General features: G+C 54.4%; 17 non-coding genes across 17 annotated transcripts; 8 read left to right on the top strand and 9 right to left on the bottom strand.

The window, feature by feature from the left end:
* The first annotated feature begins 10,646 nt into the window (after positions 1–10,646).
* Positions 10,647–10,720, top strand: TRNAI-AAU. The gene has a single exon. It is a non-coding gene; the product is annotated as a tRNA-Ile (tRNA).
* Positions 10,721–14,032: 3,312 nt separating this feature from the next.
* TRNAR-CCU lies at positions 14,033–14,105 on the bottom strand. The gene has a single exon. It is a non-coding gene; the product is annotated as a tRNA-Arg (tRNA).
* Positions 14,106–24,477: 10,372 nt separating this feature from the next.
* On the top strand, positions 24,478–24,571 carry TRNAI-UAU. Its single transcript has 2 exons — positions 24,478–24,515; positions 24,536–24,571. It is a non-coding gene; the product is annotated as a tRNA-Ile (tRNA).
* Positions 24,572–33,847: 9,276 nt separating this feature from the next.
* TRNAF-GAA lies at positions 33,848–33,920 on the top strand. The gene has a single exon. It is a non-coding gene; the product is annotated as a tRNA-Phe (tRNA).
* A 4,425-nt stretch (positions 33,921–38,345) lies between these two features.
* Positions 38,346–38,427, bottom strand: TRNAS-AGA. The gene has a single exon. It is a non-coding gene; the product is annotated as a tRNA-Ser (tRNA).
* Positions 38,428–45,193: 6,766 nt separating this feature from the next.
* TRNAA-UGC lies at positions 45,194–45,265 on the top strand. The gene has a single exon. It is a non-coding gene; the product is annotated as a tRNA-Ala (tRNA).
* Positions 45,266–46,458: 1,193 nt separating this feature from the next.
* On the top strand, positions 46,459–46,531 carry TRNAK-UUU. The gene has a single exon. It is a non-coding gene; the product is annotated as a tRNA-Lys (tRNA).
* A 3,151-nt stretch (positions 46,532–49,682) lies between these two features.
* Positions 49,683–49,754, bottom strand: TRNAG-UCC. The gene has a single exon. It is a non-coding gene; the product is annotated as a tRNA-Gly (tRNA).
* A 14,358-nt stretch (positions 49,755–64,112) lies between these two features.
* On the bottom strand, positions 64,113–64,186 carry TRNAT-UGU. The gene has a single exon. It is a non-coding gene; the product is annotated as a tRNA-Thr (tRNA).
* Positions 64,187–66,019: 1,833 nt separating this feature from the next.
* Positions 66,020–66,101, bottom strand: TRNAS-GCU. The gene has a single exon. It is a non-coding gene; the product is annotated as a tRNA-Ser (tRNA).
* Positions 66,102–81,827: 15,726 nt separating this feature from the next.
* TRNAA-CGC lies at positions 81,828–81,900 on the bottom strand. Its single transcript has one exon. It is a non-coding gene; the product is annotated as a tRNA-Ala (tRNA).
* A 112-nt stretch (positions 81,901–82,012) lies between these two features.
* TRNAN-AUU lies at positions 82,013–82,086 on the top strand. Its single transcript has one exon. It is a non-coding gene; the product is annotated as a tRNA-Asn (tRNA).
* Positions 82,087–107,528: 25,442 nt separating this feature from the next.
* On the bottom strand, positions 107,529–107,610 carry TRNAS-AGA. The gene has a single exon. It is a non-coding gene; the product is annotated as a tRNA-Ser (tRNA).
* A 7,965-nt stretch (positions 107,611–115,575) lies between these two features.
* TRNAI-UAU lies at positions 115,576–115,649 on the bottom strand. Its single transcript has one exon. It is a non-coding gene; the product is annotated as a tRNA-Ile (tRNA).
* Positions 115,650–120,673: 5,024 nt separating this feature from the next.
* Positions 120,674–120,745, top strand: TRNAE-UUC. The gene has a single exon. It is a non-coding gene; the product is annotated as a tRNA-Glu (tRNA).
* A 4,097-nt stretch (positions 120,746–124,842) lies between these two features.
* Positions 124,843–124,915, top strand: TRNAV-AAC. The gene has a single exon. It is a non-coding gene; the product is annotated as a tRNA-Val (tRNA).
* A 1,917-nt stretch (positions 124,916–126,832) lies between these two features.
* TRNAE-UUC lies at positions 126,833–126,904 on the bottom strand. The gene has a single exon. It is a non-coding gene; the product is annotated as a tRNA-Glu (tRNA).
* Positions 126,905–140,654: the final 13,750 nt, after the last annotated feature.

Below are 140,654 nucleotides of genomic sequence, written 5' to 3' on the forward strand. Positions count from 1 at the left end.
AGACCCAGCGGCACTGGGACAATTTGTATAGTAGGAGGTGCTGAGAGCCAGTGAACAAAACTGTAAACCCTGCACAGGATGGAAACCACTTCAAGCCAGGGGGTGCACAAGACTGGCCCCCACTCCCTTCCCAGAGCCAGCGGTGGGACCCAGATACCCTGGCTCCCAACCCCCACTCTAACCACTAGCCTGCACTGCCCTGCCACAGCTGGGGAGAAGAACCAGGAGTCCTGGCTCCCAGCCTGGTCGTGGGTGGAGCAGGAGACCTACTGGCCATGGGCTCAGCTGGGCATCACTTACCATTAGGCTGGATAGTATCCCAGCGCTGACCTCCAGACCCACAGCTCTGCTGGTGCCCCTCACTCCCGACCCGCAGCCCCTTGGTTCCCCCCAGCACTGACCGTGCCCCTCACTCCCGACCCGCAGCCCCGGCTAGCCCAGTCCTGAGCTCCAGACCCACAGTTCTGCTGGTGCCCCTCACCCCTGCTATCCCAGTCCTGACCTCCAGACGCACAGCTCTGCTGGTGCCCCTCACTCCAGACCTGCAGCGACTGGGCTTCCCGCGAGCTCCCCAGTCTCTGTGCTCCCGGTGCCCCTCCCTCCCGACCCGCAGCCCCCCCTATCCCCCACCTGATCTCCCCCCCCCCAGCTCTGCTGGTGCCCCTCACTCCCGACATGCAGCCCCTGCTTTCCCAGTCCTGAACTCCAGACCCACAGTTCTGCTGGTGCCCCTCACTCCTGACCCGCAGCCCCTCCTATCCCAATCCTGATCTCCAGACCCACAGTACTGCTGGTGCCCCTCACTCCCGACCTGCAGCGACTGGGCTTCCAGAGCTCCCCAGTCACTGTGCTGCCGGTGCCCTCACTCCCGACCCGCAGCCCCTCGTATCCCAATCCTGATCTCCACACCCACAGCTCTGCTGGTGCCTCACTCCCGACCCGCAGCCCCTGGATTCCCTCACTCCCGACCCGCAGCCCTTAGGCGTACACCAGCTCTGACGGTGCCCCTCACTCCCAACCCGCATCCCCCTGGATTCCCCGCTGAGCTACCCAGTTACTGCGCTGCCGGTGCCCCTCACTCCCGACCCGCAGCCCCTACTATCCAAGACCTGACCTCCAGACTCACAGCTCTGCTGGTGCCCCTCACTCCCGACCCACAGCCCCTACTATCCCAGACCTGACCTCCAGACTCACAGCTCTGCTGGTGCCCCTCACTCCCGACCCGCAGCCCCTCCTATCCCAATCCTGATCTCTACACCCACAGCTCTGCTGGTGCCCCTCACTCCCGACCCGCATGCCCCTGGATTCCCCGCTGAGCTACCCAGTTACTGCGCTGCCAGTGCCCCTCACTCCCGACCCACAGCCCCTACTATCCCAGTCCTGACCTCCAGCCTCACAGCTCTGCTGGTGCCCCTCACTCCCGACCCGCAGCCCCCTATTCTCCCTCCAGCTCTGCCGGTGCCCCTCATTCCCGACCCGCAGCCCCTGCTATCCCAGTCCTGACTCCAGACTCACAGTTCTGCTGCTGCCCCTACTCCCGACCCGGAGAGGCGTCCACCAGCTCTGACGGTGGCCCTCACTCCCGACCCGCAGCCCCTGGTCTCCCTCCTGCTCTGCTGCTGCCCCTCACCCCGACCCGCAGCCCTCCTATCCCAATCCTGATCTCCAGACCCACAGTTCTGCTGGTGCCCCTCACTCCCGACCTGCAGCGACTGGGCTTCCCGCTGAGCTCCCAGTCACTGTGCTGCCGGTGCCCTCACTCCCGACCCGCAGCCCCTCCTATCCCAATCCTGATCTCCACACCCACAGCTCTGCTGGTGCCCCTCACTCCCGACCCGCAGCCCCTGGATTCTCGCTGAGCTCCCCAGTTACTGTGCTGCCGGTGCCCCTCACTCCCGACCCGCAGCCCCTTAGGCGTACACCAGCTCTGACGGTGCCCCTCACTCCCAACCCGCATCCCCCTGGATTCCCCGCTGAGCTACCCAGTTACTGCGCTGCCGGTGCCCCTCACTCCCGACCTGCAGCCCCTACTATCCCAGACCTGACCTCCAGACTCACAGCTCTGCTGGTGCCCCTCACTCCCGACCCGCAGCCCCTATCCCAATCCTGATCTCTACACCCACAGCTCTGCTGGTGCCCCTCCCTCCCGACCCGCATGCCGCTGGATTCCCAGCTGAGATACCCAGTTACTGCGCTGCCTGTGCCCCTCACTCCCGACCCGCAGCCCCTACTATCCCAGTCCTGACCTCCAGCCTCACAGCTCTGCTGGTGCCCCTCACTCCCGACCCGCAGCCCCTAGTCTCCCTCCAGCTCTGGTGCCCCTCATTCCCGATCCGCAGCCCCTGCTATCCCAGCCCTGACCTCGAGACTCACAGGTCTGCTGGTGCCCCTCACTACCGACCCGGAGCCCCTTAGGCGTCCACCAGCTCTGACGGTGCCCCTCACTCCCGACCCGCAGCCCCCTGGTCTCCCTCCTGCTCTGCTGCTGCCCCTCACTCCCAACCCGCAGCCCCTCCTATCCCAATCCTGATCTCCAGATCCACAGCTCTGCTGGTGCCCCTCACTCCCGACTTGCAGCGACTGGGCTTCCCGCAGAGCTCCCCAGTCACTGTGCTGCCGGTGCCCCTCACTCCTGACCCACAGACCCCTGGGCTTCCTTCAGCTCTACCGGTGCCCCTCACTCCCGACCCGCAGCCCCCAGGGTTCCCCCCAGCTCTAGTGGTGCCCCTCACTCCTGACCCGCAGCCCCTGCTATCCCAGTCCTGACCTCCAGACTCACAGTTCTGCTGCTGCCCCTCACTCCCGACCCGCAGCCCCTCCTATCCCAATCCTGATCTCCACACCAAGAGCTCTGCTCGTGCCCCTCACTCCCGACCCGCAGCCCCCTGGATTTCCCGCTGAGCTCCCCAGTTACTGCGCTGCCAGTGCCCCTCACTCCCGACCCGCAGCCCCTACTATCCCAGTCCTGACCTCCAGACTCCTGACCCGCATGGGTCACCCCTGGAGCAGGTTTAAGCTGCAGGTTGACAGTGGGGTTGCTGCCCCTGTGAACAGCTGCTGTAGCACCGCCTGGGCAGGACAGGAGACCCAGTTATACCCTCCCCGCCCCAGCCTGTATCGGGGATGGGAGCGCTCACACCCTGGGGCCCCTGAGTTGGGACGGAGGAGGCCCCGTGCACCAGGGATGCTGTAAGGGCGAACAGGGGCACCCACCCACGCACCCGAGATCTTCTAGGGGGGGAGAGTGGCACCCACACACTCAGGATCTTGTAGGGGGGGACAAGGGCATCCACACTCCGGTATCCTCTGCAGAGGGACGGACACCCACACATCCAAGATTCTGTATGGGGGGCAGAGGTACCCGGACACCTGGGCTCCTGGACAGGGGATGGGGGGCACCGAAACATCCGGGATCTTACATCAGAGGACAGCGGCGCCTGCAGCTTGACATGAGACGTGGGCGGGGGGAGCAGGAGCATTCCCAGTTCCAGGCTGTCCCCATCTGGCCAAGGCACAGAGCTCACAAGCAGAGTTTAAAGCTCGAGCTGCCAGACACCAAAACAAGCCGGGCTCCGTGGCTGGTGCCTGTGATCCCAGCTCCTGGGGAGGCTGAGGCTGGCGGATCGCTTGAGCTCAGGAGTTCTGGGCTGCAGCGGGCTGTGCCGATCGGGTGTCCGCACTAAGTTCAGCATCAATATGGTGATCCTGGGGAAGCTTAGGGTCCCCAGGTTGCCTAAGGAGGGGTGAACCGGCCCAGGTCGGAAATGGAGCAGGTCAAAACTCCCCTGCTTATCAGTAGTGGGATCGCACCTGTGAATAGCCCCTGCAGCATAGCCTGGGCAAGACAGTGAGACACGGTCTCTTTGTATACAGACACCCCCCGCAGAGCCTGGAGGGGGGGATGGGAGCACCCACACGATGGGGATTCTGTATTGGGGTGAGGGACGCACCCAAGCAACACATATCTTGAAAAGGGGAACAGAGACACCCACAGATCCTGGATGGGGGCAGGCAGGGAAACCACACACGGGAGCTAGTTCATGGGGTGGGGGACAGAGACACCCACCAGAGATCCTGGATGGGAGCACCCACATGATGGGGATCTTGAACTGGGAGGAGGGAAGCACCATGTACCAGAGATTCTGAAGGGGGAACAGGGACACTCACACACCAGGTGTCTTGCAGCAAGAGCTGCGGTCTTGATTTACACAGGGCAGTGATGGGGATTTAACCAATTCCTGCACAGAACTTGTTCCACTAGATAATTAGCCTCACGGTTAAAAAATGGTAATTTCCAGTTGGCGTTTTGTGACATTGACTGCAAACCAAGGGGGTCGTGTTCAACCTTTGTCTGGTGAATTAAAGAACCCTTTCAAATCAGATATTCCCCCCTCTGGGAATTTTTAAAACTGTGTATTTAAAATCAGTGACTAAATCCCCTCTTAACCTCCAGTCAATGAAATCAATTGAGTTTCTTCAATCTCTCGCTGTAGACAGAAGAGACCAATGCACATTTTCCTTGTTTTTAAAGGCAAAAATCCTGATCTTTCCAAGGGGAGCTTCTGCTTCAACGGTCAGTTTGGGGAAGGATTTGGCTTCCTGGGCTATAATCTGCCCGCTGGGTTATAATCTGCGGTCTGAAGGGTCAAATTTAGATGAGGCCATTAGTGCTGCCCCGTGTGGCCGGAGGGAGCTCACAAGCAGAGTTGAAAGCTGGAGCTGGAACGGACCTGGCTGGACACGTGGGGCACAAAGGCTCTCGCGTGGGATCCTCGCTGTGCAGCAGGAGGCGGAGGAAGCTGGTTGTCAGGGTCAGGCCATGGGCGCCAACTTATATGGGCTCGTGGAGCTAAAGCCCCAAGAATATTCAAAATCAGGGGCTCTCCTCCACCAATATTTGGAGCTAGGTTTTGCCCCTTTAAATCCCAGCTGTGGCTGGGAATCAGAGGGCTCTGGGCTGCCTGCAACCGCGGGGAGCCCAGAGCCTTTTAAATCCCAGCCGCAGCCGTGAATCGGAGGGCTCTGGGCTGCCTGCAACCGCGGGGAGCCCAGAGCCCTTTAAATCCCAGCCGCGGCTGGGAATCAGAGGGCTCTGGGCTGCCTGCAACCGCGGGGAGCCCAGAGCCCTTTAAATCCCAGCCGCGGCGGGGAATCAGAGGGCTCTGGGCTGCCTAAATCTCAGCCGCGGCGGGGAATCAGAGGGCTCTGGGCTGCCTGCGGAGCCCAGAGGGAATCAGAGGGCTCTGGGCTGCCTGCGGGAGCCCAGAGAATCCCAGCCACGGCTGGGAATCAGAGGCTCTGGGCTGCCTCGGGAGCCCAGAGCCCTTTAAATCTCAGCCGCGGCTGGGAATCAGAGGCTCTGGGCTGGGAGCCCAGAGCCTTTTAAATCCCAGCCGCAGCTGGGAATCGGAGGGCTCTGGGCTGCCTGCAACCGTGGGGAGCCCAGAGCCCTTTAAATCTCAGCCGCAGCTGGGAATCGGAGGGCTCTGGGCTGCCTGCAGGGGCAGAGAGCCCAGAGCTCTTTGAATCCCAGCCGCGGCGGCTGGGATTTAAAGGGCTCAGGGCTCCCAGCGGCTGCCAGCAGCTCAGAGCCCTTTGAATCCCAGCCCCTGGCCGCTGATTGCCCCCTCCCCAGACCCCTGCCCCAACTGCCCCCAGGACCCCACCCCTATCTAAGGACCACTGGTCCTTGTCCCCCGGTACCCACTCCCGAGACCCCTGCCCCTAACTGCCCCTTGGGACCCCAGCCCCTATCTAAGCCTCCCTTCTCCTTGACCCCAACTGCCCTCCTGAGACCCCACCCAACTTTCCCCAGGACCCCACCCCTACCTGTCCCCTGATAAACCCCTGGACTCCCATGCCTATCCAATTGCTGCCTGTCCCCTGACTGCCCTCCAAACCTCTGCCCCATCCAACCCCCTGCTCCTTGTCCCTTGACTGGCCCCTGGAACCCCTACCCTTCTCCAACCTTGTAATCTTGTGGTACTGACGTGTTGTAGCTTCATTTTATATCGGCTTACAGGGCGGGAGTGGGGGGCACCACCATTTTGGGCCCCACCAAAATTATACAAACCTGCCGCCTATGGTCAGGGCTGCAACCTGCCATGCTGAGCCGGTGTCTGTGCTAAGCTCGGCATCAATCAGGTGACTCTGGGAAGTTCGGGGTCCCCAGGCTCCCACAGGAGGGTGAAGCAGGTCACCCCTGGAGCAAGTTAAAGCTGCAGGGTGACAGTGGGGTTGCTGCCCCTGTGAACAGCTGCTGTAGCACCGCCTGGGCAGGACAGGGAGAGCCAGTTATACCCCCCCCTCCCCCAGCCTGTATCGGGGAATGGGAGCGCTCACACCCTGGGGACCCACCCACCAGAGATCTACGGGGGGGAGAGTGGCACCCACACACCCAGGATCTTCTAGAGAGGGACAAGGGCATCCACACTCCGGGATCCTCTGCAGAGGGACGGACACCCACACATCCAGGATTCTGTATGGGGGGCAGAGGTACCCGGACACCTGGGCTCCTGGATGGGGGATGGGGGGCACCGAAACATCCGGGATCTTACCTGGGAGGACAGCGGCGCCTGCACCCCGACATGAGACGGGGGCGGGGGAACCAGGAGCATTTCCCAGTTCCAGGCTGTCCCCATCTGACCAAGGCACAGAGCTCACAAGCAGAGTTTAAAGCTCCAGCTGCCAGGCAGCAAAATAAGCCGGGCTCCCTGGCTGGTGCCTGTGATCCCAGCTCCTGGGGAGGCTGAGGCTGGCGGATCGCTTGCGCTCAGGAGTTCTGGGCTGCAGGGGGCTGTGCCGATCGGGTGTCTGCATTACGTTCAGCATCAATATGGTGATCCCGGGGAAGCTCAGGGTCTCCAGGTTGCCTAAGGAGGGGTGAACCGGCCCAGGTCGGAAACAGAGCAGGTCAAAACTCCTGTGCCGATCAGTAGTGGGGTTGTGCCTGTGAATAGCCCCTACAGCGTAGCCTGGGCAAGACAGTGAGACACGGTCTCTTTTAAGACACCCCTACCCCGCAGAGCCTGGAGGGGGGATGGGAGCACCCACATGCTGGGTATTCTGACTTGGGGGGAGGGACGCCCCCTGCAACACGGGTCTTGAAAAGCGGAACAGTGACACCCACAGAGCCTGGATGGGGGCAGGGGAACCACACATGGGAGCTAGTTCATGGGGTGGGGGACACACCCATATGCTCCGTTGCACCATTCTTAATGAGAAGAACGGGGGCATCCGCACAACACGGATCCTTATTGGGCGGGGGGACACCCACACACTCCACTATTAACCAGGAGCGACAGGGGCACCAGACGCCCCCAGTAGCGTGGAGAACACCCACATCCACCGGATCCCTCATGGGGGGTAAGACAGAGGGGATTGTAATGGGGCCCAGCGCACCCACGCACCAGGGATTGTTAAGGGTTGAAGGGACAGGGACACCCACACACACTGAGATCACATCATTGGAGGAACGCAAACCCTCCACAGAAGGACCTGGTCTGTTCCATGATGGCAGCCCAGCCTGGGTGAGTCAAAGTCTCTTTTTATACAGGCACGCCCCAGAGCGCCTGACTAGGGGGAGAGAGACACCCACCCACCAGAGATCCTTAATGGTCTAGGGTGCACCCACACACCAGGGATTCTTATGGGTGGGAGGAATGGAGACAGCCAGACACACTGAGATTACTTCCTCCAAGGAGCCTGGGCCAGACAGGGAGACACAGTCCCCCTTTACAGATCTGCCAGAGAACCTTCCTCCCACCCCCTCCACACAATGTTCTTATTTGGAGGTGAAGCCAGGGAAACCACATGGAGGATTCTTATCTGGGGAACTGGGGGGACCCACTTACCACCAGAGATTCTTAAGGGCAGGAGGAACAGGGACTCCCACATCTGTAGCATGGGGGTGGGTCGCCTGCTGGGATCATCTGGGCACATTTCACCTCGTCAGTTCCCTGCCATTGCCTTGGGGGCCCCTTGTTCGCTGCCTCTGGCACCCAGTTTAGCCTCCTTCCTGAGGGCTGAAACGCTTTGATCTATCTAAGGTCTGTGGGATCAGTGTGTGTCATGGTGTAATTCTGTGTTATTCGGGGGTCAGACTAGCTGAGCTAATGGCCCCTTCTGCCCTTAAATGCCATGAGAACATTTCCCTGGTTTCTCCTTGTGCCTGACAGACACCACGGTGAGGGGCCCAATAGAAGGTCCTGGACACAGCGCTCTGGCTCTTACTTTACTTGGGGACGTCAGCACTTTCCTAGCAAAGCTGCTGCTAAAGCGCTGGATTTGGGGAACGGTTCGGCTCCGATTCAGAGATCTGCCTGCGGGGTGTGAACCTGCCACGAGGAGCGGGAAACGCAACCAGCACCGGGAGGCGTTGGCTGAGCTCCAGGCTGCCCCCGTGTGGCCAAAGCTTAGAACTGAGCAGCGGAGTTTAAAGCTGGCGCTGGGAGGGACCTGAACACGCGGGGCACGAAGGCTCCTGTGTGTAACGCTTGTTGGGTGGGCAGCTGAGCGTAGCTGATTGCCGGAGTTCAGGGCTGCACCCCGGGGTGCTGAGCAGGTGTCTGTGCTGAGGTTGGCCTCGCTATGATGGTTTCTGGGACGTTTGGGGCCGCCAGTCTCCCTAAAGGGAGGGGAGCCAGGCCAGAAAAGGAGGCATTCAAAACGCTGATACGAATTGCCAGTGGGACTGACCCTGTGAAGAGCCACTGCAGCCCCGCCAGGGAGAGCCGGTCTCTCTTTGTGCAGCCCCCTCCATTCCTCAGGACAAGGGTTGTGCTCAAAGATCTGTGCCCCGTGTTTTTACCTCCGTGTGAAGCGCGCAGAGCAAATAACCCTCAGCGCCTCAGCTCAGTTCCAGGCTCCACTTCCACTCGCTCAGGCAAGATGGTGCAGAGCAGGGCCGGCTTTAGGCCTATTCCACCAATTCCTCCGAATCGGGCCCCACGCCTAAGACGGCCCCCACGTCCAGTGAGAATCGCTTCCCTGGCTAGAGGCGCCTTTTTAATTTTTACTCACTTGGCGGTGCTCTGGGTCTTCGGCGGCACTTCGGCGGCGGATCCTTCAGTGCCACCAAAGACCTGGAGTGAGCGAAGGACCTGCCGCCGAAGACTCGGAGCACCACCCGGTGAGTACAAGCCCCGCGCTTCATAAAGCCGGCCCTGGTGCAGAGGAGCCCCTGGGTGGCTGTGGGCCTGGGGAGGATGGATTTTGATTTTTCGGCCTGACCGCTATGGGCAGCAAGACCAAAAGTCAGATGGCCGGCTCTCCCGTCCACCACGCTCATCAGGAGCCCTTAGTCGACAGGCTCGGAGAATGCGGGCATCGCCCCCCACTACCTCTCGCATGCAAAGCGAGCGCTCTGCCGCTTGAGCTAATTCCCCGCAGCTGGCCTGACTCTCAGGCACCGGGCAAAGAAAGGCAAGGGCTCTGTGGCCTTAAGCAGAACACAGCCTGAAATGGGGAGGGGGGCACTACCCAGAGCTGGGGAAGGGGGTCCGAGTCCCAGCCACGCTCCTCGGCACAAACACCAATGTTCCCTCCCTGGAGTGTGTCTGGGCTGAGAGTTAGCCCCTGAAACAAGCACCAAACTTCAGAAGACAACGCAGGGATAGATCACTTGACGATTGCCTGCTCTGGCCATTGCCTCTGAAGCGCCTGGCATCGGTTACTGTCAGAAGACGTGATAGTGGCCTAGATGGACCATGGGTCTCACCCAGGAGGGCCGTTCTTATCTTCACCACTTTCCTCTAACCCAAGCAAAGCCAGAAGCAGGCCCAGCTCAGCAACTTTAGCAGGCTCCCTGGCCCTGGCCCAGCATACAGCAAAATGACCCTGCCTCTGCCAGGATAGACAGCCACCGACTCCCTCTTCCAGACCAACGCAGCCCTTCCCCGCTTTGGCTGTCTCCAAGCTGTCTGCGTGCTCTGCTCTGCTCCACGGCTGCCATGCTGCCTGAGATCAGGAGGCTGCGAGGTCTCACGGTCTCAGCTGAGCTGGTATCGCATGCCACCCCGCCCATCTCCTCATTCCCTTCATGGACCCCTGGGATGTGAGTAATTCTGTATTTGAGTGGCTCTCCCTCCCGGCCAATGAGCTTGGCGTAGACTAGCAGGGAGGGAGGAGGAAAGGGATTGTGCTCCAGTGAGAGCTCAGAAAGAAAGGTGCAGGTCCCCCACTAGAGCCCAGCCCAGCAGAGCACAGCAGAGCAGAGCAGAGCAGGCTGGAGAATGTGTGTATGGGTCTGACTACTTCTCCCATTTGAGCTAACTTCCCCCAGCTGTCTCCAGCCTCCCAGTCAGCGCAATGGGGAGAAGGACTGGGGAGGAAGAGCTTTGTGCTCCGCAAGGGCTGGCTTTTGGGGAGGCCAAGCGGGGAGAGGGATGGAGGCCACTGGAGGAGCTGAGCCAGCTGACTGTCCATGGCTTCTAAAAGAATGTCCGGCAGCTGCCTTGCTGCTGGAGAATGCGGGCATTCATCCCGCTGCCTTTCGCATGCGAAGCAAGCGCTCTACCACTTGAGCTAATTCCCCTACCTTGGCTGACAGTGTCTTGATCCATCCATTCGATAACGGAGGCCACATTGTTCCCCGCGCCAGCCAGTGACTCCTTCCAAAAGGGTCAGGCAAGAGAAGCCTTTTTGCAGGCCGGCTAGCTCAGCTGGTTAGAGCATGGTGCTAATAACGCCAAGGTCATGGGTTCAAGCCCTATGCTGGCCACTGTAGTGGTGGGTGGGTGAGAGGGTGGTTTCTCCTCTTTCGGCTGACTGCTAGGGGTGGCAGAGGCCAAAACCAGGTGGGCCAGGAGTGGGCAAGAGCCCTGCTGGGCGCAGGCGCCGGGCAGGACGAGGCTCGGAAGCCTCCTGGGCTCCTTGCTCCAGCTGCTGCCTGAGAGGAACTTGGAGACGGGTAAGCCCGGCCGTCTCCCTTCCAGGCTCATAGGAGGCCAAGCTTGAGCTGCCTGCCCGCGAAGCCAAAATCGCAGGCCTGCCGGCTCGCCCCCATTGTCCACAGAGGGTTGACCTGATGGCCCGAATTCTTGCCGGCCGCCAGCTCCACCCAAATGGACCTGACGCCGGATCACGCTCCCCAGCCCAAGCCACAGAGGAAGGCTTAATACTCGGCACCCCAACCTAGGGGAGAGGCTTCACACTCGGCCAGCGCAGGGTGACCTTTGGGACTTCCCTGGACACCATCCTCCCACAGCCCACAACCAGACCCCCAAGCCCACACTCGAGCCCACCCCTCCGACAGGAAGGAGCAGGAGGACCACTCCACCCAGGGGCACCACCACTGAAGTCAGCTTCACTTGCTTTCTCTTCTACCCCTTTCCTCCCAAGTTATGCGCGCCTCACGGGAGCCGGCACTGGGAAGACGCAGGCACGGCACTCTGACTGGCGGAAGCCAAATGCCCACACCGAGAGTTTAGAACGGGCTCTTGAGGCACTGGAGGAACCCCATGCAGACGCACTGATGGAGCTAAGCTTTACGGCCAAGGGCCCTACCTGTGCACAAAACCAACTTGCTTGTGAAAAGACTCCTCTTTCGGCTCCCCTTCCAAACTTCCAAATGCCTCCAAATGGGAAAACACACACAGGCTGGGGCCAGGTGAAAAAGGGGAGAGGCCAAATCTCCAAGTTAGCCGCACTGACAGGCCAGGCAGTGTAATGAGGGAGTCACCAGGCCAGGGGGTCCCATCCTCCGTGGGAACTGGAACTGCCTGGGCCAGAGTGGGGCAGAGCTAAGGAGAGAGCAGGAGCCTGAGAAGAGCCGGGGAGCAGAGCTGCACAGGTGTAGTGCCAGAAACTGCTCCCTGTAGGACTTTGCTACCTGTAGCAGTTACTGAGACCTGAGGTTGTTCTTATTTGCTGACTTGTCCTAATTGGCTAAAACTTGACAGTGGTGGGAGATGGAAGCATAAAGGCTTCATCCTCCAAACGACCCTGCCTGGTGCACATCTGTATCTATTACCTCTTAATACCGAATTGTAAAAAATAGAGTGAGGTCATTTAAACATCATTTATTTTGCAGCTTCATTTAGGCTGTGGCTACACTTAGCACCTCAAAGCACTGCGGCAGCGCTTTGAAGCGCTAAGTGTAGTCAAAGCACCAGTGCTGGGAGAGAGCTCTCCCAGCGCTGTCCGTACTCCACCTCCCTGTGCGGAATAACGGACAGCGCTGGGAGCGCGGCTCCCAGCGCTGGGGCTTTGACCACACTGGCGCTTTGCAGCGCCACAATATGCAGCGCTGGAGAGGGTGTGTTTTCACACCCTGCTGCAGCGCTGCAAATTTGCAAGTGTAGCCATGGCCTTACTGTGCTAACAATGTAGCATCCTGACACCGATACTTCTGCCCACATGCCCTGTGGGTTGGATTCATTTTAGTGGGACACGGGACATGTGGAGGATAATTTAAACTCTTAATTTCCTTAGGGTTTCCCTTTAATATACTTCTATGCTGGTGCAATTTCTGACCATTGCACGTCTATTGTATTTATTACAATAGCACAAGTAGTCACACAAGTGACATAGTCTAAGGGCTTGGCTACACTTGCAAGTTAGAGCCCATTAAAGCAGCCCCGGGTGCCCTAACTCCTGAGGTGTCCACACTCGCAAGGCACATGGAGCACCTGGGCTCTGTAGGTGGAGCGCTCCTGGTAATCCACCTCCATGAGAAGTATAAAGCTTGCTGAGCCTTGCTGAAATACCCGGGCATCAGTGTGGATGATGTGTTGCATCACTGCACTGTGTTTGGCCTCAGGAAATGTCCCATAATCCCCTGAAGTCAAGTGCCCACTCTGGTCATTGTTTTGAAATCGGCTGCAGGCATGCGGATATCCCCTTTCAAAGCTCCGTTTCTGACAGCTGGCTGCTTATCTGCTCTGGGACAAAGCAACCATTAGTGTGGAATGCTGCTGTTGTGAGTGTGTATGAGGGGAGGTGGGGGTCTGCTGCTGTCCAAACACACAAGACAGCATGCTGACACACTCTCAGCCCCCCAACCACACTGTCGCTCCCCCCACGTACACACAACACACTCCCTGTCACACTCCACCCCCGCCCCCCATTTGAAAAGCACGTTGCAGCCACTTGCACACTGGGATAGCTAACACACTGCACTGCTCTCTGTGGCATTGCAAGAGCTGCTAGTGTGGCCACTCCAGTGCGCTTGCAGCTGTCAGTGTGAACACACGGCAGCGGTTTCCCTGCTGTGGTTTAACTCCCAGCGCTCTACGTCTGCAAGTGTAGCCAAGCCCTACATTTCCCAAACCAACCGAACTCAGAAACTGCCCTCCACCACCACATGCAGGGAGTAGGGGCACCGTGGAGCACATGCCGCACTTACTGGCTCAGCCTTGTGCATGCTGGGGTGGCCACCTCCCCATTGATGAGACCTGGTCCCACCATCTCCGCGGAGCTCCAGTCTGCCCTGCTGCCATCCCTGTCTGTGTTGTCTTCTCTAGCAGTTGACTGGAAGGTGAGCATTGGCCGCATGCCATGTAGCCGTGTTGTCTCGAAGGGCGAAAGCAGGAGGAATGGTGCCTTCATAGCCCACCTAATATTCCATAACATAGTTAAGGAAAATATTTCTCAATGAACTCTCAGTAAAAGATCAGTAGCAGCCAGTGTCTGCATCAGTCTACGAGCATTGGTATTTTCTTGAAATTTGTCAGACCAACCTATCTAACACCAAACACACATTTGAAGTTCTTCTTTTCACACTGTTGCTCATTCTCAGGTTCTGCTTTGTCTCCAGACAGATCCATTCTCTTTCAGGACAGCCTTGCTCCTTCTTTCTGTTTCACTGACTGAGGTGTTTGGAGTAAACACTCCCCTTCCTTCTATTCTCAGGCAAACACTAGTATTAAGTGTTTGCTACTGATGGGTCTAGAAAGCATTGGTCAAGTGGAAGATGCTGTTTCTGGGGGATTGCTCCCAAGATCCAGTACTTTGGGTTCAAACGTCTCCCAGCGTCCTCGGGGAACATAACACCAAGGCTTTGTTGCAATATACAAGAAGGAAGGAGTTTTTCCACCCCAGATGGGACTTGAACCCACAATCTCTGGCTTAGGAAGCCAATGCCTTATCCATTAGGCCAATGGGGCCCTGAAAAGCAGTAAAAAGAAGGATGGAAATTCCCTCTCAGGATTGCACATTCCTCACATTCATTCAGAAGCCAAATACCCATTTAATGGCCTTACAGAAACGTCTGCATCCCCTGGCAGCGAGGCACCTGGGCAGGTGGCTGACAGAGCTGAGCACCACCTTTCTGCCAGCCATCGTTAGAGAAGAACCCCACCCTAGAGTCACCCCTCCCTCCTTCAGCACCTCCACGGCTGTGGCTCTGAGCGGCAGTAGGATGATTAGGGGGTGAATCCGGGGCTGGAAGGGGGGTAAGGTCGGCCTGTAAGGAGTAACCAGGTGGGGCAGACCCAGGGGGAGGCTGTGGGCTTCTGGTCAGTTGTTGGGATCCGAGCTCTAGATCAAAGCTGCACAGTGACCTGACACCCAGGGTTATAAGGCCGACACAGTGACCCCCTTACTGGCCTCGGTGACCCCCAAACCCTTGTTACTAAGGGCATTGAGGAGTCTCTGTCCCTTAATAACTTCTGGGAGCTCCCCAGCAGGCTGCGGGCGTCAGCCGCTTCCTGCCACACAGGTTAGACTCTTGGCGCTGTGCCAGCCGCCCCCTCGCTTGCAGGCCCAGTGTAAGAAGCAGGAGGCCTGGTGCTGGCAGAAGAGGGTTTTGATTAATCGACCTCTGTGTGATGGGCACAGGACGCTTCCACTCAGTAGCACAGCTGGGGGGGAGCAGGGGAAGCAGCTAAGGGCGCCGGGTTCCTCCAGTGGGGGTGTGGAGCAGCCGTTCGTTTTCCTGTTCGCACTCCTCTGTGGTGTGAAAATCGGGGAGGGGAGGCAGAAGCCCCACTTCCCTCCCGAAATGACGCCCAGTGGGGGAAGCCAGGACAACAGGGTGGGGCAGCAAGTGGTGGCCAGACTCTCACCACCAGGGTCTAGTCTAGCTCAGGGTCCAGCTCAACTTCCTCCCCGCACCACTGGCCCCCAGTCCCCTTCCACCACCAGGTCAACCCGGGCACTAGGGCAGGAACGGGGTGAGGCAGCAAGTCAAGCTGAGCAAGGCAGGCAAAAGCGAGTCTTGTCTTCATGGGCCGCTCACAATGACGTCCTTTTTGTGTGCAACTGCTGCAAAAACCTCCCAGGCAGAGAAGCAACAGGCCAAAATGCTGCCACACAGCTGCCAAAGTAGCTCAGTTGGGAGAGCATGAGACTGAAGATCTAAAGGTCCCTGGTTCAATCTCAGGCTTTGGCAGGTCCTTTGAGCCTTCTTTGTGCAGGGGCAGCTTGTCCTCTGGGGCAGCAGCACCTTTACCTGAGGCAGGTACCTGATTTTGAGCTGGGCTTCTCCCCCTAGTTGGCCCCCTTGATCTATAAGGATGGGAGATGGGAGCTGTCTTTCCCATGTGACTTATTTGTTGACCCAAAATGGCAGGAACAGAGTGAGGCAGGACGGCCCTCATCCTCTTTTCCATATACAACCTGGGGTGGGGGGGGTAAACTCTGGGCAGTTGCATAGTCAACCTGTGGAACTCCTTGCCAGAGGCTGTTGTGAAGGCCAAGAGTATAACAGGGTTCAAAAAAAGAACTAGATAAATGAACAGAGGACAGGTCCATCAAGGGCTATTAGCCAGGGTGGGCAGGGATGGTGCCTGTAGCCTCTGTTTGCCAGAAGGTGGGAATGGGTGGCAGGGGATGGATCACTTGATGATTCCCTGCTCTGTTCATTCCCTCTGGGGCACCTGGCACTGGCCGCTGTCAGAAGACAGGAGGATACTGGGCTAGATGGACTTTGCGTCTGAACCAACCTGGCCGTTCTTATGTCTCCCTTGGCGCAGCAGTGACACCCAGTGGCATAATGCACAGCGTGTATCTGCCTTCTAGGAGCAGTGACACGCACGGACCAGTCACGGTAATGCACAGAGTGTGTTTCCCACCAATCTGGGTAATGCACAGAGCATGTTTCCCATGGAGCAGCAGTGACACCCAGTGACCAGCAGGTGGCATCAGACTCTTCTCGTTTGGTGGGGGACTGAGGTGGGCTAGACAAAAATTGGAGGGGCTGTGCCCCCCCATCACCTGGCCCCACCCTTCACGGGGGCCATGCCTCCCATGCCTCTGCTCCTTCCCAGTTAAAGGCCAGGCTCATCTCCTCTCCCCCTGGCCAGGGTTTAGAGCAATACAACCTTTATTAAAATAAAATAGTAAACAGGGTTTACTTTAAATAATCTAAATCTGTCCAAATTTTAGTATTAAATACAAAGTTTTTAAAGAGCCCATCAATAACCAAAGCCAAAATAAATAATTGAAACCAAAAAGAATGCTTAATTTAAAACCCAAACACTAAGAAAAACTTTGTTTTTAAAAATAAAAACTAACAAATACCATAAATTAATAATTTCAACATTTTATCAAAAAGGTGTGCTACAGCAGGATGAGAAAATAACATAAAATAAATAAGCCTGACCACTAAAACCTCCTATAAAGGAATCGAATCCTTGAATACTGGCCAAATCTGTATAAAATATGCAGAACTATGTCAAAACTGGTGTTGCAGGTCAGCCATTCGAATCCAGCAAATGTCAATTAAAAGCTCCATTCCAACTTAAAAAAACAAAACAACCCAATAAACCCAAAGAGTCACAGCCTGAAACAAACCTACACAGAAGCAAAATTAAACCTGTGCCAACATTGGAACAAATGATGTAAATTTCTAATTCTAACTTCTTGTTTCTCCCAGGAGGAAAGTGTTTTGCACCCCAGTAACCAGGCTGTCACTGCAGCTTTCCTTTCACTAAATAAGATTTTTACCAAATATAATTTGCCCTCAGTTTTCTCTATGAGAAATTGAAATTGTATCTTTGTACTAATATCCCAAGTGTGCAAGTCCATCGCCTCAGAGCAGCCCCACCCCCTGAGCCCAGGGGAGAATCCCAACTGGTTTGTGCATTTGTAACCCTGGGGCCTGAAGCTGATGCGAGAAAGGGAAGTGAGCCATCTTGGAGCTTTCCGATACCATCTGCTGGGAGCAGAGGGAATTGACTGAGCGACGTCCTGGCTAATTTTCACCTTGTTCTCTGCCAGCAGGCTCAAGGGCGACTTGACCATGGCAGCACCCTATGTACATTTTGGGGCCATTGGGGTGAAATGTGAGTACTTTTGGGGTTGGGACCCACATGAGAAGGGACGTGGACAAACTGGAGAGAGTCCAGCACAGGGCAATCAAAATGATTAGGGGGTTGGGGCACATGACTTATGAGGACCTACAGGCCCTATCCTGTATGTTAAGCTAAGGCAAAGTGAGCATCTCTATAGTGTGACCTTTTACTCAGAAAGGAAAATTGACCTTTATCTTGTTACTTAAATAGAGAAGTACCCACGCCTGTCTAAGACCTTTACCTAGACCAATCGACAATGGAGAATGGCATAAGGGGTTTTTCAGTGTTGTACCCACAGAATTAACAGGTACACCACAAGGGAACTTATGTGCATATGTACATGTCATCAACACGCACAAACATACTAGCCTATGAAGTAAGCGTACCCTAATGTTTTGTGGGTAAGGAATGAAATTTGGGCATAGGAGGAAGGATTTCCGGCGCTTGTGCCCTATAAAAGAGGTAACCCACCTCGCTAGAGCACATCGCTCTGTCATTCTGACTTACTTCCTCCACTCTCTATCTACTATCAGTAGGCTGTACTTGTTCTTAAACTTTAAGTTTCAAAGTAACTCGGCTAAGCTCGGTTTCCCTAAGTTTTTATTCTTTGTTTATTAGGATTTGATTTTAAGTTTAACCTAGTCAAGTAAACCCTAAGTAACATTAGCTTTTTCAAAGCACTGCATCTTTCACTCAAGAATTGAAAACCTGAACTGCAAGGCTGGTCCTGTGTCTCTTACCACCAGGTTATCAAGGAAGGGTGTGAGTATATTAACCAAAACTTTGTTGCATATAATGCCATATGTATCTTTTGAATAGCAGTAATGCAACTGTAACTTTATAACTCAATTAAATGTAAGCTAATAAATTACATTTTCATCATATTTTCCAAATTAATAAATCAGGCTACATGGGACAGAGAGTTGGAGTGCAGGGGGATGAGAGCACTGGCTAGGGGGTGCAGGCTTTGGGGTGGGGTTGGAATGAGAGGTTCAGGGGGCAGTAGAGTGCTCAATGTTAGGGTAGAGAATTGGGCTGTGAGGGCTCTGGAACAAGGCCAGGAAAAAGAGAATTGAGGCACGCAGGGCCGTCCTTAGGATTTATGGTGCCCTAGGTGAGATTATGAAACTGGTGCCCCTGTGCCTGATCTGCTCTTAGCAACACAAATATAAGCATACAGTATTGGAAAACTTGCCACATTCACGTTATTAAAACCAGTTTAACTTAATGAAGCAAACTGTAATGCTGATGCACTAGCACTAAAGAAGTAGCACTATAGAAAAAATTCTGATTTGACAGAATGATGCAAATAATATAATTTTTTTAATTTGTCAAAATTGTATTGGAATTTTATATGAAGAGGTATTGAAACAAAGATTTGTTTTTAATTAAAAGCAATCTTTCTGGCTTTTTTGGCTGCAAAATCAGTTTAATAAGCTGGGTTTCCAAACAGTGGGAAAATATAACCCTAGTTTTATTGCTAGGTAAAGCACAAAGTGACCAAAATGAAGTCAGCACAGAATCATCTCATCTAGATTAAGGTAGCACAGAAATGTTACAGAAGTCCTATTGTGCCTTATTTTGTTTGGAAAGACATTAGCAATAGCAGCACATTCATATGATAAAATACATGATAAATCACTGCCTCTAAAGTTCCATCAAAAACTGACATTTTCACAGCTCTAGCATGATCTGCTGTACAGATTCTTCACAAGGAAGTGTCCCTGGGCTTTTTAACTCATATTAACTATGTATTTACTTTATGAAAGTTGGAGAAAACATTGTGAAAACGTAAAACATTGGCTGCCCAACTTCTGGGCTGGCAAAAGCTATACTGACTCACAGGAAAAAAAAAAGCAGGAGAATCTTAGTACAACATATGGTCAGTCTATACCAGGGGTCGGCAGAAAGGAGGGGGTGCTCCATGGGGCAGGGTGGGAGAAGAATGGATGTTATGGGGGACAACAGAGGATACTGGTTCCAGAGCCGCAGGGCCTTCCTCACCTCACCTCAGCCGGAGGAAAGAGTCACACTCACAGGTGAGCTCCCTCCCCAACCCCTCCCCTTCCCAGAGACCCCAGCAGCCAATCCCCTCCCTCAGACTGTGCTGCATTCGGCTCTCTCTAGGACCCAGCAGCCCTGCTCTTACATGCTCCACTGCTTCCCGTCTGTCCAGGCTCCCAGCAGAGCAGTGCCCCCACACCTAGTGGTGCCCTAGGCAGCTGGCTACGGGTAAGGATGGCCCTGGACACATAAGAGAAAGATCAGGCTAGAGCAGAAAATGGTTAGGGGTGGGGGTGGAGAATTTGAAATGTAAGGAGAAGAAAAATCTTTCTTCTGCTCCCTCTCATCAAAGCATCTAAAAACCAGGTGAAAAATACCTCTCCCCCACTGCAACATCAACTCTGGTGGGCTTGGGCTGAGGAAGGAACTTCTCTCCCCAGCAGCTCCAGCTCACCTGGGCTGGGATATGGACATCTGCCCCCACAGATCTGGTACGCCTGGCCTGGGACAGGGGAGGGGCTCCTCTCCTCTCCATTGGGGACATGGCGGGATGAGAGATGTGACAGGGCTTTACGGGAAATCATTATTTGCCTGATTCATGTGCCAGTCCTAGTCCTTGCTGACCAAACAAACAGTATCGTGCATGCTGATGCCAGTTTGGAGGGTCTGGGAGCACTCTCCTACCAGGAAGTGGAAGGTAAATGTAAATCTGTGGCCTTTGCCAGCTGAGGACTGTCTGATAGCGAAACTCACTATCCCATCCACCAGCTGCAGTTCTTGGCCTTGAAATGGGCCATCATTGAGAAATTTCGAGACTACTTGTCTGGTGCTCAGTTTCAGGTATGCACAGAGAACAATCCACTGACTTATGTGTTAAGAAGGGCTAAGCTGGATGCTACAGGGCAGAGATGGGTGGCTACTTTTGCTAGCCATAACTTTCAGCATTCAATACCAATGAGCTGGTATAATAGGGAGTGTGATTTATCAGGACCACCAACTCTTGGCTGTGGGGAGGATGTAAGCAGGGTCAGAATGAAATCTACCCTGCCATCTGTTGGTGATGTGTTTTAAAGGCTTTTGGTTGCTGATGTGCATGGTTACACCCACCCCGCATTGCATGATGGGGGTGCTTATCCAAATGGTGATTTTGGCTGCTGTGGGATCCCCAAACACTTTCTTAATAGGGCAGGAGTAATAAAGTGTAGTAATCCCGGTCATATGAATCAAAAACAGTAGAACGGTACTTAGCAGTTCATGATTTCGGGACTCACCCGAACCTACATAAAAATCGTTAGACAAGGGACATGGGTTCCAAAGAATAGCAATTTAAGAGAGATTGAAAATATATGTGTTTAATATTCTGAGATTCTGCTGAACTCTCTAAATACACATTTTATGGTTTTCTTCTCTCTTTAGTTGAAAAATAGAATTAATTATTATTCCACTACAAATAGTGTGTTAAAGCATACACTTAAAATCTTAGACAGATAAGTGAAAAATTGAGATATACTGAAGGAAGTGGACTGTGATGCTATTTAAAAGCTTAAGTTCATAGGAATACAGTTCGGAATGAGAACCTGGCAGAGCCAGGCCGCGGACGTGACTCAGGCTTGGGCCGCATGGCCGTGCTTTCCTGACGAGGCATGAGGCAGGCCAAGAGCTTTGCACAGCGTACAGGGAAGTGGGAGGGAGGCGTCTTTGAGCCGGCCTGTCTCCTCCGCTTCTCCCTTGCCGCTTGGGCGGAGGCGGGAAGGGAGCGAAATGTTCCCGGCTGAAAGTTTTTGTGCTCGGCCTTGAGGATTAAGCCTGAGCCTCCGGCACGGCTGCTGGCAGATGGGTTTCTGAATGGCATCCAGCCTGCTCTTTGGATCAGCAGCTGGAAGCACTGAGGCCAAGAGGCAGCAAAATGGGACCTTTAAGGCTCTCCCCACAGACCTCAGGGAAGCAGCACAGGATTAGCATCGTCCCTGGTTGGGCTCAAACCACCATCCTTTTGATTAACAGCCAAACACGCTGACCCATTGCGCCACAGAGAGGCAAGGCTCTATTGAGCCCAAAAGCTGGGAATCAGCTCAGGGTATGGTATAGCTGCTATAAAATCCAGGTTTTATCCTTGGATTGAACCTGAGTCCCTGACATGGCTGCTCAGAGATGGGCTTTTGTGGCACGGCCCCCACACTCTTCCAGCCAGCAGGTGACCCCACTGTGTCCAGGAGGGAGCCTTCGAGGCGGCAAAAGGGGGACATCACGGCTCCCAGCAGACCTTGAGGAGCCCATGAGGAGCCTTCAGTGGCATCCCTGGGGGAGCATAACCCCCCCTCCTTTCCATTAACAGCTGCACTCACTGACCCATGATACCACAGAGACACCTACCAGCAGCTGGTTTGCCAGGGCCGCTGCCCAGCACCCTGCAGCGCTTCCTGCCAGTGCCAGAGCTCACCAGGCACTAGCCTGGAGCCAGGGCCGCTAGGCACTGCTGAAGAAAAGCCAGCAGAGGGACACAGTGGAAGCGTCCTGTGCCCATCACACAGAGGTCGATTAATCAAAACCCTCTTCTGCCAGCACCAGGCCTCCTTCTTCTTACACTGGGCCTTCAGCGAGGGGGGACTGGCACAGCACCAAGAGTCTAACCTGTGAGGCAGGAGGCGGCTGACGCCCGCAGCCTGCTGGGAGCTCCCAGAAGTTATTAATGGACAGAGACTCCTCAGTGCCCTTAGTAACAAGGGTTTGGGGGTCACCGAGGCCAGTAAGGGGGTCACTATGTCGGCCTTATAACCCTGGGTGTCAGGTCACTGTGCAGCTTTGATCTAGAGCTCGGATCCCGACAACCGACCAGCAGCCCACAGCCTCCCCCTGGGTCTGCCCCACCTGGTTCCTCCTTACAGGCCGACCTTACCCCCCTTCCAGCCCCGGATTCGCCCCCTAATCATCCTACTGCCACTCAGAGCCACAGCCGTGGAGGTACTGAAGGAGGGAGGGGTGACTCTAGGGTGGGGTTCTTCTCTAAAGATGGCTGGCAGAAAGGTGGTGCTCAGCTCTGTCAGTTGCTTCGCTGCCAGGGAATGCAGACAGTTCTGTAAGGCGATTAAATGGGGTATTTGGCTTCTGAGTGAATGTGAGGAATTTGCAATCCTGAGAGGGAATTTCCATCCCTCTTTCCACAATTCTTTAGGGCCCCAGTGGTCTAATGGATATGGCATTAGCTTCTTAAATCAGGGAGTGTGGGTTCAAGTCCCATCTGGGGTAAAAAGCTCCTTGCTTTTTGTATATTGCAAAGAAATCTTGGTCTTATTTTCGCCAAGGAAGCTGGGAGATGTTTGAACAAAAAGTACTGCAGCTTGGGAACAATCCCCCAGAAATGGCATCTTCCACTCCACAAATGCTTTCTAAACCCATCAGCAGCAAACAGTTCATACTAGTGTTTGTCTGAGAATAGAGGGAAGGGGAGTGTTTACTCCAACGCCTCAATGAGCGAAACAGACAGAAAGAGCAAGGCCGTTCTGAAAGAGAATTGATCTGTCTGGAGACAAAGCAGACCCTGAGAATGAGCAATGGTGTGAAAAGAAGAGGTTCAAATGTGTTAGATGTTAGCTAGTGTTAGGGGGCTTATCCCTTCACCCTCCCATTCCCTGGTCCTTCTCATGTAAACAGAGAGCGACAATACCCAAAGTCCTAAGGTGCAAACAATTAGATGTTTATTGGGTTGAACTTCCAGCAAGCAACGATTCCAGTTTCCTTCCTCAGTGTCCCCGTCCCAGCTCTGACAACGCAGAGCCTTGCCTGTGTCCCTGTTCCCATTTCCCCCCCTTTGCAAAACATGATGCCAATTCCCCCCCTTACATCCTGACTGACTGCAGACTATAGAGTAAAACTTGAGTTCTGCTTAGCTAGACCTAACCACTCATTTTACTGAAATGTAACTAACCAATCCTAACATGATTATCTAACCAGTTATGTCCCACCACCTTCATTGGTTTACACCCAACAAAATTAATTCTACAGCCGACAGAAACAATCACAGACCCAGACAGCGATTATACAGACAAACACTAGGGACGTGGGGACTACAGTGCTAGAACAACACAGAAATGAGGGTGTCACACCCTTGCTATTGATAGGTGAGTTCTTGCCAGACAGGACGCTACCAAGCTCAATTTTCTTTAACCATCTTTACCTTGTGGTGCTGGGCATTATCAGGACAGGACTGTATTCCCAACAGCCCAATAGCACCTTATTTCAGTGTGACTGGTGAGGATGTGACCGTTCGCTTCCCAGCCTATGGCTGCCCCTGCGGCGTAGCCAAAGAGCAGGGCCTCAGACTGTCCCAGTAAGAGAAGCCCTGACACCGGCAAACAGTGATTGTGATTCTATTTTTCCCTACCTCTGTGACTAGCTACATGAGACTCATCTACCTCCATTGTTAACGTCTAGGCCTTTCCAGACAGGCGTGAAAATCCACATCCTAACAGCTGCCCCTGGGCTCCCCTTTGCCAGCTGCCTGCCATCTCCCCACTGTTCACGCTGGCAAAGCCCCGAGCCAGCCCTGTGTGCCCTGCCTTCCCCTGCCAGCGCTCGCCCTCCACGCCATGGGGAGCTGGGGCCATTGCTGGGTTTGCTGCTTTGTGCTCATGGAAGCAGCCTGTCACATCCCTGGACATGGAGCCATTTGGTGTCCCAGCGGCTCATTGTCCCACGGGGAGCCCTGGGTGCAAGGACTGTGGGCAGCACGAGGCTTCTTCTGTCTATCTCTGGAGTAGCCCCTAGCCACCCTCCTGCCTGCCTGCACCCAGTCCCTAGGTACTCCCTGCCTGCGCCCTGATCTACAATCCTGCCTACAAACAGCCCCTAGCGACCCTCCTCCCTGCACCCTGAGCTCCACCCTGCCTGCACACAGCCCCTAGCTACCCTCCTCCCGGCACCCTGAGCTCCACCCTGCCTGCACACAGGCCCTAGCTATCCCCTCCCTGCACCCTGAGCTGACTGAAAGGCTGAAAATGAGACGAGATCAGGTTAAGTCTTTCTAACATATGTCCCCAGATGGAAAAAAAGTGACAGGAGAAGCAGGCAGTCGTAATCATCTCTGTTATTACACAGGGAAGAACAAAAGAGTCAAATGGAGCCTGGAACCCTTAAAAAGAATCCACCCCACCGAGTACAACACTTGTCGCTATCCGCCCCACTGAGAATGTTTTGGGGTCACTCCTTGCCTTTATCAACCCAGGCACCATCCTCAACAGGTGCTCCAGTGGCACAGTTGGTTAGTGCACAGTACTTATAGGACAGTGCTGAGAGGAGCTATGCTGAGGTTGTGAGTTCAAGCCTCACCTGAAGTGCTGGTTTTCATTAACCAAGAGGCATCACCCCCTCATGTGGCCTGTGGAATGTAGAATTCCAGCTCTGGGACCCTGAAGAGAGGAGGAGTCAAAAATGCCCCTTCAATTATTACCTCCTCTCCAGAGCACAGGTGAGAATCTACCATCCCTTCTACCCCACCAGCCCCTGTGCCAGGATCCCTCAAGCAGAGCCTGGAGTCCTGCCCCTGGCATCTGTACTATTGACAAAGACTAAGTGACAGGGACAAAACACTCAAATCCTGCCTGGAGCAGGGAGCCAGGTTTGCTCTTCAAATTCTGTTGTTCGTACATTTCCAGGTCTGGGAATGTCCCACAACAGCATTGAATGGGAAGCTGCCTGCAGAACAATTACACTGCACAGAGCTCCTGTGGAGGAGGGGTGGGAATTAGTAACATTTTGAGGATCATTTGGGAAATGAGCCTTTGCTGACAAGGTTTGTCTCTGTTCATATTTCACCTTCAGGTGTTATGTTGAGGGATCTTTAGTATATTTTTGGGAGGTTAATAACTATCTCCTCAACTTTATTTACTCAACTTAAAAATTGGTGTCACTTGATTTTTGCATCTCCCTGTGAAAATGCAACTGACACGTGTGGCTTTCTGTAGGGGGTCATGATGTTAAAGTTGGGGAATTCAGTCTCTGTACTTATGGGGGGGGTTGCTTTTTTACAGCTGCCTCACGGCCAGGCACACCGGGCTGTTAGCTGCACCCACTGTCCTTGCCAGGGGCCCCTGCTGAACCCTGGGCAGCTGCACTGCCGTGCTGGGGTGACTCTGCAGGGGGAGAAGCTGCTGTGGAGCAATGTAGAGCAGGTGCAGGAAGGAGACGGGGTCACTATTCACGTTCGGAACTGCACGGTTTTCACCCCCAGCTCTACCGGTGCCCCTCACTCCCGACCCGCAGACACCTGGGCTTCCCGCTGAGCTCCTCTGTCACTGCACGGCCAGTGCTCCTCACTCCTGACCCGCAGCCCCTGCTATCCCAGCCCTGACCTCCAGACTCACAGCTCTGCTGGTGTCCCTCACTCCCGACCCGCAGCCCCTGCTATCCCAGTCCTGACCTCCAGACTCCCAGCTCTGCTGGTGCCCCTCACTCCCGACCTGCAGCCCCCTGGGTTCCTCCCAGCTCTAGCGGTGCCCCTCACTCCCAACCCACAGCCCCTTGGCTCCCCGCTTTGCTCCCCAGTCACTGCGCTGCCGGTGCCCCTCACTCCCGACCCGCAGCCCCTGCTATCCCAGTCCTGACCTCCAGACTCACAGCTCTGCTGGTGCCCCTCACTCCTGACCCGCAGCCCCATGGGTTCCCCCCAACCCTACTGGTTCCCCTCAGTCCTGACCTGCAGCCCCCCTGGTTTCCCCCCAGCTCTACCAGTGCCCCTCACTCCCGACCCGCAGCCCCCTGGGATCCCTGCTGAGCTCCCCAGTCACTGCACTGCCGGTGCCCCTCACTCCCGACCCGCAGCCCCAGCTATCCCAGTCCTGACCTCCAGACTCACTGCTCTGCTGGTGCCCCTCACTCCCGACCCGCAGCCCTTGCTATCCCAGTCCTGACCTCCAGACTCACAGCTGATTGCTTTGACAGACTGGTAGTGAGTTGGGTGTGGTGGCTGGAGAACAGACAAAGTGGTTACTGGTTTATGATTTTCTGTTTGCTTCTTTCGGGTAAGGGAAATAGGGAAAGAAAAATAAGCAAACTAATCAAGAGTGAAGAGCAGAAGAAGCTGGAACTGCACAGGTTGCAAGTTGCTGCCCAGAAAGGCTGAACACTGGGCGCTGGGAAAGTCTCTGTTAACTAAGAAGCCCCCTGAGCTGAGTGCATCCCAGTTTCAGTGAACTGCAGAGGCGGGTGTCTCAGAACAAGAAAGCAGGAAAATGACCACCAGTGGGGCAGCTACTTAACTAGAGCTGGCCAGACTGGAAGCAGAAGAGAAGGCAAAGGACCGGGAGTTTCAATTGAAGCTCAAAGAAGCAGAGGCACCTGTGCACAGAAGGGCTATGGAAGCAGAGGCAGCCAGGGAGGGAGCTGCTCACACAAGAGCCCTGGAGTTAAGAGACAGAGAAATAGAGGCCCAAATTGAGGCCCAGAAGCATGGACTGGCTGTTATGGAGTGGAAGAGACAAAACCCACAAGCAGCTGGCTCCACTTCCCCCAAAAAAATACACAAATGGGAGTGACTTTGTCCACAGTATGATGAATCCAGTGATATTGCTGAATATTTCATCACCTTTGAGAGACTCTGCACCTGTGTGAAATCCCTGGTGATCAAAAAATGGTCACATTGGAAGCCAAATTGACTGGAAGAGCTATGGACATATTGAATGAGATGCCTATTGATGATGCTACAAACTATGGTAAATGTAAGGAACTAGTTTAAAAACAGTTTCAGATGACACCTGAACCCTACAGGGTTAAATTCAGGAGTCTTAAGAGGGGATCTGGAATCAGTAATGTGGCTTATGTAAATGAAATGAGAGATTTGTTAGGCCTTGTCTACACTACAGGACTATTTCGAATCTACTTAAGTCGAATTTGTGGATTCGACCTTAATAAGTCGAATTTGTGTATCCATACTAAATACACAAATTCGAACTTCTGAGTCCACATTCACGGGGCCAGCTTCGACTTTGGAAGCGGTGCACTGTGGGAAGCTATCCCACAGTTCCCGCACTCCCCGCTGCCCATTGGAATTGTGGGATTTCCCCCCAATGCATGCTGGGGGGAAAAATGTGTCGAGGGTGGTTTTGGGTAACTGTCGTCATTGAACCGTCAATCACGCCCTCCCTCTCTTCCTTGAAAGCGCCGGCGGGAAATCTGTTCGCGCCCTTCTCTGGTCGGTTACAGCGCGGACGCCACAGCACTGCGAGCATGGAGCCCGCTGTGATCATCGCTGCACTTATGGCCGTTGTCAACTCCTCGCACCTTATCGTCCACCTCTTCCACAGTCAGCTGCTGAGAAACCGGGCGAGGAGGCTCCGGCAGCGCGGTGAGGAGAGTGGCACAGACCTCTCAGAAACCAGGGTACACCGGGCAGTGGAGATCATGGTGGCAATGGGTCACGTTCATGGTGTGGAACAGCGATTCTGGGCCCGGGAAACAAGCACAGACTGGTGGGACCGCATAGTGCTGCAGGTCTGGGATGACACAGAGTGGCTGCAAAACTTCAGGATGCGTAAGGGCACTTTCCTTGAACTCTGTGACTTGCTGTCCCCTGCCCTGAAGTGCCAGGACACAAGGATGCGAGCAGCCCTGAGTGTGCAGAAGCGAGTGGCCATAGCCCTCTGGAAACTTGCCACGCCAGACAGCTACCGGTCAGTAGCGAACCACTTTGGCGTGGGCAAATCTACCGTGGGGATTGCTGTCATTCAAGTAGCCCACGCAATCGTTGAGCAACTGCTCTCAAAGGTAGTGACTCTCGGAAATGTCCAGGTCATCATAGATGGCTTCGCCGCGATGGGATTCCCAAACTGCGGTGGGGCTATAGATGGGACTCACATCCCTATCCTGGCACCAGCCCACCAGGCCAGCGAGTACATTAACCGAAAGGGCTACTTTTCAATGGTGCTGCAAGCTGTGGTGGACCATAGGGGACGTTTTACCAACATCAACGCCGGGTGGGCGGGCAAGGTTCATGGCCGCGCGTGTGTTCAGGAACTCTGGTCTGTTTAGACGCCTCCAGGCAGGTACTTTCTTCCGGACCACAAAATAACGGTTGGGGATGTGCAGATGCCTACAGTGATCCTCGGGGACCCGGCCTACCCGCTAATGCCCTGGCTCATGAAGCCCTATACAGGCGCCTTGGACAGTGAAAAGGAACTCTTCAACTACCGGCTGAGCAAGTGCAGAATGGTGGTGGAGTGTGCTTTCGGACGTCTCAAGGGGAGATGGCGGACCTTACTGACTCGCTCGGACATCAGCGAAAAGACTATCCCCGTAGTTATTGCTGCTTGCTGTGTGCTCCACAATCTCTGTGAGAGCAAGGGCGAGACCTTTTTGGCCGCTTGGGAGGTTGAGGCAAATCGCCTGGCTGCTGTTTACGATCAGCCAGACACCCGTGCTGAGAGAATATCCCAGCGGGAAGCGATATGCATCAGGGAGGCTTTGAAAGCGAGTTTCCTCGCAGAGCAGGGTAACCTGTGACTGTCCACTTGATTTTAAGAGAGCCTGATCATAAACCAAGTTTCCCCCACTTCCGAAGGACGTTTTAAAACTAAGGACATGTTTTAGTAATTAATAATAAATCTTTCGTTGACTTTGCATTTCTGTTTCTTGGTTGAAACATGGAAGCATTCTGTGCTGGGTAAGGTGTGCACTGATGGGTGGGTTTGCAGGAAGGGGCTAGGGGTGCCGTCTTTGGATAGGGGATAACATGACGGCTGTGGGTTTGGGCGTTGGAAGGGGTGAGGGGTGTGGGGGAAGGGTGAGTATCTGCCCCTGGATGAGGTCTCTTTTTGGGGCTCAGGGCACCGGGGAGGATCGTGACTACGGTCCAAGTGCATGTGAAGGGAAGCCTGCCTTTACATTCGGGGATGGCAGGCACCAGGACCCTGCACAAGCATACACATCAAGGAAAGACCCGGGGCAGCATACACCACACAGACTGTCCCTGGTGCCTAGTGACTGCAGTCTGTGTGTGCCCTGCAGTTGACCCTACAGCCAAGTCTGTAGCATGGCACTGTGGGCTATGCACTGAAATTACAATTCCCCCCCCACACACACACAACAACAGAAAGTCTTCTGAGACCAGAAACGTGACGGAAACAGTCAGTAACACCAAACCGCTTTTAATAATGTAGTACACAGTGGGGGGTTTGAACTTGGAGTTGGGACTGGTTGATGCTGTAAGGAAAGAGCTTGTACAAATTTACAGCGCGAGAGTTGTCTCGAACATTATCGGTGTGCTGCAGTGCAGGGACAGTTCTCACGGCCCCTACCGCCCCTCCGTCTTGTAACTTTGGGTGAGGGGGGGACAGGACTTCCTGGCGTTGGAGGGCGGTTGCAGATGCACTGCAGGGGGGCTCTCTCCTCCTGCCTGCGGTCTTGCAGAACATCTACAAGGCGACGGAGCGTGTCCGTTTGCTCCCTCATTAGACCAAGCAGCATTTGAGTCGCCTGCTGGTCTTCCTGCCGCCACCTATCCTCCCGTTCCAGGTGTGTGCGATGCTGCTGACACAGGCTCTCCCTCGACTGTCTCTGCTCTGCCGCCTCCGCTCTGTCGCTGGCCATCAGTTCCTGGAACATGTCGTCCCTAGTCTTTTTCTTTCGGCGTCTAATCTGAGCCAGCCTCTGCAGGGATGCCGGGCAGTCCGGGAAGGAGCCGAAGCTGTGTGATGCGAAAAAGTAGGTGATTTCCTTGAACAAATACATGTTTGCCAACAGTAAACACAGTCTAGTCAGTTTCAGTTAAGAAGACCAAAGAGGGAACCAAGTCTCAGGAGATCTCAGAACTAGTGCGAGATTTCGGAATACGCTCTCATTGGCGGCGCCATTGCACTGGATAGCGCACAAGCGAGGAGAGACAGCTGCATCCCTCTTGCACAAAGTCCTGGTAAGCCTTACAGTACAGAGTGCTTATCAGTTAGTGCTTAGCTGTGCTCTCCTGCTGGAGGCAATGTGCAAAGCAGAAAAGATGACCGTTTTGCGGCCCCTCCCGCCAGTGCACGGGAAAGATCACTGTATGCTTTTCCTCTGTGGCCTCCAACACGTGGCTGTTAAGCGAGGGTCATTCTTATGCAAAGTAAAAGTCTGTTAAGCGAGGGTCATTCTTATGCAAAGTAAAACTCTGTTAAGCGAGGGTCGTTCTTATGCAAAGTAAAAGTCTACCATTCACAATAGTAACAGTACACTAATTCCACTAATTAGATGCAGCACTTCCACAACGACATCACCCTGAGGCGTGTCAGGCGGACTCAGAGAGAGCGGATGCTAACAGAAGCCCTGCACAGACCAGGACCATACGCTGCCATGCTCGTCGAGGCGATGGTCCCCCTTTACCTGAGGATGGCCTGGCGCGGAAGAGTGTGCTTCAACGGAGCACCCAACAAGGCACCTCTACCAAGGAACCTCCTGCTGAGGCTTTTCCAGCTGCTCTCTGAGAGCTTTTTTGAACTGTCCCCAGAGGACTATTGCTCCATTGCTATATGTGTAGACCTGCTGTTTGTATAGTTTCATATTTAAAAATTTTATATAGTATTTCTATTTTTTATATATATCCCTGTTTCTTAAAAAAATAAATGTTTCCCTGTTTGTAGCACTTACCGCCTGATCCTTCCCCTGATTCCGAGTCCGGGTTAACGGGCGGGGACGGTTGGTAGGGGATCTCTGTGAGGGTGATGAAGAGATCCTGGCTGTCAGGGAAAGCGGGAGTGGGTTCGATGTCGCCTGCGCCGTCCTCAAAAGACCCTTCCTCATCTTCCCCATCGGCGAACATGGAGGAGGAACTGTCCTGGTACACTATTCCATCCTCGGAGTCCACCGTCACTGGTGGGGCACTGGTGGCAGACCCACCGAGAATGGCATGCAGTGCCTCGTAGAAGCGGCATGTCTGGGGCTGGGCTCCGGAGCGTCCGTTTGCCGCTCTGACTTTTTGATACCCTTGTCTTAGGTCCTTCACTTTCACGCGGCACTGCATCGCATCCCGGCTGTATCCTTTCTCTTTCATGGCTTTAGAGACCTTCTCGAAGGTCTTCGCGTTCCGCTTGTTGGAGCGCAGCTCCGAGAGCACAGACTCCTCGCCCCACACAGCGATCAGATCCTGGACTTCCCGGTCAGTCCATGCTGGGGACCTCTTTCTATTCTGGGATTGCCCGGACTCCTCTGTTGGAGAGCTCTGCATCGTTGCAGGTGCTGCGGAGCTCGCCCCGATGTGCAACCAGAACGTCAGATTCAAACCGCCCAGACAGGAAAATGAATTCAAATTTTCGCGGGTCATTTCCTGTGTGGCTGGCCAGAGAATCCAAGCTCGGACTGCTGTCCAGAGCGTCAACAGAGTGGTGCACTGTGGGATAGCTCCCGGAGCTGCTAAGTTCGATTAGCATCCACACCAAGCCTAATTCGAGCTAGCCATGTCGAATTTAGCGTTACTCCACCTGCCGGGGTGGAGTACCAAATTCGAACTAAAGAGCCCTCTAGTTCGAATTAAATGGCTTCCTGGTGTGGACGGTTGAGCGGTTAGTTCGAATTAACGGTGATAAATTCGAATTAAAGTCCTAGTGTAGACCAGGCCTTAGATACGTGGGTGAAGGGAAAAGGCATTACAAGCTTTGAAGGAATGTGTGATTTGTGCCAAGGGCAGGCATGGTTGCAGTGCACCCTTCCTTGCCAACACCTCAAACACATGCCTGAATTAAAAACCTTCTCCAAAGAGGCAGAACAATCTGCATCAGAGCATTTATAAGGGTACACAAAGGAATTGGGAAATGTAATAGACACTAAACAAGCTAAATTGTGTGAACAAAACCTGACCGCTGTAGCTTTGCTGTTAAACTGGGGGTCTTTGGCAACGTCATCAAGACCAAGGAGCTAATACTAGTGGTAAACCCTTTAAAGATGTGGGACATACCTGATTTGTGGGGAAAAACTTTTGTACATGCTAGGGATGGTGACAAGACAGTCCCACAAGCATTGTTTCTTTTCAACTCATACCTGTAAACAGGCTGGAAGCTTGGCACAGCAGCAAAAGCATAACAGGCCTACGCTGCTGTGTGGGAGGGGAAACCGAGGCACATTGGTGGCTAAATGCCAAGACACCTACACGTTAACAGATATTGCTGTCTGCACTCTGTTAGCAATGCTACACCCTGACCTGTTTTCAGGCAGCCGGGGACCAGGAACCCCGTACCTTGCTAGACCACCCATGTAGGACATCATACAGTTTAAAGGTACTGAAAGGGGGTGTGACCAGAGACAAGCAGGGAATTTAGGCATCCTGCCTCCGCCATGGACAGTGTCCAAGCCTCTGGCAGTAAGTTCAGGAGGAGGGTGTGATGTTGCACCCCCCTCCCCCTCAGGCCCACCCTTCGGCATTCCTGGGGAAAGACCAACGTGGCCAACATGACTTTGGGCCAGTAGGTCAACCAAGAGGGCTGTCTCCTAGGCCTGGGGCCCTGAAGAGCAGTAAAAAGAAGGATGGAAATTCCCTCTCAGGATTGCACATTCCTCACATTCACTCAGAAGCCAAATACCCCATTTAATGGCCTTACAGAAACGTCTGCATCCCCTGGCAGCGAGGCACCTGGGCAGGTTGCTGACAGAGCAGAGCACCACCTTTCTGCCAGCCATCGTTAGAGAAGAACCCCACCCTAGAGTCACCCCTCCCTCCTTCAGCACCTCCACGGCTGTGGCTCTGAGTGGCAGTAGGATGATTAGGGGGTGAATCCGGGGCTGGAAGGGGGGTAAGGTCGGCCTGTAAGGAGTAACCAGGTGGGGCAGACCCAGGGGGAGGCTGTGGGCTGCTGGTCGGTTGTTGGGATCCGAGCTCTAGATCAAAGCTGCACAGTGACCTGACACCCAGGGTTATAAGGCCGACATAGTGACCCCCTTACTGGCCTCGGTGACCCCCAAACCCTTGTTACTAAGGGCATTGAGGAGTCTCTGTCCATTAATAACTTCTGGGAGCTCCCAGCAGGCTGCGGGCGTCAGCCGCCTCCTGCCACACAGGTTAGACTCTTGGCGCTGTGCCAGCCGCCCCCTCGCTTGCAGGCCCAGTGTAAGAAGCAGGAGGCCTGGTGCTGGCAGAAGAGGGTTTTGATTAATCGACCTCTGTGTGATGGGCACAGGACACTTCCACTCAGTAGCACAGCTGGGGGGGAGCAAGGGGAGCAGCTAAGGGCGTCGGGTTCCTCCAGTGGGGGTGTGGAGCAGCCGTTCGTTTTCCTGTTCGCACTCCTCTGCGGTGTGAAAATCGGGGAGGGGAGGCAGAAGCCCCACTTCCCTCCCGAAATGACGCCCAGTGGGGGAAGCCAGGACAACAGGGTGGGGCGGCAGGTGGTGGCCAGACTCTCACCGCCAGGGTCTAGTCTAGCTCAGGGTCCAGCTCAACTTCCTCCCCGCGCCACTGGCCCCCAGTCCTCTTCCACCACCAGGTCAACCCGGGCACTAGGGCAGGAACGGGGTGAGGCAGCAAGTCAAGCTGAGCAAGGCAGGCCAAAGCGAGTCTTGTCTTCATGGGCCGCTCACAATGACGTCCTTTTTGTGTGCAACTGCTGCAAAAATATCTCGGGCAGAGAAGCAACAGGCCAAAACACTGCTATAGAGTTGCCAAAGTAGCTCAGTTGGGAGAGCGTTAGACTGAAGATTTAAAGGTCCCTGGTTCAATCCCAGGCTTTGGCAGGTTCTTTCATCCCTCTTTGCACAGTGGCAGCTTGTTTTCTGGGAGCACAGTGGTCCCTGCACCCAAGGTGAGTCCCTGAGCTTGGGCTCTGCAGTAAGAAAAGATAATGTGGGCTTCCACCCCTAATTGGCTGGCCTGACATTTAACAATGAGGGACAGGAGCTGTCTCTCCTAAGTGAGTTATTGGTGGACCCAATATGGCAGGAAGAGAGTGCTAGAGGGGGTGCTGGGCAGTGACAGGCAGGTATAGAGGATGAAAACTCTTCTGTGCAGCTGAGGGAGGGCAGTACCAGGGAAGGGGCATGTGTGAAATTGGCCATGTGGAAGGGATTTGCGGGCCCAGGAGGAGGCACTTGATGTTCAGTGTCTTGGAGTAGCTGGGCTTGGACATGGTGGGTGTTCAGGAAATGCACATTAACAACTCTAGGGTAGCTTGACGGGCAGAGGGTGATTGGAGGAAGGGCCCATCTCTGGTCCTCCAGGCCACTGAAGAATGATGGGGTTGGAGTCTTGTTCTTCACATTCGCAGTGTGAGTACAGAAGGTGGTGGAGCTCCGACCAGGGAGGACATTACTGGTGGGCTTTGTGCTCCATGGCACCGGTTACGGCTATATTAGTGTGTATGGTCCCCAATTAAGACATGAAAGGAAAGTTCTATGAAGGAACTGGCTCCCTTCTTCTAGACCGCATGGTGTTTGGTGTCGGGGGGGGGGGGGGATTTCAATTGTTGCACCGGCCTGAGGACTGCTGGTCCTGTTTTCCCAACCATCAGAGAAAACTCTTCTATGATGAGCACTACCTGGCTCAGGTCTGTAGCGAGGTCGGCTTAGAGAACGTGTTTCTGCACAGTGAACCAGTAGAGGGCAGGCAGTAGCCTCCTATTCCTCTGACCCGAGCTCACACCAGCCGCAGAGGGGATACACCTTTCTGCGGGGACAGGCCAGGAGTCTCATTGACCGGATTTCCGTGAAGGAGAGCACGTCGACAGCCCAGTGCAGGGTGGTGCCAATGGACTGTTCGGATCACGCAGCTCTCACCGTGTGCTCAATGTGGGCAATTCCCTGACCCAGGGCAGAGGACATTGGAAGCTGAACATCCAGAGCTTGCAAGATAAAGGAGCAGGGGGGCGAGGCCTGGAGGTGTTGGCAGAACGGGAAAGCATCAGAGGGTTCTGTGATTAACAGGGGGATTGGTGGGAGTCGGTGAGGGAGGAGTTGGCTGCTTTGTTCCGGCGGCTGGGGAAACCCCACAACATTAAAGAAACCAACAGTGCAAAGTCCTGCAGTGTCACCTGTGGGATTTCCACAAGACCATCCAGGCAGGGGAGCCAGTCAGCGTGTGACTGTACGATCAAGTGACAGCTGCCTGAGTTCCAGGAGATGAGGCTGCAGTTGGCTGATATGAGCGGGAGCATCGAGTGAAGGGAGGAGCAGACTCCCCTGACATTTTTGCAGCCTGCAGGGAATGGAGACAAAGCAGGGGGATGCAGGGACTCAGGGCAGGACCGACGGATCTGGTAGTGCAGGACCACAGTCACTGGAGGAGGAGAGAGAGTCCTGCGAGAGGAAGCTGCTGGTGGGAAGCAATAATTGCAGAGTGCAAACCAGCCAAGAGTCACAGAGGTCTAGAAAATGACATAGCAGCAGGTCCCATAGTGTAATAAGCAGCACTCAGGACTTTGAATCCTGGAATCTGAGTTTAAATCTCAGTGGGACCTTCTGGAGATATGTTAGTTTGCTGCAAAGCCTTGGAGCTCAATTTGCTTGGCTACCCTCTGTCAAGGTGAACTAGAGTGAGTTTTTTCCCCTCCTGCTGGGTGACTGATGGCCACTGGAGATAGGTCTTTGGTCTGGCTGGTTCAATGGGCTGGCGGCTATAGGTTGGGGTCCTGGAACTTAACAGTCTGGCTAGAGATTCCTGTGGATTGATCATATGGTTGTTTCTCGCTGCTTCACCTGATGCCCACAACTTTGGTCCCTGCAGCTGTCACACTCTTCCTCTTGTTCTGGCATTTAAAGGAAGGAGGGCCAGGGCCAGGCTTCACAGTCAGGGCTAGGCAGGAGGGAGGCAGAGTCCCAGGCGGGAGCCCAACACACCTCTCCTCTTCTGGGCACCTGGGGTGTTGTTTCCCCCTGTTCAGGCACCCCTGGGGCCCTGCACTTCACACAGCTCTCCCTGATTTCAGCTGTTAGAGAGGGAGCCTCACTGCTAGCGCAGACTGGGCAGTTTCTTGCATGAGAGACACTGTCCCAAAGCAGGACTAATGCTTAGAGCTGGTTATCAGTGATTTCAGATCTGTTGGTCTGCAGCAAGACTCTCCATTGAGTCTTAACCAGCTCTGTTATTACACAGGGAAGAACAAAAGGGTCAAATGGTGCCTGGAAGCTTTAAGAAGAATCCACCCCACCGAGTACCAACACTTGTCGCTACCTGCTCTCAGCCCCACTGAGAATGTTTTGGGGTCACCCGTCGCCTGTATCAACCTAGGGCTCTCAGAGAATCCTAATTAACAGGTGCTCCAGGGGCGCAATTGGTTTGCGCACAGTACTTATAGGGCAGTGCTGAGAGGAGCTATGCTGAGGTTGTGAGTTCAAGCCTCACCTGGAGCCCTGGTTTTCATTAACCAAGTGGCTTCACCCCCTCATTTGGCCTGTGGAATGTAGAATTCCAGCCCTGGGGACCCTCAGGAGAGGGCTAATAAAAAATGCCCGCTTCACTTATTACCTCCTCTCCAGGTCAGAATCTACCATCCTTTCTCCCCCCCAGCCCCTGTGCCAGGATCCCTCAAGCAGAGCCTGGAGTCCTGTCCCTGGCATCTGTACTATTGACAAAGACTAAGTGACAGGGACAAAACACTCAAATCCCGCCTGGTGCGGGGAGCCAGGTTTGCTCTTCAAATTCTGTCGTTGGTACATTTCCAGGCCTGGGAATGTCCCACAACAGCATTCAATGGGAAGCTGCCTGCAGAACAGTTACACTGCACAGAGCTCCTGTGGAGGAGGGGTGGGAATTAGTAACATTTTGAGGATCGTTTGGGAAATGAGCCTTTGCTGACAAGGTTTGTCTCTGTTCATATTTCACCTTCAGGTGTTATGTTGAGGGATCTTTAGTATATTTTTGTGAGGTTAATAACTATCTCCTCAACTTTATTTACTCAACTTAAAAATTGGTCACTTGATTTTTGCATCTCCCTGTGAAAATACAACTGACGTGTGGCTTTCTACAGGGGGTCATGATGTTATAGTTGGGGAAATCAGTCTCTGTACTTCTGGGGGGGGTGTGTTGCTTTTTTACAGCTGCCTCAGGGCCAGGCACACTGGGCTGTTAGCTGCACCCACTGTCCTTGCCAGGGGCCCCTGCTGAACCCTGGGCGGCTGCACTGCAGTGCTGGGGTGACTCTGCAGGTGGAGAAGCTGCTGTGGAGCAATGTAGAGCAGGTGCAGGAAGGAGACGGGGTCACTATTCACATTCTGAACTGCACAGTTTTCCAAATTTGGGACTAGATTCATAGACTTAAGGTCAGAAGGGACCATTATGATCATCTAGTCTGACCTCCTGCACAATGCAGGCCACAGAATCTCACTCACCCACTCCTGTAACAAACCCCTAACCTATGTCTGAGTTATTGAAGTCCTCAAACTGTGGCTTAAAGACCTCAAGGTGCAGGGAATCCTCCAGCAAGTGACCCGAGCCCCATGCCGCAGAGGAAGTCGAATGTCCGAGAACAATTCTAGGGGAAGGTGAACGCAGAGCAATGACACTGGAGATGCCCAGACCTCCAATAGGGGCAATGTGGAAATTAATAATGGGAAGATCATTTGTGAAATTAGTCGTCACTGACAAGATTTGTCTCTGTTCCTATTTCACGCTATGGTGTTAGTTAGAGGAATCAGTACAGATTTTTTTACTATATTGATTAAACACTTAATTTTATTTAATCAAGCCAAAAACTTAATGTCACTTATTTTTTCTCTGTCCTAGCAAGAATGAATTGAATTTTGTGACTTTCTGGAAAGTGCAGTGAGATTAAATGTGGGAAATTCAGTCTCTGTGTTTGTGAGCTGATGGTTTCCTCTCACAGGTCAGTGCCTGCATTGAAATACCCAGAGGGATCTAAGGGCTGGTGTACGCTGGGCACTGAACTGGCAAAGCGATGTCTCCCAAGGTGTGAACCCCCCCACAAACCCATATAGTTAAGGTGACCTAACCCTGGGTTAGATAGTGCTAAAGAAAAGGAAGAACTGTTCTGCCCATGCAGCTATTACAGGGATGGGAAAATCCCTCCAGTCACTGTCTACTCCAAAGTGCTATAGCAGTGCCACAGCAGAGTTTTAAGTGTAGACAGAGTGAAACTAGATTTATCTCCAGTTCGCACTGTGGATGCTCAGGCACTAAGACTACAATAATAACAACAACAGCACTTGCGTAGTTGGCAGGATTCAAACCTGCGCAGGGAGACCCCAATGGATTTCTAGTCCATCGCCTTAACCACTCAGCCACAACTACTTGACATGGATCCATTACACTGCATGATGATTTTGTTCTCACTGAATTGTCACTTCAAATTGTTTGCTCAGACCAGCTTCCCCAGCACACTCACGGCTGCGCATCAGTGTAAGTGTGTTCTGGGCTCAACAGCGAGAATTCCTGCCCATTTCCCTTCCGGCTGGAGCAGCATGAGAGTGTGTTTGTGTGAACGACGTTGCTGTAGATTGTTGTTCATTCCCCACTCTGACAATTCAGACAGTCCCTTTCCTAGTCAAATCTCCAGCACATCGTTCCAATAGCAGGGGGCAGGATTTCTCTGGGGCACTGAAATTTTTCAGAGGGCTGGCGCGTGAACTCAGCCTTGCATTCCACCTTGATGTTTCATGGACTAACAACAGCAGCAGAAAGAAAGAGCCGAGCCAATATCTCCCTGGCAGGGATGCAGGTGCCATGACCCCTCTGTCTGACTGTCGCCATTGCAGGAGAAAAAGGTTCACTGGCATCGAATGCCCTGTCTCAGACCAGAGACACAGGGAGGTTTTGATGTTTATGGATCTGTGCAAAGGAAATTTTGTCTCTGTGTGAAACTGAGGTCAGAAATGAAACGTCCACATGCTGGCCCAATGCTCTAGGGTATGTGGGTGAAGGACTCGGGCTGAGAAATGATTTAACAGGGGTTTGTTTCAATTTATTGCCCCGATTAAAATCTATGGCTAAAAGGCAGCCACTGTTTTTAGTACTTGTACCTGTGTAGGGACACCCCAGTGGGTGTCAAGTCCATTGCCTTCACCAGGGGCAGTCGATTATTTTAGCAAAGTACATATTTCTTGGTCAAGGCCTAGGCTCCAGAGAAAACAATGCACGGCTGATAAGAAGAAGTACATCAAAAGATTTTGCAGGCACCGTGGGCATAACTATGATGTGTCGTGTTTCAATATATGGCACCACCTCCTTTCCCTTAGCCTTGTAGTTGACCAAGGGCAAAGCTGAACATCTCCTCAGATACCAGGGAGCGTTTATGTCCATTCCTGCGAGCTACACAGGGGTTTGATGTTGCTGCTTTCAACCCTCTGGCTCTGCCGGGATAAGGAACAATTCAGGCTGTCACTGAACTGAAGGAGGAAGATCAGTTTTTGACAGGCAGAGGGACACCTCCTCTTAAAGGTGTTTGTCTGGCTGGCAGCCCTGGTTCCCAGGTCTCGCCCGTGGGGCTCCAGCAGTTTTGGGACCGGGTCACTCCCTTGGCCCCACCTGCTGCCCCCCAGGTGCTCCCCCCCAGGGGCCCCAGCAGTGCAGCGGAGCTGAGCAGCATCTGCCTGCTCACTCCAGAGGCTGCCGGCCCCTCCCAGAGTCTGCACACCTTCCTTCCCCACCCTCCAGCCCCCAAACTCCCTCCCAGAGCCTGCACCCCCACCCCTCCTCCTGTTCCCCCCGCCCCTGCCCCAGCCCAGAGCCTGCACCCGGCACCCAAACTCCCAGAGCCATAACAAGGAATTTTTGTGCCCGAGGCAAGGGCCGGCTCCAGGCTCTTTGGCCGCAGGTCCCTGAGTCCCTGTCGGAGGGAAGGACCTGCCGCTGAATTGCCGTTGAAGAAGCAGCAGCGGTAGAGCTGCCGCCGAAGCGCCGCTGATCGGGGTAGAGCTGCGCCCCTCCACTTTCCGCGCCCGAGGCAAGTGCCTCACTCGCCTCGCCCTTGTTACAGCGCTGTAAACTCCATCCCAGAGCCTGCACCCCAGAACCCCTCCCCCCCCCCAACGCCCACCCAGAGACCAGCCTCTCACCCCTTCTGCACCCAAACTCCCCCCAGAGCCTGCACCCCTCCTGCACCCCAATCCCCAGCCCAGGGCCTGCACCCCAGACCTCCTCCCCCCACCCAAACTCCCTTCCAGAGACCAGCCTCTCACCCCTTCTGCACCCAAACTCCCCCCAGAGCCTGCACCCCTCCTGCAACCCAGTCCCCAACCCAGGGCCTGCACCCTAGACCTCCTCCCCCCTCCCAAACTCCCTCCCAGAGCCTTAGGCAGCTGAGAGGCAGAGTTTTGGGGGGCGGGTTCTGGGCAGTATGAGTGACATTATTGGCCACTGGGAGGACTGGAGGATTGGCACCGGCCCTAAGGTAAATGGAGGTTGAGACCCTGCTTTAAGGGATTGGAGCAATGCTGGAGAGACTGACGGGCAGGGAGCTGGGGAGCCGTGTGTGCCCCAAGGAGAGTTGTTGTTGTGCTCTGGTGACACAGAGTGGGGTGGGGATTTTGTAAGCTGTGGTGTTTGTATAGAGAGAAAGTTTACTAACCCCCAGGGTAAAAACTGGTCCTGCTCTGGGCTATGCATGAAACTCCTTGTTGTGAGTATAGATCAGCGGCTGAATGTTTCCCTGCATGATAATGGGTTCCTAATGCCCTCCCTGGTCCGAGCTCCAGCACCTTCTGTACTCGTACCGTGAATGTGAAGAACAAGACTCCAACCCCATCGTTCTTCAATGGCCGAGGACCAGAGAGATGGGCCCTTCCACCAATCACCCTCTGCCCATCATCCTATCCCAGTCCTGACCTCCAGATTCACAGCTCTGCTGGTGCCCCTCACTCCCGACCCGCAGCCCTCTGGGCTTCCCCCAGCTCTGCTGGTGCCCCTGACTCCCGACCTTCAGCCCCCTGGGCTTCCCAGCTCTGCTGGTGCCCGTCCTCCCGACCCACAGGCCCTGCCATCCCAGTCCCGACCTCCCGACTCAAAGCTCTGCTGGTGCCCCTCACTCCTGACCTGCAGCCCCCTGGGGTCCCCCCAGATCTAGCGGTGCCCCTCACAGCCAACACGAACCCCCATGCGCTCCATGCTGACCTCGACAGTCACTGTTCTGATGGTGCCCCTCACTCCTGACCGGCAGCCCCTGATATCCCAATCCTGACCTCCAGACTCACAGCTCTGCTGGTGCCCCTCACTCCCGACCCGCAGCCCCCTGGGCTTCCCCTAGATCTATCGGTGCCCCTCACTGCCAAACTGCAGCCCCCTGGGCTCCCGCTGAGCTCTGCAGTCACTGAGCTGCTGGTGCCCCTCACTCCTGACCTGCAGCCCCTGTTATCCCAGTCTGGCTAATTATCTAGTGGAACAAGCTCCGCAAGGGACGTGGTTAATTCCCCATCACTGCCGTGTGTAAATCAAGACCGCAGCTCTTGCTGCAAGACACCTGGTGTGGGGGTGTCCCTGTTCCCCCTTCAGAACCTCTGGCACATGGTGCTTCCCTCCTCCCAGTTCAAGATCCCCATCATGTGGGTGCTCCCATCCAGGATCTCTGGGGTGTGTCTCTGTCCCCCACGCCATGAACTAGCTCCAGTGTGTGGTTTCCCCTGCCTGCCCCCATCCGGGATCTGTGGGTGTCTCTGTTCCCCTTTTCAAGATCTGTGTTGCTTGGGTGCGTCCCTTCCCCCAAGTCAGAATCCCCAGCGTGTGGGTGCTCCCATTGGGCTGACCTGGCTCCCCTCTCTCTAGGAGGACTGGGGACCCCAAACTTCCCAAAAACCATCATAGCGAGGCCAACCTGAGCACAGACACCTGCTCAGCACCCCGGGGTGCAGCCCTGAACTCCGGCAATCAGCTACGCTCAGCTGCCCACCCAACAAGCGTTACATGCAGGAGCCTTCGTGCCCCGCGTGTTCAGCTCCCTCCCAGCGCCAGCTTTAAACTCCGCTGCTCAGTTCTAAGCGTTGGCCACACGGGGGCAGCCTGGAGCTCAGCCAACGCCTCCCGTTGCTGGTTGAGTTTCCCGCTCCTCGTGGCAGGTTCACACCCCGCAGGCAGATCTCTGAACTGGAGCCGAACCGTTCCCCAAATCCAGCGCTTTAGCAGCAGCTTTGCTAGGAAAGCGCTGACGTCCCCAAGTAAAGTAAGAGCCAGAGCGCTGTGTCCAGGATATTCTATCGGGCCCCTCACCGTGGTGTCTGTCAGGCGCAAGGAGAAACCAGGGAAATGTTTTCATGGCGTTTAAGGGCAGAAGGGGCCATTAGCTCAGCTAGTCTGACCCCCGAATAACACAGAATTACACCATGACACGTATTGATCCCACAGACCTTAGATAGATCAAAGCGTTTCAGCCTCAGGAAGGAGGCTAAACTGGGTACCAGAGGCAGCGAACAAGGGGCCCCCAAGGCAATGGCAGGGAACTGACGAGGTGAAATATGCCCAGATGATCCCAGCAGGCGACCCACCCCCATGCCACAGATGTGGGAGTCCCTGTTCCTCCTGCCCTTAAGAATCTCTGGTGGTAAGTGGGTCCCCCCCATTCCCCAGATAAGAATCCTCCATGTGGTTTCCCTGGCTTCACCTCCAGATAAGAATATTGTGTGGAGGGAGTGGGAGGAAGGTTGTCTGGCAGATATGTAAAGGGGGACTGTGTCTCCCTTTCTGGCCCAGGCTCCTGGGAGGAAGTGATCTCCGTGTGTCTGGCTGTCTCCATTCCTCCCACCCATAAGAATCCCTGGTGTGTGGGTGCACCCTAGACCATTACGGATCTCTGGGGGTGGGTGTCTCTCTCCCCCTAGTCAGGATCTCTGGGACGTGCCTGTATAAAAGGAGACTTTGACTCAACCAGGCTGGGCTGCCAGCGTGGAACAGACCAGGTCCTTCTGTGGAGGGTTTGCGTTCCTCCAAGGACGTGATCTCAGTGTGTGTGGGTGTCCCTGTCCCTTCAACCCTTAACAATCCCTGGTGCGTGGGTGCGCTGGGCCCCATTACAATCCCCTCTGTCTTACCCCCCATGAGGGATCCATTTGATGTGGGTGTTCTCCACACTACCGGGGGTGTCTGGTTCCCCTGTCCCTCCTGGTTAATAGTGGAGTGTGTGGGTGTCCCCCCAGCCCGTTACGGATCCGTGTTGTGCGGATGCCCCCGTTCTTCTCATTAAGAATGGTGCAATGGAGCATAAGGGTGTGTCCCCCACCCCATGAACTAGCTCCCGTGTGTGGTTCCCCTACCCCCATCCAGGCTCTGTGGTGTGTGGGTGTCGCTGTTCCTCTTTTCAAGATCCTTGTTGCAGGGGGGCATCCCTCCCCCCAAGTCAGAATCCCCAGCATGTGGGTGCTCCCATCCCCCCAGCCAGGCTCTGCGTGGGGGGGTGTCTAAAAGGAGACCATGTCTCACCGAGGCTACGCTGCAGGGGTTACTCACAGGGACAACCCCACTACTGATCAGCATGGGAGTTTTGACCTGCTTCATTTCTGACCTGGGTCAGTTCACCCCTCCTTGGGCAACCTGGGGACCCCAAGCTTCCCTGGGATCACCATAGTGATGCTGAACTTAGTGTGGACACCTGATCGGCACAACCCCCTGCAGCCCAGAACTCCTGAGTTCAAGCGATCCGCCGGTCTCAGCCTCCCCAGGAGCTGGGATCACAGGTACCAGCCACAGGGCCCGGCTTGTTTCTCAGCCTGGCAGCTGGAGCTTTAAACTCTGCTTGTGAGCTCTGTGCCTTGGCCAGACGGGGACAGCCTGGAACTGGGAAATGCTCCTGCTTCCCCCGCCCCCCTCTCATGTCGAGCTGCAGGCGCCGCTGTCCTCCCAGGTAAGATCCCGGATGTTTCGGTGCCCCCATCCCCCGTCCAGGTGTCCGGGTACCTCTGCCCCCCATACAGAATCCTGGGTGTGTGGGTGTCCGTCCCTCTGCAGAGGATCCCGGAGTGTGGATGCCCTTGTCCCCCGCTACAAGATCCTGGGTGTGTGGGTGCCACTCTCCCTCCCAGTAGATCTCTGGTGGGTGGGTCCCCAGGGTGTGAGTGCTCCCATCCCCCGATACAGGCTGGGGGGGGTAAAACTGGCTCTCCCTGTCCTGCCCAGGCGGTGCTACAGCAGCTGTTCACAGGGGCAGCAACCCCACTGTCACCCTGCAACTGTAACCTGCTCCAGGGGTGACCTGCTTCCCCCTCCTTTGGGAGCCAGGGACCCCAAACTTCCCAGAGTCACCTGATCGATGCTGAGCTGAGCTGTCCCTTGTGCAAAGCAGGGGGCCAAATTCCATGGAAACAATGGATAAGCAGGGGGCCATGGGCACATCCAGCCCTGGCCATGAGATGTTCCCTCCCCTTTTCTTTATGCCCCTGTTGTTATTTCATGGATTGTCTGGGATGGGGGAAAACTGAGTTCACTCCAGGTGGAGGGGGGAAGAACCCTGAAAATCTTAGGCCCCAACTCCTGCTACGAGGATCACTGAGGTGCTGGGAATCTGCATGGGAAAGGGACGGTGTGAATTGTCAAGGTGGGGAATGAATATCAATCTACAACAAGAGCCACCTCATTAATCACTGACACAGGCTAATCCTGCTGCTGATAGAAGGGAAACTGGGAGTGATTCTTTGCTGTTCAGCCATGGAAACTGTGACCCAATTGCACCGCAGTGAATGTGCTGGGGAAAGCTGGACTTTACAGGCAGGTGGAAAGAGCAGACCCTAGAAACACCTGGAGCTCCCCACAGCACTTCTGCCACCGGGGTCAGGTGTTGAGCGACTCACAGCGCCCCTCCCCTCCCATTACATTCCAGGAGGGGGTGGCAGCACCCCCCACCCAATGCAGGGGAGAGGGCTGAGTGTATCTCTGCACCCTGAGTCCAGGGCACCCATTCTCTCTGCCCCACACATCGAATCTGGCCCTGCAGCAGAGTGACCCCTAAGAACCAGCAACTTCCAGGACAGCAGATTTGGCCTCAGAGCAGGGAATGTGTCCCTCATGCTGCTTTTAGGCCACTAGGTGCTCTGGAAACAGGAGGGCTCTAAGTGTAACCTATAGCACAAATGGCCCATCTGGGGATGTAGCTTAGTTGTAGAGCACATGCTTTGCATGTATGAGGTCCTGGGTTCAATCCCCAGCATCTCCAGGTTCTTTTCACCCTGCTGCTTTGCTCCTGCCCTGCAGGAGTTTCAATCCTGCTCAGTGAGGGGCTAGTGCCAATTGCATGGAAGGTCTGGGGGGGGGTTCTGCTCCTAAGTCTCCTCTGCACATTTAAGATTCCTACCTGCTGTGCTGCTTGGGACAAGGGTAGATGAGAAGGGAGAATCCTCCAGCACTGGAGGGAAAGGTCCCATCTGCACAGACTGAGAGGCAAAGGCTAGACTTATTTCTAGTCTGGGCCCAATCTTTTCACCTGGTATAGCCCTTGTTCCAGCTCAGGTGGTAGCTAGGGGATGTCTCATGACTGCAGCATGTTTGTTCAGTTCCACCCTCTTATAGAGCTTTGGTACAAGGCAGGAATCTTTTGTCTCTCTCCTGGGGAAAAGCCCCAGGTTTAAGATGGATTCCTGTACCAGGTGACATGGTCACATGTCCTGTGAGACCCCCAAGCCTTCATTCTTCCTGGCCTGACTCACAGATGGTGCAGGACAGAGCCATCTCCAGTCAATTGTCCTGGTTAATGGGAGCCATCAAGAGTCCAAACCACTGTTAATGGCCCACACTTTGCATCATTACAACAAGACCTCAGAGTTATAGTTCATATTTCTAATTTCAGATCCAAGAATGATTGGTTCATACAATAGGATGAACACACACAGTAGATTATAAGCTTTGTAATGATACCTCACAAGAGACCTTTTGCATGAAGCATAGTCCAGTCACTTTATATTCACACTCATTAGCATATTTTCATAAAATCCTATGGAGTGCAACATCACAGCAGGGAAAGGGTTTTACTGCGGCACCTGGGAGCAGTTGAGTTGCATGTTCAGGCTGTGGTATGAGTTCCTTCACGTTTCTCGTAAGCACACAGGGACCTTCGCGGGTGCTCTCGATACAGGAATGGCCCAGATATGATAAAGTGATGGGAATTGCATTTTCCTTTTTTATTTCTGTATTTCCAATGACATTTCTGTTTGTGATTTCGTTTTGCTTTGTATAACTGTGTTTTCTCCTGGATTTGATATTTAACTAAAAAAAGAATAAGGCCTCAAGGCACCACATGAAGGAGCAGGCTGGGGCTAGGACAGCTAAGAGAGCAAGAGTAGCAGGTTTCCTGGCCTCATTTTTCTTGACTAGTTTCTCTTCTACACAAAATTTGCCTTTTTTAAAATGTGAGCCTGGCTAGCTCAGTTGGTAGAGCATTAGACTTTTAATCTGAGGGTCCAGGGTTCAAGTCCCTGATTAGACAAAGAAACACTTTCCTCCTGTGACTTCCCCAAAGAATTTCAGAAGGACTCTTCTTGACTTTAGTTTTTCCTTTTCAGGACATGGCCTTTCCCAGGAAGGGCCCTTTACTGCCTGGGACTGAAGGTGCTACTGCCTCACCTATCCACTGGCCTCACAGTCTGGAGGAAGAAAGGCCTCTGGGCCTGCAGTAAAGTGCTGTGTGCTGACTTTTTGAGCAAATGCAGGGCTGGCCAGACAGGCATGTTCCCACTGAGTCCTCCCTGCCAGAAAAAATTGTCCCCACAGACAGGGGCGGCTCCAAGCCCCAGCACACCAAGCACATGCTTCGGACAGCAAGCCGCAGGGGGTGCTCTGCCGGTCGCTGCGAGGGTGGCAGGCAGGCTGCCTTCGGCAGCGTGCCTGCGAAGGGTCGGCTGGTCCTGCGACTTCGGCAGACCTCCCGCAGGCAAGCCGCCAAAGGCAACCTGCCTGCCGTGCTTGGGGCGGCAAAATGCCTAGAGCCGCCCCTGCCCACAGAGTCCTCCCTGCTGGAAGTCTACAGTAATCAACAGGTGCTCTGCTGGTCCCATGGTGTAAGGGCAGCACTCAGGACTTTGAATCCTGCAATCTGAGGTGAAGTCTCAGTAAATCTGAGAACAATTCCTGTGCCACAAACCCTGCTGGGTCTTCCAAGGCTCTGTCTTGCTTTCTCAAAGGCCATGAAAGCCACTACAAAAGGGTTTTTTTCTCCTGCTGATAATAGCTCACCTTAACTGATCACTCTCGTTATAGTGTGTATGGCAACACCCAATTTTTCATGTTCTGTGTGTAATATATATATATATATATATATATATATATATATATATATATATATATCTTTCTGCTGTATTTTCCACTGCATGCATCCAATGAATTTGGTTTTAGCCCAGGAAAGCTTATGCTCAAATAAATTTGTTAGTTTCTAAGGTGCCACAAGTACTCCTTGTTCTTTTTGCAGATAAATTAATGGAGGTTAAGTCCATGAATGGCTATTAGCCAGGATGGGTAAGGAATGGTGTCCCTAGCCTTTGTTTGTCACAGGCTGAAGATGGATGGCAGGAGAGAGATGACTTGATCATTACCTGTTAGGTTCACTCTGTATGGGGCACCTGGCATTGGCCGCTGTTAGCAGATAGGATGCGGGGTTGGATGGACCTTTGGTCTGACCCAGTATGGCCGTTCTTATGTCCTTATGAAGGAAGGGGAAGAGCCCTGCAACAATGTTTCTGTAGTGTAGTGGTTATCACGTTTGCCTAATGCACAAAAGGTCTTTGGTTTAAAACCAGGCAGAAACATGCTGGCTTACTTTTTCCAGCTCCTCCTGGCCTGTCCCTGCTGTTGTAGGAGCAGCAGTGATTTCTATGCTCAGAAGGTCTGTTATACTTCCCCTGCTCCCACTTTTGTCTCCTCTCCCTCTCTGAATGCCTGTGAAGTGGCTTTTCCCCTCCCGCTCCCCCCTGGGATGCTGGTGGGATGAATGGGCTGGTTGAAGAGCAGAAGAGCTCTAAGGTAGACAAGGTGTCTGGGATGCTAATTAGGCAGCGATCACACACCCAGAGCATGGACACTGCCCAAGGTGGAGTGTGACCAACCAGATGCAGCCAAGTCATCTCTAGTCGCAGGCCATGAGGTGCAGGCCCTTAAAAGGGGAAGAGGCCCTGTGCTCAGGAGAGCACTCACAAGCTAGTACCTCCAGTGAATGCCTATTGCCCGGACCGCCTGGCCAGTGGTTCTCTGCGTTGTATTTCATTGTGCCTCAGGGAGACTTACCTTCGTCGCACCGTCCATAGCTGCGCTGTGGGACACTTACCTTGCAGAATCCTGACATCTCCAGTGCTGTGCCTGTCCTGGGAGCGTGAGTATGCGTGTGTGACACCCCCCCCCCCCCCCGCTTATTTTGAGATAAGCTGTCAGTATAATAAATGTGCTGCTTTCTGCCAATCTCGGGTGGGTCATTAGTCCTCCCTACGCTTACTAACTGGCCCAATTTTGGGTAACACCTGCGATAACCCCAACCCCTGCATGGCAGAAGGTGGTGAAATGAGCAGAGGAAAAGCCTTGGCATCAGCAGGGAAAGCTAGAGGATCTGGGCCAGGCACCTTTGAAGCCTTGTGGCTTGGTCTCCTCTGCCCTTGGAGGTTGGCCTATGGCGGCTGGCTCTTCCTGCTGGCCTCCTTTGTGTGAGTTGCCAAAGGAGGAAGTGAGGCAGGAATGGGCCAAAAGAGGAAAGTCGAGCTGAGGAAGGCAGGGCAGAAGCTAAGCGCCTCAGTGCGGCTAAGTGGGGTTAGTAGAGCGTCACCATTCATTCTGCAAAGCCTGGGGAGATGCAGTTGGCTGCTGGGAGGCAGAATCTTGTGCCTGCCTCTTGGCTTCCCAGAGATGGCTACTTGCAGCCCAGGAGAAGGATGGTTCTGGGTGAAAGGAAGACAAGCAAAGCTCTGGGAGGAAATTTGGGAGCAAGGTGCTGGCTCTGCGCTGGGGGAGGGGGTTGGGGTGCAGGAGGGGTGGCGCTTACCCCGGGCAGTGCAGCTCCCAAAGTGACTGGTACACACAACCCTGCGGCAGCAGCTCCTAGGTGGGCCATGCCAGGGGGTCTCTGTGTGCCGCTGCCTACAGGTGCCGCCCCCAGAGCTCCCATTGGCTGCAGTTCCTGGCCAATGGGGGCTGCGGAGTTGGTACTTGGGGCAGAGGCAGCACATGGAGACACTCCCCCCGCCCCAGGGGATGCTGGGACATGCCAGCCACTTCTGGGAGCGGCACGGAGGGACAGAGGCAGAGTGGGCAGGGAGCCACCACAGTGCTGCTGGCACATCTCTGCACACCCATGGGGGGAGGGGAGCAGAGGGCCTCCATGTGCTGCCTGGGGTAGGGGCAGTGCACAGAGCTGCCTCCCCTCCCGGGTCTATTACAGGAGTGGGTGGGTGGGGTCTTTTGGCCTGCAAGGTGCAGCAGGTCGGACTAGATGATCACACTGGTCCCTTCTGACCTTAAAGGCTCTGAGTCTAAAAGGGAGAGGGAAGTAAAGGAAATTTTTTAAAAAAATAAACCAAACATTGTAATGCCAGGATAACTCCAACAGCTCATTTTATAGTCCTGCCCCTTTCTTCCTCCATGAGAAAACATCACATCTTTGCATTGGCTGGGAATTGAATCCAGGTCAACTGCTTGGAAGGCAGCTATGCTCACCACTATACCACCAATGCATCTGGTGAAAGTATGGCTTATACTTGCCCAATGAGGCTAGAGCAGCATTGAGGAGATTTTCTGCCTGTTAAAATGTACTGGATTCTCATCACTAAAAAAAACACCTCCGTCTTCACTTGGGTTTGAACATTCAACCTTTCAATTAGCCACCAAAGTTGTTAATCACAGGGTAGGTCTACACTACGGGATTATTCCAATTTTACAGAAACCAGTTTTGGAAACAGATTGTATAAATTTGAGTGCATGCAGCCACACTAAGCACATTAATTCGGCAGTGTGCGTCCATGTACTGAGGAAAGTGTCAATTTCCGGAGCGTTGCACTGTGGGTAGCTATCCCATATCTATCCCGTAGTTCCCGCAGTCTCCCCCACCCATTGGAATTCTGGGTTGAGATCCCAATGCCTGATGGGGCAAAAACAGTGTCGCGGGTGATTCTGGGTAAATGTCGTCACTCAATCCTCCCTCCGTGAAAGCAACTGCAGACAATCATTTCGCGCCCTTTTCCCTGGATTGCCCGGGCAGACGCCATAGCATGGCAACCATGGAGCCCGTTCAGCCTTTTTTCACTGTCACCATATGTCTACTGGATGGTGCTGACAGACACAGTATTGCAGTGCTAAACAGCAGCATCCCCTTGCCTTTTGCAAGTTAGCAAAGATGGTTACTAGCCATACTGTACTGTCTGCTGCTTTGCAAGTTGACAATGACAGTTGCCAGCATAGGCGGCAGGTTTGTATAATTTTTGGTGGGGCCCAAAATGGTGCTTCCCCCCCCCCCCGCTCCCACCCTGTAAGCTGATATAAAATGAAGCTACAACGCGTCAGTGCCACAAGATTACAAGGGTCAATTAAAAGTGGAAAGTCAGAAGCAGCACTTGCCTACTTCAATATACAGTATTATATTTTGTTGCACCTGTTGTGATGAAGTGGGAATGTTCTTAATATTTTCTCTGAATACTATGTGGGTGCCTCAGTTTCCCCTGCAAGATGCCAACTGAAGGTGTTGGGGACAAAGAGATCAGGTGGCCTCCTTGTCCGGAAGAGAGACAGAGGCCAGAGGAGGGAGTGTCAGTTTGGAGCTGGCTGGGGAAATGGGGAGAGACTCAGAACTTGGTTCTGGGCTCCCCACCCCGCAAGATGGACCTGACAGAGGGGTTCTGTTTTCTGTACCAACAAGCTCTGTTTAAACTGTGTTCCCGTCATCTAATAAACCTTCTGTTTTACTGTCTGGCTGAGAGTCACATCTGACTGTGGAATTGGGGTGCAGGGACCTCTGGTTGCCCCAGGCCCCGCCTGGGCGGACTCACTGCGGAAAGTGCATGGTGTGGAAGGGCATGCTGAATGCTCTGAGGTCAGACCCAGGAAGGTGTAAGCTTCTTGCCCTGGAGACAGTCTGCTCAGAGAGGAGGCTCCCCCAGAGTCCTGACTGGCTTTGAAGGAGTGGTTCCAGAGCATCCCAGCATCCCCTTCCACCCCATGCACTTCCCAGAAGTCCGCAAAGGCACTAACACTCCCTCCTCTGGCCTTTGTCAAGAAGGCTAACAGCATTTTGGGCTGTATAAGTAGGGGCATTGCCAGCAGATCGAGGGACATGATCATTCTCCTCTATTCAACATTGTTGAGGCCTCATCTAGAGTACTACGTGCAGGTTTGGGCCCCACATTGCAAGAAGGATGTGGAAAAATTGGAAAATCCAGTGGAGGGCAACAAAAATGATTAGGGGGTTGGAGCACATGACTTCTGAGGAGAGGCTGAGGGAACTGGGATGGTTTAGTCTGCAGAAGAGAAGAATGAGGGAGGATTTGATAGCTGCTTTCAACTACCTGATAGGGGGTTACAAAGAGGATGGATCTAGACTGTTCTCAGTGGTAGCAGAGGTCAGAACAAGGAGTAATGGTCTGAAGTTGCAGTGGGGGAGGTTTAGGTTGGATATTAAGAAAAACTTTTTCACTAGGAGGGTGGTGAAACACTGGAATGGGTTACCTAGGGAGATGGTGGAATCTCCTTCCTTAGAGGTTTTTAAGGCCCGGCTTGACAAAGCCCTGGCTGGGATGATTTAGTTGAGTTTGATTCTGCTTTGAGCATGAGGTTGGACTAGATGACCTCCTGAGGCCCCTTCCAACCCTGATATTCTATTATACTCTAAACTGACCACCAAATTTAAGTTGCGTGTTTTTCCCGTCAGGTGAGGACTCTGGGGCAGGGCTGGAGATAAGGAACTTGGGGTGCAGACAGGCTGCCCCAGGGCTAGGGCCAAAGAGGACTCCCCTCCACCCTCCCTGGCAGCAGCAAGCTCCAGGGGAGGGACCCCTCCTCTCCCCCGCAGTTCACTGCACATGCTCCTAGGTCCCTCTCAGGTCCAGAAAGCCCACTCGCCTCCCCTATGGTGGGTACCGAGGGGGGAGGTTGCCATCACGTGTGGCCTCCCCTGCTGCCACTGGGGATGGGGCTGCCCCTTGCCCAGCATGGTGCAGGAGAGGGGACTGCAGGGTGGTAGCTGGGGAGGGGCACAGTATCACAAAATTCACCTAAGCCCCAGCTGCACAGGTCTAGGAAGCTCCCCTCCCCAGTGGTGTAGCCAGGTTCTAACGTCAGGGGGAGCAAACACGTAAAAAAAGATGCCAGCCAACATATCCAATTACTAATCAGGTAGTTCTATAACAGGCTGCCCTGGACCCCATCACCCCCTGACGCACCAGGTAGGGTAGGCACCACCATGTTGTGCAACAAACACTTGACAAAATTACTGGACTTAGTGACGGACAATGCGGGCAGGTGGGTATTATGTCATTCAATCATTCAACCCATAAAATTGCACACATTTTGCCTTAGTGAAATTAAATATCCAGAGAATTACTGGGCCTGTGAGATTACCAGGGCTTGCTCACCTGTGGCTCCCGCTCCCCGTGCTGTGGAGGCACAGCCAGGCAGGTCTGCAGCTGCAGGTAGGCACCCTGCCTCAGGTGCAGCTCCCGTGGGCCCTGATAGCCACTAGACTGGGAGCCTCCCGGACAATGGAATGGGCTGGACTGGGGGGCGGAAGGCAAAGGGGGAGATTGTAGGGAGCTTTGGAGGAGGGGAGGCAGTGGAGGAGGGGAGTGGTCTGGCACAAAGGGGAGGGCTCTCTGGAGAGGAGTGACAGGGGCACAGGGGTCATTGGGAGTCTCTCGAGGGGGCAGAGGGTTGTGTGGGTCTCTGTGGGGCAGGGGGCTGTGATGGGCAGAGCCAGCTGCAACCTGGGTCTGCTCTGCGGGGGGTGTTGCTATAGTCCCCTCAGGAAGCTCCCCCCATCCTGTGTATTTTATACCAGCCCCGGGGTGCCCATTGCTGCTCCTTTCCCCGCCCACGGCTCCATCTGTCTGTCCCCACAACCTCCCAGCTGTGTCCGTCTGTCTGTCCTCACTACCCCCCTGGCTGTGTCCTTGTGTCTGTCTGTCCCACAACCCCCCGGCTGTGTCTGGCTGGCTGTCCCCACCCCCGACTGTGTCTGTCTGTCCCCACCCCCAGCTGTGTCTGTCTGTCCCCACCAACGCCCCAGCTGTGTCTTTGTGTCTGTCTGTCCCCACCCCCAGCTGTGTCTGTCTGTCCCCACCAACGCCCCCAGCTGTGTCGTTGTGTCTGACTGTCCCCCCAGCTGTGTCTGTCTGTCCCCACCAACACCCCAGCTGTGTCTTTGTGTCTGTCTGTCCCCACCCCCAGCTGTGTCTGTCTGTCCCCACCAACGCCCCCAGCTGTGTCTTTGTGTCTGTCTGTCCCCACCCCCAGCTGTGTCTGTCTGTCCCCACCAACGCCCCCAGCTGTGTCTTTGTGTCTGTCTGTCCCCACCCCCAGCTGTGTCTGTCTGTCCCCACCAATGCCCCCAGCTGTGTCTTTGTGTCTGTCTGTCCCCACCCCCAGCTGTGTCTGTCTGTCCCACCAACGCCCCCAGCTGTGTCTTTATGTCTGTCTGTCCCCACCCCCAGCTGTGTCTGTCTGTCCCCACCAACGCCCCAGCTGGGTCTTTGTGTCTGACTGTCTGTCCCCACCCCCCCAGCTGTGTCTGTCTGTCCCCACCAACGCCCCCCCAGCTGTGTCTTTGTGGCTGTCTGTCCCCAGCTGTGTCTGTCTGTCCCCACCCACCAAACCCCGGCTGTTTCTCTGGCTCAGGCTGCCCCCAGAGCTCACCGGCTGAGTCTGTCCGATAGGGACAGACCCTGCTGCTGCTCGGCTCAGGGCTCAGACGCTCCCGGTGGCTCGCTCCCCCTCCCTGCTGTGGAGGCGTGGCCAGGCAGCTCCGGCACCGCCCCCGGCAGCTCCCATTGGCTGGGGTTCCCGGCCAATGGGCTGTGAGCCCTGTCGCTGCTGGAACCTCTGCCGGGAGCTGCTGCTGCAGTGAGAGCGCCCGGCATGGCAGCGCGGGGACCCCTGAAAGCACAGGGCCTGGGGCCCAAACATTGCTGGAGCTGGGCCCACCTTTAGGATTATTGGTGGGGCCTGGGCCCCACGGGACCATAGAACTCGCCGCCCATGGTTGCCAGTTATATTGTACCATCTGCTGCTGTCATGGGTGCTCCTGGCTTGCCTTGGTAATGTTGGTGCCATTAGGCATATCCCTAGATAACTTAGGAGGGTAGAAAAACACAGTGTTAATGAAGCTTTTCTGTACCAGGCCTGAAATGGACCAAAGTTATTTTATGCTGGTCTAAGAGTCCCTTTATGTTAAACTCTAGTTGAATTCCTAAGTCAGCATTTAGAATGGAATGTGTAACTGCTCCTTATCAGTGTAAGACACCAGAAGATAGGGCCCCTTTTACTATCTCCTGTTTAGTTTAGAAAGAGGGGAGGAGGGACAAGGTAATAAATTCAGAAGTAAACCAAGGTAACAGCCTTGAAAAGTTACAAGATGAATTGTTTGCTGTCAAGAATGATTTAATCTGTTTGATGTAATTGTTAACTATACAAAGTGCCTATTATATGGGAGGGGACTAGAAGGGAGAAGGGGGGTGAGTGGGCAATGGGGGGTAATGAGAATGCCTTGTTGAAATCATGTATAAGAAGGGACACACAGCTTGTATCTCTGTGTCCAGGATTTGAGGTTGTAAATACCTCCCTGGCACCTTACTTGAGCTCAAATAAACTTTTTCTGCATTCTCCACCCTGGTGTGATAATTAGTGCGACGCACACCGGGCAACGAACCACTGTTTGCTGCCTCAGGCCTTTTTTGGGCCGGCAACAGTCTTGGCGTCCCTGGGTGGGCTCGAGGCAAAATTATGCCTTGCCCGGACTCCTCCAATGGCCGGTGGACGACAGTCACAGCCGATGCCCAGCGCGCACCGGTGCTTTTACCGGGGGCCTCGGCAGGGACGTGTCAGACCGACCTTGGAAGGCACAACGGTGCAACGCACTCAGATAGTGGAGAAGCAGCTGCGGGCGACGGTGAGGAACCGGTCCTGTGGAAAAGGTAGGAACAGTTCAGTGCTGTTAACCTTTTGTTTGCCTGTTAAGACCTGGGGACGCCCAGTGTCTTCCCATAGGTATGGGGCAGGGATGGAGTACAGGCAGGGCACGGTGTATGCCCCCAGAATGCATTCTAGCAAATTGGAAAGTGTTTGGTTTGGATCCAATGATTAAGGGTAAATTAAAAAGGTTCTGTACAGTAGACTGGCCTCAATATCAACTAGAGAGCCAGGAAAGGTGGCCACCAGAAGGATCACTTAATTACAACATGATCCTTCAATTACTTTTGTTTTGTTAGCGAATGGGTAGCTTTTGAAACTGTTTGTATAGAGAGCTCTTGTAAAAATCCCCCATCATATGCCCCAGAGCTGCATTGGGAGGAGGATTGTCCGTGGGAATAATGGTCTTGGTGTGTGTGTGTGTGTGTGTGTATACCAGTGTGAGTGTCTGTTACTGGAAGACGCCCAGATTAACCTGTGAAGCAAATGCTAATGATCAGGACTAGTCTAACGCAAGCCCAGTAATTAGTGGATCTTTAGGAGATCCGACCCACGGTGGGCTGACTCAGCCTGGCATCGTCCGGCGAGGAAGCTGCCTGGGTCTAGGAATGTGTGAACCCATCTTCCCTCCCCACCCCTGTAGGGAGAGATTCTTAGTTTATGAGCCGCTAGCGCGGACAGGGCCCCCCTCTTTGTGTGTGTAAGTGGAAAATGGGGGAAGGGACAGTCTAAACATTCTACCTCACCCCCTAAGGGTACCCCAGCATAGTACATGTACGTACATTATGGTCCTGAAACCTGCAGGTATTTAGAGAATTGGAATCTTTACACGCGTGAAAATCCATCTAAACAATGTCCATTAGAAGGTATCTTCAATCTAGATAAGATCATATATCTCAGAGGAGCTTTTAATTACCAAAGGAAAAGCCTCTGACACAGTGTGAGCAATTTGTCTAGGAATGGGTTAATTTGAAACTCAGCTAAGCCCAGAGATAAGGAGAGCTGCTCTGTGTATTAGGTCAGACTATGTTAAGTACAAAGAAAAACTGCTTTTATCCCCAGCTGGCTGTGGGAAAATATAGACAGAGGTAAATTAAAGGTAATATAAGTTACAGAACTGAGATTGCATTTGCAAAGCTTAACTGTTCAGTGAGATTTAACAGTCTTTGCAATCCCAGAGTTGGTATGGCTTGGTGACCTGAATCTCTGAAAGAGACACTGCAGGAGATTCCAGGGTGTAAAAGAACAGCTCTCCCAAGAGTGGAAGCATGTTGGAAATATTGGATAAGCTGTATACAGAATAATCTCCCGTCCACCTATTCCCCTTCTCTGAATGTTATATACAGACATGGTCAGTCTGGATATGTGTGAGTATTAAAGTGGCTTAAGGCTTGGGGAAGCTTTGGGGTTTGGTTATATGGTGTGTTTTGTCCTCCCCCAACGTCCTGCAATAGATAAATTGGTAACAGATTTGTTACAGTTTGGTGAGTAATTGAGAATGGGGGAGCCCTATAGAATTTACACCATTTATCTGTTTTACCTTTGTTATGTTGTGTTTCTTTTGTTTGGTACTATTGGTGTTATATGTTGAGGATTGCATGATTAAAGATGAGCCTACTCTCAGCTGCAGTAAGTCTGAGAACTGGAAAGGAGTTCTACCCCCAGTTACAGCAGGACTGGGCAATAGAGTAGTTGGAGAAAAAGAACAAATATGTACTTGATAACTAGAATTGAGCAATTAAGAGCATAGATCATGACCCAGACAGCAACTCAAACCTGCGCTCAGGGCAAGTTGCAGGTTTTGAGACAGGATATCCAGTTAGAAAAGGAAGCCCTGGCTAAGCAAGTACCAGTCCTTCAGGGACTTGCCAAAATTTAACTATTTGTGCTCAGCATACACCGTAATAGCAGTGTGTTTGCTACAAAGGGAAATTAAATGATTAAACACCAGTGGGCCATGTGTTTTGCCCAGGTGGCAAGCCTCACAAGGGAGGACTCGGGTAGTCTTGTGAGTTCAAATGTTTTAGGAAAAGGACCAGAAGGGTGGGGCTAATTGAGAAACCAACCCCCTTAGTTAAAACTGGCAGTGGAGCAAATTGGTGTCTAGGGAAAGAATGGTTCAGCTAGAAAGAAGGATCAGGCCCAGGCAGGCAAGCAACAGACGGAGAGATTGGAAAACGGGTTGGAAACTTTTGAGGGTCTAGTAGAAGAAAGGAGTACATAGGTATAAACATGGGGATTTCAAATACCCAGGAGGATACTTGTAATAGTGATTTAAGTTGAGAAAAGTGGTTGTTGGAGAAAACAAGTGAGTGATTTTAAGGCAGTGTGAAAAGTTAACTCCATAGTTGCTGGAGGGAACAGCAGTTGAACTTTGTAAAAATGCTAAAGAGAAAAATTCTTGGTGTCTTTGAAATGTTTGTAAATAAATTCAGGCAAAGAAATTATTAGATTGCAATCATTTGGTTATGACCCATTTAGTTGAATTATCTAAAAAATGTATATAGTGCTATGTAATTGAAATCTTATTAGGTTCTAAAGGCACTATAAGTGGTGATGTTTTCTTTCAGTATTTAAAAGCAGGAGTTAAAAGTAAAGAGCAAGTCAACTTGCATCAATACAGATGCTTCCTATCTAACTGATAAAGTAGAAGTCACTGAGACCTAAGCTGCCTATGAAATATATATATATATGAAAATATGGGGTAATTCCCCTGTTTTGCCTGAGATCAACTAAGGTACTTGTATATTTTCAGTGATGATTGATTGCCCAGAAAGGGTAGACTTCTGTTTTTGTCTTTCAGATAATCAGAGAAAACTGATGCTAGCTGAACAGCATTCAACATACCATGCCTTTGATGGCACAGTAAAAATTATGTTTTGTGTTTTATGTTCTGTCTTGTGGCCAAAAATTATTTGGTTTATGGGATAGTCTGGATTGGAATACAGATACTTGTTTTGTTCAACTTGGAATACAAAGTGCTTGGATAAATTGGGAAAAAATGTGATATACTAAAGTCTAATACATCTCCTTAAGTAAGAGAAAGAGAAACTTTATTGGCCAAATCTTTTAATTGAAAATTGTTAGTAAAACTTGCATACTAATAGTTTTTGGAAGCAAGGATATGGAAAGTTAACCCACTCCCATATTGTATTTGGATCCTTCTGGCTATCTCAGATTTCTAGCCAGAGGGCTGGGGATGGTGGGAAACTATTGGACTAGAGGCTCTATGAAATAAACTCGTTAAAGTGGGTGTGCTTGTCCTAACTTGTTGTCCCAAAGCTCTGGAAAAAGTTATTTTAGTAAAAGGATAGATGTGACAAACTTTAAATAATAAGACTAATGTACTGTATAAAGGCAATGTATATGTGTTCATTGTTAGAAAAAGATGTATAAGTGAAGGCTAAGTTTCCTTTGTAGGTTAAAAGAAGCCAGACAGGACAAAGGAAGAAGAACGAGTTAACTGAGGAAAAATAGCTAACATGCTGAGTTTAAAGATAGGGCATTAGCCCCATTTCAGGACACTGCTCTCAGCTAAGACTTAGCTAACAACCAAGACAAGGGGGGCTTAATTAAATGTGCCCACACAGCTGTAGAGTCTGCAAATCGTTGACAGGCACTCATGAAATGTGTTAGGTTTCTTTTTCACAGGTAAAGACAAACTACATAAAGACCCTAGGAGGCCTGCCACTCTTGGAACCAGGAAACTGGATTGATGTAAAGCTCCACCAGCGAAAGACTGCTTTGGCTCTATGCTGGAAAGACCCTTATTAAGTCCTGGTGACCACCAACAGCGTTGTGCAGTGTCAGAATCCAGAATTTCCTGACCAAAAAGGACATTAAGGACTGACCCTGGTGTAGAAACCAAGAATTATACACTGGCAGGAAGAAATTTGTGGGACCCCTGTTTGAGACTGTGGTATTGATTAGATTTTGGGGTTTATTCTACAGGCTGCACCCTGTGTTTTGGATAAATCCTCCAGCATGTATTGCTCACAAGGGGCTGCCATTAGATTAGTACAACAGAGAGCCTAAGTTGTTTCCTCTGCAAGAAGAGGGAATTGACCAGATCTCTGTGGACTCAGGCCAATAATATAGCAACCATTTGAAATATTCTTAAAAGCTGGGAACATGATAAGAAATTGGGCCACCTAGAAAAAGGCCACTAGCCTTATTTTTAAAGCTCAGCTATCCCGAATACAAGCTGGAGTTGGTGGGTTACATGTCATTTCCACCCTTAGTTCTATGACCCAGAAGTTGCTGACAGAGATGGTATTGAGAATCACTGAGACTGGGAAGGTATTGCAGTGGGATCTGGTATATTTAGATGGATCTTGAGCACCAGACTTGGCCCACTGCCCTTACAGACTATCAGGAACCATCTGATCTGTGGTCAGGGGGATGACATACTTGGACACTTTCTGGATGGAAGTATGGACATTCACAATGCTCCTTCCAGGCATGTGGACCGGTTAGGGTGGGTGTGGGCTTCCACATACCGAATCCTACCGGGTCCATAGGGAGGATGAATGTGGAACTGAATACCCCAGCTCCCTAGAGTTTAATTGTTGTTTTTGTCTTCAAAGTATGAGAAAACTCAGCCAAATGTTTGTTGAGTATTCTCAAAGGGGGGGATTGTTGGTGCCATTAGGCATATCCCTAGATAACTTAGGAGGGTAGAAAAACACAGTGTTAATGAAGCTTTTCTGTACCAGGCCTGAAATGGACCAAAGTTATTTTATGCTGGTCTAAGAGTCCCTTTATGTTAAACTCCAGTTGAATTCCTAAGTCAGCATTTAGAATGGAATGTGTAACTGCTCCTTATCAGTGTAAGACACCAGAAGATAGGGCCCCTTTTACTATCTCCTGTTTAGTTTAGAAAGAGGGGAGGAGGGACAAGGTAATAAATTCAGAAGTAAACCAAGGTAACAGCCTTGAAAAGTTACAAGATGAATTGTTTGCTGTCAAGAATGATTTAATCTGTTTGATGTAATTGTTAACTATACAAAGTGCCTATTATATGGGAGGACTAGAAGGGAGAAGGGGGTGAGTGGGCAATGGGGGTAATGAGAATGCCTTGTTGAAATCATGTATAAGAAGGACACACAGCTTGTATCTCTGTGTCCAGGATTTGAGGTTGTAAATACCTCCCTGGCACCTTACTTGAGCTCAAATAAACTTTTTCTGCATTCTCCACCCTGGTGTGATAATTAGTGCGACGCACACCGGGCAACGAACCACTGTTTGCTGCCTCAGGCCTTTTTTGGGCCGGCAACAGTAAGGTTGGCTGGGGGCGCGTGGACAAAAATGGGAATGAGTCCCCAGGTCATTCCCTTCTTTACGTTTTGTCTAAAGGGAGAGTCAGTCCTGCAGTCCTGTCTAGACTATCAGGCAAGCCTACAAGAGAACCAGAGAAGCAAATGGCCGCTCCGGGTCAGAGCCCCAGAAACCCTGCAGAAATGCTGAGCTACATGCCATTCTAGGGGGTGCCCCTGCAACAACGCCACCCAGTCCTTCCATTCTTCCCCACCTCTCCTGGGCTACTGTGGCAGTTACCCCCCTATTTGAGCAATGAAGTAATAAAGAATGCATGAGTTTGAAACAACACTGACTTTATTGCCTCTGCAAGTAGAGATCAAAGGGGGAGGGGAAGTCAGCCTTCAGCTGCTGTGATATTCCAGGCAAGACTGAATCTCCATTAGACAAAGCTTAAAGAAGAGAATGACCTGGGAGTCATTCCCATTTTTGCCCAGGCGCCCCCCCCCACCGAGGCCAGCCAGGAGCACTCACAGGACGACGATGACAAATACCAGTCTTACTGTACCGTCTGCCGTCGGGAAGGGAAGGGGATGCTGCTGTGTAGCGCTGCAGCACCGCGTCTGACAGCAGCATCCAGTAGACATACGGTGACATTGAAAAAAGGCGAGAAATTATTTTTTTCCCTTTGCTTTCACGGGGCAGGGAGGGTCAGGGGGATGACATATACCATGAACCACCCGCAACAATGTTTTTGACCCTTCAGGCTTTGGGAACTCAGCCAAGAATTCAAATGGTTTTCGGAGAGTGCAGGAACTGTGGGATAGCTACAGTTGTCAGTCGCCCCTCCCTCCGTGAGCATCCATTTCATTCTTTGGCTTTCTGGTACACTTGTCTCAGCTCCTTAAGTTTCAGCACTGTATTGAGTCCCTGCTGTGGCCTCTGTCCATCATAGCCTTGGAGATTTTTTCAAATGTTTAGGCATTTTGTCTATTGGAACAGAGTTTTGATAGAAGAGATTCATCTCCCCATACAGAGATCAGCTTCAGTATCTCCCATACGGTCCAGGCTGGAGCTCTTTTTTGATTCTGTGCTGATCGGCGCTCCACGCTGGGCAAACAGGAAATTAAATTCAAAAGTTCATGGGGCTTTTCCTGTCAACCTGGCCAGTGCATCCGAGTTCAGATTGCTTTCCAGAGCGGTCACAATGGTGCACTGTGGGATGGCGCCTGGAGGCCAATACCATTGAATTGCGGCCACACTAAACCTAATCCGACATGGCAATACCGATTTCAGCGCTACTCCCCTCGTCGGTGAGGAGTACAGATACCGGTATTAAGAGCCCTTTATATCGATATAAAGGGCTTCGTTGTGTGGACGGGTGCAGGGTTAATGCGATTTAACACTGCTAAATTCAATATAAACTCGTAGTGTTGACCAGGCCAGAGAGATCAGCAGGTTTCCCCTATTGTTTCCCACTCTTGTTTTCTTGACTAGTTTCTCCTCTGCACCAGCTTGCCATTTTGCTTTATGAGCCTGGCTCTCTCAGTTGGCAAAGTATCAGACTTTTAATCTGAGGGTCCAGGGTTCAAGTCCCTGGTCAGGTGATAAACTATTCACTAAGATCTTAAACTGTCTTTCTCACATCCTCTTTGATGTTACTTTTTCTCTGCAGGATTTTCCCTTTCCTCAGAAGGGCCTTTTTGTGTGTGGGTTTGAAGGGGCAACTTCCTGACAGCCCCTCTGTCTTGCAGCCTGGAGGAATAAAGGCCTCTGGGCATAGAGCATGTTCCTTCCCTGCACAGACACACACAGACAAAGCAACAGAATGTCCCTAAGGAATTAGCATCACCTGCTGCCTTCCCCTGTCCTTCTGGATCCCCAAATGAGGATGCTCTTCAGCCTAAACCCATGTCCCCTCTTTTCCCAGTGCCCCTCAGTCCCAACCCTCAGTCCCTCCTATGCTCAGTGCTCCTCACTCCCAACCAGAGCCTGCTCCTCTTCACCCTTCTCCTCTGTCCCAACCCACAGCCCTCTCCTATTCCCAGAGCCCCTCAATCCCAACCCACAGCTCCCTCCTTCCCTCCAGCAGCAGGTGCTTCAGACCCCCTCAGGAAGATTTTCTTGCAAGGTTTCATGTATGAGTCTGCATGTGGATTTTACAGTATGTTGGAAATAGGTCGGGTTGCTTGCTGAAATGATCACTTTTGGCTGGTGTTGGATCCCAGTCTCCATGTTATAGGGGCAGGAGAAATAAAGGGTTGTTATCCTTGTTGTGTGAATCGAGGGGAACACAACTGTGCTTGGCAGACCCCGACTGAGGGACTCACCCTCAATTCAATAGCACTTGCTAGGCAGGGGACAGGGGTTCCAAAGCCAAGGGGGCTGGGGTCTAGGTCCCAATACTAAAATTTAGGTGTTAGACCAACTTTAGGACAGGGTGGCTGTGGAGGAATGAGTGAGTCCCTAGACAACATAGTGAGTACGGGGCCTTCTTATTTTCCCCCTTTTCCACCCAGGCTGGCAGGTGAACTGTACAGAGGCATCTCTGGGCTTGCACTGACTAAGGACAACAGCTGTGAGTGGGGTGCAGAGAAGGGATGGCTCATGTTAAAGGACTTTTGGTTGCTGGACTTACGAACCGTAGGGAGAAGGACACTGTCCAGCTTATCTGGGGGGTGGGTCTTTCCCTCATGGTTTATGTTTATGTGTTGGGGCTGCTGACATGACTTCTACTAACCCTGGGCTTACATTGCAGTGTAGACATACCCTGAGAGGGCATCTATACTGTGATAAAATCCCGCTGGCCTGGATGGTCTGATTTGGGCTCCTGGGGCTCAGGTTGTGGAGCTAAAAACTACAGCGTAGACATCTGGGCTCAGACTGGAGCCCAGGCTCGGAGACCCTCACCCCTCGTGGGGTCTCGGAGGCTGGGCTGAAGCCCAAGTGTCTACGCTGTTATTTTATAACCCTGCAGCACAAGCCCCACAAGCCTGAAACAACTGACCCAGGGTTTGAGAATAGTGGCTTGGGTGTGTTAATGGCAGTGTAGACATAATGCTAGGCTGTGTCCACACTGCAATGAAACACCCAGCGTTGTCCCGTGCCAGTGCAGGCTCCCAGGCTAGGGCTGTGGGGTGGTAAATTTGCAGTGTAGACATCTCGGCTCAGTCTCAATACCGGGCCTGGGAGCCCTCAAGGTTGGGAGGGAGTTTAGCAAGCAAACAAGGTAAAATGGCAGGGGAGTATTACCCTGGACTCGATGGCATTTCTCCATTGTTCTGTCTGCTTTGGGGCAGGGACAATAACACGTCTTGCTGCATTCGTTATTTCAAAGGGTGGTTTAGGATTTTCATTCTCACACATGGTGCACAAAGCAGGACTCAACCCTCGGTGTAAACTAAATGAGCTGCCCACAGGTTCTGGCAGCCACAATGAGCCATTCAGCATGAAAGCCCAGACCTGCCCCTGTCCCAGAAGGAAGCAGGATCATCTGTGACAGGCTGGAACACTGACCTATCAGCTCTTAACTCCCAAACTTTCAGTAAGTCTGTTATCAGTGCCTGTGAGTATAATTTAAACAACTATACTGGGCTGGACCAAAGAGCTCTGTGTTTTGTCCTCCCACAGTAGCCAATACCAGGTTGCCCAAAGGTTAGTCAATAAGGCACCACTGGGAATTGAACCCAGGATCTCCTGTTTACAAGACAGGTGCTTTAGCCAGCTAAGCCATGGTGCCTGCCTGTGGCAACAACACACTGTCTGCCCACACCTGACTCCCTGCCAACCCCACTGGGGCCTGACAAGCTTTGCTTGTGTTTGGATTCTGCAAAGCAGAGGAGCAGGTGAGGTTTTCCTTGCAAGCTGTGTGTGTGTGTGTGTGTGTGTGTGTGTGTGTGTGTGTGTGTGTGAGAGAGAGAGAGAGAGAGAGAGAGAGAGAATGAATCTTTGGCCAGGTCTGCACTACAAGGTTACTTCAGCATCATTATATTGCTCAGATGTGTGAAAAACACACAACGCTCCTCGGTCAGCAGCTTGTGGCTGGTGCACACACTGCAATACCACGTCTGGCGACAAAATTGCCCTGTTTTGGTGACAAAATAAAACCACCTCGATGAGATGCCTAGTGCTTTTTGCAGCAAACTTAAAGTGACAAATGTCAGTGTAAATGCTGCTGGTCATTATATCACCATAACTGGCCTCCACCAGTATCCCACCATGCCTGCCGTGAACTCGCCTGCCCTGCATTCCTGCTACAGAGCCATGGGCCCCTCCCCTTTCATAGCTCCAGAAAGTTCTGACAGCTGAGCCACTATCTACACCGGGATTAGCTTGATAGAACTGCATTGCCAGCCTAAGTAATGTAATTACAACAACCTAATTTTGTAGTGTAGACCTGTCCAAAGAATCACACACACACCTTGGGAGCAAAACTTCATCTGCTCCTCTGCTTTATAGAATACAAACACGAACAACACTTCTCAGGGCCCAGTGGGGATTGACAGAGAGTCAGGTGTGGGCCATCTTTATCCCAGGAGAGATGGACTCTAAGGGTACGTCTCCATTGCAGTATAAGCCCAGGTGTGGCACGCTGTGCTCAGAGCAGCACCTGGAAGCCCCATATTCACCACTCTCATATAATGATGACATGGTTTGCTGAAAGTCTGCCTTGTGACGTATCATTTCAAAAGTCTTGATCTGTTGAACATTAATATCGGGTTGGATTGTGTGTGTAGCATTGGTTGGGAAGTTATGAAGTTTTGCTCTGTGTGCGTTACTGAGATATGTTATGAGGTTGGGAAATGCCTCCCCACCAGCCTTTCAGGTGTGACAAGGGAGGAGCCAGACTCGCTGCTGGCCCATTGAAGGGATCCACACTCCCAAGGACTATCCCAGGAACCGTGTACAATGCAGGCTTCTCCGAGATAGCACAGCAACAATGGACACTGCTTGAGTCACATGGTAACAAAGGAGCTTCCTAGCAAGTTGGAAGAAACTATGAAAGAGGGGAAGAGACATCATGACTTGGCCTCTCTCCCCCACAACTCAGCAGCTAGAAACACACCTGGAGGACAAAGACTGAACTGATTCAGAAATCAGAAGAGAATAATAACAATAATACTTGCAAACCAAAGTCCCCAAACAGACTAGTATTAGTTTTTCAGCAGAAAATTTTCAGTTTGGGCAATTTTGTTTTCTCAGTCAGACCTTGCCAAGGGAAGCAGGGAGAAAATGTTTGAGTTGCCTCCTTCAGAACAGCTTGGCCTAGACACTAGCTCTGGTTCACTGCTCTGGCCTTGCTTGGGTTGAGGGTATTTTAATAATTTGGGCAGGTCCCAGGGTGTTTGGGGGAGAAGATGAGGATGTTCCCTTTGGAGAAAAAAACTAAGAAATACAGCACTAGAGAATTTCTTTTTTAAAGAAATCTGGGATTTAGACATTTTATTTAAAGCAAGGGAGTTCCGAGTTTCTGAGAAGGTTTTTGTTTGCAAGAAGCAAGATTGTTTGAGCTGTCATTGTACCAAAGCGGGAGATGGTTGTCTACAAAGGAGGGGTGAAAACTAAATGCAGCCGATGAAGATGGGATTCGAACCCATGCATGCAGAGCACAATGGACTAGCAGTCCATCACCTTAACCACTCGGCCACCTCATCTGAGCTGTTAAAAAGGGACAGGAGGAGAAATCTAAGGCCAGCAGAGCTAGGGACAATAAGGAGTTTTTAAATACTACGCAGAAGCAGGGGCTGAATGAGCTCCCCCCTCACATCTAGTGAGGAGCTGGGGGAAAGACTTCAGGAACAGACCGTGTTTGCACAGACACACCTACTCTGCCTAGGTATGCAGCATGATGGGGCCGCTTTCCCAAAATGACCAGTTTCGGCTGGTGGTGGGTTACAAATCACTTCAGGATTGAATGGAATGAAATGTTATTATCCTTCCTGCATGAGTGAAGGGCAACAGAACATACCTAGTCCGTCCTGATGGAGGGGTGGGTGAGGAATAGCTTTTATTGGACTTCATACAAGTGATTGAGAACATCACCCTAAACCAGTGGTCCCCAAACATTTCACACTGTGCCCTCTTAGCCATGGCTGTGGCCCCTTGGAAGCTGCAGTCAAGACCCGACGCTGGGAGTGGGGCTGTTGCTTGCTGGGGAGAGGGGTGCAGACAGGGGTAAGGGGGTCGAGGCCGAGCTGGCAGCCAGAGGCCCAGGCTGAGGGTGGGGTTGGGGAAGAGCTGGGGCAGAGTGGGGCTGAGTGCTGCTCCCTCCATGGGGGCTGGCTCAGGCCCTGAGGTGCCCCCATGAATGTTCCTCTGTGTCCCCCTAGGAGTCATGCCCCACATTTTGGGAACCACTGAACCCTACTCGCTAAGCAGGGGTTAGTGATGCCAAAGCCCAGGGAAAGGGAGAACAAGTGCAGGGCCCCCAGCACTGGAGCCATGTGAAGGGGCTGCAGGAGAGGGGCAATGGCTGGTGGCCCAGGGAGTTAAGGGCAAAGGGGGCACAGGAGGGGGCAGGAGTTAGGGGTGAAGGAGGTGCAAGGGTTGGGAGTGCAGGAGCTAGCGGTAAAGGGGGAGTGGGGATCGTCCAGGGGCAATGGGGAAGTGCCAAAGTACAAGCTTTGCCCAGGGCACCATTTTCCCTAATGCTGGTCTGAGCAAACAATTGGAAATGACCCTTCAGTGAGACCAGAACCATCGTGTAGAAAAGCCCCTTTGTTAAGTGGTGGTGGCTGAGGGCTTAGGGAGATGGGTTAGAAAGCAACAGGCGTCTTTCTGTGGAGGTTTGATTCTTGCCTGCTAGGCCAGGCTGGTGTGTGGTGTCTCCATGGCTGTACTTTCAGTGTCTGATCTGCCACAGGGAGCCAAGTCTAGACATATTCGGAGGCTCTATGCCAGGGTTTCTCAAATTTCCTTTCACTGCAACCCCCTTCTGCCAAAAAAAAAATTACTCCATGGCCCTGGAAAGAGGAACCAAGCCCCTCCACACGGGGTAGAGGCAGGGGAAACAAAGCCTGAGCCCTCCCCCAGTTAGGGGAGGGCAAAACCAGAGCTTGAGGGATTCAGCCCTGGGTGGTGGGGCTCAGACATTTGGCTTCAGCCCCAGGCCCCAACAAGTCTAATGCCAGCCCTGGTGACCCCATTAACACAGGGTCACGTCCCACTTTGGGGGCCTGACACTCAGTTTGAGAACCACTGCTTTATGCTGATGGGAGAGAGTTTTCCTGTGGGTGCAGTTAATCCACTTTGCAAGAGGTGGCAGCTATGTCAGTGGGAGAAGCTATATCGGTGGGTGTGCAAGCTGTGGTGTTTACCACATTTAAGAAGTTTAATCAAACCCCATTTTTAAAACCACCTGTGGTCTTGGAATGGCAAAGGAGCTCGATGAATCAGGGTTTGTCCTTCAAAGTCCTGAAAATCACGATTCCCTACTCAGGTCATTGTGGGGGTATAGCTCAGTGGTAGACTTGACTGCAGCTCAAGTGATCCTCAAGTGGTCAGATTAGATGCTCTAATCGTCTCTTCTGGCCATAAAGTCGACTAATTTCTGAAAAGCTGAATGTAGCATTGGGAGCAGCGTCTGATGTTTTCCTGTCTAGCCGGCTTGCTGCCTAGAACGAACGCTCCTTGAGTGGGGTGATCCACAGGGAGTAGCTCAAACCTCCCAAGTGCCTGTCCAGGGGCAGGACATTAGCCCAGCAAGGGAGGGGTGTGGCAGTGACATCACAAAGGCCTTTTGCAGGACCTCAGACTATTGGTCAAAGGTGGTGGGGAGGTGGTGACCTCACAGAGAGATGCTGACATCAGCCAGGCAGGACAGGGACGAGGGGCCAGGGAAACCTCAGAGACCCCTGTGGCTTTGCTTCAGCAAGTCTCCTTCTCCAGGTCTCTCTTTGAGGACTGAGAGAGTATTCGGGTTCATGGACGTGAGCACCAGGAGGAGCCTCTTTTGAGTTTTCTCCTTCCCTTTTAGTGATTTTACTAGAAAACAGCCGTCCCTGTTTAGAAGGTAAGAGCCTCCTTGAGGTTTGAAACCTGTTCAGTCTGATCCATCTGGTGACAGTTGAATTCTAGGCATGGAAAACACGAGCTTAAGGAGGCAGAATTTTATTGCGCACCTGGGATTTTGTCCCATAGAATCAGTGGGGACATTAAGGTTTGTCCTTTTTGTTTCACCTTTTCCTCCATCCCTCCCTCCCTCCTTTCTCTTTGTCTCTTGCTTCTTTTGTCCTTTCTCCTGTTCCCCTCCCAAAACCAGGAGTAGTCTCGGGGTGTGTTTGGGGCGGGGGCAGAAGAGGGGGATGGGCGGCACTGGGGAGGGGAGCTCAGGGGTGTTTGGGGTGGGGGCAGAAGAGGGGATGGGTGGCACTGGGGAGGGGAGCTCGGGGGTGTTTGGGGACGGGGCAGAGAGGGGAAAGGGAGGTCGGGGGTGTTGGCGGCGGGGGCAGAGAGGGGATGGGTGGCACTGGGGAGGGGAGCTCAGGGGGTGTTTGGGGAAGAAGAGGGGATGGGCGGCACTGGGGAGGAGCTCGGGGGTGTTTGGGGTGGGGGCAGAAGAGGGGATGGGCGGCACTGGGGAGGAGCTTGGGGGTGTTAGGGATGGGGGCAGAGACGGGGATGGGCGGCACTAGGGAGGGGAGCTCAGGGGTGTTTGGGGCGGGGTCAGAGAGGGGATGGGCGGCACTGGGGAGGGGGAGCTCGGGGGTGTTTGAGTGCGGGAGCAGAAGAGGGGATGGGCGGCATCGGGGAGCTCGGGAGGTGTTGGGGCGGGGCAGAGAGGAGATGGGCGGCACTGGAGGAGGGGAGCTCAGGGGGTGTTGGGGCGGGGTCAGAGAGGGGATGGGCGGCACTGGGGAGGGAGCTGGGGTGTTTGGTGGGAAGAAGAGGGGATGGGCGGCACTGGGGAGGGGAGCTCGGGGGTGTTTGGGGGTGGGGGCAGAAGAGGGGATGGGCGGCACTGGGGAGGGGAGCTTGGGGGTGTTAGGGGACGGGGCAGAGACGGGGATGGGTGGCACTGGGGAGGGGGAGCTCAGGGGGTGTTTGGGGCGGGGTCAGAGAGGGGACGGGCAGCACTGGGGAGGGGAGCTCAGGGGTGTTAGGGGACGGGGCAGAGAGGGGATGGGCGGCACTGGGGGAGGGGGAGCTCGGGGGGGGTTGGGGAGGGGGCAGAGAGGGGGATGGGCGGCACTGGGGGAGGGGGAGCTCGGGGTGTTTGAGTGGGGAGCAGAAGAGGGGATGGGCGGCATCGGGGAGCTCGGGGGTGTTGGGGGCAGGGGCAGAGAGGGGATGGGTGGCACTGGGGAGGAGCTCGGGGTTGTTTGGGGTGGGGGCAGAGAGGGGATGGGCGGCACTGGGGAGGGGAGCTCAGGGGTGTTTGAGTGCGGGAGCAGAAGAGGGGATGGGCGGCATCAGGGAGCTCAGGGGGTGTTGGGGGCGGGGCAGAGAGGAGATGGGCGGCACTGGAGGAGGGGAGCTCGGGGGTGTTTGGGGTGGGGCAGAAGAGGGGATGGGTGGCACTGGGGAGGGGAGCTGGGGGTGTTAGGGGCCGGGGGCAGAGGGGGCCGCACTGGGGAGGGGAGCTCAGGGGTGTTGGGGCAGGGTCAGAGAGGGGAGGGCAGCACTGGGGAGGGGAGCTCGGGGATGGGCGGCACTGGGGAGGGGAGCTCGGGGGTGTTTGGGGCAGGGGCAGAGGGGATGGGCGGCGCTGGGGAGGGGACCACGGGGTGGGGTTGGGGCGGGGACAGAGAGGGGATGGGCGGCACTGGGGAGGGGAGCTCAGGGGTGTTTGGGAGCGGGGCAGAGAGGGGATGGGCGGCACTGGGGAGGGGAGCTCGGGGGTTGTTTGGGGGTGGGGCAGAGAGGGGATGGGCGGCACTGGGGAGGGGAGCTCAGGGGTGTTTGAGTGCGGGAGCAGAAGAGGGGATGGGCGGCATCGGGGAGCTCGGGGTGTTGGGGCGGGGCAGAAGAGGGGATGGGTGGCACTGGGGAGGGGAGCTGGGAGGTGTTAGGGGCCGGGGCAGAGGGGGCCGCACTGGGGAGGGGAGCTCAGGGGTGTTGGGGCGGGGTCAGAGAGGGGAGGGGCAGCACTGGGGAGGGGAGCCTCAGGGGATGGGCGGCACTGGGGAGGGGAGCTCGGGGGTGTTTGGGGCAGGGGCAGAGAGGGGATGGGCGGCACTGGGGGAGGGAGCTCAGGGGTGTTTGGGGAAGAAGAGGGGATTGGCGGCTTTGGGGAGTGGGAGCTCAGGGGTTGGGGCGGGGCAGGGAGGGGATGGGCGGCACTTGGGGAGGGGAGCTCTGGGGGTTGGGGCGGGGCAGAGAGGGGATGGGTGGCATTGGGGAGGGGAGCTCGGGGTGTTTGGGGCGGGGCAGAGAGGGGATGGGCGGCACTGGGGAGGGGAGCTCAGGGGTGGTTGGGGCGGGGGCAGAGAGGGGATGGGCGGCATTGGAGGAGGGGAGCTCAGGGGGTGTTAGGGGCGGGGGCAGAGAGGGGATGGGCGGCATTGGGGAGGGGAGCTCAGGGGGTGTTGGGGCGGGGTCAGAGAGGGGATGGGCGGCAGTGGGGAGGGAGCTGGGGGGGTGTTAGGGGCGGGGGCAGAGAGGGGGATGGGCGGCAGTGGGGAGGGGAGCTCAGGGGGTGTTGGGGCGGGGTCAGAGAGGGGATGGGCGGCAGTGGGGAGCTCAGGGGGGTTGGGGCAGAGAGGGGATGGGCGGCAGTGGGGAGGGGAGCTCAGGGGTTGGGGGCAGGGAGGGGAGGGGCGGCACTGGGGAGGGGCAGCTCAGGAGGGGTTGGGGCGGGGCAGAGAGGGGTTGGGCGGCACTGGGAGGGAGCTCAGGGGGTTGGGGCGGGGCAGAGAGGGGATGGGCGGCAGTGGGGAGGAGCTCGGGGTGTTTGGGCTGCTCAGGAGCCGCCTCGCGAACGCTTCAAGGCCACGTGACGCCCTCTCGGAAACTCCGCCTCTCCCGAGACAGCCAATAGGAAGAGGAGGCAGAGCCCTGACCAATGGGAGCGCGAGAAGAAACCTTCCCCCCCCCCCCGGCCAGTTCCAGTGTGAGGTTGGGGGCTGCAGTGACCAGAGCCCCCAGCAGGGTGCATCGGGGGGGGCTGCAGTGACCAGAGCCCCCAGCAGGGTGCATCGGGGGGGGGCTGCACTGACCAGACCCCCCAGCAGGGGGGCTGCCGGCCGGGGGGTTCCCTGCAGTCTGGTGCCATTCACAGGGAGACCCGCAATAGCCTGACCCCCCCACCCCTGTCCGAGCTCCCGCCCTGCCCCCCAGCCCACTGCCTCTTGAGCAGCCCCCCCTGCGGTGTCACCACTACCCCCAGCTGTGTCCCCCCGCAGCTTCCCAGCCCCAGCTCCTCCGGTGGCCCCACACTTCCTCCCTGCAGCCTGCCCCATTCCCCTGAGTCCCAGCTTCACCCCCCGACATCTCTCCAACCCACCTCCCCCCATGGCAGCCTCTGCCCCCCCGTGCCCCGGCCCTGCTCCCCGGGCGGGGGCTTGAGAGGCCCCACCCCGGCCGCTCCACTCCCACAATGGGCAGCTGCTGGCGCTGAGGAAGGGGTCTGGGCCAGGCCAGGTGCTGGGCCGATCCTGGTGAAAGAGAGACGAGCCGGCAAGGCTGAGAGGCCCCTCCCTTGTCTGGGGGGGGGGACAGGGGCTCCCACAATTTGGCCAGTGTCACCCTCCCCCATCCAGAGGAGACGTCTGCTCCCAGCAGGCCGTGCTCCATCTCCACCCCGCAGGGGGGAGCCCCCCGTCCAGCAGTGCCCCCACCCCGCCCCATCAGCAGCCAAGCCGAACCTGCCCTTCTCCCCTGCGAGGGCTGCAGGACTCCTGCCCCGCAGCACCAGCCTCCCCATGTCCCCGGGGTGGGGTCGGGGAAGGGGGGATTCCTTCTTCCCATTGCCCAGATCCCACCCCCACCCCGGGCTGCCCAGACGGGATCCAGGGGCTGCAGCAGTTGGCTGCTTCCCCAGGGCTACCAAGGAGCCGCCAGGAGAAGGGACGAGATTCTCCACGGCGCTGCAGCCGTTCACACTGGGACCCGTCTCACACGGGGGAAACTGAGGCACCAGGGAGGGCGAGATGGGCTGCACCAGCTCAGATTGGGAGTCTGGGGGAGAGCCAGGAATAGAACCCAGGAGTCCTGGCGCCATGGGCAGCGTGGGACTCCTCCACTTGGGGAGGCTGGGCGGGCCCGGACTGTGGCCCTGCCCCAAGGCCTGCTGCCACTCAGCCTCCTCCTGCCAAAGCCCCGCCCACACTCCCCCTTCAGCCCCGCCCACACTCCCCCTTCAGCCCCGCCCACACGCCCCCCTCAGGACCCCTTTGTTCCACTCCCCTGACCCCGCCCACCTCTCACGTCTCTTCCCGAGGCCCTGCCACTTGTGCCTCTTCGCCCCCACCCCAAGGCCCCCCCGCCTGCCTCTCTGCCGTTTGCACCCCCGGCCTCTCCCCACACGGCCCCATGTGGCCGGATGGAGCTTGGGAAAGGGCGAAGTGAGGATGGGGCCTTGCGGGGGAGAGGACGAGTGGGAGCAGGGCCTCTGGGTGGAGCACAGGCCAGGTGCCTCCCCGGGCCCCTTATACCCACCGCCCCTGCCTGGCTCCCGGCCTGCCCGGCTCTAACCACTAGACCCAGCGGCACTGGGACAATTTGTATAGTGGGAGGTGCTGAGAGCCAGTGAACAAACCTGTAAACCCTGCACAGGATGGAAACCACTTCAAGCCGGGGGGGGCACAAGACTGGCCCCCACTCCCTTCCCAGAGCCAGCGGTGGGACCCGGATACCCTGGCTCCCAACCCCCACTCTAACCACTAGCCTGCACTGCCCTCCCACAGCTGGGGAGAAGAACCAGGAGTCCTGGCTCCCAGCCTGGTCGTGGGTGGAGCAGGACGTACTGGCCATGGGCTCAGCTGGGCATCACTTACCATTAGGCTGGATAGTATCCCAGTGCTGACCTCCAGCCCCACAGCTCTGCTGGTGTCCCTCACTCCCGACCCGCAGCCCCTTGGTTCCCCCCAGCACTGACGGTGCCCCTCACTCCCGACCCGCAGCCCCTGCTATCCTAGTCCTGACCTCCAGATCCACAGCTCTGCCGGTGCCCCTCACTCCCGACCCGCAGCCCCTGCTATCCTAGTCCTGACCTCCAGACCCACAGCTCTGCCGGTGCCCCTCACTCCCGACCCACAGCCCCTGCTATCCTAGTCCTGACCTCCAGACTCACAGCTCTGCCGGTGCCCCTCACTCCCGACCCGCAGCCCCCTGGGCTCCCTCCAGCTCTGATGGTGCCCCTCACTCCCGACCCGCAGCCCCTTGGTTCCCCCCAGCACTGACGGTGCCCCTCACTCCCGACCCGCAGCCCCTGCTATCCCAATCCTGATCTCCACACCCACAGCTCTGCTGGTGCCCCTCACTCCAGACCAGCAGCCCCTTGGTTCCCCCCAGCACTGACGGTGCCCCTCACTCCCGACCCGCAGCCCCTGCTATCCCAATCCTGATCTCCAGACACACAGCTCTGCTGGTGCCCCTCACTCCCGACCCGCAGCGACTGGGCTTCCCGCGGAGCTCCCCAGTCACTGTGCTACCGGTGCCCCTCACTCCCGACCCGCAGCCCCTCCTATCCCAATCCTGATCTCCACACCCACAGCTCTGCTGGTGCCCCTCACTCCCGACACGCAGCCCCTGCTATCCCAGTCCTGACCTCCAGACTCACAGCTCTGCCGGTGCCCCTCACTCCCGACCCGCAGCCCCTCCTATCCCAATCCTGATCTCCACACCCACAGCTCTGCTGGTGCCCCTCACTCCTGACCCGCAGCCCCCTGGATTCCTTGCTGAGCTCCCCAGTTACTGCGCTGCCGGTGCCCCTCACTCCTGACCCGGAGCCCCCTGGGCTCCCCCCAGCTCTAGTGGTGCCCCTCACTCGTGACCAGCAGCCACTGCTATCCCAGTCCTGACCTCCAGACTCACAGTTCTGCTGCTGCCCCTCACTCCCGACCCGCAGCCCCTCCTATCCCAATCCTGATCTCTACACCCACAGCTCTGCTGGTGCCCCTCCCTCCCGACCTGCATGCCTCTGGATTCCCCGCTGAGCTACCCAGTTACTGCGCTGCCGGTGCCCCTCACGCCCGACCCGCAGCCCCTACTATCCCAGCCCTGACCTCCAGCCTCATAGCTCTGCTGGTGCCCCTCACTCCCGACCCGCAGCCCCCTAGTCTCCCTCCAGCTCTGCCGGTGCCCCTCATTCCCGACCCGCAGCCCCTGCTATCCCAGTCCTGACTCCAGACTCACAGTTCTGCTGCTGCCCCCTACTCCCGACCCGGAGCCCCTTAGGCGTCCACCAGCTCTGATGGTGCCCCTCACTCCCGACCCGCAGCCCCCTGGTCTCCCTCCTGCTCTGCCGGTGCCCCTCACTCCCAACTCGCAGCCCCTGCTATCCCAGTCCTGACCTCCAGACTCACAGCTCTGCTGCTGCCCCTCACTCCCGACCCGCAGCCCCTCCTATCCCAATCCTGATCTCCAGATCCACAGCTCTGCTGGTGCCCCTCACTCCCGACTTGCAGCGACTGGGCTTCCCGTAGAGCTCCCCAGTCACTGTGCTGCTGGTGCCCCTCACTCCCGACCCGCAGCCCCTACTATCCCAGTCCTGACCTCCAGCCTCACAGCTCTGCTGGTGTCTCTCACTCCCGACCCGCAGCCCCTACTATCCCAGTCCTGACCTCCAGACTCACAGCTCTGCTGGTGCCCCTCACTCCTGACCCACAGACCCCTGGGCTTCCTTCAGCTGTACCGGTGCCCCTCACTCCCAACCCGCAGCCCCCTGGGCTCCCCCCAGCTCTAGTGGTGCCCCTCACTCCTGACCTGCAGCCCCTGCTATCCCAGTCCTGACCTCCAGACTCACAGTTCTGCTGCTGCCCCTCACTCCCGACCCGCAGCCCCTCCTATCCCAATCCTGATCTCCAGACCCAGAGCTCTGCTGGTGCCCCTCACTCCCGACCCGCAGCCCCTTAGGCGTCAACCAGCTCTGACGGTGCCCCTCACTCCCGACCCGCAGCCCCCTGGTCTCCCCCCAGCTCTAGTGGTGCCCCTCACTCCCGACCCGCAGCCCCTGCTATCCCAGTCCTGACCTCCAGACTCTCACCTCTGCTGTTGCCCCTCACTCCCGACCCGCATGGGTCACCCCTGGAGCAGGTTAAAGCTGCATGTTGACAGTGGGGTTGCTGCCCCTGTGAACAGCTGCTGTAGCACCGCATGGGCAGGGCAGGGAGACCCAGTTATACCCCTCCCCCGCCCCAGCCTGTATCGGGGGATGGGAGCGCTCACACCCTGGGGCCCCTGAGTTGGGACGGAGGGAGGCCCCCGTGCACCAGGGATGCTGTAAGGGCGAACAGGGGCACCCACCCACCCACCAGAGATCTTCTAGGGGGGGAGAGTGGCACCCACACACCCAGGATCTTGTAGGGGGGGCAAGGGCATCCACACTCTGGGATCCTCTGCAGAGGGACGGACACCCACACACCCAGGATTCTGTATGGGGGGCAGAGGTACCCGGACACCTGGGCTCCTGGACAGGGGATGGGGGGCACTGAAACATCCGGGATCTTACCTGGCAGGACAGCGGCGCCTGCAGCTCGACATGAGACAGGGGCGGGGGAAGCAGGAGCATTTCCCAGATCCAGGCTGTCCCCGTCTGGCCAAGGCACAGAGCTCACAAGCAGAGTTTAAAGCTCCAGCTGCCAGGCTGCAAAACAAGCCGGGCCCCGTGGCTGGTGCCTGTGATCCCAGCGCCTGGGGAGGCCGAGGCCAGTGGATCGCTTGAGCTCAGGAGCTCTGGGCTGCGGCGGGCTGTGCCGATCAGGTGTCCACACTAAGTTCAGCATCAATATGGTGATCCCGGGGAAGCTTGGGGTCCCCAGGTTGTCTAAGGAGGGGTGAACCGGCCCCGGTCGGCAATGGAGCAGGTCAAAACTCCCCTGCTGATCAGTAGTGGGATCGCACCTGTGAATAGCCCCTGCAGCGTAGCCTGGGCAGACAGTGAGACACGGTCTCTTTTTATACAGACACCCCCCACAGAGCCTGGAGTGGGGGATGGGAGCACCCACACGCTGGGGATTCTGACTTGGGGGGAGGGACGCCCCCCTGCAACACAGATCTTGAAAAGGGGAACAGAGACACCCACAGATCCGGGATGGGGGCAGGCAGGGGAAACCACACATGGGAGCTAGTTCATGGGGTGGGGGACAGAGACACCCACCAGAGATCCTGGATGGGAGCACCCACATGATGGGGATCTTGAACTGGGAGGAGGGAAGCACCATGTACCAGAGGTTCTGAAGGGGGAACAGGGACACCCACACACCAGGTGTCTTGCAGCAAGAGCTGCGGTCTTCATTTACACAGGGCAGTGATGGGGATTTAACCAATTCCTGCACAGAACTTGTTCCACTAGATAATTAGCCTCACGGTTAAAAAATGGTAATTTCCTGTTGGCGTTTTGTGACATTGACTGCAAACCAAGGGGGTCGTGTTCAACCTTTGTCTGGTGAATTAAAGAACCCTTTCAAATCAGATATTCCCCCCTCTGGGAATTTTTAAAACTGTGTATTTAAAATCAGTGACTAAATCCCCTCTTAACCTCCAGTCAATGAAATCAATTGAGTTTCTTCAATCTCTCGCTGTAGACAGAAGAGACCAATGCACATTTTCCTTGTTTTTAAAGGCAAAATTCTGATCTTTCCAAGGATCTTCTGCTTCAGCTGTCAGTTTGGGGAAGGATTTGGCTTCCTGGGCTATAATCTGCCCGCTGGGTTATAATCTGCGGTCTGAAGGGTCAAATTTAGATGAGGCCGTTAGTGCTGCCCCCGTGTGGCCGGAGATGGGAGCTCACAAGCAGAGTTGAAAGCTGGAGCTGGAACGGACCTGGCTGGACACGTGGGGCACGAAGCCTCTCACGTGGGATCCTCGCTGTGCAGCAGGAGGCGGAGGGAAGCTGATTGTCAGGGCTCAGGGCAGCTCCCTGCCAGGCTGAGCCGGTGTCTGTGCTAAGCTCGGCATCAAGCAGGTGATTCTGGGAAGTTCGGGGTCCCCGGGCTCCCACTGGAGGGTGAAGCAGGTCACCCCTGGAGCAGGTTAAAGCTGCAGGGTGACAGTGGGGTTGCTGCCCCTGTGAACAGCTGCTGTAGCACCGCCTGGGCAGGACAGGGAGAGCCAGTTATACCCCCCCCCAGCCTGTATCGGGGGATGGGAGCACTCACACCCTGGGGACCCACCCACCAGAGATCTACTGGGGGGGGGAGAGTGGCACCCACACACCCAGGATGTTGTAGGGGGGGACAAGGGCATCCACACTCCGGGATCCTCTGCAGAGGGACGGACACCCACACACCCAGGATTCTGTATGGGGGGCAGAGATACCCGGACACCTGGGCGGGGAAAGGGGGCACCGAAACATCCGGGTTCTTACCTGGAAGGACAGCGGCGCCTGCAGCTCGAGATGAGACGGGGGCGGGGGGAGCAGAAGCATTTCCCAGTTCCAGGCTGTCCCCATCTGACCAAGGCACAGAGCTCACAAGCAGAGTTTAAAGCTCCAGCTGCCAAGCTGCAAAGCAAGCCGGGCTCTGTGGCTGGTGCCTGTGATCCCAGCTCCTGGGGAGGCCAAGGTCAGCGGATCGCTTGAGCTCAGGAGTTATGGGCTGCAGGAGGCTGTGCCGATCGGGTGTCTGCACTAAGTTCAGCAACAATATGGTGATCCCGGGGAAACTTGGGGTCTCCAGGTTGTCTAAGGAGGGGTGAACCGGCCCAGGTCGGAAACGGAGCAGGTCAAAACTCCTGTGCTGATCAGTAGTGGGATTGTACCTGTGAATAGCCCCTGCAGCATAGCCTGGGCAAGACAGTGAGACACAGTCTCTTTTTAGACACCCCTACCCCGCAGAGCCTGGAGTGGGGGATGGGAGCACCCACACGCTGGGGAATCTGACTTGCGGGTTAGAGACGCACCCAAGCAACACGGATCTTGAAAAGAGGAACAGCGACACCCACACACCACAGAGCCTGGATGGGGGCAGGGGAACCACACACGGGAGCTAGTTCATGGGGCGGGGGACACACCCATATGCTCCGTTGCACCATTCTTAATGAGAAGAACAGGGGCATCCGCACAACGGATCCTTAACGAGCTGGGGGACACCCACACACTCCACTATTAACCAGGAGGGACAGGGGCACCAGACACCCCCAGTAGCATGGAGAACCCCCACATCCACCGGATCCCTCATGGGGGGTAAGACAGAGGGGATTATAATGGGGCCCAGCGCACCCACGCACCAGGAATTGTTAAGGGTTGAAGGGACAGGGACACCCATATACACTGAGATCACGTCCTTGGAGGAACGCAAAACCTCCACAGAAGGACCTGGTCTGTTCCATGATGGCAGCCCAGCCTGGGTGAGTCAAAGTCTCTTTTTATACAGCCATGCCCCAGAGATCCTGACTAGGGCGAGAGAGACACCCACCCACCAGAGATCCTTAATGGTCTAGGGTGCACCCACACACCAGGGATTCTTATGGGTGGGAGGAATGGAGACAGCCAGACACACTGAGATCACTTCCTCCCAGGAGCCTGGGCCAGACAGGGAGACACAGTCCCCCTTTACAGATCTGCCAGACAACCTTCCTCCCACTTCCTCCACACAATGTTCTTATCTGGAGGGGAAGCCAGGGAAACCACATGGAGGATTCTTATCTGGGGAACTGGGGGGACCCACTTACCACCAGAGATTCTTAAGGGCAGGAGGAACAGGGACTCCCACATCTGTGGCATGGGGGTGGGTCGCCTGCTGGGATCATCGGGGCATATTTCACCTCGTCAGTTCCCTGCCATTGCCTTGGGAGCCCCTTGTTCGCTGCCTCTGGTACCCAGTTTAGCCTCCTTCCTGAGGGCTGAAACGCTTTGATCTGTCTAAGGTCTGTGGGATCAATATGTGTCATGGTGTAATTCTGTGTTATTCGGGGGTCAGACTAGCTGAGCTAATGGCCCCTTCTGCCCTTAAACACCATGAAAACATTTCCCTGGTTTCTCCTTGCGCCTGACAGACACCACGGTGAGGGGCCCAAGAGAAGATCCTGGACACAGCGCTCTGGCTCTTACTTTACGTGGGGACGTCAGCACTTTCCTAGCAAAGCTGCTGATAAAGCGCTGGATTTGGGGAACGGTTCGGCTCCGATTCAGAGACCTGCCTGCAGGGTGTGGGAAAACGCAACCAGCAACGAGGAGGCGTTGGTTGAGCTCCGGGCTGCCCCCGTGTGGCCAAAGCTTAGAACTGAGCAGCGGAGTTTAAAGCTGGCGCTGGGAGCGACCTGAACACATGGGGCACAAAGTCTCCTGCGTGTAACGCTTGTTGGGTGGGCAGCTGAGCGTAGCTGATTGCCGGAGTTCAGGGCTGCACCCTGGGGTGCTGAGCAGGTGTCTGTGCTCAGGTTGGCCTCACTATGATGGTTTCTGGGAAGTTTGGGGCCGCCAGTCTCCCTAAAGGGAGGGGAGCCAGGCCAGGAAAGGAGGCCGGCAAAACTCTGGTACGAATTGCCAGTGGGACTGACCCTGTGAAGAGCTGCTTCAGCCCCGCCAGGGAGAGCCGGTCTCTCTTTGTGCAGCCCCCTCCATTCCTCAGGACAAGGGTTGTGCTCAAAGATCTGTGCCCTGTGTTTTTACCTCCGTGTGAAGCGCGCAGAGCAAATAACCCTCAGCGCCTCAGCTCAGTTCCAGGTTCCACTTCCACTCGCTCAGGCAAGATGGTGCAGAGCAGGGCCGGCTTTAGGCCCATTCCACCAATTCCTGCGAATAGGGCCCCGCGCCTAAGAGGGCCCCACGTCCAGTGAGAATCCCTTCCCTGGATAGAGGCGCCTTTTTAATTTTTACTCACCTGGCGGCGCTCTGGGTCTTCGGCGGCACTTCAGCGGCAGGTCCTTCAGTGCCGCCAAAGACCTGGAGTGAGTGAAGGACCTGCCGCCGAAGACTCGGAGCACCACCCGGTGAGTACAAGCCCCGCACTTCCTAAAGCCGGCCCTGGTGCAGAGGAGCCCCTGGGTGGCTGTGGGCCTGGGGAGGATGGCTTTTGATTTTTCGGCCTGACCGCTACGGGCAGCAAGGCCAAAAGTCAGATGGCCGGCTCTCCCGTCCACCACGCTCATCAGGAGCCCTTAGTCGACAGTCTCGGAGAATGCGGGCAGCGTCCCCCACTACCTCTCGCATGCAAAGCGAGCGCTCTGCCGCTTGAGCTAATTCCCCGCAGCTGGCCTGACTCTCAGACACCGGGCAAAAAAAGGCAAGGGCTCTGTGGCCTTAAGCAGAACACAGCCTGAAATGGGGGGGGTGGGCGCTAACCAGAGCTGGGGAAGGGGGTCCGAGTCCCAGCCACGCTCCTCAGCACAAACACCAACTCTCCTTCCCTGGAGTGTGTCTGGGCTGAGAGTTAGCCCCTGAAACAAGCACCAAACTTCAGAAGACAACGCAGGGATAGATCACTTGACAATTGCCTGCTCTGGCCATTGCCTCTGAAGCGCCTGGCATCGGTTACTGTCAGAAGACGGGATAGTGGCCTAGATGGACCATCGGTCTCACCCAGGAGGGCCGTTCTTATCTTCACCACTTTCCTCTAACCCAAGCAAAGCCAGAAGCAGGCCCAGCTCAGCAACTCTAGCAGACAACCTGGCCCCTGGCCCAGCATACAGCAAAACGACCCTGCCTCCGCCAGGATAGACAGCCACCGACTCCCTCTTCCAGACCAACGCAGCCCTTCCCCGCTTTGGCTGTCTCCAAGCTGTCTGCGTGCTCTGCTCTGCTCCACGGCTGCCATGCTGCCTGAGATCAGGAGGCTGCGAGGTCTCACGGTCTCAGCTGAGCTGGTATCGCATGCCACCCCGCCCATCTCCTCATTCCCTTCATGGACCCCTGGGATGTGAGTAATTCTCTATTTGAGTGGCTCTCCCTCCCGGCCAATGAGCTTGGCGTAGACTAGCAGGGAGGGAGGAGGAAAGGGATTGTCCTCCAGTGAGAGCTCAGAAAGAAAGGTGCAGGTCCCCCACTAGAGCCCAGCCCAGCAGAGCAAAGCAGAGCAGAGCAGGCTGGAGAATGTGTGTCTGGGTCTGACTACTTCTCCCATGCTCTTCCATTTGAGCTAACTTCCCCCAGCTGTCTCCAGCCTCCCAGTCAGCGCAAGGGGGAGAAGGGCCGGGGTGGAAGAGCTTTGTGCTCCGCAAGGGCCGGCCTTTTGGGAGGCCAAGCGGGGAGAGGGATGGAGGCCACTGGAGGAGCTGAGCCGGCTGACTGTCCATGGCTTCTAAAGGAGGGGCAAGAAAAGGTCCCGCGGCTGCCTTGCCGCTGGAGAATGCGGGCATTGATCCCGCTGCCTCTCGCATGCGAAGCGAGCGCTCTACCACTTGAGCTAATTCCCCTACTTTGGCAAGTGTTGTCTTGATCCATTCATTCGATAACGGAGGCCACATCCTTCCCCGCGCCAGCCGGTGACTCCTTCCAAAAGGGTCAGGCAAGAGAGGGCACCCCGTAGGCCGGCGAGCTCAGCTGGTTAGAGCGTGGTGCTATTAACGCCAAGGTCATGGGTTCAAGCACCATGCTGGCCACTCGGGGTGCAGGAGGGAGAGGGTGGCTTCTGCTCTTTTGGCTGACTGCTAGGGGTGGCAGAGGCCAAAACCAGGTGGGCCGGGAGCGGGCAAGAGCCCTGCTGGGCGCAGGCGCTGGGCAGGAGGAGGCTCCGGACACCTCCTTGGGCTCTCCTCCCTGGGCTCGTCGCTCCACCTGCTGCCTGAAAGGAACTTGGGCCCGGGGAAGAGACGGGTGAGCCCGGCCGGCTGCCTTCCAGGCTCATAGGAGGCCAGGCTTGAGCTGCCCGCCCGCGAAGCCAAAATCGCAGGCCTGCCGGCTCACCCCCATTGTCCACAGAGGGTTGACCTGATGGCAAGAATTTTTGCCGGCCGCCAGCTCCACCCAAATGGACCCGACGCCGGATCACGCTCCCCAGCCCAAGCCACAGAGGAAGGCTTAATCCTCGGCACCCCAACCTAAGGGAGAGGCTTCACACTCCGCCGGCGCAGGGTGACCTTTGGGACTTCCCTGGACACCATCCTCCCACCGCCCACAGCCAGACCCCCCAAGCCCACACTCAAGCCCACACCTCAGACAGGAAGGAGCAGGAGGACCACTCCGCCCAGGGGCACCACCACTCAAAGTCAGCTTCACTTGCTTCCTCTTCTACCCCTTTCCTCCCAAGTTATGCGCGCCTCACGGGAGCCGGCCCTGGGAAGACGCAGGCACGGCACTCTGACTGGCGCAAGCCAAACGCCCACACCGAGAGTTTAGCACAGGCTCTTGAGGCACTGGAGGAACCCCATGCAGACGCACTGACGGAGCTAAGCTTTACGGCCAAGGGCCCTACCTGTGCAGAAAGCCAACTTGCTTGTGAAAAAGACTCCTCTTTCGGCTCCCCTTCCAAACTTCCAAATGCCTCCAAATGGGAAAACACACACACTGAAACACCCAAACGGTCCTAACGCTGGGGCCAGGTGAAAAAGAAAAGCAAGGAAAAGATTTCTAAATGGCCACCCTGCCAGAGTCGTACAGCTCATAAGTGAAACCCGTGGGAGGGACATTACACAGAAAAGGGGAATGGAAAGCTGCCCAAATTGAGATGCTGTGGAAAGCTACAGCCCCATCGCTACTCCTACTCTGCACACTTCTTGCAACAGCTGATGAACGGCCAGGTGCTTTTCGCATCCAAGCCCACACCAGGGGAAGACCTTGAGAAGCTTCCCGTGACTTGCCTGGTTCAGCTGGTCAGAGTGTGGCACTCGTGGAGGCAAGATGGTGCAGAGGAGCCCCTGGGTGGCTGTGGGCCTGGGGAGGGTGGCTTTTGATTTTTCGGCCTGACCGCTACGGGCAGCCAGGCCAAAAGTCAGATGGCCGGCTCTCCCGTCCACCAGGCTCATCAGGAGCCCTTAGCTGACCGGCTCGGAGAATGCGGGCAGCGTCCCCCACTACCTCTCGCATGCAAAGCGAGCGCTCTGCCGCTTGAGCTAATTCCCCGCAGCTGGCCTGACTCTCAGGCACCGGGCAAAAAAAGGCAAGGGCTCTGGGGCCTTAAGCAGAACACAGCCTGAAATGGGGAGAAGGGGGGCGTGCTACCCAGAGCTGGGGAAGGGGGTCCGAGTCCCAGCCATGCTCCTCAGCACAAACACCAACGCTCCTTCCCTGGAGTGTGTCTGGGCTGAGAGTTAGCCCCTGAAACAAGCACCAAACTTCAGAAGACAACGCAGGGATAGATCACTTGACGATTGCCTGCTCTGGCCATTGCCTCTGAAGCGCCTGGCATCGGTTACTGTCAGAAGACGTGATAGTGGCCTAGATGGACCATCGGTCTCACCCAGGAGGGCCGTTCTTATCTTCACCACTTTCCTCTAACCCAAGCAAAGCCAGGAGCAGGCCCAGCTCAGCAACTGTAGCAGACTCCCTGGCCTCTGGCCCAGCATACAGCAAAACGACCCTGCCTCCGCCAGGATAGACAGCCACCGACTCCCTCTTCCAGACCAACGCAGCCCTTCCCCGCTTTGGCTGTCTCCAAGCTGTCTGCGTGCTCTGCTCTGCTCCACGGCTGCCATGCTGCCTGAGATCAGGAGGCTGCGAGGTCTCATGGTCTCAGCTGAGCTGGTATCGCGTGCCACCCCGCCCATCTCCTCATTCCCTTCATGGACCCCTGGGATGTGAGTAATTCTGTATTTGAGTGGCTCTCCCTCCCAGCCAATGAGCTTGGCGTAGACTAGCAGGGAGGGAGGAGGAAAGGGATTGTGCTCCAGTGAGAGCTCAGAAAGAAGGGTGCAGGTCCCCCACTAGAGCCCAGCACAGCAGAGCAAAGCAGAGCAGAGCAGGCTGGAGAATGTGTGTATGGGTCTGACTACTTCTCCCATGCTCTTCCATTTGAGCTAACTTCCCCCAGCTGTCGCCAGCCTCCCAGTCAGCGCAAGGGGGAGAAGGGCCGGGGAGGAAGAGATTTGTGCTCCGCAAGGGCTGGCCTTTTGGGAGGCCAAGCGGGGAGAGGGATGGAGGCCACTGGAGGAGCTGAGCTGGCTGACTGTCCATGGCTTCTTAAAGAAGGGCAAAAGAAGGTCCCGCGGCTGCCTTGCCGCTGGAGGATGCGGGCATTGATCCCGCTGCCTCTCGGAGTGCGGGGGAGTCCGACTCTGCACCCCTCTTCCTGCGACTCACAGTGATTTTCAGCCAGCCAGTAAAACAGAAGGTTTATTGGACACAGGAACACAGGCTACAGCAGAGCTTGTGGGCAGAGCCAGGACCTCTCAATCTGGCCTTTCTGGGGGGTTCAGGGTGCTTGGATCCCAGCCTTGGATTCTCTGAACTCCCCTCACCCAGCCCCAAATCGAAACTGACTCCCCCTCTCCACTCGGCTCTCTCCTTTGTCTAGCTCCCCTGGCAGAGATGTTGACCTCCCCTCCCCACTGCCTAGCTCAGGTTACAGGCTGAATACCTGTCCCTCACCTAACGTCCTCCCCGTCTCCCCCAACCCCCACAGACAGCCCCTACTCCATCACATCTCTCCCCTCTTCGAGGCTGAACTGAGCGGGGTCACTCTGCCCAGTGACCCAGGGAAGTTTGGGGCCTCCTCTCCGGGACAGCGCGTCTGCTATCAGGTTGGCACTTCCCTTCACATGGACCACGTCCATGTCATAGTCCTGCAGGAGCAGGCTCCACCTCAGGAGCTTGGAGTTGGCTCCTTTCATCTGGTGCAGCCAGGTCAGGAGAGAGTGGTCGGTGTACACGGTGAAGTGGTGCCCAAAGAGATATGGCTCCAGTTTCTTAAGGGCCCACACCATGGCCAGGCATTCCTTCTCCATGGCCACGTAGTTCTGCTCCCGGGGTAGCAACTTCTTGCTCAGGTACACAATGGGGTGTCTCTCCCCCTTTTCATCCTCCTCCATCAACACCACCCCCAGCCCCGTGTCTGAGGCGTCAGTGAACACCATAAAGGGCTTGTCAAAGTCTGAATTTGCCTGAACTGGGCCACTGAGCAGAGCCTCCTTCAGCGCCTGGAGAGCCTGCTGGCACTGCTCAGTCCAGACCACCTTGTCTGGCTTCCCCTTCTTGCACAGCTCAGTGATGGGGGCGGCTATGGCGCTAAAGTGGGGCACGAACCTTCGATAGTACCCCGCCATCCCAATAAAGGCCTGGACCTGCTTCTTGGTTTGGGGAGCGGGCCAGTCTCTGATCACCTCCACCTTGGCTGGTTCCGGCTTTAGGCAGCCGCTCCCCACCCGATGGCCCAGGTAAGATACTTCAGCCATCCCCACCTTGTACTTCTCAGCCTTTACGGTTAGCCCAGCCTCTCGGAGTTGGTCCAGCACTTGTTTAACCTGGGACACGTGGTCCTCCCAGGTCTGGCTGAAGACGCAGATGTCGTCAATATACGCCACGGCAAAACTCTCCATCCCCCTCAGTTGCTGATCCACCAGACGTTGGAAGGTGGCCGGCGCTCCCTTGAGGCCGAAGGGCAGGGTCAGAAACTCGTAGAGCCCCAGAGAGGTGATAAAGGCCAATTTCAGCCTGGCATCTGCGTCCAGCGGCACTTGCCAGTAGCCCTTTGTAAGATCCATGGTGGTGAGATACCGAGCGCCTCCCAGCTTGTCTAGGAGCTCGTCAGGCCTGGGCATGGGGTTGGCATCAGATACAGTGATGGCATTGAGCTTTCGATAGTCCACACAGAACCGGATCGACCTATCCCTTTTGAGGACCAGGACCAGCGGCGAGGCCCAAGGGCTGGAAGATGGCTGGATCACCCCCAAAGCCAGCATGTCCCTGACCTCTCTTTCTAGGTCCTGGGCAGTTTTTCCTGTGACCCGAAAAGGGGAGCATCGTATGGGGGGGGGGGTGACCCGGTCTCCACCTGGTGGACAATCAAATTAGTGCGCCTCGGCTGGTTGGAAAACAGCTGTCGGTACAGATGCAGCACCCCTCTGATCTCAGCCTGCTGGGCCAGGGTCAGCTGATCAGAGAGGGGAATCGCCTCCAGGGAGGAACCAGCCTTTGTCCCCGGGAATAGATCCACTAAAGGGTCATCTCCCGGCTCCTCCCAATGTCCACACACGGCCAACACCACATTCCCCCTGTCATAGTATGGCTTCATCATATTCACATGGTACACCCGGCGGTGATGAGCCCGGTTAGACAGCTCCACCACATAGTTTACCTCATTTAGTTCTTGATAACCTTGAAGGGCCCTTCCCAGGCAGCCTGGAGTTTGTTTTTCCTCACGGGGATGAGAACCATCACTTGACCCCCGGTGCCGAAGGCGCGGGCCTGCACCGTGCGGTCGTACCAGACCTTCTGCTTCCTCTGGGCTCGGGCCAGATTCTCCCTGGCCAGGCCCATGAGCTCGGCAAGTCTTTCCCAGAAGGTCAGGACATACTCCACCACTGACTCGCCATCAGGCAGCCTTCCCCTCCCATTCGTCTCTCATCAGGTCCAGGGGCCCCCTTACCCGCCTCCCATATAACAGTTCAAAAGGCGAGAACCCGGTAGATTCCTGGGGTACCTCCTGTCTGCGAACAGCAGGTGAGGTAAGTACTTGTCCCAGTCCTGTGGGTGCTGGTTCCTAAATGTTTTTAGCATCATCTTTAGCGTCCCGTTTAACCTCTCCATGAGCCCGTTGGTCTGGGGGTGATACGCTGAGGCCCAGTTGTGCCGGACCCCACATTTCTCCCACAGGGTCTGGAGCAGGCTCGACATGAAGTTGGACCCCTTGTCCGTTAAGACTTCCTTGGTGAACCCCACCCGGCTGAAAATGGTCAGCAGTGCATCTGCCAGGGTGTCTGCTTCGATAGAGGACAAGGCCACCGCCTCAGGGTAGCGAGTGGCAAAATCTACCACCACCAGGATGTATTTCTTCCGCGACCGGGTCGCCTTGCTGAGAGGTCCCACTATGTCCATGGCCACCTTCTGGAAAGGTTCTTCTATGATGGGCAACGGCCTCAAAGCTGCTTTCCCCTTGTCCTGGGCCTTCCCCACCCTCTGGCAGGGGTCACAGGATTGGCAGTACTGTTGGATGTGGGTAAAGACTCCAGGCCAGTAAAAGTTCTGTAGCAGCCTCTGCCTGGTGCGCCGGATTCCCTGGTGCCCTGCGAAGGGAATGTCATGGGCCAGGTACAGGAGCTTGTGGCGAAACTTCTGGGGAACCACCAGCTGCCTCCTGATCCCCCATGACTCCACCTCCCCGGGGGGAGCCCATTCTCGGTACAGGAACCCCTTCTCCCACAGGAACCTCTCCTTGCAACCTCTCCTCATGGTCTGTACTGCACTGAGGTTAGCCCGGTCCCTGAGCTTCCGCAAGGAGGGGTCTTTCTGCAACTCGGCCTGGAACTCGGCAGCTGGGACAGGGATGGGGACCTGCTCTCTCTCACCAGCTGGGACTGAGGTAGCAGCCTCTCTGGGTCGTGTCCCTGAGCGTTCCCTCCCCACCAGGTTAGGGTCCGGCACCTCGGGCAGAGTACCTTCCCCGTTGTCAGGGCGCAGTGCCCTGCGCCAACTCTGACTACGGGTCACGACCAGGGCACCCCGGGCGTTGCTTAGCCAATCCTCGAGGTCCCCCCCATTAACACCTCCGTGGGCAAATGTGGGTGTACCCCCACGTCCTTGGGGCCCTCCTTGGCCCCCCACTTCAGGTGCACCCTCACCACAGGCACCTTGAATGGGGTCCCGCTCATACCCCTCACGGTCAGGTAGGTGTCGGGCACCATCCGATCTGGGGCCACCACCTCGGGCCGGGCCAGCGTCACCTCTGCGCCCGTGTCCCAGTACCCAGTGACCTTCCTCCCATCCACCTCCAGGGGAACAAGGCACTGGTTCCGGAGGGGCAGCCCCGTGCCCACCCTGTAAACCAAAAACCCGGAGTCGGAGCATCCAGCCCCCCAGAGAAGCAGATCTGGGGCCCTGCTCCCTCCTTCGCAGGTGGCACGTGGCCAGCCCCCCTTTCCTGGGAATGTTGCCCCTCATCTGATTGGGTCTCTACCCAGTCAACCCTCTGCAGGTTGGGTCTGCTCGGTCTGTCCCTGAGCTTGGGGCACTGGGCCCGTATGTGGCCTCATTGGCCACAGTGATAGCAGCCCATGTCTCGTGGGTCCCCTCGAGTGGGTCGGATGGACCTGACGCTGGATGTTCCCCCTTTGGTGGGGTTCTCCATAGGCCCCGCTGGAGGTCCCATGGTGACTTTCTCTCTGCGTTGAGGCAGGCCTGCTCCTTCGAGACTCCTCCCTGTTATCCCCTGCCCGACTGTCCACAAATTGGTCGGCCAGCTGGCCTGCGTGCTGCGGGTTCTCTGGCTTCTGGTCCATCAACCACAGCCTCAGGTCAGACAGGCACTGCTCATACAGGTGCTCCAGTAGGAATAGGTCAAGCAGGTCCTCTTTAGTTTGGGCCCCAGCTGTCCACTTGCGGGCATACCCCTGCGCCCGGTTGACCAGTTGTAGGTATGTGACCTCAGGGGTTTTATGTTGACTCCGGAACCTCTTCCGGTACATCTCAGGAGTCAGCCCAAACTCGCGGAGCAGGGCCTGTTTGAACAGTTCGTAGTCCCCTGCCTCCGCCCCTTTCATTCGGCTGTACACCTCCATGGCGGTGGAGTCCAGTAAGGGGCTGAGAAACGGGATCCTGTCTGCAGGGTCAACCCGGTGCAGCTCGCAGGCATTCTCAAAGGCCGTCAGGAAGGTATCTATCTACTCCCCCTCCTTACGCCGGGCCAGGAAGCTCTTATCAAAGCTCTTTGTAGGCTTGGGTCCCCCCTCACTCACTGCAGCCGGGGCCCCGCTGCTTCTCAGCTGGGCCAGTGCCAGCTCATGCTGGCGCTGGTTCTCCTCGTGTTTACACTGGTTCTCCCACTCCTTCAGTTCTTGCCTCCTTAACTCGAGCGCCTCCCTGTCATATTCCAGCCGCATCTGTTCCAGGGACGGGGAGCTCCGCCGGGACGATCCCCTGCTGGCCGCCACGGTCCAGGTGCCCTCGGTATCCGCTGGGCTTCCCCCAACCCCTCCCCTAGGTATAGGTGGGCAGGTCTCGGGGTGTCCTCGGCAGCAGTCTGGCCCCTCCCAGCCATGTCAGGCCCCGGGGCCCACACTGTGTCCGCTGGGTGGCTTCCCTCTGGGACAGGGCTCGGTTCACCCAAGCGATCCTTCTCCTCCAGCTGGGCAATTAGCTGGTCTTTGGTGGACCTCCCAATGCGCAGCCCCCTCTGCCTGCACAGCTCCACCAGGTCGCTCTTAAGGCGTTTAGCAAACATCTTCCTGCTGGCCACTCGCCGGCCTGTGCTCTCAGCTTCCCACCGGTTCCAGGGAGACCCCTCGTGCACCAGCCCTTCTTCAGGTCACCACCTCTCTGCCAGGGTCGAGCTGCAGACTCCTCCGCCCCTGGGACTGCTCCTGCAATCCCCCCGGGGGACCCTGTTACTGCAAAGTCCTTCTCTCTGGTCACACACTCCCAGGGGTTAATCGCCTCCTGAAACTGTCTCTTTCTGTCTCTTCAGCCCACCTGGTCCCCATCAGTTCCCCCTTCGTTTTGCTGCTCCCCAGTCACTTACTGCAGGAAGCGCCGTCCACGGGGTGCAGTAGGTCCCACCGCTGCCACCAGTTGTAACGGCGTGTGGGGGAGTCCGACTCTGCACCCCTCTTCCTGGGACTCACAGTTGTTGCCGGCCCAAAAAAGGCCTGAGGCAGCAAACAGTGGTTCGTTGCCCGGTGTGCGTCGCACTAATTATCACACCAGGGTGGAGAATGCAGAAAAAGTTTATTTGAGCTCAAGTAAGGTGCCAGGGAGGTATTTACAACCTCAAATCCTGTACACACAGATACAAGCTGTGTGTCCCTTCTTATACATGATTTCAACAAGGCATTCTCATTACCCCCCATTGCCCACTCACCCCCCTTCTCCCTTCTAGTCCCCTCCCATATAATAGGCACTTTGTATAGTTAACAATTACATCAAACAGATTAAATCATTCTTGACAGCAAACAATTTATCTCATAACTTTTCAGGGCTGTTACCTTGGTTTACTCCTGAATTTATTACCTCCCCTCCCCTCTTTCTAAACTAAACAGGAGATAGTAAAAGGGGCCCTATCTTCTGGTGTCTTACACTGATAAGAAGCTGTTACACATTCCATTCTCAATACTAGCCTGGGAGTTCAATCAGAGTTTAGACATGGAGGCACTATGGACAAACATAAAATAACTTTGGTCCATTCAGGCCTGGTACAGAAAAGCTTCATTAACACTGTGTTTTTCTACCCTCCTAAGTTATCTAGGGATATGCCTAATGGCACCAACAATCCCCCCCTTTGAGAATACTCAACAAACATTTGGCTGAGTTTTCTCATACTTTGAAGACAAAAAACAATTAAACTCTAGGGAGCTGGGGTATTCAGTTCCACATTCATCCTCCCTATGGACCCGGTAGGATTCGGTATGTGGAAGCCCACACCCACCCTAACCGGTCCACATGCCTGGAAGGAGTATTGTGAATGTCCATACTTCCATCCAGAAAGTGTCCAAGTATGTCATCCCCCTGACCACAGATCAGATGGTTCCTGATAGTCTGTAAGGGCAGTGGGCCAAGTCTGGTGCTCAAGATCCATCTAAATATACCAGATCCCACTGCAATACCTTCCCAGTCTCAGTGATTCTCAATACCATCTCTGTCAGCAACTTCTGGGTCATAGAACTAAGGGTGGAAATGACATGTAACCCACCAACTCCAGCCTGTCCTTGGATAGCTGAGCTTTAAAAATAAGGCTAGTGGCCTTTTTCTAGGTGGCCCAATTTCTTATCATGTTCCCAGCTTTTAAGAATATTTCAAATGGTTGCTATATTATTGGCCTGAGTCCACAGAGATCTGGTCAATTCCCTCTTCTTGCAGAGGAAACAACCCAGGCTCCCTGTTGTACTAATCTAATGGCAGCCCCTTGTGAGCAATACATGCTGGAGGATTTATCCAAAACACAGGATGCAGCCTGTAGAATAAACCCCAAAATCTAATCAATACCACAGTCTCAAACAGGGGTCCCACAGATTTTTTCCTGCCAGTGTATAATTCTTGGTTTCTACACCAGGGTCAGTCCATAATGTCCTTTTTGGTCAGGAAATCCTGGATTCTGACACTGCACAACGCTGTTGGTGGTCACCAGGACTTAATAAGGGTCTTTCCAGCATAGAGCCAAAGCAGTCTTTCGCTGGTGGAGCTTTACATCAATCCAGTTTCCTGGTTCCAAGAAGTGGCAGGCCTCCTAGGGTCTTTGTGTAGTTTGTCTTTACCTGTGAAAAAAAGAAACCTAACACATTTCATGAGTGCCTGTCAGCGATTTGCAGACTCTACAGCTGTGTGGGCACATTTTAATTAAGCCCCCCTTGTCTTGGTTGTTAGCTAAGTCTTAGCTGAGAGCAGTGTCCTGAAATGGGGCTAATGCCCTATCTTTAAACTCAGCATGTTAGCTATTTTTCCTCAGTTAACTTGTTCTTCTTCCTTTGTCCTGTCTGGCTTCTTTTAACCTACAAAGGAAACTTAGCCTTCACTTATACATCTTTTTCTAACAATGAACACATATACATTGCCTTTATACAGTACATTAGTCTTATTATTTAAAGTTTGTCACATCTATCCTTTTACTAAAATAACTTTTTCCAGAGCTTTGGGACAACAAGCTAGGACAAGCACACCCACTTTGACGAGTTTATTTCATAGAGCCTCTAGTCCAATAATTTCCCACCATCCCCAGCCCTCTGGCTAGAAATCTGAAATAGCCAGAAGGATCCAAATACAATATGGGGAGTGGGTTAACTTTCCATATCCTTGCTTCCAAAAACTATTAGTATGCAAGTTTTACTAACAATTTTCAATTAAAAGATTTGGCCAATAAAGTTTCTCTTTCTCTTACTTAAGGAGATGTATTAGACTTTAGTATATCACATGTTTCCCAATTTATCCAAGCACTTTGTATTCCAAGTTGAACAAAACAAATATCTGTATTCCAATTCAGACTATCCCATAAACAAAACAATTTTTGGCCACAAGACAGAACATAAAACACAAAACATAATTTTTACTGTGCCATCAAAGGCATGGTATGTTGAATGCTGTTCAGCTAGCATCAGTTTTCTCTGATTATCTGAAAGACAAAAACAGAAGTCTACCCTTTCTGGGCAATCAATCATCACTGAAAATATACAAGTACCTTAGTTGATTTCAGGCAAAACAGGGGAATTACCCCATATTTTCATATATATGTTTCATAGGCAGCTTAGGTCTCAGTGACTTCTACTTTATCAGTTAGATAACTTGCATCAATACAGATGCTTCCTGACTTGCTCTTTACTTTTAACTCCTGCTTTTACACACTGAAAGAAAACATTACCACTTATAGTGCCTTTAGATCCTAATAAGATTTCAATTACATAGCACTATATACATTTTTTAGATAATTCAACTAAATGGGTCATAACCAAATGATTGCAATCTAATAATTTCTTTGCCTGAATTTATTTACAAACATTTCAAAGACACCAAGAATTTTTCTCTTTAGCATTTTTACAAAGTTCAACTGCTGTTCCCTCCAGCAACTACGGAGTTAACTTTTCACACTGCCTTAAATCACTCACTTGTTTTCTCCAACAACCACTTTTCTCAACTTAAATCACTATTACAAGTATCCTCCTGGGTATTTGAAATCCCCATGTTTATACCTATGTACTCCTTTCTTCCACTAGACCCTCAAAAGTTTCCAACCCGTTTTCCAATCTCTCCGTCTGTTGCCTGCCTGCCTGGGCCCGATCCTTCTTTTCTAGCTGAACCGTTCTTTCCCTAGACACCAATTTGCTCCACTGCCAGTTTTAACTAAGGGGGGGTTGGTTTCTCAATTAGCCCCCACCCTTCTGGTCTTTTTCCATAAAACATTTTAACTCACAAGACTACCGAGTCTTCCCTTGTGAGGCTTGCCACCTGGGCAAAACACATGGCCCACTGGTGTTTAATTATTTAATTTTCCCTTGTAGCAAACACACTGCTATTACGGTGTATGCTGAGCACAAATAGTTAAATTTTGGCAAGTCCCTGAAGGACTAGTACTTGTTTAGCCAGGGCTTCCTTTTCTAACTAGAAATCCTGTCTCAAAGCCTGCAACTTGCCCTGGGTGCAGGTTTGAGTTGCTGTCTGGGTCATGATCTATGCTCTTAATTGCTCAATTCTAGTTATCAAGTACATATTTGTTCTTTTTCTCCAACTACTCTATTGCCCAGTCCTGCTGCAACTGGGGGTAGAACCCCTTTCCAGTTCTCAGACTTACTGCAGCTGAGAGTAGGCTCACCTTTAATCATGCAATCCTCAACATATAACACCAACAGTTCCAAACAAAAGAAACACAACATAACAAAGGTAAAACAAATAGATGGTGTAAATTCTATAGGGCTCCCCCATTCTCAATTACTCACCAAACTGTAACAAATCTGTTACCAATTTATCTATTGCAGGACGTTGGGGGAGGACAAAACACACCATATAACCAAACCCCAAAGCTTCCCCAAGCCTTAAGCCACTTTAATACTTACACATATCCAGACTGACCACGTCTGTATATAACATTCAGAGAAGGGGAATAGGTGGACGGGAGATTATTCTGTATACAGCTTGTCCAGTATTTCCAACATGCTTCCACTCTTGGGAGAGCTGTTCTTTTACACCCTGGAATCTCCTGCAGTGTCTCTTTCAGAGATTCAGGTCACCAAGCCATACCAACTCTGGGATTGCAAAGACTGTTAAATCTCACTGAATAGTTAAGCTTTGCAAATGCAATCTCAGTTCTGTAACTTATATTACCTTTAATTTACCTCTGTCTATATTTTCCCACAGTCAGCTGGGCTAAAAGCAGTTTTTCTTTTGTACTTAACATAGTCTGACCTAATACACAGAGCAGCTCTCCTTATCTCTGGGCTTAGCTGAGTTTCAAATTAACCCATTCCTAGACGAATTGCTCACACCGTGTCAGAGGCTTTTCCTTTGGTAATTACAAGCTCCTCTGAGATATATGATCTTATCTAGATTGAAGATACCTTCTAATGGACATTATTTAGATGGATTTTCACGCGTGTAAAAATTCCAATTCTCTAAATACCTGCAGGTTTCAGGACCATAATGTACGTACATGTACTATGCTGGGGTACCCTTAGGGGGTGAGGTAGAATGTTTAGACTGTCCCTTCCCCCCATTTTCCACTTACACACACAAAGAGGGGGGCCCTGTCCGCGCTAGCGGCTCATAAACTAAGAATCTCTCCCTACGGGGGGGGGAGGGAAGATGGGTTCACACATTCCTAGACCCAGGCAGCTTCCTCGCCGGACGATGCCAGGCTGAGTCAGCCCACCGTGGGTCGGATCTCCTAAAGATCCACTAATTACTGGGCTTGCGTTAGACTAGTCCTGATCATTAGCATTTGCTTCACAGGTTAATCTGGGCGTCTTCCAGTAACAGACACTCACACAGGTATACACACACACACACACACCAAGACCATTATTCCCACGGACAATCCTCCTCCCAGTGCAGCTCTGGGGCATACAATAGGGGATTTTTTACAAGAGCTCTTTATACAAACAGTTTCAAAAGCTACCCATTTGCTAACAAAACAAAAGTAATTGAAGGATCATGTTGTAATTAAGTGATCCTTCTGGTGGCCACCTTTCCTGGCTCTCTAGTTGATATTGAGGCCAGTCTACCGTACAGAACCTTTTTAATTTACCCTTAATCATTGGATCCAAACCAAATACTTTCCAATTTGCTAGAATGCATTCTGGGGGCATACACCGTGCCCTGCCTGTACTCCATCCCTGCCCCATACCTATGGGAAGACACTGGGCGTCCCCAGGTCTTAACAGGCAAACAAAAGGTTAACAGCACTGAACTGTTCCTACCTTTTCCACAGGACCGGTTCCTCACCGTCGCCCGCAGCTGCTTCTCCACTATCTGAGTGCGTTGCACCGTTGTGTCTTCCAAGGTCGGTCTGACACGTCCCTGCCGAGGCCCCCGGTAAAAGCACCGGTGCGCGCTGGGCATCGGCTGTGACTGTCGTCCACCGGCCATTGGAGGAGTCCGGGCAAGGCACAATTTTGCCTCGAGCCCACCCAGGGACGCCAAGACTGTTGCCGGCCCAAAAAAGGCCTGAGGCAGCAAACAGTGGTTCGTTGCCCGGTGTGCGTCGCACTAATTATCACACCAGGGTGGAGAATGCAGAAAAAGTTTATTTGAGCTCAAGTAAGGTGCCAGGGAGGTATTTACAACCTCAAATCCTGTACACACAGATACAAGCTGTGTGTCCCTTCTTATACATGATTTCAACAAGGCATTCTCATTACCGCCCCTTGCCCACTCACCCCCCTTCTCCCTTCTAGTCCCCTCCCATATAATAGGCACTTTGTATAGTTAACAATTACATCAAACAGATTAAATCATTCTTGACAGCAAACAATTTATCTCATAACTTTTCAGGGCTGTTACCTTGGTTTACTCCTGAATTTATTACCTCCCCTCCCCTCTTTCTAAACTAAACAGGAGATAGTAAAAGGGGCCCTATCTTCTGGTGTCTTACACTGATAAGAAGCTGTTACACATTCCATTCTCAATACTAGCCTGGGAGTTCAATCAGAGTTTAGACATGGAGGCACTATGGACAAACATAAAATAACTTTGGTCCATTCAGGCCTGGTACAGAAAAGCTTCATTAACACTGTGTTTTTCTACCCTCCTAAGTTATCTAGGGATATGCCTAATGGCACCAACACAGTGACTCTCAGCCAGCCAGTAAAACAGAAGGTTTATTGGACAACAGGAATACAGGCTACAGCACAACCAGGACCCCTCAATCGAGTCCTTCTGGGGTTCAGGGTGCAGGGATCCCAGCATAGGATAGCATAGCATCCCAGCATAGCAACCCCCTCCAGCCGGCTCCCTGGCTTTGTCTAGCTCCCCAGGCAAAGGTGTTGACCTCCCCTCCCCCCTGCCTAGCTCATGGTACAGGCTGAATACCTGTCCCTCACCTAAAATCCTCCCTGGCTCTCCCAACCACCACACAGACAGCCCCTACTACATCACAGCAGGTCAGGACTGGGATAGCAGGGGCTGCGGGTCGGGACTGAGGGGCATTAGCAGAGTCTTGAGGTCAGGACTGGGATAACAGGGGCTGCTGGTCGGGAGTATTGATGGGCACCAGCAATGCTGTGATTCTGCAGGTCAGGACTGGGATAGCAGGGGCTGCGGGTCGGGAGTGAGGGGCACCGGCAGAGCTGTGAGGCTGGAGGTCAGGACTGGGATACCAGGGGCTGCGGGTCGGGAGTGAGCGGCACCAGCAGAGCTGTGATTCTGCAGGTCAGGACTGGGATAGTAGGGGCTGCGGGTCGGGAGTGAGGGGCACCAGAAGAGCTGTGATTCTGGAGGTCAGGACTGGGATAGCAGGGGCTGCGGGTCGGGAGTGAGGGGCACCCACAGAGCTGTGAGGCTGGAGGTCAGGACTGGGATAGCAGGGACTGCAGGTCGGGAGTGAGGGGCACCAGCAGAGCTGTGAATCTGCAGGTCAGGACTGGGGTAGCAGGAGCTGCGGGTCGGGAGTGAGGGGCACCGGCATAGCTGTGAGTCTGCAGGTCAGGACTGGATAGCAGGGGCTGCAGGTCGGGAGTGAGGGGCACCGGCAGAGCTGTGGGTCTGGAGGTCAGGACTGGGATAGCAGGGGCTGCGGGTCGGGAGTGAGGGGCACCGGCAGAGCTGTGGGTCTGGAGGTCAGGACTGGGATAGCAGGGGCTGCGGGTCGGGAGTGAGGGGCACTGGCAGAGCTGTGGGTCTGCAGGTCAGGACTGGATAGCAGGGGCTACGGATCGGGAGTGAGGGGCACCGGCAGAGCTGTGAGTCTGCAGGTCAGGACTGGGATAGCAGGGGCTGCGGGTCGGGAGTGAGGGGCACCGGCAGAGCTGTGAGTCTGCAGGTCAGGACTGGGATAGCAGGGGCTGCGGGTCGGGAGTGAGGGGCACCGGCAGAGCTGTGGGTCTGGAGGTCAGGACTGGGATAGCAGGGGCTGCGGGTCGGGAGTGAGGGGCACCGGGAGAGCTGTGGGTCTGCAGGTCAGGACTGGGGTAGCGGGGGCTGCGGGTCGGGAGTGAGGGGCACCTTATCACCAGGAGCTGCTCCCGGCCAGGCACCACACCCCATTCACACGCCTTTGGTCACTACGTAGCTCAGTGGCAATCACTGCCCCGAAGTGACTCCGGCGCAGGCACCCACAGCACGAACTCCCCACACCGGATTCTGTCCACACGCAGAGAATTCTCTCTGCCGGGCTCCTTCGGTTCCTCTCGCTGCTCTCCGTCCTGCCGCCAGACACTGCTCATCTGCATAACCCCGCCCATGGACACGTGACACCTTCTGTCGCTTTGGTCTCCAGTGAATGAGTCGCCTGCAGAGAGTGAACACGTCAGCGCACGTCACAGCCCCAGCGCACGTCACAGCCGCCGGGCGGGGATTGTCTGTGAGCCCCGCGCTGGGGGCGGGGCTTCAGGGAGTGACCCAGCCCCATAGACAGCCTGGGGCCGGGAGCTATTGGGGGAAGGGATGAGGGGATGGGGGGAGGGAGAGACCCAGCCCCATAGACCTGCAGGGACAGGGGATCTTGGGGTCAGGAGGGGAGAAGGGGGGTTGGCAGAGACCCAGCCTGGGGTGCAGGAGAAATGGGGTGGGGTGGAGGGAGACATGTCGGGTGGGGGTGGGGTGTGTGAAATGTTGGTCCAGGGAATCTGAGTCACTCCCAGGACATCGTGTGCAGGGGGGAGCACAGGGGCAGGGAGAGAGCCCCAGCCCCAGCCCCACAGAGCCCCAGAGGGATATTGGGGGCAGGGGAGGGGATGGAGGGGGGAGAGACCCAGCCCCATAGACCCCTAGAGGCAGCGGGATATGGGGGGGGCAGGAGAGGGGATGGCAGAGGAGACACCCATCTCCATAGACCCCCCGAGGCAGGAAATGAGGGGAGAAGGGGGGAGGGAGGGATCCAGCTCTATAGACCTGTAGGGGCAGGGAGATATTGGGGGCAGGAGGGGAGAAGGGGGGTTGGCAGAGACCCAGCCCGGGGTGCAGGGAAATGGGGTGGTTTGGAGGGAACTGGGGAGGAGAAGAGACACATGGCAGGACACATGGTGGGACAGGGAAACTGACTCACTCCGAATACATGCGGAGCAGGGCAGGGCGGAGGCAGATCATGCTGGTCCCAGGGTAATTTCGGGGGGTTCTGATTCCCCACTCAGCCGGGGGGCTCCCCTCTGGGCTGAGGAGCCCTGGGGTGGGCGGGTGCAGGGGCTGTGTGTGTGTGTCAGGCTGGGGGAGCTGCCTGGGCAGAGGGGCTGGAACCAGGGGCTGCTCCAGGCACCAGCACCCCAAGCACGTGGTTGGGGGGGCAAGCGGCAGGGGGCGCTCGGCTGGTCGCTGCGAGGGCAGCAGGCACCCCAACCCCTCCCCCACTCTACCCTCTAGTCCCACTCCCCTCCCAGAGCTGGGGGAGAACCCAGGAGTCCTGACTCTCAGCCCTGCCCCTCCCCCGTATTTCCATATGGCTCCATCCAACAGCCCCGCCCCTGAGTGGGGAGAGATGAGGCCAAGGGAGAAGCAGGCAGGGGGGGGGCGCTGGGGGCGTGGCGCTGCGGGGCGGCGCAGGGCCAGGCCGAGACCCGGGCCACGGGAGTTCGTGTCAGGAGCCGGAGGGGGGCGGGGCCGGGGCTCTCTGGGGGGCGGTAGATCCTGTCCTAGCAGGGGGCTGTGTGGGGTTTCTTTGCAACCATGAGTTGGCTTGTTGTGGGTGCAGCTAGACCCCCCACCCTTGTCTGGTGGGGCGGGGCTTCTACTGTTTGCCTTGGGAGGGGGGATTCCATGATGTCACAGCCCATGTGTGTGGGGGAGGGATTGAATCATGTTTGTGAGGTGGGAGAGCAACTTCCCCGGTTCCCACTCACTCTCCACTATGGGGATGGGCTGGGATCTCTAGGGAGGAGCCCAGGAAAAACAGTCTCCCTATGGAACCCAGGAGTCCTGGCTCCCAGTCCCCTGCTCTAGACCCCTGCACTCCCAGGACCAGGGTAGAACCCAGGGTCCTGCTGCCCAGCCCCCTCCCTGCTCTGACCACTAGACCCCACTCCCCTCCCAGGGTGGTGCAGGGGTCACTGGGTCTGTGTCCCAGCTCTGCTAAGGGCGGTGACTGATTTTCCCAAAGTGCTTCCGTCTGAATCCAGCACATCTGCCCCCCCCCGGCCCGGTCACTGCCCACCCCCGTGTGGGGGCACCAGCACTGTGCCGGGTCGCGATGGGAAATTGTCCAAGCTGGCCCAGGAGAGACGTGTGTGTCCCTCTGTATGTGTGTGTGCATCTGTGACACTGTTTATATCAGTGTGTTGCTGGGCTAACCAGTAGGAAATGGCTTTGCAGGATTTTGTATCCTGCAGCAAGTGACTGACTGACACACACACACACAAAGGGACTCACACAATCCCAAGAACACTCATACACAACACACCCAGAGGGGCATGCTAGCCCAACCCCAAAGAGAGAAACAATCACACCCCCAGCCACACTCACACTCACACACACACACCAGAATATTCGCAATTGTGCTCAGAGACACAACCGCACACAGTTCACTCCCACTGCTCCCAACACAAGGACCTCCTGCCCCACACAGCGTGTGCCGAGGCCTGTGGAACTCACTGCCACTGGACAGCTACCCATGAGAATGGACCTTTCCAGAAGACCAATAGACATGGCCGTGGCGACAGAGGGGGCTGGGCTCCCAGGGTCTGACCCGGGCTGAGACTGGTTCTGACCTAGAGGGGTCTATCCAGCAGGGGCAGCGTGACCCACACACAGACCCACCAGAAGCACCTTTCTTAGCGGGTCTCCGAGGCCATCCCCCACCCTGCCCCGGGTTGGGTAACAAAGGGGCAGTACGGGACTCTGGGCCATGTCACAACCCGGCCCCAGCCCCTCGCTCCCACACGCTGGCGAGTTGGGTACCTGCCGAGGGATTGCACAAGAGAGAGTCAGAGCCAGGGAGAGAACCCAGGAGTCCTGGCTCCCCCATGACACACACACTCTAACCACTGGACCCCACTCCCCTCCTAGGGCTGGAGATAGAACCCAGGAATTCTGACCACTACTCCCCCTCCCCCATTCTGACCACTAGATCCCACACTCCCCTTTTAGATTTTAGTCTCGCTGCCTCTTCTATCCACCCACCCCACCTGTCCATCCCTTTGCTGCAGGTTTCTGGGGTGTCACCCCTGCTCTGCACTCCCCCAGTGCAGCCCAAGGCTTTTCCTCCCCCCAACCACACATCCTCTCCCGCCTTGTGCTGGATCGTCTGCTTGGCCCCCTGCCCCCTCTCGGGGCGCGCTGTGCGGCGTGGCTGGGGATTGTGCAATGGCCCAGCACCAGGCAACACGGAACGGACACCACATGCCCTGCCCTGCCTCACCTGAGTTGCTCTCCAGGTGCATCAGAGCCCAGTGCCCTGCACCTTGGCACTCCTGCCCCACAGGGGGTGAGCTGCAGCCCCCGCCACACTCCGCAGAGGGGAGAAGGGTCAGGGCAGCCAGCCCTTGTAAGATGGGGAAATCACCACTGGGATCGACGGTATGGGGGCTGTGACATACAGAGAAACGATTGTTGCGCCGAAAGAGGGCAGCAGAGCATGCACACACACACACACACACACACACACACACAATTGCAAACATACACAAACACATCCATGAATCCAACCACACACACACACACACTTGCTAATATACACAAACACATGCACAAATCCAGCCAACATCAACACAACTGCTAACAGATGCAAACACATGCACAAATCCAGCCACATGAACACACACACTTGCACAGCCACAAACACAACCCCCACAGCTGTAATAACACCCCCCCACACAAAACCCTTACAGAAAACCACACATACACAAACACATGCAGAAATCAATCCATCCATCCATCCACACACACTCCATCCCCATTCTGTGCACACACCTTGGGTCACTGCAACACTGAATACTTCAATTGGATGGGGGGCCCAGCACCATGGCTATTCCCTGCCCCCCAGGGCTCACAGGGGGTGGATTGGGGGCGCACAGGGGGCACAATCCAGTGCCAGCCAAGGGGGGGTTAGAGGTGGGGATGAGGCCATGGTTTGTGCACCACTCGGTTCCTGGCACAGTCTCCTTTGAGGATTTGCATTTCTTGGTAGTTTTCACCCCATCACCACTTCCTGCCCAGCCCCCTCCTGCTGTGCAAGGTGGTTGGGGGGGGGGATGGGAAGAACCCTGGAGTCCTGGCTCCCAGCCCCACCTGTGCTAAGGTATGAGACTCCACTCTAACCCCAGCACTGGGACTGGAACCTAGGAGTCCTGACACCCATCTTCCTTTCCTCTAACCACTAGACCCCACTCCCGCCCTTTTGGGGAGCCAGGACTCCTGGGTTCTGTCCCCAACTCTGGGAGCAGAAGTGGGGCCTAGTGGTTAGAGCAGGAGGAGCCAGGACTCCTGGGTTGTATTCAGTGCTGCTATTTGACCCTGGGCCTCAGTTTCTCCTCCTACTTTTTGGGTATGGAGCCTGTAAACTCTCTGGGGCATGGCCTGTCTCTCGCTGTGTCTGGGCAGCGCCTGGCCCAACGGGGCTCTGATCTCAGCTGGGGCAGGGACTGTCTCTGTATCTGTGCAGCCCCCGGCACAACGGGGGCCTTGATTCTGCCTTGTCAACGGCAGCGCAGAAAGCCCTAGTGCCAAAAGAAGATGTGGGGGGGGAAGCTGTGCAAAAATCGGTCACACCAATAGGAAACCAGCCCCAGCAGTTTGTGACTTCACTTCCCAAAATTAGACACACACACACACACACACACACACACACACACACACACACACACACACACACACACAGAACCCTGCTCAAACCGCCCCCTTTGCCAGTGCACCACCTCACCTCGTCCAGGCAGGTCTAGGTGGGAAGCTCCATGTGGGAGCGGTGATGGACGGCACCATCAAGGTAGGTTCTGGAGATGGTCCTCCGGGTACGAGCATCTCGGCTCCAACTGGCACTGGGCTCACGCTGGGCTGCGTTCAGTTCCTCTCTCTGGTGTGCGCCCCGGCTCCACAAATGCCCCCGCCCCCTGCTCTTTCCTTCTGGTACAAAAAGTATCCTCTTCCTTCACACCAGAGAGAGACACCCACGGTGCTGCTCAGCACACGGCTTCCCCCCACCTTCCCCCCATCCCAGGAGCATGCAGGAAGGGAGTCATGATTGGGGAGAGCCCGTGTCCCGAGGGGAGGGCATGGGGGGGGCTTGTCCCCTCCTCAGAGAATGGGGGTGACAATAGGCACCTATGGATGGTCCCCCCAAGCAGGGCCAGGACGGAAATGGGAGGCCTGTGCCCCCAACATGGAGAATCTGGGGTGCAACCTTACTTAACGGGTCAGTCTGTCCTTTCTCTGACTCTCCCATTCCAGCTTCAACTAGCGCTTGTGGTTCATTCGTTCTTTTTCATTCCTTTCCTTCTCTAGCTTGTATGTTCTTGCTTTCTTTTTTCCCCTCTACCTTTCACGCTCTTCCTTTCTTTCCTTCTTTTTCTAATGTTTTTTTCTCTCCCTTTATTTCTTTCTCTGCCTTTCACGTTCTTTTCGCTCTCTCTCTCGCTGGTTATTTTTTTCACTCGCGCTTTTTCCTCGCTCCTTCCGAGCCAAGTGTATTCTCCTTGCACACAGATTTTGACAGGTTTTCCTTCTGATCAGCAAGTGGATTAAGCACGTCTTTAGTGGGGGGTTGGCATGGCAGGGAGCAGGCTGGCCGGGTGTCTTTGTGGCCATCTGCTGGTTCTCCCCTCCTCTGGCCCTGACCTCGGTTGCTCTGTAGCTTTTAAGCTTTCCCTTGGAGCTGTCAGCACCAGCCGCCTCTGCTCTAGGTGCCCAAAGGAGGAGAGGTGCTGGGCTCCAGCCTGGGACTCTGCCTCCCTGCTGCCTAGCCCTGACACACCTTCCTTCACGTGCCATGTGGACAAGAGGTAACATGTGGCTGCAAGTAAAATGGCCAAACTTGTGGGCATCAGGTGAAGCTGTGAGAATCCCAAGCATCTGGTCAAACCACAGGATTCAGCAACCAGGGAAGCAAGTTTTAGAGCCTCAACCCTAGTGGGCAAGTCACCCAGCAGGAGGGGAAAGATTTGCTCTTGCATAACTGGAGAGAGGGAAGTTGAGCACTGGAAGCTCCAGGGCTTTGCCACAAGCCAACACAAGGCCCCACTGAAATTTGAACTCAGATTGCAGGAGTCAGAGTCCTGAGTGCTGCCCATTACACCATGGGACCAGCTCATGCGGCTGTTTCTGGACATTGGTGACTCTCACGGGGCTGGCTCATGTAAGGGGCTGTTGGCCCCTTACTAAAACTTAGTGGGGTTTTTGGTTGGCTAGTTCCCAGTCCCAACAGAAGGGGGAAGGGCCAATGGGAAATCAGGACCCTGAGACTGACAATCCCCAGGGGCAATGGGGAGAGGCCAAAGCTCCAAGTTAGCCGCACTGACAGGCCATACAGTGTAATGAGGGAGTCACCAGGCCAGGGGGTCCCATCCTCCGTGGGAGCTGGAGCTGCCTGGGCCAGAGTGGGGCAGAGCTAAGGAGAGAGCAGGAGCCCGAGAAGAGCCGGGGAGCAGAGCTGCACCAGCCGGGGAGAACCAGAGCAGATCTGTGCTGGGAGCCGAGCCGCAGCAGCACGAGCCGTAGAAGCTGCCCAGGGAGCAGATCTGTGCGGGGAAAAGAGCTGCAGCAAGTGGAGCCAGACTATTGGTCAAAGGTGGTGGGGAGGTGGTGACCTCACAGAGAGATGCTGACATCAGCCAGGCAGGACAGGTGCGAGGGGCCAGGAAAACCTCAGAAACCCCTGTGGCTTTTCTTCAGCAAGTCTCCTTCTCCAGGTCTCTCTTTGAGGACTGAGAGAGTATTCGGGTTCACGGACGTGAGCGCCAGGAGGAACCTCTTTCGAGTTTTCTCCTTCCCTTTTCCTGATTTTCAAATTAACCATCAGATCTTGAATTTCACACATTGAATGACCTGAATAAAGTGCTCTCACATGAGCTCCAGACCAACAGCAGTGCACAGTTTCAGCAAGTATTTGAGGAGAACTGCAATGTTAGAGAGAATCATGAACTGCTCAGAGACAATAAATGCAGATAAGCAGCAAAATTCATCAAACATATGACTGGTTATGACTTATATCCTTGGTCTTAAAAGAGAACAACAAGGACCTGAGTATTCTCCCTGTCAATAACCCGCTGCTCAGCCAATCAGGGTAGAGACTGAGGACGGGGGGCTGAGGGGTCTCACCAGAGAGCCCAAAGGATGGTTCAGGTCACTGGTGGGGATCACTGCCCGAGCACTATTTCAGACCCACATTTTTGGTGGACCTCCCACAGTGGGAGCTGCCGAGAATTCCCCTGCCACACACACACACACCCTCTCCTGGTGTTGGGAGGGGAACTGGTGAAAGGACAAAAGAAGCAAGAGACAAAGAGAAAGGAGAGAGGGATGGATGGAGGAAAAGGTGAAACAAAAAGGACAAACCCTAATGTCCCCAGTGATTCTGAGGGACAAAATCCCAGTTGCAGAATAAAATTCTGCCTCCTTAAGCTCGTGTTTTCCATGCCTAGAATTCAACTGTCACCTGATGGATCAGACTGAACAGGTTTCAAACCTCAAGGAGGCTCTTACCTTCTAAACAGGGACTTCTGTTTTCTAGTAAAATCAGGAAAAGGGAAGGAGAAAACTCGAAAGAGGTTCCTCTTGGCGCTCACGTCCGTGAACCCGAATACTCTCTCAGTCCTCAAAGAGAGACCTGGAGAAGGAGACTTGCTGAAGCAAAGCCACAGGGGTCTCTGAGGTTTCCCTGGCCCCTCGCCCCTGTCCCGCCTGGCTGATGTCAGCATCTCTCTGTGAGGTCACCACCTCCCCACCACCTTTGACCAATAGTCTGAGGACCTGCAAAAGGCCTTTGTGATGTCACTGCCACACCCCTCCCTTGCTAGGCCAATGTCCTGCCCCTGGCCAGGCACTTTGGAGGTTTGAGCTACTCCCTCAAGAACAAATGGATATAAATTGGCAGTCAGGAAGTTTAGGCTTGAAATTAGACGAAGGTTTCTAACCATCAGGGGAGTGAAATTCTGGAACAGCCTACCGAGGGAAACAGTGGGGGCGAAGGACCTCTCTGGCTTTAAGATTAAGCTTGATAAGTTTATGGAGGGAATGGTTTGATAGGAGAACGTGATTTAGTCAATAGGTCAATAACGTGCAACCACTGGTAATTAGTACCGAGGGTCAATGTTGGGATGTTGAAAGTCTTTTTCCTGAGTGTCTGGCTGGAGAGTCTTGCCCGCATGCTTGGGGTTCAGCTGATCGCCATATTTGGGGTCGGGAAGGAATTTTCCTCCAGGGTAGATTGGCAGAGACCCTGGAGGTTTTTCGCCTTCCTCCGCAGCATGGGGCAGGGGTCGCTTGCTGGAGGATTATCTGCTACTTGAAGTCTTTAAATCAGGATTTGGGGACTTCAACAGCTGAGTCAAGGGAGAGAATTATTTCAGGAGTGGGTGGGTCAGCTTTTGTGGCCTGCATCTTGCGGGAGGTCAGACTAGATGATCATAATGGTCCCTTCTGATCTTAAGTTCTATGATTCTATGATTCCCTGTGGATCACCCCATTCAAGAAGAGTTCGTTCTAGGCAGCAAGCTGGTAGTTTTGGATCATCTGCAAATTTTGTCAGCTCACTGTTTAGCAGGTTGTTTATGAATATGTTGACTAGTCCTGGTCCCAGTACAGACACCACTAGTTACCTGTTTCCATCCTGAAAACTGACCATTTATTCCTACCCTTTGTTTCTTGTCTTTTAACCAGTTATTGATCCACGTGAGGACCTTCCGGAGGTGAAAGTAAGCCGGTATGTTCCGGTATGGGGTACCGGCAAGAGCTGATACGCTGTGCCAGCCTGGCCCGGCTTCCCCAGGCTGGTGATTTAAAGGGCCCAGGGCTCCCTGCAGCGGCCGGAGCCCCGGGCCCTTTAAATCACCTCCCGAGCCCCCCTGCCGGAGCCCCGGGGAGCAAATCACTGCCGTGGATGCTGCTCTCTCTCGCTCTGCCAACACAGAGCAGGGGCGGCAGAAGCTTCCTTACAGTGGGGGGGGCACCGTTGTCCGAACTGTGGCACCCCCATGACACCCCTTCCCTAAGGACCCCCACTCACACCACCTCTCCCCCCGAGGCCACACCCACAGACGCCTCTTCCCCAAGAGTGCACCCTCCCCCTCCCCATCATTTGTCCTAACAGCCAGTAAAGAGTGGTGGGGCCATGGCCCTCTAAACCCCCTGTTCCAGCACCCCTGACACAGAGCTAAGCAGGCAGCAGTGTGTGTGCGTGTGTTGCAGAGAGTGCTGTGCTGAGCTGAGCCAGTGAGAGAAGGGGGCTGATGTCGGGGCTGTCCCCTGCCTCTGGACTGGTTGCTTCCAGCAGCTGTCTGAACTTAGAGACAGTGTGCGACACACTCTCCCCCCCCACACACACACGCTCTCTACCCCACCACACACATTGCAGTTGGAAAGCAGCTGGCAATCTAGTAGGATGCCCATGGACCAATGGGATAGAAACCTGCATCATGTGATGCTGTACCAGCCTGTGAGGCATTGCAAACCCTTTCCAAAGCACCCTGCAGCCAGTTGCACAGTGGGATAGCTACCCACAGTGCACTGCTCTCTGTGGCGATCCAAGAGATGCTAGCATGGATGTGCTTTGGTGACACAGGGTGGACATGCAACAGCTGTTCAATTAAAACACTTTAACTTAAACCACATTATTCTTTCATGTAGACATAACTGAAGAGTGAGACAAGACCCAGCTCCATTGAAACTAAAGAACCACAACTTCCTGCGTAGTTGGCAGGATTTGAACCTGCGCAGGGAGACCCCAATGGATTTCTAGTCCATCACCTTAACCACTCGGCCACAACTACTTGCTTGATATGTAGTTTCACTGCACTCTAGTTCTGTCCGTGCAGTTAACCCATCTCCCCGAGAGGTGGTAGCTATGTCAGTGGGGGAAGCTATGTTGGTGGGTGTGCAAGCTGTGGTGTCTACATGTGTATATAAAGTTTAATCAAACCCCATTTTTTAAACCCCTGAGGTCTGGGAATAGAAAAGGAGCTCTCTGAGGCAGAGCCCGTCCTTCAAAATCCTTAAGATCACTGACTTGCCTATGCAAATGTTATGGGAGTATAGCTCAGTGGTAGCGTGTTTAATTGCAGATCTAAGTGGCCCTTGGTTCAAATCCAAGTACTCCCTTACAAACTTGCACTTTCAGTAAAAGTAATTCCATCTCCAGTGTGTTCAGGAGCTCCCCTAAATAGGGATCCCTAAAATGAATTGACACACTCAATGCTTTCCTGTGCAAATGCATAGAAACCTAGCAAACATGTCCCCCAGCTGAAATCAGTTCCAATCCTCTAAGTGTCTAGTTTCATTTTCATCAATTAAACAAAGGCACATGAAGTCACATTTGCAGGTCTTTGGTCTCTATGGGCTACAATGTGCAGAAGAACAAGAACCACATCCACGTGGGAGGCATGGACTAGTCTGTATTACATTTGGTAAGTAAGTTGCCATTGGGACTGAAAACTCTACTGGGGGTGGACAGGAGCCTGTTACAAAACTAAAATAACCAAGATTTACCAAACTCCCTGTTACACATTCAATCCTCTCTTTGTGCACAAAGCATCAATTGGGGCTCTAATAAATGGCAACCTTCCTTTAACACAGATCGTTGTTCCTTGTGACTTTCAGATGCATTCGAATGGCAGCTGTTCAGAGGTCATGTGCTGCTAGTTCATGAGCAGCAGCAGAGTCTCTGTACATTTACCAACCGTAGAGCTGGGTGTGTCTGCATCCAAGTAACTGCAGAGTCAGTGTAGTCCCAGACAGTTAATTGCACAGTCTCACTTTCTGGTCTCATTGATCATTTGGGTAGAAACAGCAACGGTTTGGTGGGTTTTGTTTTTTTTTCCCTTTGTTTTCTCCTAAGGAATGTGTGATCTTGAGCATGTTAGTTTAAGTTCCCTGTGGGTTAGGAAAATTCCATCTCCTTGAAATAGCTGGGAAGTGACCTGTTTGTATAACCTAGAATATAGGAGCTTTTAAAGAAGACATTGCTTTACAATTATGCTGGGATAAAAACAGTAAATTCCATGGCCAGATACCAGGCCAGGATCAATTGATGGGGCCAGGATCAATTAATTACAAGAGAAACAATCTCTTGGGAAGTAGCTGTAATTTGTCCCCAGACCTTTCCTTGTTCTCATATGCTATCAGGGATTCTCTTCTAGAGGGCAGACTCAGAGTTAGGGTCATCTGGGCATGTACCCTCACTCTGTATTCCCTGTTTTTCCAGAGTTTGAGTTTTATTGAACTCGATGTTCTGGAAGGTAAGAGATATTCACAGCCAAAGTTAACTCTCTGTTAACAAAGGTTTTGTTAGTGACAAATAATGAGACTAATCCCTCACTGCGGTAATTCCACTGACTTCAGTGTATGCTTTCCCTATTTCTAGTTCCAAAAAAATAAGCAAATTAAAACAACCTTGAGACCTAAAATGCTGTGAGAAAGTGGAAATTTTAGTAGCTCAAATAATTCAGTTTCTTCTGTGTCTTGTGCATGTGTAAATGGCACAACACGTTAATTTATAAGCACATCTTTCTTAACTTCTTTAAATATTCTGTAGTACATTGACTAGATCAAGTGGGTTGTTCAATGCAGTGAGCTTTTCATGCATTGCCTAATACATATTTTTCATATTATGTAAATGAACACAACTCATTGAACACAAAATTGTGTATTTCATGCTGTGAACTGTGTCGGTAGCTCAGATTAATAGGTTTATTTTCTCTCTCTCTTTCTCTCTCTGTGAGGCACAACAAAATAATTTAGTGATGCTGAAAACATTCCCTTCTCCTCCAGAACTGCCTTGGAATCACCTTCATTTGTAGATTAATCTGGCCCCGTGTCTCTACAAGGAAAATATAGTTTCTATGAAAAAAACACAATTTTTTAATTAAAGGGACTGAACAGAATAGGTTACTCAGACATAGGTTAGGGGTTTGTTACAGGAGTGGGTGGGTGAGATTCTGTGGCCTGCGTTGTGCAGGAGGTCAGACTAGATGATCATAATGGTCCCTTCTGACCTTAAAGTCTATGAGTCTATGAGAATAGCCACATGATGGTGACACATCAGGAATGCAAAGCAACAGGTTCCTGGTTTGCACATTGATGGTGACAAGGGATTGAACTCGACTCCCCTCTTTTCACAGACACATTTGTTTTATTCTCTGAGGTCAAACATAAGTTTAAATGTTGTACTTAGTCCTCTGCCTTGTAGCTTCAACAGCCGCAGATGAAGATGAGTTACTGCAGCCTAGACCTTGTGTCCGTGTTTAGGTGGTTTTCACCTAAACGTTCAAGCAGCTCACAGCAATGACCCGAGCTCTCCAAGTCCCACTGACAGCTGAGCTCTTCCTGCCCACTGAGCCCAGCCCAGACCGTGGGTGGGGGTGAGTTTGTACCCAAATAACTGACAGAGCCAAGCAAGGAGCAAAGAAATGTTTGCTCCGGTCACTAGGTCTCTGTTTCTATTGCTCGTTTGCTCTCTCCCCTTCCCTGATAAGGAGCAACGGTAAGAGAAGAAGAGGTTAAAACATGTGCTAGGTGGTGGCTGGGTTTGGATGACAAATTTAAAACCATCTCAGCGCCCTCTAGTGTGACACTGACACCATCAGATTCTCACCTTTCACTCACACTTCATTAATAACAGTTTCCCTGAACTACTTTGCTGTGATTATTTCAATGGCTCCTACACCGATACCTGCTGCCCCTTCTGGCTGGTTAAGTGCACTATTTGGAACCTGCTCCTAAAATTACACCCTTCCTGGGAGCAAGATTCAGAACTGCCCAAGGAAACCCCATTGGGTTTCAAGTGCAGCCCAGGCACAGTGGCAAGGGGACAGCCCAGGGGTCTCAGAGCATCTTCTTCCTCCTCACAGAGAGAAGGTTAAGGGGGGCCACTAGTTATGACTCCTGGGTTTTAGTCCTGGCTGTGGGAGGAAAGGGCTGTTTAGTGGATTAGAGTTGGGGGCTTAGGAATCAAAGAGGAAACATCTCCCTTTTCAGCTTCAATGCACATTGAACAAGAACATGGCCTCTCATCTCTTCAGTTTCAGAGGAGCAGCCGTGTTAGTCTGTATCCTCAAAAAGAACAGGAGTACCTGTGACACCTTAGAGACCAACAAATTTCTTAGGTTCTGTTGCCATCATGTGGCCATTTCATTTCACTTCTTATTGTTAAAAGGTCTGGGTACTTCAATGAGGCTAATCATCTAGTGGAACAAGCTCCGCAAGGGACGTGGTTAATTCCCCATCACTGCCGTGTGTAAATGAAGAACGCAGCTCTTGCTGCAAGACACCTGGTGTGTGGGTGTCCCTGTTCCCCCTTCAGAACCTCTGGTACATGGTGCTTCCCTCCTCCCACTTCAAGATCCCCAGCGTGTGGGTGCTCCCATCCCCCCTGCAGGCTCTGCGGGGGGTGTCTGTATAAAAAGAGACTCTGTCTCACTGTCTTGCCCAGGCTGTGCTGCAGTGGCTACTCACAGGTGTGATCCCACTACTGATTGGCACAGAAGTTTTGACCTGCTCCGTTTCTGTCCTGGACCGCTTCACTCTTCCTTAGGCAACCTGAGGACCCCAAGCTGCCCTGGGATCACCATATTGATGCTGAAGTTAGTGTGGACACCCTATTGGCACAGCCCCCTGCAGTCCAGAACTCCTGAGCTCAAGCGATCCGCTGACCTTGGCCTCCCCAGGAGCTGGGATCACAGGCACAAGCCACAGAGCCCGGCTTGTTTTGCAGCCTGGCAGCTGGAGCTTTAAACTCTGCTTGTGAGCTCTGTGCCTTGGCCAGACAGGGACAGCCTGGAACTGGGAAATGCTCCTGCTCCCCCCTCCCCCATCTCATCTCGAGCTGCAGGCGCCGCTGTCCTGCCAGGTAAGATCCCGGATGTTTCGGTGCCTCCTTCCCCCGCCCAGGTGTCCGGGTACCTCTGCCCCCCATACAGAATCCTGGATGTGTGGGTGTCCGTCCCTCTGCAGAGGATCCCGGAGTGTGGATGTCCTTGTCCCCCCCCCACAAGATCCTGGGTGTGTGGGTGCCACTCTCCCCCCCGTAGATCTCTGGTGGGTGGGTCCCCAGGGTGTGGGTGCTCCCATCCCCCGATACAGGCTGGGGGGGGGTATAACTGGCTCTCCCTGTCCTGCCCAGGCGGTGCTACAGCAGCTGCTCACAGGGGCAGCAATCTCACTGTCACCCTGCAGCTTTACCCTGCTCCAGGGGTGACCTGCTTCCCCCTCCTTTGGGAGCCTGGGGACCCCGAACTTCCCAGAATCACCTGATTGATGCCAAGCTTAGCGCAGACACCGGCTCAGCATGGCAGGGTGCAGCCCTGAACCCTGACAATCAGCTTCCCTCCGCCTCCTGCTGCACAGCGAGGGTCCCACGCGAGAGGCTTCGTGCCCAGTTTGTTCAGGAGTGTCCCAGGCTCCAACTTTAAACTCTGCTCGTCAGTTCTAATCTTTGGCCACACGGGGGCGGCACTAACGGTCCCATCTAAACGCTGTTTGCGTTCGGCCCTTCGGATCGCAGATTGTAACCCGCGGGCAGATCTCTGAGTGCAGCCAAATCCCTCCCCAAACTGAACATTGAAGCAGCAGCTCCCATTGGAAAGATCAGGATTTTTGCCTTTAAAAACAAGGAAAATGTCCACAGCGAGAGACTGAAGAAGCTCAATTGATTTCATTGACTGGAGGTTAAGAGGTGATTTAATCACTGGTTTAAATACGTTTTACAAATTCCCAGAGGGGGGGATATGTGATTTGAAGGGTTCTTTAATTCACCAGACAAAGACTGAACAAGACCCCATTGGCTCGCAGTCGATGTCAGAAAATCCCACCTGGAAATGACCATTTTTTAACCGTTAGGCTAATTATCTAGTGGAACAAGCTCCACAAGGGAGGTGGTAAATTCCCCATCACTTGCAGTTTGTAAATCAAGACCGCAGCTCTTGCTGCAAGACACCTGGTGTGTGGGTGTCCCTGTTCCACGTTTTGGGATCCCTGGTACATGGTGCCTCCCTCCCACCAGTTCAGGATCCCCACAATGGGTGCTCCCATCCCCCCATACAGTCTCTGGGGCAGGGGGGGGTGTATGAAAAGAGACCGTGTCTCACTGTCTTGCCCAGGCTACGCTGCAGGGGCTACTCACAGGTGCGATCCCACTACTGATCAGCAGGGGAGTTTTGACCTGCTCCGTATCCAACCTGGGCCGGTTCACCCCTCCTTAGGCAACCTGGGGACCCCAAGCTTCCCCGTGATCACCATATTGATGCCAAGCTTAGTGCGGACACCCGTTCGGCACAGCCCCCTGACCAGGGCAGAGAGAGCAGCAGGTTTCTCGTATTGTTTCCCACTCTTGTTTTCTTGACTAGTTTCTCCTCTGCACCAACTTGCTATTTTTCCCTTTGTGAGTCTGCCTAGCTCAGTTGGCAACACATCAGACTTTTAATCTGAGGGTCCAGGGTTCAAGTTCCTGATCAGGTGATAAACTACTCACCAAGATTGAAACTGTCTTGCTTGAGTCCTCTTTGATGTTACTTTTTCTCTTCAGGATTTTCCCTTTCCTCAGAAGGGTCTTTTTGTGTGTGGGTTTGAAGGGGCAACTTCCTGACAGCCCCTCTGTCCTTGCAGCCTGGAGGAATAAAGGCCTCTGGGCATAGAGCATGTTCCTCCCCTGCACACACACACACACACACACACAGAATGTCCCTAAGGAATTAAGAATCCTGTGGCACCTTATAGACTAACAGACGTTCTGCAGCATGAGCTTTCGTGGGTGAATACCCACTTCTTCAGATGCAAGACTTGCATCTGAAGAAGTGGGTATTCACCCACGAAAGCTCATGCTGCAGAACGTCTGTTAGTCTATAAGGTGCCACAGGATTCTTTATTGCTTTTACAGATCCAGACTAACACGGCTACCCCTCTGATACCTAAGGAATTAGAATCACCTGCTGCCTTCCCCTGTCCTGCTGGATCCCCAAATGAAGATGCTCTTCAGCCTAAACCCATGTCCCCTCTTTTCCCAGTGCCCCTCAGACCCAACCCTCAGTCCCTCCTATGCTCACTGCTCCTCACTCCCAACCAGAGCCTGCTCCTCTTCACCCTTCTCCTCTGTCCCAGCCCACAGCCCCCTCCTATTCCCAGTGCCCCTCAATCCCAACCCACAGGCCCCTCCTATTCCCAGTGCCCCTCAATCCCAACCCACAGCCCCCTCCTATTCCCAGTGCCCCTCAATCCCAACCCACAGGCCCCTTCTCCTCACGCTGCTCCTCAATCCCAACCCACAGCTCCCTCCTTCCCTCCAGCAGCAGATGCTTCAGACCCCCTCAGGAAGATTTTCTTGTAAGGTTTCATGTATGAGTCTGCATGTGAATTTTACAGTATGTTGGAAATATGTTGGGTTGCCGAAATGATCACTTGTGGCTGGTGTTGGATTCCCAGTCTCCTTGTTATAGGGGCAGGAGAAATAAAGGGTTGTTATCCTTGTTGTGTGAATCGAGGGCAGCACAACTGGGCTTGGCAGACCCTGATAGAGGGACTCACCCTCAATTCAATAGCACTTTCTAGGCAGGGGACATACGGTGCTTTCTTATTTTCCCCCTTTTCCACCCAGGCTGGCAGGTGAACTGTACAGAGGCACCTCTGGGCTTGCACTGACTAAGGACAACAGCTGTGAGTGGGGTGGGAGAGGGGATGGCTCATGTTAAAGGACTTTTGGTTGCTGGATTTACGAACCGTAGGGAGAAGGACACTGCCCAGCTTATTTGGGGGTGGGACTTTCCCTCGTGGTTTATGTTTATGTGTTGGGGCTGCTGACATGACTTCTACTAACCCTGGGCTTACATTGCAGTGTAGACATACCCTGAGAGGGCATCTATACTGTGCTAAAATCCCGCTGGCCCGGCTGGCCTGGATGGTCTGATTTGGGCTCCTGGGGCTCAGGTTGTGGAGCTAAAAACTACAGCGTAGACATCTGGGCTCAGACTGGAGCCCAGGCTCAGAGACCCTCACCCCTCGTGGGGTCTCGGAGGCTGGGCTGAAGCCCAAGTGTCTGCACTGTAATTTTATAACCCTGCAGCACAAGCCCCACAAGCCTGAATCAACTGACCCAGGGTTTGAGAATAGTGACTTGGGTGTGTTAATGGCAGTGTAGACATAATGCTAGGCTATGTCCACACTGCAATGAAACACCCAGCACTGTCCCATGCCAGTGCAGGCTCCCAGGCTAGGGCCGTGGGGTGGTAAATTTACAGCGTAGACATCTCGTCTCAGGCTCAATACCGGGCTCTGTGAGCCCTCAAGGTTGGGAGGGAGTTTAGCAAGCAAACAAGGTAAAATGGCAGTGGAGTATTACCCTGGACTCAATGGCATTTCTCCATTGGTCTGTCTGCTTTGGGGCAAGGACAATAACATGTCCTGCTGCATTCGTTATTTCAAAGGGCAGTTTAGGATTTTCATTCTCACACACAGTGCACAAAGCAGGACTCAACCCTCGGTGCAAACTAAATGAGCTGCCCACAGGTTCTGGCAGCCACCATGAGCCATTCAGCATGAGAGCCCAGACCTGCCCCTGTCCCAGAGGAAGCAGGATCATCTGTGACAGGCTGGAACACTGACCTATCAGCTCTTAACTCCCAAACTTTTAGTAAGTCTGTTATCAGTGCCTGTGAGTATATTTTAAACAACTATACTGGGCTGGACCAAAGAGCTCTGTGTTTTGTTCTCCCACACTAGCCAATACCATGTTGCCCAAGAGTTAGTCAACAAGGCACCACTGAGAATTGAACCCAGAATTTTCTGTTTATAAAACAGGTGCTTTAACCAGCTAAGCCATGGTGCCTGCCTGTATCAACAATACAGTGTCTGCCCACACCTGACTCCCTGCCATCTCCACTGGGGCCTGAAAAGCTTTGCGTCTGTTTGGATTCTGCAAAGCAGAGAAGCAGGTGAGGTTTTCCTTGCAAGGGGGGTGGGTGGGTGGGTGTGTGTGTGTGTGTGTGTGTGTGTGAGAGAGAGAGAATCTTTGGCCAGGTCTGCACTACAAGGTTACTTCAGCATCATTATATTGCTCAGATGTGTGAAAAACACACAACGCTCCCTCGGTCAGCAGCTTGTGGCTGGTGCACACACTGCAATACCACATCTGGCGACAAAATTGCCCTGTTTTGGTGACAAAATAAAACCACCTCGACGAGAGGCGTAGAGCTTTTTGCAGCAAACTTAAAGTGACAAATGTCAGTGTAAATGCTGCTGGTCATTATATCACCATAACTGGTCTCCACCAGTATCCCACCATGCCTGCCGTGAACTCACCTGCCCTGCATTCCTGCTACAGAGGCTGGGTCCCTCCCCTTTCATAGCTCCAGAAAGTTCTGACAGCTGAGCCACTATCTAACCGGGATTAGCTTGATAGAACTGCATTGCCAGCCTAAGTAATGTAATTACACCAACCTAATTTTGTAGTGTAGACCTGTCCAAAGAATCACACACAAACCTTGGGAGCAAAACTTTATCTGCTCCTCTGCTTTATAGAATACAAACACGAATAACACTTGTCAGGGCCCAGTGGGGATTGGCAGAGAGTCAGGTGTGGGCCATCTTTATCCCAGGAGAGATGGACTCTAAGGGTACGTCTCCATTGCAATGTAAGCCCAGGTGTGGCCCGCTGTGCTCAGAGCAGCACTTAGAAGCCCCATATTCACCACTCTCATATAATGATGACATGGTTTGCTGAAAGTCTGCCTTGTGATGTATCATTTCAAAAGTCTTGATCTGTTGAACATTAATATCTTGTTGGATTGTGTGTGCTCACATTGATTGGGAAGTTATGAAGTTTTTCTCTGTGTGCATTACTGAGATATGTTATGAGGTTGAGAAATGCCCCCCACCAGCCTTTCAGGTGTGACAAGGGAGGAGCCAGACTCGCTGCTGGCCCATTGAAGGGATCCACACTCCCAAGGACTAGCCCAGGAACCGTGTACAATGCAGACTTCTCCGGGATAGCACAGACAATGGACACTGCTTGACTCACATCGTAGCAAAGGAGCTTCCTAGCAAGTTGGAAGAATCTATGAAAGGGAGGAAGAGACATCATGACTTGGTCTCTCTCCCCCACAACTCAGCAGCTGGAAACACACCTGGAGGACAAAGACTGAACTGAACTGATTCAGAAATCAGAAGAGAATAATAACAATAATACTTGCAAACCAAAGTCCCCAACCAGACTAGTATTAGTTTTTCAGCAGAAATTTTTCAGTTTGGGGAATTTTGTTTTCTCAGTCAGACCTTGCCAAGGGAAGCAGGGAGAAAATGTTTGAGTTGCCTCCTTCAGAACAGCTTGACCTAGACACTAGCTCTGGTTCACTGCTCTGGCCTTGCTCGGGTTGAGGGTATTTTAATAATTTGGGCAGGTCCCAGGGTGTTTGGGGGAGATGATGAGGATGTTCCCTTTTGAGATAAAAACTAAGAAATACAGCACTAGAGAATTTTTTTTTAAGAAATCTGGGATTTAGACATTTTATTTAAAGCAAGGGAGTTCTGAGTTTCTGAGACGGTTTTTGTTTGCAAGAAGGAACATTGTTTGATCTGTCATTGTCCATCAGCTGAAATCAGTTCCAATCCTCTAAGTGTCTAGTTTATGTTTTCATCAGTTAAACAAAGGTATCATACGAATGTACATTTGCAGATCCCTCTTCTCCAGGAGCTGTGCTGTGCAGAAGAACAAGAGCCACATCCAGCTGCAGTTCAGGAATCTGATGACCAAAGAGCCAATAAATGTTCTGAGGGCTGGAGAAAAATGCCTTCTAGTGATTTATTGAACGAGCTCAACCTGTTTAGCTTATCAAAAGAAGATTGAAAGGTGACTTCATTGAAGTGTTGAAGGGCCTTAATGGACAGAAGAGATTGGGTATAAAAGGGCTCTTTAATCGAGCAGAGAAAGGCATAACAAGACCCAGTGGCTGGAAGGTGAAAAGAGACAAATTCATATTACAAATAAGACACAAATATTCAACAGCGAGGATGATTCACCAGAGGAACAAGCTACCAAGGAAAGTGGTGGATTCTCCATCTCCTGATGTCATTTCATGAAGACTAGATGCCTTTCTGGAATGTGTTTGCCCCAAAAGTAGCTCTTGTGTCATACAGGAGGCCTGTGATATGCAGGGGGGTCAGATTAGATTATCTAATGGTCTCTTCTGGTCATAAAGTCGACCAATTTCTGAAAAACTGAGTGTAGCATTGGGAGCAGCGTCTGATGTTTTCCTGTCTAGCCGGCTTGCTTCCTAGAACGAACGCTCCTTGAGTGGGGTGATCCACAGGGAGTAGCTCAAACCTCCAAAGTGCCTGGCCAGGGGCAGGACATTAGCACAGCAAGGGAGGGGTGTGGCAGTGACATCACAAAGGCCTTTTGCAGGACCTCAGACTATTGGTCAAAGGTGGTGGGGAGGTGGTGACCTCACAGAGAGATGCTGACATCAGGCAGGCAAGACAGGGGCGAGGGGCCAGGGAAACCTCAGAGACCCCTGTGGCTTTGCTTCAGCAAGTCTCCTTCTCCAGGTCTCTCTTTGAGGACTGAGAGAGTATTCGGGTTCACGGACGTGAGCGCCAGGAGGAACCTCTTTCGAGTTTTCTCCTTCCCTTTTCGCGATTTTACTAGAAAACAGTCATCCCTGTTTAGAAGGTAAGAGCCTCCTCGAGGGAAGGGGTGTCCTGGGCGTGTCACAGTTCGGATTCCAGTGGCCCCCCTACACTGTAAGGAAACTCCCACCACCTGCTCTGTGTTCGCAGTGCGGGAGAGAGCAGCATCCATGGCAATGATTTGCTCCTGGTTGCCGGAGCAGAGCAGCAGGCTCAGCTGTCAGAACTTCCCAGAGCGATGAAAGGGGAGGGGCCCAGCCTCTGTAGCAGGAATGCAGGGCAGGCGAGTTCACGGCGGGCATTGTGGGATACTGGCAGAGGCCAGTTATGGTGATATAATGAACAGCAGCATCTACACTGACACTCTGTCACTTTAAGTTTGCTGCAAAAAGCTCTAGACCTCTCATCGAAGTCATTTTATTTTGTCAGAAAAACAGGGCAGTTTTGTCGCCAGACGTGGCATTGCAGTGTGTGCACCAGCCACAAGCTGCCGACCGAGGGAGCGTTGTGTGTTTTTCACACACCAGAGCAATATCATTCTGCTGAAACAACTTTGTAGTGCAGACCTGGCCAAAGATTCACTCACACACAACTTGCAAGGAAAACATCACCTGCTCCTCTGCTTTGCAAAATCCAAACACAAGCAAAGCTTGTCAGGCCCTGGTGGCAATGGCAGGGAGTCAGGTGTGGGCAGACAGAGTGCGTTAGCCACACACAGGCACCATGGCTTAGCTGGTTAACACGTCTGTTTTGTAAACAGGAGATTCTGGGTTCAACTCCCAGTGGTGCCTTGTTGACTGGTTGTTGGGGTACCTGTTATTGGCTACTGTCAGAAGAGAAGTTTCAGAGCTAGATGGGCCTTTGGTCTGGCCCAGGGTGGTTTTTCTTATGGTTTAAATTACACTCACAGACACTGATAATAGAGTTACTGAAAGTTTGGGAATTAGGAGCAGGTAGGTCAGTGGTCCAGTCCCCACACAGATGACCCCTTCCCTCTGGGACAGGGGCAGGTCTGAGCTCTCACCCAAATGCTCATTGTGGCTGCCAGAATCTGTGGGCAGCTTGTTTAGTTTACAGCAAAGGTTGAGTCCTCCTTTGTGCACCGTGTGTGAGAATGAAAATCCTAAACCGCCCTTTGAAATATCGAATGCAGCAGGACGTGTTATTGTCCCTGCCCCAAAGCAGACAGACCAATGGAGAAATGCTGTTGAGTCCAAGGTAATACTCCCCTGCCATTTTACTTTTTTGCTTGCCAAACTCCTTCTTATCTGCCCGGCCCAGGCTGTCCTCTGCCTCAGCTGCTGCTCCTGGCCTGCTCTAGAGCCAAACACTCAGGGCCCCCAGGGGAACAGAGGCTGGGACAGGGCAGCAGCCTGGGCTGGGCTGGGCTGGGAAGATGCTGGGAGTTCTCGTTTCCTGAGAACTGGCCTGGCTCCCTTCTCAACAGCAAACAAACCAATTCCACGTCCCCTCCCCAGAAAAACCAGCCTGGAGCCAAGGGCAGCAGGGGACGATTCCCTCCAGTTCCCACCGAGGCAGGAGAGAACCCAGGGTGTTTCTAGCAGAGCTTATGGAACTGAGGTGGGGAAACCAGCCTTTAATAACAGGCAGTTCCAGTTTAAGCTCAGTGTTTTTAACAATTTCTACAACATTAAATAACCCTTCAATCATAGTGTCACCATCCATAAAATTGCTTCAGCCTTATAGGTTCCTAAGTGTATAACTAAACATCTCTTCAAATCCAAGGGAGTGGAGATCAGTCAGTGTTCAGAGTCATCCCACAAAAAAGAACCATGTTGTGGTACATAGTGGCCCCATCATGTGGCCATGGCCTTTCTCTCCTCCTCCAGAGTCAGAATGTGACCAGCTCTCACTGAAGGGGTGCAACATCCCTGCCTTGGTCTCTATGCCAGAGCTCCTATCAGCTCAGTGTCCTTCCCACAAGAGTTGGCTGCTGAGAGGGTTGTGATGGGGTAAATGAAGGCAGAGGAGGATTGTTCCTCATGGGTTTTCTTTGTGTGGCTCTGTGATCCTGCTGGAGGAAGCATCATTTGTGCTTGTTTCAGTAGCTTGAGTTGGGCTCAGGTTGTGACCCTGAGTACAGGGATTCCTGCACTCTCTGCTCTTAGTCCCTCAGGGAATGGACAATGGAGCAACTTCAGAAATTGGATAGAAAGTAGCCTAAGAAAGTGTAACATAAGTGAGAAGAAAAACAGCATCTGCCCCTCCCTGGTGGTCTAGTGGTTAGGATTTGGCACTTTCACTGCCAAGGTCTGCGTTCAATTCCCAGTCAGGGAAAAGTGACTTTAAACCAAAACTGCTTTTGTTTCTCTTCACTTACAACATAAACGAATCTGTGGTGTTTTCCTGATTCCCCCCATCTTCCCAGTGTCTCCATGGCAGGGCTCGCTTCAGGCACCAGCCCAGCAAGCAGGTGCCTGGGGCGGCCAATGGAAAGGGGAGGCTTCAGCAGCAATTCGTCCCTCTCAGAGGGAAGGACTTTTGGCCAAAAGCAGCAGAGGTTGAGCTGCAGTTGATTGCAGCTTTTTTATTTTTTTTTCCACTTGGGGTGGCAAAAACACTGGAACTGGCCCTGCTCCATGGAAGACAATTTGTTAAATCCCAGATGAGTGGAGTTAAATCAGTTCTCAGCCTGAGTTCTTAGGTCTTAATCCTGAGGATATTGTCCCACCATGAGGCCATTTCCTGCCTCTCTTTCATACAGAAGCACAATTTTCTTTCAACAGACACAGGAACAGCAAGATCTTTCTCTGTCCCTTGTGCAAAGCAGGGGGCCAAATTCCAGGGAAACAATGGACAAGCAGGGGGCCCTGGGCACATCCAGCCCTGGCCGTGAGATGTTCCCTCCCCTCTTTCTTTATGCTCCTGTTGTTATTTCATGGATAGTCTGGGATGGGGGAAAAGCTGAGTTCACTCCAGGTGGAGGGGAAAAAGGACCCTGAAAATCTCAGGCCCCAACCCCTGCTACCAGGATCACTGAGGTGCTGGGGATTTGAGTAGGAAAGGGACTGTGTGAATTGTCAAGGTGCGGAATGAATAACAATCTACAACTAGATCCACCTCATTAATCACTGACACAGGCTAATCCTGCTGCAGATAGAAGGGCTCTTCAAGGCTCTATCTTGCTTTCTCCAATGCCATGAAAGCCTGTCTTTTGCCCGCTAGCTGTTGTGACTTGAGCACAAGAGGGGACGTTTGATCCAGAAGCCTGGCCATGCCTGGAGTCCTGTAGGTAGGGATGCGAGCTCCATTTCCTCTGAGTCCTGAAGCTGGGCTGCAGCCTGGCCTGGGAGGCAGCCCTATTGGTTGACCTACTGGCCCAAAGTCACTTGGGCAGTGTTGGTCTTCCCCAGGGATGCTGAAGGGCCTAAGGGAGGGAGGCTCAATACTCCCCCCATCAGTCAGGGCGGAAGAGGAGGGCTGCAAGAGTGGGCAGGTTGATGGCTGGGCCTTCTAGTGTTCGGTTGGGGACGAGGTGGGGAATGCGAACTGGGAGAAATGGTTGCTGGCCTGTGAGGAATGGCTCAGCCGGTGGCGTAAGTGGACCTTGTCATTACCTACAAGGTTGTCATGCTCAAGACCCACCTGTGGTGAATTTCCTCAGCCAGGTATTTCCCCCTGCTCCATGAGTGCTGCTGAGACCGAACACGATGGCCTTCCACCTCTTGTGGGGCCATAGGACGTCCCTACCTAGTCAGGAGAAGTTCGGCTTTTCTGCCATATTAGAAGAGGGGTTGGGCCTGGTGGGCTTTGAAGCCTTGTACGGCTCTACTGTTTTGTGTTTCAATTTTCAGTGGTGGCTGAGCTGGAGGGCAGGTCAGGCCCGAGGGGAATGGTGGGGCAACCGCAAAGAACGCAACTGACTCTTCCGATATGGCCGTACTTTTTTTACCCCCCTAGGTGCAGCACCGGATATGGGATGGCGAATAGTGGGGGAAGGGGGATGCCCTCCCCCTCTAGTGTTCTTCTACCCACACCTTACACCCTACATGATTTTCAGTGGGTGGCTAGGTAGAAGGTGCTTGCAGGATGGCTTCATCCACAACAGTGGCCACCCTCACAGCAGCGGCAACCACAGCAGCGAGGCCCCCCCACATTTGGCTCAGTCTGAACAGAGGTCAATGTACCACTGGATGAGACAGGCCAATTTTAGGGAGCTTCCTCTGATGGTGAGCAACTGTCCCCAGAACTTACTGACAGGAGCTTTAAAGTATTTGCAAATGTGCACGGCCGGCATGTGCAGAGCAAAGGCTGCCCGGGAGCACTGTGTCAGGCTCTGGCACCGCTTGAGACAATGGACCATCTTCAGCCACCAGCCGACCCAGGATCTAACGCAGGAATGGGATGAGGAAGCAAGTCAAGCTGAGCAAGGCAGGCAAAAATTCATCTCGCCTTTGTGGGCGCTCACAATGATACCCTTTTTGTGTGCCAGGGCTGACAAAAACCTCCCAGACAGAGAAGCAGCAGGCCCAAAAGCCCTCTACACCATCATTCCACACAAAGATGGACTACAAGCCGTCAGGAACAGTATCCCCAATAATGTCACGGCAAACCTGGTGGCTGAACTTTGTGACTTTGTCCTCACTCATAACAGATTTGGGGACAATGTATACCTTCAAGTCAGCGGCACTGCTATGGGTACCCGCATGGCCCCATAGTATGCCAAAATTTTTATGGCTGACTTAGAACAACACTTCCTCAGCTCTCATCCCCTAATGCCCCTACTCTACTTGCACTACACTGATGACATCTTCATCATCTGGACCCATAGAAAAGAAAACCCTTGAGGAATTCCATCATGAGTTCAACAATTTCCATCCCACCATCAACCTCAGCCTGGACCAGTCCACACAAGAAATCCACTTCCTGGACACTACAGTGCTAATAAGCGATGGTCACATAAACACCACCCTATACCGTAAACCTACTGACCATTATACTTACCTACATGCCTCTAGCTTTCACCAGAGCACACCACACAATCCATTGTCTATAGCCAAGCTCTAAGATACAACTGCATTTGCTCCAACCCCTCAGACAGAGACAAACACCTACAAGATCTCTATCAGCTGTTCTTACAACTACAATACCCACCTGCTGAAGTGAAAACACAGATTGACAGAGCCAGAAGAGTACCCAGAAATCACCTACTACAGGACAGGCCCAACAAAGAAAGTAACAGAACCCCACTAGCCGTCACCTTCAGCCCCCAACTGAAACCTCTCCAGTGCATCATCAGGGATCTACAACCTATCCCTCACTCTCACAGATCTTGGGAGACAGGCCAGTCCTTGCTTACAGACAGCCCCCCAACCTGAAGCAAATACTTACCAGCAACCACACAACAAAAAACACTAACCCAGGAACCTATCCTTGCAACAAAGCCCGTTGCCAACTCTGTCCACATATCTATTCAGGGGACACCATCATAGGACCTAATCACATCAGCCACACTATCAGAGGCTCATTCACCTGCACATCTACCAATATGAGATATGCTATTATGTGCCAGTAATGCCCCTCTGCCATGTACATTGGCCAAACCAGACAGTCTCTACGTAAAAGAATAAATGGACATAAATCACATGTCAAGAATTATAACATTCAAAAACCAGTTGGAGAACACTTCAGTTTCTCTGGTCACTCATTTACAGACCTAAAAGTCGCAATATTACAACAAATAATCTTCAAACCCGACTCCCACGAGAGACTGCTGAAGTGGAATTAATTTGCAAAGTGGACACCATTAAATTAGGCTTGAATAAAGACTGGGAGTGGATGGGTCATTACACAAAGTCAAACTATTTCCCCATGTTTATTTGTCCCCCTACTGTTACTCACACCTTCCTGTCAACTGTTGCAAATGGGCCATCCCAATAATCACTACAAAAGGTTATTTTCTCCTGCTGATAATAGCTCACCTTAACTGCTCACTCTTGTTATAGAGTGTATGACAACACCCATTTTTTCATGTTCTCTGTGTATATATCTTCCTGCTGCATTTTCCACTGCATGCATTTGATGAAGTGGGTTTTAGCCCACAAAAGCTTATGCTCAAATAAATTTGTAAGTCTCTAAGATGCCACAAGTACTCCTCTTTCTTTTTGCAGATAAATGAATGGAGGTTAAGTCCATGAATGGCTATTAGCCAGGATGGGTAAGGAATGGTGTCCCTAGTCTCTGTTTGTCAGAGGGTGGAGATGGATGGCAGGAGAGAGATCATTTGGTCATTACCTGTTAGGTTCAGTCCCTCTGGGGCACCTGGCATTGGCCACTGTTGGCAGATAGGATGCGGGGTTGGATGGCAGTTTGGTCTGACCCAATATGGCCATTCTTATGTTCTTATGAAGGGAGGGGGAGATGCCTATGACAGAGTTTCTGTAGTGTAGTGGTTAGCACGTTTGCCTAACACGCGAAAGGTCCCTGGTTCGAAACCAGGCAGAAACATGCGGGCTTGTTTTTCCCAGCTCCTACTGGCCTGTCCCTGCTGTTGTAGGAGCAGCAGTGATTTCTATGCTCAAAAGGTCTGTTATAATTCCCCTGCTCCCACTTTTGTCTCCTGTCCCTCTCTGAATGCCTTTGAAGTGGCTTTCCCCCTCCTGCTCCCTCCTGGAATGCTGGTGGGATGAATGGGCTGGTTGAAGAGCAGAAGAGCTCCCAGGTAGACAAGGTGTCTGGGACGCTAATTAGGCAGCGATCACACACCCAGAGCATGGACACTGCCCAAGGTGGAGTGTGACCAACCAGATGCAGCCAAGTCGTCTCTAGTCGCAGGCCATGAGGTGCAGGCCCTTAAAAGGGGAAGGGGCCATGTGCTCAGGAGAGCACTCACAAGCTTGTACCTCCAGTGAATGCCCTTTGCCCCGACCGCCTGGCCAGTGGTTCTCTGCGTTGTATTTCATTGTGCGTCAGGAAGATTTACCTTCATCACACCATCCATAGCTGCGCTGTGGGACACTTACCTTGCCGAATCCTGACATCTCCAGTGCTGTGCCTGTCCAGGGAGCGTGAGTATGCAAGTGTGAGTGTGACACCCCCCACTTCTTCTTTTGAGCTTAGCTGTCAGTATAATAAATGTGCTGCTTTCTGCCAAACTCTGGTGGGTCATTAGTGCTCCCTACGCTTACTAGCTGGCCCAATTTTGGGTAACACCTATGATAAACTCAACCCCTGCAGGGCAGAGGGTGGTGAAATGAGCTGAGAAAAAGACTTGGCATCAGCAGGGGAAAGCTAGTGGATCTGGGCTGGTCACCTTTTGAAGCCTTGTGGCTTGGTCTCCTCTGCACTTGGAGGTTGGCCAATGCCAGCCGGCTCTTGCTGCTGGCTTCCTTTGTGTGACTTGCCAAAGGAGGGAGTGAGGCGGGAATGGGGCAAAAGAGGAAAGTCGAGCTGACGAAGAAGCTAAGTGCCTCAGTGCGGCTAAGTGGGGTTAGTAGAGCGTCACCAGTCGTTCTGCAAAGCCTGGGGAGGTGCGGTTGGCTGCTGGGAGGTAGAATCCTGTGCCTGCCTCTTGGCTTCCCAGGGATGGCTACTTGCAGCCCAGGAGAAGAAAGACGGTTCTGGGTGAAAGGAAGACAAGCAAAGCTCTGTGAGGAAATTTGGGTGTGGGGTGCTGGCTCTGCGCTGGGGGAGGGGGTTGGGGTGCAGGAGAGGTGGTGCTTACCCCGGGCAGTGCAGCTCCCAAAGTGACCGGTACACACAACCCTCTGGCAGCAGCTCCTAGCTGGGCCGTGCCAGGGGGTCTCTGTGCACCGCTGCCTGCAGGCACCGCCCCCAGAGCTCCCATTGGCTGCAGTTCCTGGCCAATGGCCGCTGCAGAGTTGGTACTCAGGGCAGGGGCAATGAATGGAGACACTCTCCCCGCCCCGGGGATGGGGACATGCCGGCCACTTCTGGGAGTGGCACGGAGGGACGGAGGCAGAGTGGGCAGGGAGCCACCCTACTGCTGTTGGCACATCTCTGCACACCCATTGGGGGAGGGGAGCAGAGGGCCTCCATGTGCTGCCTGGGGTAGGGGCAGTGCACAGAGCTGCCTCCCCTCCCGGGTCTATTACAGGAGTGGGTGGGTGGGGTCTTTTGGCCTGCAAGGTGCAGCAGGTCGGACTAGATGATCACACTGGCCCCTTCTGACCTTAAAGGCTCTGAGTCTAAAAGGGAGAGGGAATTAAAGGAAGTTTTTTAAAAAAATAAACCAAACATTGTAATACCAGGATAACTCCAACAGCTCATTGTATAGTCCCACCCCTTTCTTCCTCCATTGTGTGTTGAATGACCTGCAGGACATTGATTCTTTCATTCCATTGCTAAACTGATACAATGTGACTGAAATTAAACCAATTCCCAGGGGAGAAAACATCGTATCTCTGCATTGGCTGGGAATTGAACCCAGATTAACTACTTGAAAGGCAGCTATGCTCACCACTATACCACCAGTGCATCTGGCAAAAATGCTCCTTATGCTTGCCTAATGAGGCTAGAGTAGCATTGAGGAGATTTTCTGCCTGTTAAAATGTACTGGATTCTCATCACTAAAAAAAACACCTCCATCTTCACTTGGGTTTGAACCATCAGCCTTTCAATTAGCCAATCAAAGTTGTTAATCACAGGGTATGTCTACACTATGGGATTATTCCAATTTTACAGAAACCAGTTTTTGGAAACAGATTGTATAAAGTCGAGTGCACGCGGCCCCACTAAGCACATTAATTCGGCGGTGTGCATCCATGTACTAAGGCTAGCGTCAATTTCTGGACCGTTGCACTGTGGGTAGCTATCCCATAGCTATCCCATAGTTTCTGCAGTCTCTCCCGCCCATTGGAATTCTGGATTGAGATCCCAACGCCTGATGGGGCAAAAACAGTGTTGTGGGTGATGCTGGGTAAATGTCGTCAGTCAATCCTCCCTCTGTGAAAGCAATGGCAGACAATCATTTTGCTCCCTTTTCCCTGGATTGCCCAGGCACACGCCATAGCATGGCAACCATGGAGCCCGTTCAGCCTTTTTTCACTATCACCATATGTCTACTGGATGGTGCTGACAGACGCAGTACTGCAGCGCTACACAGCAGCATCCCCTTGCCTTTTGCAAGTTGGGAATGGTTGGGTCATTACACTAATTGAATCTATTTCCCTATGTTAAGTTCTCCTCACACCTTCTATGGGCCATCTTAATTATCACTTCAAAAAGTTTTTTTTTCCTCCTGCTAATGATAGCTCATCTCAATTGATTAGACTTTTCCTGTTGTTATGCATACTTCCAGCTTTTCATGTTCTCTGTATGTATAAATATCTCCTGTCTGTATGTTCCATTCTATGCATCCGAAGAAGTGAGCTGTAGCTCACAGCTCATGCTAAAATAAATTTGTTAGTCTTTAAGGTGCCACAAGTACTCCTGTTCTTTTAGCAAAGATGGTTACCAGCCATACTGTCCCGTCTGTTGCTTTGCAACTTGACAATGACAATTGCCAGTTATACTGTACCGTTTGCTGCTGTCATGGGTGCTCCTGGCTGGCCTTGGTGAGGTCGGCCGGGTGCGCATGGACAAAAATGGGAATGACTCCCCAGGTCATTCCCTTCCTTAAGTTTTGTCTAAATGGAGAGTCAGTCCTGTCTGGACTATCAGGCAAGCCTACTAAAGAACCAGAGAGGCAAATGGCCGCTCCAGGTCAGAGCCCCAGACACCCCACAGAAATGATGAGCTGCATGCCATTCTAGGAGGTGCCTGCAACAACCCCACCCATTGCTTCCCTCCTCACCCACCCCTCCTGCGCTACTGTGGCAGTTATCCCCCCATTTCTGTGATGAAGTAACAAAGAATGCATGAATTTGAAACAACACTGACTTTATTGCCTCTGCAAGTAGAGCTCAAAGGCGGGAGGGGAGGGCAGCCTCCAGCTGCTATGATATTGCAGGCAGGACTGAATCTCCATTAGACAAAGCTTAAAGAAGAGAATGACCTGGGAGTCATTCCCATTTTTGCCCAGGCGCCCCTGGGCGACCTCACCGAGGCCAGCCAGGAGCACTCACGGGATGACGATGACTGATACCAGTCCTACTGTACCGTCTGCCGTCTGGAAGGGAAGGGAAGGGGATGCTGCTGAGTAGCGCTGCAGCACCGCATCTGACAGCAGCATCCAGTAGACATACGGTGACATTGAAAAAAGGCGAGAAATGATTTTTTATCCTTTGCTTTCATGGGAGGGGGGAGGGGGAGAACGACATATACCCTGAACCACCCGCAACAATGTTTTTGACCCTTCAGGCTTTGGGAACTCAGCCAAGAATTCAAATGGTTTTCGGAGAGTGTGGGAACTGTGAGATAGCTACAGACGTCAGTCGCCCCTCCCTCCGTGAGTGTCCATTTCATTCTTTGGCTTTCTGCTACGCTTGTCTCAGCTCCTTAAGTTTCAGCACTGTGAGTCCCTGCTGTGGCCTCTGTCTATCATGGCCTTGGAGATTTTTTCAAATGTTTTGGCATTTCGTCTTTTGGAACGGAGTTCTGATAGAACAGAGTCATCTCCCCGTACAGAGATCAGCTTCAGTATCTCCCGTACGGTCCATGCTGGAGCTCTTTTTGGATTCTGGGACTGCATGGTCACCTGTGCTGATCAGAGCTCCACGCTGGGCAAACAGGAAATGAAATTCAAAAGTTCATGAGGCTTTTCCTGTCAACCTGGCCAGTGCATCCGAGTTCAGATTGCTGTCCAGAGCGGGCACAATGGTGCACTATGGGATAGCGCCCGGAGGCCAATACCGTTGAATTGCGGCCACACTAACCCTAATCCGACATGGCAATACCGATTTCAGCGCTACTCCCCTCGTCGGGGAGGAGTACAGATACCGGTATTAAGAGCCCTTTATATCGATATAAAGGGCTTCGTTGTGTGGACGGTGCAGGGTTAATGCGATTTAATGCTGCTCAATTTGATATAAACTCGTAATGTTGAGCACAGGGCCGGCTTTAGGCCGATTTGCCCGATTCCCCCGAATTGGGCCCCGCGCCTGAGAGGGCCCCGCGCCGGCAGCGTCTCCCGGAAGCAGCAGCTGTTGTTGCTAGGCAACGAGAGACCCTGGCCGGCTGAGGCAGAGGCAGCCGCGGGTGGGTGTTGCAGGTCAGGAGGGGGGAGGGGGAGGGGAGGAGGCACATGTGCTTTGCAGCCTTCCTTCCCCTCCCCTCCCCCCAGCACTCACCTGGAGGAGACGCCGAGGGGGCTTCCGGTCCGGTGGGAGACAGGAATCTCTGCCGTGACCTCACTCACCTGAGCAGCTGCTGGGGCTTCCAGCCGTGAGTGTTTGACCCTGTGATTCCCCGCAGGGTTGTAATGTTGGGCTGGTGTTGTGGTTTTCGTGGTGTTGCTGTTTGAGGGTGAGTCGGTGCCTGCCTGTGTCTGGTTCAAAACTAAAGTCGGGATCATGTAACCCAGGAAAAAAGCCCCGAGCTGGTACTTAGTGCTGTGAACTCCAGGTGAGAGAGAGAGGGAGGTTTGGAGGAGGAAACCAAATACATCAAGAGGGGAGAATGCGAAAGGTCTGCAACACGGCAGGCTGAGACTTCTCTCCCCCCGCCCCCTTCCTGGCAAGAGGGGAAACTGAGGCACGGCATGATCTGATTCCCCTCTCCAAATTATTTTGCAAAGAAAGAGGACGGAGGCTCCTATCCAGACCAGTTCCCTTCCCATCAACTCTGCTTTCCCTGCTGCAAGATCTCTGTAGGGGCTGAATATTTCCATTAAACTATGGCTCCTTCGTTTGCCCTACAACAATAAATTAGACCGGCTTGGTGGAGGGGCTATTCCCCACTCAAAGCTGTGTGGATATTAAGGGTTTTTTGAGGGGGGGCATGATAATATTCCAGATCAATCAAATGCCCAGCTCAGCTTACTAGCCATCCAGCAGCTCTAGGGCAGGGAAGGGAGGTGCTATTGGTGCAGAGTGGTTGCAAAACAGGGGTGAATTTAGTGGGGGGGAGTCCGGTTGAAATCCCGCCTGATGCAGCCATACAGAATCGCTGGCAGTGCTGGGAGAGGCCAGGAGTGGAAGCAGGTGGCCTGGGGGTGGGGGGACATTTGCCCTCAGTTCTGGGCTCTGGGATGGACTAGGCTGGGTGGTGGGTTCAGTCTAGTCTTCCAGCCTGTTGCTCTCACTGAGGTTTGTGGTTTTCATCTGGCTCCACCGAAAAGAGCAAACAAGCCCAGTAGAAAAGCTTGGTGAGAGAGGCGGGAAAGGGTGTGTAAGGGGTTAAAGTGACCCATCAACGAAAGAGTAAAACCAGAGTTTGACTGGGTTTCCCCCCAGCCACCACTCCTGCAAACACTGGGCAAGGGGCAGCCCCATTCCCCACCAAGGCTACGGTGAGGGGCAGCAGAGGAGAAAGCAAGCCACATGTGATGGCAGTCCCCTCCCAGCACCCACCACCCCCTCTCCAGCCCCCAAAATCTATCCCAGAGCCTGCACCCAGCCCTCTGCACTCCCTCCCAGAGCCTGCACCCCTCCACCCTTCCTGCACCCCACCTGTGCCCCAGCCCAGAGCCTGCACCCAGCACCCAAACTCCGTCCCACTCAGCCTGGGCAAAGCTCTCCTCCGTCTGGCTCCCAGCCCCTCTCCAAGGGTTGCAGGTGTCTGGAGGTGCTGCCTTCCACACCTTCCTCAGTCCCACCTCATCCATTCAACAGGGCAACTGATTACAAAGTGGGGGGAAGATCTTATTCTACTCCAAGCAAAAAGACATTTTTCTTTTACCTTAATTACACTACCTTTAGGGCCTGCTATAACATATTACCAAGGTTCAATACAAAGTCATATAAAAGTTATACAAAAATGCATAATGCAGAGATTTATCTACAACTGCATTGATTGACTGCAGTGTGCAGTAATATAGTGACCCCTGGGTCTTTGAATGAGGCGTTATACTTGGAGGGAAGGGTGAGGGGGTGAGTGGGCAAAGAGGCGAGCAGTGAGCCAGCAGGGGCTCTAGGGGCGGGCATGGGGGTTTCTGGCCGGGGCGGGAGAAGGTGAAAGGAGGTGAGTGGTGGGGGGGGGACTGACTAGGAGGGATGCAGCAAGCCAGCGGGGGGCTAGGGGGTGAAGAAGGATGTGATGGTGGGGCTGAGCAGGGAGGGGACAGGTCCTATTTTACTGCTGTGATCTGGTCACCCCATGTGTGCTGTTTCTTCCTCCCCCCGCCCCTGAACCTTGTTTCAATGGGGCGGAGCTGGGGAAGGAGGGTTTGTTTCCACAGGGCCGGGTGGCGCTGGAGGGGGGGAAGGATGGGGGCAATTTTATATTAATAAGGAAATATTTTATAAATTTTAATAAAATAATGAAGAAAATCAGTTGTACAACTATCAAAACAAATTATTTTCCTGATATGAAAGTGCAAATCAGCTAATTAATATATGATGCAATGTATGTAATAGATAATTTTGTTATTATTTATATAGTCATGGAAAGTAAATAATACATGGAAGAAATGAAAGGGTTTTTTTTAAGGGTTTTTTTGTTTTAGTCGTCCCTGCCCCGGCCCCATCGAAACTGTTCGAATTGGGCCCCGCACTTCCTGAAGCCGGCCCTGACAATGAGGCTAATCATCTAGTGGAACAAGCTCTGCAAGGGACATGGTTAATTCCCCATCACTGCTGTGTGTAAATGAAGACCGCAGCTCTTGCTGCAAGACACCTGGTGTGTGGGTGTCCCTGTTCCCCTTCAGAACCTCGGGTACATGGTGCTTCCCTCCTCCCAGTTCAAGATCCCCATCATGTGGGTGCTCCCATCCAGGATCTCTGGGGGGTGTCTCTGTCCCCCACCCCATGAACTAGCTCCCGTGTGTGCTTTCCCCTGCCTGCCCCCATCCGGGATCTGTGAGTGTCTCTGTTCCCCTTTTCAAGATCTGTGTTGCAGGGGGGTGTCCCTCCCCCCAAGTCAGATTCCCCAGCGTGTGGGTGCTCCCATCCCCCCCTCCAGGCTCTGCGGGGGGTGTCTGTATAAAAAGAGACCGTGTCTCACTGTCTTGCCCAGGCTACACTGCAGGGGCTATTTACAGGTGTGATCCCACTACTGATTAGCACAGGAGTTTTGACCTGCTCCGTTTCCGACCTAGGCTGGTTCACCCCTCCTTAGGCAACCTGGGGACCCCAAGCCCCCCAGGATCACCATATTGATGCCGAACGTAGCATGGACACCTGATCAGCACAGTCCCCTGCAGCCCCGAACTCCTGAGCTCAAGCGATCCGCCGGCCTCAGCCTCCCCAGGAGCTGGGATCACAGGCACCAGCCACGGGGCCCGGCTTGTTTTGCAGCCTGGGAGCTGGAGCTTTAAACTCTGCTTGTGAGCTCTGTGCCTTGGCCAGACAGGGACAGCCTGGAACTGGGAAATGCTCCTGCTCCCCCCGCCCCCGTCTCATCTCGAGCTGCAGGCGCCGCTGTCCTGCCAGGTAAGATCCCGGATGTTTCGGTGCCCCCTTCCCCCAGCCCAGGTGTCCGGGTACCTCTGCCCGCCATACAGAATCCTGGGTGTGTGGGTGTCCGTCCCTCTGCAGAGGATCCCGGAGTGTGGATGCCCTTGTCCCCCCCTACAAGATCCTGGGTGTGTGGGTGCCACTCTCCCCCCCCCAGAAGATCTCTGGTGGGTGGGTCCCCAGGGTGTGAGTGCTCCCAGCCCCCAATACAGGCTGGGGGGGTATAACTGGCTCTCCCTGTCCTGCCCAGGCGGTGCTACAGCAGCTGTTCACAGGGGCAGCAACCCCACTGTCACCCTGCAGCTTTACCCTGCTCCAGGGGTGACCTGCTTCACCCTCCTGTGGGAGCCCGGGGACCCCGAACTGCCCAGAATCACCTGATTGATGCCGAGCTTAGCACAGACACTGGCTCAGCATGGCAGGGAGCTGCCCTGAGCCCTGATAATCAGCTTCCCTCCGCCTCCTGCTGCACAGCGAGGATCCCATGCGAGAGGCTTTGTGCCCCACGTGTCCAGCCAGGTCCGTTCCAGCTCCAGCTTTCAACTCTGCTTGTGAGCTCCCCTCTCCGGCCACACGGGGGCAGCACTAACGGCCTCATCTAAATTTGACCCTTCAGACCGCAGATTATAACCGAGCGGGCAGATTATAGCCCAGGAAGCCAAATCCTTCCCCAAACTGACAGCTGAAGCAGAAGATCCCCTTGGAAAGATCAGGAATTTTGCCTTTAAAAACAAGGAAAATGTGCATTGGTCTCTTCTGTCTACAGCGAGAGACTGAAGAAACTCAATTGATTTCATTGACTGGAGGTTAAGAGGGGATTTAGTCACTGATTTTAAATGCACAGTTTTAAAAATTCCCAGAGGGGGGAATATCTGATTTTAAAGGGTTCTTTAATTCACCAGACAAAGGTTGAACACGACCCCCTTGGTTTGCAGTCAATAACACAAAACGACAACTGGAAATTACCATTTTTTAACTGTGAGGCTAATTATCTAGTGGAACAAGTTCTGCGCAGGAATTGGTTAATTCCCCATCACTGCCCTGTGTAAATGAAGACCGCAGCTCTTGCTGCAAGACACCTGGTGTGTGAGTGTCCCTGTTCCCCCTTCAGAACCTCTGGTACATGGTGCTTCCCTCCTCCCAGTTCAAGATCCCCATCATGTGGGTGCTCCCATCCAGGATCTCTGGTGGGTGTCTCTGTCCCCCACCCCATGAACTAGCTCCAGTGTGTGGTTTCCCCTGCCTACCCCCATCCAGGATCTGTGGGTGTCTCTGTTCCCCTTTTCAAGATATGTGTTGCTTGGGTGCGTCCCTCACCCCAAGTCAGAATCCCCAGCGTGTGGGTGCTCCCATCACCCCCTGCAGGCTCTGCAGGGGGTGTCTGTATAAAAAGAGACTGTGTTTCACTGTCTTGCCCAGGCTACGCTGCAGGGGCTATTCACAGGTGCGATCCCACTACTGATCAGCAGGGGAGTTTTGACCTGCTCCATTTCTGACCTGGGCCGGTTCACCCCTCCTTAGGCAACCTGGGGACCCCAAGCTTCCCCAGGATCACCATATTGCTGCTGAACTTAGTGTGGACACCTGATCGGCACAGCCCCCTGCAGCCCAGAACTCCTGAGCTCAAGCGATCCACCAGCCTCAGCCTCCCCAGGCGCTGGGATCACAGGCACCAGCCACAGGGCCCGGCTTGTTTTGCTGCCTGGCAGCTGGAGCTTTAAACTCTGCTTGTGAGCTCTGTGCCTTGGCCAGATGGGGACAGCCTGGAACTGGGAAATGCTCCTGCTTCCCCCGCCCCCATCTCATGTCGAGCTGCAGGCGCCGCTGTCCTCCCAGGTAAGATCCCGGATGTTTCGGTGCCCCCCATCCCCTGTCCAGGAGCCCAGGTGTCCGGGTACCTCTGCCCCCCATACAGAATCTTGGATGTGTGGGTGTCCGTCTCTCTGCAGAGGATCCCGGAGTGTGGATGCCCTTGTCCCCCCCTACAAGATCCTGAGTGTGTGGGTGCCACTCTCCCCCCCTAGAAGATCTCGGGTGCGTGGGTGGGTGCCCCTGTTCGCCCTTACAGCATCCCTGGTGCACGGGGGCCTCCCTCCGTCCCAACTCAGGGGCCCCAGGGTGTGAGTGCTCCCATCCCCAGATACAGGCTGGGGGGGGGGGTATAACTGGCTCTCCCTGTCCTGCCCAGGCGGTGCTACAGCAGCTGTTCACAGGGGCAGCAACCCCACTGTCACCCTGCAGCTTTAACCTGCTCCAGGGGTGACCCATGCGGTCAGGAGTGAGGGGCACCAGCAGAGCTGAGAGTCTGGAGGTCAGGACTGGGATAGCAGGGGCTGCGGGTCGGGAGTGAGGGGCACCGTCAGAGCTGGTTGACGCCTAAGGGGCTGCGGGACGGGAGTGAGGGGCACCAGCAGCGCAGTAACTGGGGAGCTCAGCGAGGAATCGAGGGGGCTGCGGGTCGGGAGTGAGGGGCACCGTCAGAGCTGGAGGGAGCGCAGGGGGCTGCGGGTCAGGAGTGAGGGGCACCGGTAGGGCTGGGGGAAGCTGAGGGGCTGCGGGTCGGGAGTGAGGGGCACCAGCAGAGCCGAGAGTCTGGAGGTCAGGACTGGATAGCAGGGGCTGCGGGTCGGGAGTGAGGGGCACCGTCAGAGCTGGTTGACGCCTAAGGGGCTGCGGGTCGGGAGTGAGGGGCACCAGCAGCGCAGTAACTGGGGAGCTCAGCGAGGAATCCAGGGGGCTGCGGGTTGGGAGTGAGGGGCACCAGCAGAGCTGTGAGGCTGGAGGTTAGGACTGGGATAGTAGGGGCTGCGGGTCGGGAGTGAGGGGCACTGGCAGCGCAGTAACTGGGGAGCTCAGCGGGAAATCCAGGGGGCTGCGGGTCGGGAGTGAGGGGCACCAGCAGAGCTCTTGGTGTGGAGATCAGGATTGGGATAGGAGAGCCTGCGGGTCGGGAGTGAGGGGCAGCAGCAGAACTGTGAGTCTGGAGGTCAGGACTGGGATAGCAGGGGCTGCGGGTCGGGAATGAGGGGCACCGTCAGAGCTGGTTGACACCTAAGGGGCTGCGGGTCGGGAGTGAGGGGCACCAGCAGAGCTGAAGGAAGCCCAGGGGTCTGTGGGTCAGGAGTGAGGGGCACCGGCAGCACAGCGACTGGGGAGCTCTGCGGGAAGCCCAGTCGCTGCAAGTCGGGAGTGAGGGGCACCAGCAGAGCTGTGGATCTGGAGATCAGGATTGGGATAGGAGGGGCTGTGGGTCGGGAGTGAGGGGCAGCAGCAGAGCAGGAGGGAGACCAGGGGGCTGCGGGTCGGGAGTGAGGGGCACCAGCAGAGCTGAGAGTCTGGAGGTCAGGACTGGGATAGCAGGGGCTGCGGGTCGGGAATGAGGGGCACCGTCAGAGCTGGTTGGCGCCTGGGGGCTGCGGGTCGGGAGTGAGGGGCACCAGCAGCGCAGTAACTGGGGAGCTCAGCGAGGAATCGAGGGGGCTGCGGGTCAGGAGTGAGGGGCACCGTCAGAGCTGGAGGGAGCACAGGGGGCTGCGGGTCAGGAGTGAGGGGCACCAGCGGAGCTGAGAGTCTGGAGGTCAGGACTGGGATAGCAGGGGCTGCGGGTCGGGAATGAGGGGCACCGTCAGAGCTGGTTGACACCTAAGGGGCTGCGGGTTGTGAGTGAGGGGCACCAGCAGCGCAGTAAGTGGGGAGCTCAGCGAGGAATCGAGGGGGCTGCGGGTCGGGAGTGAGGGGCACCAGCAGAGCTGTGAGGCTGGAGGTCAGGTCTGGGATAGTAGGGGCTGCGGGTCGGGAGTGAGGGGCACCGGCAGCGCAGTAACTGGGTAGCTCAGTGGGGAATCCAGGGGGATGCGGGTCGGGAGTGAGGGGCACCAGCAGAGCTGTGGGTGTGGAGATCAGGACTGGGATAGCAGGGGCTGCGGGTCAGGAGTGAGGGGCACCACTAGAGCTGGGGGGAACCCAGGGGGCTGCGGGACGGGAGTGAGGGGCACCGGTAGAGCTGTGAGTCTGGAGGTCAGGACTGGGAAAGCAGAGGCTGCGGGTCGGGAGTGAGGGGCACCGTCAGACCTGGTGTACGCCTAAGGGGCTGCGGGTCGGGAGTGAGGGCCACCGGCAGCACAGGGACCGGGTCCGCGGGAAGCCCAGTCGCTGCAGGTCGGGAGTGAGGGGCATCAGCAGAGCTGTGGGTCTGGAGATCAGGATTGGGATAGGAGGGGCTGCGGGTCGGGAGTGAGGGGCAGCAGCAGAACTGTGAGTCTGGAGGTCAGGACTGGGATAGGAGGGGCTGCATGTCGGGAGTGAGGGGCACCGTCAGAACTGGTGGACGCCAAAGCGCCTGCGGGTCGGGAGTGAGGGGCACCAGCAGAGCTGTGGGTGTGGAGATCAGGATTGGGATAGGAGGGGCTGCGGGTCGGGAGTGAGGGGCAGCAGCAGAGCTCTTGGTCTGGAGGTCAGGACTGGGATAGCAGGGGCTGCGGGTCGGGAGTGAGGGGCACCAGCAGAGCAGGAGGGAGACCAGTGGGCTGCGGGTCGGGAGTGAGGGGCACCGTCAGAGCTGGTGGACGCCTAAGGGGCTCCGGGTCGGGAGTAGGGGGCAGCAACAGAACTGTGAGTCAGGACTGGGATAGCAGGGGCTGCGGGTCGGGAGTGAGGGGCACTGGCAGCGCAGTAACTGGGTAGCTCAGCGGGGAATCCAGGGGCATGCGGGTCGGGAGGGAGGGGCACCAGCAGAGCTGTGGGTGTAGAGATCAGGATTGGGATAGGAGGGGCTGCGGGTCGGGTGGGAGGGGCACCAGCAGAGCTGTGGGTCTGGAGGTCAGGACTAGGATAGCAGGGGCTGTGGGTCGGGAGTGAGGGGCACCAGCAGAGCTGTGGGTCTGGAGGTCAGGACTAGGATAGCAGGGGCTGCGGGTCGGGAGTGAGGGGCACCGTCAGTGCTGGGGGGAACCAAGGGGCTGCGGGTCGGGAGTGAGGGGCACCGGCAGAGCTGTGGGTCTGCAGGTCAGGACTGGGATAGCAGGGGCTGCGGGTCGGGAGTGAGGGGCACCGTCAGTGCTGGGGGGAACCAAGGGGCTGCGGGTCGGGAGTGAGGGGCACCAGCAGAACTGTGGGTCTGGAGCTCAGGATTGGGATAGCAGGGGCTGCGGGTCGGGAGTGAGGGGCACCGTCAGTGCTGGGGGGAACCAAGGGGCTGCGGGTCGGGAGTGAGGGGCACCAGCAGAGCTGTGGGTCTGGAGGTCAGCACTGGGATACTATCCAGCCTAATGGTAAGCGATGCCCAGCTGAGCCCATGGCCAGTACGTCCTGCTCCACCCACAGCCAGGCTGGGAGTCAGGACTCCTGGTTCTTCTCCCCAGCTGTGGCAGGGCAGTGCAGGCTAGTGGTTAGAGTGGGGTTTGGGAGCCAGGGTATCCGGGTCCCACCGCTGGCTCTGGGAAGGGAGTGGGGGCCAGTCTTGTGCACCCCCTGGCTTGAAGTGGTTTCCATCCTGTGCAGGGTTTACAGGTTTGTTCACTGGCTCTCAGCACCTCCCACTATACAAATTGTCCCAGTGCCGCTGGGTCTAGTGGTTAGAGCCGGGGAGGCCGGGAGCCAGGCAGGGGCGGTGGGTGTAAGGGGCCCGGGGAGGAACCTGGCCTGTGCTCCACCCAGAGGCCCTGCTCCCACTCGTCCTCTCCCCCGCAAGGCCCCATCCTCACTTCGCCCTTTCCCAAGCTCCATCCGGCCACATGGGGCCGTGGGGGGAGAGGCCGGGGGTGCAAACGGCAGAGAGGCAGGCAGGGGGCCTTGGGGTGGGGCGAAGAGGCACAAGTGGCAGGGCCTCGGGGGAAGAGACGTGAGAGGTGGGCGGGGGGGGTCAGGGGAGTGGAACAAAGGGGTCTTGAGGGGGGAGTGTGGGCGGGGCTGAAGGGGCGTGTGGGCGGGGCTGAAGGGAGTGTGGGCGGGGTGGAGGGTGTGTGGGCGGGGCTTTGGCAGGAGGAGGCTGAGTGGCAGCAGGCCTTGGGGCAGGGCCACAGTCCGGGCCCGCCCAGCCTCCCCAAGTGGAGGAGTCCCAAGCTGCCCATGGAGCCAGGACTCCTGGGTTCTATTCCTGGCTCTCCCACAGACTCCCAATCTGAGCTGGTGCAGCCCATCTCACCCTCCCTGGTGCCTCAGTTTCCCCCGTATGAGACGGGTCCCAGTGTGAACGGCTGCAGCGCCGTGGAGAATCTCGTCCCTTCTCCTGGCGGCTCCTTGGTAGCCCTGGGGAAGCAGCCAACTGCTGCAGCCCCTGGCTCCCGTCTGGGCAGCCCGGGGTGGGGTGGGATCTGGGCAATGGGAAGAAGGAATCCCCCTTCCCCACCCCACCCGGGGACATGGGGAGGCTGGTGCTGCGGGAGCAGGAGTCCTGCAGCCCTCGCAGGAGAAGGGCAGGTTCCCGGCTGGGCGGCTGTTGGGGGCGGGGTGGGGGGCACTGCTGGACTGGGGGCTCCCCCCTGCGGGGTGGAGATGGAGCACGGCCTGCTGGGAGCGGACGTCTCCTCTGGATGGGGGAGGGTGACACTGGCCAAATTGTGGGAGCCCCTGTCCCCCCCCCAGACAAGGGAGGGGCCTCTCAGCCTTGCCGGCTCGTCTCTCTTTCACCAGGATCGGCCCAGCACCTGGCCTGGCCCAGACCCCCTGCCTCAGCGCCAGAAGCTGCCCATTGTGGGGAGTGGAGCGGCCGGGGTGTGGGGGCCTCTCAAGCCCCCCCCCCGGGGAGCAGGGCCGGGGCACTGGGGGGCAGAGGCTGCGATGGGGGGAGGTGGGTTGGAGAGATGTCGGGGGGGGGTGAAACTGGGACTCAGGGGAATGGGGCAGGCTGCAGGGAGGAAGTGTGGGGGCCACCGGAGGAGGAGCTGGGGCTGGGAAGCTGCGGGGACACAGCCGGGGGGGGTAGTGGTGACACCGCAGGGGGGGCTGCTCAAGAGGCAGTCGGCTGGGGGGCAGGGCGGGATCTAGGACAGGGGTGGGGGGGTCAGGCTATTGTGGGTCTCCCTGTGACTGGCACCAGGCTGCAGGGAACCCCCCGGCCGGCCGCACCCCCTGCTGGGGGGTCTGGTCAGTGCAGCCCCCCCCACGCTGCACCCTGCTGGGGGCTCTGGTCACTGCAGCCCCCCCCCGATGCACCCTGCTGGGGGGTCTGGTCAGTGCAGCCCCTCCCCCGATTCACCCTGCTGGGGTCTAGTCACTGCAGGCCCCCGATGCACACTGCTGGGGCTCTGGTCACTGCAGCCCCCGATGTACCCTGCTGGGGCGCTGGACACTGCAGGCCCCCCCCGATGCACCCTGCTGGGGGCTCTGGTCACTGCAGCCCCCCCCCCCAGGCACACTGCTGGGGGCTGGGGTCACTGCAGCCCCCGATGCACCCTGCTGGGGCTCTGGTCACTGCAGCCCCGATGCACACTGCCGCCCCTCCTCTCTGCCCCGCCCCAACCCCCGAGCTCCCCTCCCCAGTGCCGCCTCCCTCTCTGCCCCGCCCCAACCCCCAGCTCCTCCCCCACTGCCGCCCATCCCCCTCCTACCCCGCCCCAACCCCCAGCTCCCTCCACCACTGCCGCCCCTCCCCTCTCTGCCCCGCCCCCGAGCTCCCCTCCCCAGCGCCGCCCATCCCCTCCTCCCCGCCCCAACCCCGCCCGAGCTCCCCTCCCCACTGCCGCCCATCCCCTCTCTGCCTCGCTCCCAACCCCCAGGCTCCCCACCCCAGTGCC

This window comes from Mauremys reevesii, linkage group 12 (genome assembly GCF_016161935.1).
Source record: "Mauremys reevesii isolate NIE-2019 linkage group 12, ASM1616193v1, whole genome shotgun sequence".
Taxonomy (NCBI): Eukaryota; Metazoa; Chordata; order Testudines; family Geoemydidae; genus Mauremys; species Mauremys reevesii.